This window comes from Oryctolagus cuniculus, chromosome 9 (assembly GCF_964237555.1).
Source record: "Oryctolagus cuniculus chromosome 9, mOryCun1.1, whole genome shotgun sequence".
Lineage (NCBI taxonomy): Eukaryota > Metazoa > Chordata > Mammalia > Lagomorpha > Leporidae > Oryctolagus > Oryctolagus cuniculus.
Window position 1 is genome coordinate 105,002,852 of NC_091440.1, and position 128,150 is coordinate 105,131,001.

Genomic DNA, 128,150 nt, shown 5'->3' on the forward strand with positions numbered 1-128,150 from the left:
AGAAATCTATGGATATACGAGCACAGTGGGGTTGCCATGGAGACAGGTACAGAGGCGCATTTAGAACAGGGCCTCATCGCATCACCTGATAAAAATAAGACCCAGGCTTTTTAATAGAATGAATTACTTAAGTTTTATATTTAACAGGGGACGACACCGAGGCTATTACTGGTTTTCAGAATATTTTAGGAATCTGGGCTGCCTGCTCGTGCATATGTTAACAGCCATCACAACATATGCTGTGCTGGACGGCAGCTAAGACCTGCAGGCCCACGTGCCCCTCCCACTCTCGGGATGAGAGCTGGTCCTTGCTGCTTGCGGTGACAGAGTTCCAGTGTATTTCAGAGAACGGGTTGTGCGCTCCGCTGGCCCTGGGCATACATTATCACTAATCGCCTATAACAACCTCACGACGGACTGATCTTATTTTGCAGAGGAAATCAAACAATGAAGCCCAGAGAGGTTCAGACCTTGCCCAGAGCCACACAGCTAAGAAATGGTGGAGCCGAGATTGAAGTCCAGGTGCCACCATGCACAGCCCAGGGTTTTATAAGGCATCACCCACACTCCCTGTGACAGAGAGGGATCTGAGTGAGGTGGAGACTTACCATTCTCACTGATGTGCAGCGTGGACCCTGTTACGGTGTAATTCTTCCAGGGCTGATTCCAAAGGATGGTTACGGGAAACACCCCAGGGTCTGACCTCTCCTGAAAAGCCCAGCTGCAGTTATCCAAGGTCAGTGTCAATACCTGGCTAGTTTCTCCTTACATCCATAGTCCTTCAGGATTGCCTCTTCCTGACGTCAGTAGAACACAGAGAGTTAACACAAGATGCCAAACCAAACACCGCTAAAAAAGTGTGCCCATTGCTGTTGTACACACGAATCTTAAATATACAAAAGCAAGCCAGAAAGCCAAAGGAAAGTCCTTTTCCTTGACCATGTTGTCTTTGGATTATCCTTGGCCCACCCACTCTGCAGAAAGATGCTTCCAAATCCTCTTGTGTGTTTATGTGTGTGTGTGTATGTGTGTAATGATTTCCCAGCAATAAGGCCTCACCTGTGCCCGCAAGTCTCCAGTCTCTCCTTGTGGCGGGGACGTGGTGGCAATGGAGGTGACAGAACTAGGATGGTTGGGAGGCTGGGCAGGGCCCTGGGTGAGGGTACCAGCAAGCAATGAAGCCCGGTTGTCTCCCCAACTCTGTTTCCCAGCGGAGGGCAATGCCATGCCCTGCCTTCAAGGGTTCAAGGAGAGCACGCATAGGCGAGACTGACATATACAGTGTGACAGAGATTCAAGCCAAAGCATCAGTCCAAATGAGCGAGACTGATGGGCAGGAGGAAGGTGAAAGCCACAGACCAGAGGCAGGGACCCAGGCACGGCAGGAGCTTCAGGCTCAGAAGGGAGCTAGGGACTCGCCCATGGCTTTCCCAGGCTGCCTGCAGTGTGGGTGTGGCACGCAGGTGAAGTCTGTCAGCTGGGTCAGCTCCTGCCCGCACACTGTGCTCAAACCCGTGTCTACTGCCCCTGCCGCCACCCACACAGCCCTCCCCATCAGTGCTGATGAAGACCTCAGGTGTAAGGGAAGAAGCCTAGATTTTAAGCTAGAGTTCATTTCCTGCGTGGCCCTTGTTAAGTTATTTCACTTTCATGGGGCCCGTGTTGTGTGCAGTGCATTAAACTCCAGTCTACAATGCTGGTATCCCCTACGAGTGCCGGTTCAAGTCCTGGCTGCTCTACTTCCCATCCAGGACCCTGCTAATGTGCCTGGAAGGCAGTAGATGATGACCCAAGTGCTTGAGCCCCTGACACTCACATGGGAGACCAGGATGGAGTTCTGGGCTCCTGGCTTCTGCCCAACCCAGCCACAGTTATTGCAGCCATTTGGGGGATGAACCAGTGTACGGAAGATCCATCTCTCTGTCTCTCTCTTGCTCCCTCCCTCTGTAACCCTGCCTTTCAAATAAATAAATTAATCCTTTAAAAGAATCATTTTGCCTTCAGAAACATAATTCCTTCTTTCTTACATTTGCATAGCAATTGGTAGATGAGGCTTTTTTGGTAGCTTTTTGAAAAAGGGATTTGTTGCATCAGTTAGACATGTAATCTATTTAAAAGCAATACGGGAGAAGAAAATTGAGTGTAGGCAAAACTTGTTAGCTGCAGTGTTTTTGCTACTTTCTGTCTGTAATATCAGCCTGGCATATGCAGAAAATACCAGGCACGTCAAAGGTCTCTGGGAAGGATCTTTAAAGAAACGCGTCATTTTGTGCTACTGAAATAATCCCACGATGTACTCCTGGATGGAGTGAGCTAAACCCACTCGGCGGAGCAGCCCGGAAATCGACACGCTGATTCTAGGGATGATCACGCACATACCTCCAATTTCCGACCTGGCTGTGTGCAAGCTGTGGTAACGTGGGCAAGACACTCACCATCCCTAAGCCCTAGCCTCCTCCCTTGTATGATGGGAATAACACAGGGCACAGCCCAAGGAGGAGCGCAGGTAGGGGAGTTATCAGTGAGCTATTCAAGTCCAGATACAACATCCCCCCTGTGGGGTGACTGCCTTAACCAGGATGGTGAGCAGGTGGACTGGGCCCAGCCTTCCCGCCCTCCGTAACCCGAAGACGCCTCAGAGCGGCCCCCAACCAGAATCTCCATGCCCTCCTGCAAAAGGGCTTGCGTTCTCAGCTCCCTCCTCACCACGAGCTCTTTCCATGAAAAGTCTCCCAGACACTTGTAGGCTACTGTCACCGTCTGCCTCCACGCCTTCTCTCATCCCTGTCTTTACCGTTTGCCCTCTAAATAAGGAAGTTGGCACTGCCAGCCCAAGAACTCTTGCCCAATTTGGGTCCTGGGTGGCCTCTCGCCTCCCTCTTCCCCCTGGGCCCCCAGCCAGCTGCCCCTCCCCCCACAGAGATGCTCCCTGCTAACCTCATTCCTGCCTCATAGTTGGAATGACAGTGGCTCCCAGAATCCCTGGGGAGTGGGGAGGGCGATGGGGGTCTGGGGAGGCAGCCAGGCCCAGGGGCAGGTTAATGTTACAGGGCTGGGCAAGGGACCTGGGCCGGCTGGCGTCAGGGTGCTGATGGGTGCAGGGGAGGGCCGGGCTGCCGAGCTATAAAGATAGATCAAATCCAATATAATCAGCTCGGGACACAACAAGCAGGCCACCTAGAGAGCGTCCCCAAGCCATGGTCCCTACCGGCCGCGGCTCAGCTCCGGTCCCGAGGCTCTCAGCCCGAGTGCCCGGAGCAGGCTTTGGTTTCGTGTCAGCAGCCTTCATCTGCCTTCCAAAAATAAGCCCCTGCCGCCATGCTGAGGGGAGAAAAACAAGAAGGGGGGTATTTTTAGGGCCATTAATTCTGACCACGTGCCTGAGAGGCAAGGTGGATGGCGCGGGGACAGAGGCTGTTCATCACTATGTCCCGGGGAGCAGGACGGCCTCAGGGCACGCTGCGGGCTCTCGTCTTCCTCGGCGTCCTAGTGGGTATGGTGGTGCCCTCGCCGGCCGGCACTCGCGCCAACAGCACGCTGCTGGCCTCCAGAGGCTGGGGCGCCCTGCTGTCCAGGTCCCGCGCTGGGCTGGCCGGAGAGATCGCCGGGGTGAATTGGGAGAGTGGCTATCTGGTGGGCATCAAGCGGCAGCGGAGGCTCTACTGCAACGTGGGCATCGGCTTTCACCTCCAGGTGCCTCCCGACGGCCGGGTCAGTGGAGTCCACGAGGAGAGTCCCTACAGTGAGTGCCCTTGCAGCCCACGGGGACGCGGGGGGCTCAGGCTGGAGCACGGCCGACAGACCTGGGGGCCTTGCTGTGGTGGGGGGGATGTTACCCCTCGAATGGCTCCTTCTGATTCTGCCTGGACGCAGATTACATGGGGTCGGGCCCAAGTATCCAGGTGTCCTGTGGGGTCCATCGGAGTCCTGGTAAGAACCATCAGCTGTGGATGCCGCAAGCTGGGGTGGGGAGGATGAATCTGGACCCTTGGACCAAATTAGACACCGGCTTATTTTTACTCAGGAGAAGGAAAGGCAAGCTGCAAAGTTTCTGGCTGAAGCACACCCTTCGTTTTCTTTCAGCCTGCTTGCTCGGTCCCCAGGTCTTTAATTTGAAGTCGAGAGGTTGCTGCATGGATGGTCTCCTACCCCGGGGGGGAGCATGGGGGCTGCAGGACCCTCGCCAGTGTTTGTGAGCTTAGAGGGGGCGAGATTGGTTGATGCATGTGAGCTGGACGTTAAATGATAATGATAATAAACAGGAAATGTGTGGTTTTGCCCACAACAAGGACCTGCCTGATTACGGCAGGGAAATCTCAGATTTAAAACCCACCTCAACTAGACGCAGAGGGGTGTGCAGAGCTTCTCCCTGCAGAACTGAACCTGTAACGGTGTCGTGGCAGGACTCGCACCCAGGATTCCTAAAGCTAGAGGGATGGAGGACACAGGTGGCGAGCGTCTGACTTTCTAGGAGCAAGGGGGGCGGACGTAGTCGCTCCTGGCAGGCTGATCCGCACACGCCCCGGGTAACGTGCTCCCCATCTCTTTGTCAGGCCTGCTGGAAATTTCCACAGTGGAGCGAGGCGTGGTGAGTCTCTTTGGAGTGAAAAGCGCCCTCTTCATTGCCATGAATAGTAAAGGAAGACTGTACACGACGGTGAGTTCACCGGGCAGGGGGATGCGCCAGCGTAGGGGAGGCCTGGCCTTGCCCCATTGAAGAAAAGAACACAGAATCCCAAGTTGAGGAGGGAATCGTTATCTCAGATGAGGAAAGCAGGAGCCGTGCAAGGAGCCTGAGCCTTGAAGCTTCCATCTGGTCAGCCTTGGCCTTGGGCCGTGATTTTTCTGACCCCACATGCCAGGGCCTCTGCAATGAATCAGAAAGCACAGCTCAGGGAGCTCTGGGTTGCAGGGAAGCCTTGGTGCTGGTGTGAGGCTGTTCCCCGGGGCACAGGTGGGGCTGGTTCCCTGCACCTCCATACGTGCTGAGCTCGGAAGTCCCCTGATGCACCTCCCTGTCGGGCTCTCTGGGCAGCCCCGGTCCAGCTGTCCCTGCACCACCTGGGTCACACCCAGGAAGGCACACACTGGCCCCTGGGTTCACGTAGCCACCCACCATACACATTTGCCAAAGCCTCTGGCTTCTGAGCCACTCATGCCCAGGGTTCTGCAGTCTGAGATTTGGCGTATTCCAGAAACATGGGCTGGGAAGACATCCCTGCAAAGCTGAAGAATCTGTGAGTACAGAAATAAGGAGGCTAAAAAGGACAGCCCCAGAACAATCCTCAAGGAATACCAAGCAGAGTTATTTATGGGAAGGGCGTGGAGGGCAAACTGACAATCGGGGACTGAACAAATAGTTCTGGGATGGGTGTCGGGCTCCAGGCACTGATCTCAACAGAGGAGGGTCAAGAAACGTGTGAATGGTTGACCAGGTGGCCCGTCATCCTAGGGCTAGCATCTCTGGTTGATTTGCATGAATATGTAGTATGGAGGAAAGTCAGTGGACCTGCCATGCAGTTCTGTGGACAGTCTGCATCCATATCACTTTGGTAATCTGTGGAAGTACAGGTATCCCGGGACCTTCCTCAGATACCCTGACTCAGTAGGGCTGGGATTAGTTTAGAAATGTCTGCTTTTTTTCTCTAAACATTTATTTTATTCACTTGAAATGCAGAGTTAAGGGTGGGTAGGGGGAGGGAGAGACAGAGAAACAGACAGAGAGAGAGAGCTCCCACCTGCTGGTTCACTGCCCAAATGGCCCCAGCAGCTAGGCTGGGCCAGGCTAAGGTCAGGAGCCCAAGTCTCCCATGTGTGTGCAGGGGCCTGAGCACTTGGGCCATCTTCTGCTGCTTTCCCAGGCCATTAGCAAGGAGCTGAATCTCAAGTGCAACAGCCAGGATTCGAACCAGCTCCCATATGGGATACCGGCACTGCAGGCGGCAGCTTTACCAGCTATGCTATAATGCTGGCCCCAAGTGTCACTTTTGTTTTTAAATGTCTCTTGTGTTTTGGGACACAGGCAGGCTTGGGGACCACCTGGAAACAGGACTTCTGGGGGGCAAGGAATCATCTCGCCCCCGGGGTACACCTGCCTCCGTGGTACACCTGCCCAGAGATGAAACCTAGCCTGTCACTTGGAGTTCTCAGACACCCTTTTGACCACTCTGGAAAGGCGATGAGATGGTCAGGAAGCAGCAGGGTCCAGCCCAGGCTTTGGGGGTGCAGGGACCACCCTCTTGGCAGTGACTCCTTCCACAGGGCCCCTTCTCAGCCGCCTGTGCAGCGCCAGGAATTGCCCATAACTGGTGGGCTGAGAACTTGGTTTTTGCCTACAGGACTCCATTCAGTGGGCTTGTAGCAGAGACATTTCTCGGAGGGAAACACAATTACATAACCTCTTCTCCAATGCGAGGTTTAATGGGTAGAGAAAGCAACCAGAGGGCAAAAAGCAGAACAGCAAAGAGGAAAGGAGCCATCCTTGGAGTGTGAGCTGCGTGGACGCCCACCAGACACGGGCCTGGCGCTCTGCTGTGTTGCTGGGCTGATGCTAGCAGGGTCAAGTGGGCAGATGAGTTCAGGGCTCCTTAAATGGACAGAGTCCAGGAGAAACAGGGGGAGGGAGAGGAGGAGGGGGAGGGCTTTTCCAAAAAGAAGCCCCCTTCCCACCCGCACCCTCCTTCCCCTCCCTCCCACACAGCATTTGGCTACAGAGTGTCTTCTGCTAGTTGGGAGATCCTGCTCCCCGACCCCAGGGCTGGGCAGTCCTGGGTGCAGAGAGCAGGGCTGGGCAGCTGTGGCCCAAACTGGGGCACCTGGTGTGGCTGAGGACCAGGTGCCCCTGCCCAAGCCCACCCCTCCTACCCCCACTCCCCGCCCTGCCCTTGCTGGGGCCCTCAGAGGCCCGTCCCATTATCGCAGTCTAAAAAAACAATTGCCAGCTGATCCCGGAGCCAGGAAGACTCCCGCCGGGTGATGATTTCATTCACACCATTTCTCTGTAAGCCCCCTGAGCTGCCTCATCTCCTGGCAGCTCAGCTGCTGCTGCCGCTAAGTGGGCTTTCTCACGGGGAGGAGGGGAAGTGTGCGGGGCGCGGGTGGGGGTGAGGAGACCTGGCGGCTATTCGTGGTCAGAGAGGGAGGGACGAGGAAACCCACCCAGAGGAAGTGGCCTCCCACGTCTCTGGGCAGCTTAGCTCCCTCCTGAGGCCAGGCAAGTGCCGAGCACCTCTTGTTTGTGGAGCTCCCTGCAGAGTGCTTTCCAGGCATTGGTTCAGGGCGCCTCTGGCAGGTGCATTTGGTCTTTAGCCTCCTCTTGCAGATGGGGACACTGGTGTCCGGGGTCTCCCATCCAGCCCCAGCTGCGTGCAGGCCTGCCCCACAGGAGCATTTGACATAGCACAAAACAATTTCCTCTACAAAGGCCTTTGGTCACCGCCTTGGGAGCAGAGGACCAAGAATAATAACTTCTTGAGTCCCGGATTCTGCCCGCTCGGGTGTAGATGGAGGTTGAAATCAGGGAATTGCAACCCCCTTGTTCCCCTTGAAAACTAGGAAAGCAACACTTCAGGGGTCTCCTCCACCTGCTGGCAGTTTTGCTAGAATTCTTGGTTTGAGAAAAATACCAGTATGGAAAATATTGATGCCTACTGACAAAATGATCTGGGACTCAGTCACACTTTTAAATGATATTAGTGTTGGGGCCATGACGGCAGGTGATCACGGGCAGTCCTATGATAAGATGAAAGTAGACAATTGGGGCCGGCGCTGCGGCTCACTAGGCTAATCCTCCGCCTAGCAGCGCTGGCACACCGGGTTCTAGTCCCGGTCGGGGCGCCGGATTCTGTCCCGGTTGCCCCTCTTCCAGGCCAGCTCTCTGCTGTGGCCAGGGAGTGCAGTGGAGGATGGCCCAGGTGCTTGGGCCCTGCACCCCATGGGAGACCAGGAAAAGCACCTGGCTCCTGGCTCCTGCCATCGGATCAGCGCGGTGCGCCGGCCGCGGCGGCCATTGGAGGGTGAACCAATGGCAAAGGAAGGCCTTTCTCTCTGTCTCTCTCTCTCACTGTCCACTCTGCCTGTCAAAAAAAAAAAAAAAAAAAGAAAAAAAAAAGAAAGTACACAATTGGTTTCATCTGCAGAGGCCTCCATGTCTAGAGCATTCGCCTGTGGAGCAGAGAACTGAATCTTTCTCTGCTCTGTGAGCTGCCTTCTTATCTAGCAGAGAGCAGCGGTCTCTGGGGAAAGACACAGAGGCCCCCCCACCCTGGGGAAGTGCAAGGGGCCATGCGTGCTTGCAGTAACAAGGGGCTTGAGGCCCTGCACGCAGATCTCTGCCTGCTACAAAAAGTCGAAAGGCCGACCTAGCTGCTGAGAACTTTCCCAATCGTACCTAGCTGACTGTGCAATCGGGTGTTAGGAAAAAGACTTGCAAGCCTGCAGGCGTTCTCAGAGCTGGGAGACTTTCCTGCGTGTCTGTTACACAGAAAAAGAGGCAGGTAAGGGCTGCAGAAGGGAGAGTCCTAGCAGGAAGTGCTGCTTTTCTTCTCTCTTCTTTCCTCCTTGTCACCTCCTTCCTCTGCACTCTATTCCAGGACCCTGTGCACCACCCCCACCGCACACACACAGCCAGGAGTAGCAGGGGCAAGTGGCCAAAGGAGCCACAGAGTGAAGATCTTGGGAGAAGGAACTAGACCTCCATCAGTCCCCATGACTCAGCTCAGTCTAAAGACAAGAGGATGGGTGTCTGTCGTCTCGGGCTTTCTGGGCATTTCTGCCAGCAGCCTTGCACCCTGAGCCACCCTTGGCTGTCTGTGCCCCTCTGAACGCATTTCTTTTGAGTGGAGTTTGGTCCCACATAAGTCTGGTTGGACCCACATGGAATTTCAGACATTGTCACGCTGCGGCTCAAGCGTGGCAGACCCGGGAAATGTGACCCAGTGGAATTACTTTCATTTGTTCAAGTAATAATATACGGTAGCTGCTTTTATTAACACAGCATTCGCTTGGCTCGAGTGCTTTTCTCACCAGAGCTGAGGAGCCAACATTCCTGAGCCATGAGAACTCCCAGCTCAGGGATTTGATGGAGAGGAGTAGGCGCTGGGTCTGGAGCATCACGCTGGCCAGTGGGAAAAATCCTGCCAGCCTGGAGCATTTGGGCTGTGTTCAGGGGAAATGTGGTGCTCCCCAGCGTGCCATGGGCCTCCTAGCAACCGTGCTAGTCTGTTGTCTGTTACTATAAGGAAATACCGGAGACTGGGTACTTTATAAAGAAAAGGGGTTTATTCTCTCACAGTTCTGCAGATTCAAGAGCATGGGGCTGGCTTCTGCTCTGTGCTGGCAAAGGCAGCCTCGAGCCAGATGACGTCACAGAGGCAGGAGTGCATGCACAGGGCAGAGATTGCATGCAGAAACAAAAGCCAGGGACAGCAGAGACCAGGCCTGCTTTTTTTGTAGCAACCCCCTCGTGAGAGCTAGCTGGGATCCCACAAAAGTGACAGCAGTTCCATCCGGGGACAGCACCCTCAGGGACCTGAATGCTTCTGGAAGATTCCATGCTGCCTCCAAATACTGCCACCCTGAGGACCAGGCTGCCAGCGCACAAACCCCTGGGGGACATGTCCCAGCTATGGCGCCACTGGACCCCATCCGTGGGTGGCGGGAAGCTGAAAGGAGCCCGCAAGGGAAGCAGAGGGCTTCTCAAGTGGACTTCGTCTCCCTCCCACCCTCGCCCCTGAGGTTGGTAATGCCCCACACCCTCTGCCCCAAGATTTGATTTCTTCTCTTGGGTTTGCAAACAACACCCGGAACCTCTCCCTTAACCACGGTCCAGGTCAGAAATAAATAAATGCTCCTGGAAACTGTCTGGGCGGGGGGCGTAAAGTTAGAACAAGGGGGCTGGCAGGCCTGCGGAGGGGCCATGCAAGCAGAGACCACCAGTGTGCTAAGGATGCTCTCTCACTCCATTTCCCGGCAGTAGGTAACAGGTAACCCCTGAACAGTTTAAGAATAGAAGACACAGATGATTATTCTACGGAAATTTCGGGCTGCCCCTACATGTGTCTTGAAGTCACCGAGTTCTTCCCGCAAGGCAGCTCCTGTTGCTTATTCCTTATTCCAGGGATAACCTGTGTGTGTGTGTGCACACACCAGGACGTTGTTTAAAAATCACACCAACAGGAGTGTGCTACACACACCACTTAGCCCTCTCTTCTTCACTGAGCTTTGTGTCTTTGGGGCCATTTCACGTGCGCAGACAATAGAGATCTGTGTTTCTCACGGCTTCCTGTACTGCACTGCCCTTCTCACGACTCCTCCTCGCTTTCCAGCTGTTACTATTGGAAACGAACGACGCTTCAGTAACTTCTGTGTGCCTGGGGGTGGGGTGGGGGGCCAGGAAGACCAATTCTTTTTATTTCTTTGAAGATTTTTATTTATTTTATTTGAAAGAGTTATGCAGAGAGAGAGAGAGAGAGAAAGAAAGAGAGAGAGGTCTTCTATCCAATGGTTCACTCCCCAAATGGCCACAACAGTCAAGAGCTGAGCCAATCCAAAGCCAGGAGCCAAGAGCTTCTTCCGGGTCTCGCACGTGGGTGCAGGGGCCCAAGGACCTGGGCCATCTTCTACTGCTTTCCCAGGCAATAGCAGAGAGCTGGATCAGAAGTGGAGCAGCCAGGTCTCGAACCAGCGTCCATTTGGGATACCGGCATTGCAGGTGGCAGCTTTACCAGCTAGGCCGCAGCGCCAGCCCCTAGGAGGACCAATTGTTACAAGTGAGATTGATGACCAGTTGCTATATTCATTGTTTTTCTGGTAGGTGGTTCTTTTTTTTTTTTTTTAATGGTCAAATGGTTCTTTATAGGGGTTATAAGAATACACATACCCCAAAAGACATTAAATGAGAATTCCTAATCTCTCTGCCTTCATCAACAAAAGTTTGACAAGAAGTGCTTTTCTGTCTGCAATCTGACTATTGCAAATGTAACCTCATGTATATATATTTATATATATTTATATTTTAATATATAGGGCAATTTATATTTTAATATATAAGATTTATATTTTTCCTATTAGGCATATTTTCTTACATTTGTATGCCACCTATATCTCCTTTTCTGATGATATTCACTTATAAATGCCATTAACTTTCCAGCAAGTTAAGGATTCTGAATAACAATGGGCTCTTTAACCTACGTATATTGTAAATTTTTTATCCAGTTCACCATTTATATTTTCATTTGGTTTAAGCTAATATTTTTCAAGTAGAAGTCAAATTTATGAGTTTTTTCATAACTACCGATTTTTTGTGTGTTCTGCTTAGAAAGATCTTCATGATTCCAAGATTTAAAAAAAAATTTTTTTTCTGGATTTTCTTGGTTCTCTTTTTTACATTTAAATCTTTGCTTCTTTTGGAGCATATTTTGATTTAAAGAATGAAGTCATAACTCATACTTTATTATTAAAAGATATTATCGGCTGGCATTGTGGCTCACTAGGCTAATCCTCTGCCTGTGGCGCTGGCACCCTGGGTTCTAGTCCCATTCAGGGCGCTGGATTCTGTCCCGGTTGCCCCTCTTCCAGTCCAGCTCTCTGCTGTGGCCCGGGAGTGCAGTGGAGGATGGCCCAAGTGCTTGGGCCCTGCACCCGCATGGGAGACCAGGAGAAGCACCTGGCTCCTGGCTTCGGATCGGTGCAGCGCCGGCCATAGCGGCCATTGCAGGGGGTGGGTGAACCAACAGAAGGAAGACTTTTCTCTCTGTCTCTCTCTCTCACTGTCTAACTCTGCCTGTCAAAAAAAAAAAAAAAAATTATCCAGTTGTTCTAACACCTTGTTTTCTCCGGTGAGTTGAAATGCTGCTTTATATTAATTTCAGATTTGTTTTTATTTTATGCTCACATATGAGGATATTTCAAACTTTTCATTACAAGATAGAATTAAAACTTGGTCACAAGCATTTTTGCGCTCCATGCATGGTTTCCTCCCAATCTGTGTCTGCCGTGATCTATCTGAAGACGGCGTGCGTCGTCTGGACTCTGTTCTGTTGGTTGATCGGAGCCAGGCCTTTACTTAGTGTTGCTTTAATTCTCAGTTAATGTTTGCACTTGAGATTGAGCCTGATCTTCCATCCTGCTGCTGCTCCTGAGCCTGACCCGTTAACAGCCTTCACTCACTGGAGTCCCTGCACACCCCATGTGCAGGTTCAGAAGCCAGGGCCGGGGCCTGTCCGTGGGGGTTAGCCCAGTGCCAGGGCTGGCGTGGCGTCTCCGTGCCCCTGCATGCCAGCTCCTGGTCTCCCAGCCACGCAGTCAAGGACTGCAGACCTCAGCCCACAGCGAGACTTCAGGATCCAGCTGGAGAGTGAGAATGGCACTGATAATAATATCTTGTTTTATTTTGTTTTCCTAAGTGCCGGGTGTTGTTTCCAGGGTTTTCCGTGCACTGTGCGTATTCATTTTTGCTCCAATTCTATGACATCACCATTCTTATGGCTCCCACTGTATAGGTGAGGGAATTGAGGCTTAGGAAATAAGGAACTTGGCCAAGTGCACATTGCTAACTTAAAGAGTAACCCTCAGTAGTCTAACCTCATGCAAATGTACTCTTTCTGGAATTTCATTGGGCTATTCCCACCATTAGAACAGTTCCTGGCTCATTCATTTACTGATCACCCACAACAAGAGAGGCAGAGGGAAGATGGAAACTGCCTGGTGTGGCGTCCAGGAGCCAGCTGGCCTGGCGGCAAAAGCTTAGACATCCACCGCCAGCCAACCCACACAGGTGAAGGCGCTGTGTATAATAAGGGTGGAGCCTGTGGATGGGAAAGGAGACAGCATGTTCTGCTGGGGGGAAGGGGGGAGGCCACTCGCATGCTGCACCAGGAGAGACCCCAGTGTGAGCGTGTCCTTTGCTTCAGTGTTGTCTTCCTTCAGTCATCACACGTTCAGCCTCACTTGCACACCAAGACACAACCCTGGTTGGGGATCCTGGAGTCTGGGGAGAGATTGTGTGCAGAGGGATCAGCGAGGGCTACTCACAGGGTTCGTTCCCATTCTGTCCAGAAAGCTCTCGTCCACCCCGCTGCCTGGGGAGGCTGCCACGCCCGGGGAGGATTCCTCCGGCAGCAGGACATGCCTCCTTGAGTGGGATTTTCTTAGAGCTTCCGGTAGCTGCAAACAGTTGGAAACTATGCCCCACCTCTCTCTGTCTGATTCAGTTCTTTCTTTTCTTAAAAAAAATTATTTATTTATTTGAAAGGTAGAGTTACAGACACAGACACACACACACACACACACAGAGAGAGAGAGAGAGAGAGAGAGAGAGAGAGGTCTTCCATCTGCTGGTTCACTCCCCAATTGGCCGCAACGGCTGGAGCTGTGCCGATCTGAAGCCAGAAGCCAGGAGCTTCTTCCAGGTCTCCCACACAGGTGCAGGGGCCCAAGGACCTTGGCCATCTTCCACTGCTATCCCAGTTCATCAGGAGGGAGCTGATCAGAAGTAGAGCAGCTGGGACTCAAACTGGTGTCCAGACGGGATGCCGGCACCACAGGCAGGGAGGCTTAATCTACTACACCACAGCACCGGCCCCAGCTATTTCTTTTAAAGACTAGATCCCAGATCTCCTGACTGCCCCTCAGCTGCCCAGAAATCCCTACAGACTCGGGCAGGGCAGGGTCTCAGCAGGCCAGGGAGGAAAGGGCCCACTTTTCTAGGAAGAAAGCAGGACTTGGGTGATGCATTGACAATGAATGCATTGGTGTGGGGCAGGAAGTCCAAGATGCATTAGAACAAGTGGCCTCCACACACTTCTCCTCCCAATTAGCATGGAAGCGGGCAATTCCTCGTTGAGCCCCAGGACTCCTTGGCACCACTGGTGACATCAGGAACCAGCTTCTTTTTCCCTGAGAAAAATTGCAGCTCCTCACCTCTCTGTCCCTGCTTGTCCCTACAGAGGGAGGAAGCTCTCTTCCTGCAAGACACGGTTTGCAGAAACGGAAATGGGCTGAGAGGGGTGGGACCTCCCCAAGGTCACACAAGTAGGAAGTGGAGAAGTCAGTGACAGGAACCCCGGGTCTCAGTCCTTCTCCACTGGGCTTCCTCTCACAGTGGACTTGAGAAACCAGCTCACTGTATTCTTGCTTAGGACTTTTCTCCAAATGGGGCTTCGTGGATGGACCCTGAGCTTTGCGTCAGGAGATCTGAGGAGCAGAGGTGGCTTCAGCTCCACCCACCCTATGTGACACAAAGCATCCACTTACATCCCCGGCCCTTGGTTCCCTCTCCCTAAGGAGCCACAAGAGTCCTGAAGTCTCCTCCTGCTCCCGCCTTTGCTGATTCTGGCTACCCAGGACGGCGTGGATCTCGCAACGGTTGTCCTGCAAAGAGGGGGGAAGGGGCTCTTGGCCCTCCCCACCCCTCTCGGCTGGCATTTGCAGCCCGTCTCGTTCCTAACTGGGCCTCTGCTCTTTGTCCGTCTCTTTTGCAGCCCAGCTTCCAAGAGGAATGCAAGTTCAGAGAAACCCTCCTGCCCAACAACTACAACGCCTACGAGTCTGACTTGTACCGCGGGACCTACATTGCGCTGAGCAAGTACGGACGGGTGAAGCGGGGCAGCAAGGTGTCCCCGATCATGACCGTCACTCACTTCCTTCCCAGGATATGAGGACCCAGGCAAGAAGGCTCGCGGGGTGAAAGCTGCATCGTTTCCTGTTGGAATTTGCACAAGTGAACGATCCCCCTTGCCCCTCTGTGGCTTCCGAGTCCAGCTTTATCTTGAGCTCGGGGAGATGGTTCTGGTGCCCCCTGACTCCGGACCCCATGGTATGTCACACACCCAAGGGAGGGGCTGCAGCCGACCTCTTAGAACGGCAGCAGATCCCGTGTCCTGCCCTCACCTGAGGAAGCAAGGTGGACATGACCCTCGTAGCGCGTGACCGTGTGCACAGAAGGCCAGGGTGGGAGTGTGTATGTGTCGATGCAGATCCATACGTCTTTATAGAGATAGCCTCAGAGCTCAGGCATTTCAAAGCATCGGGTTTCTTCCTCCTGGCATCACTGCTGCAGGAACTGGCTTGCAAGAATGTCACTTGTCAAACCAGTGGGATGGATGGGTGCGCTCCCTTTCTGCCTCTTTCCCATTACCTTTCCACTCGGAGGCCACCGACTGAGCAGGGGTGCCGGGCAGCAGCTGTCCCCTAAGTGCCCAAAGGGCAGGGGCAGAGGGTAACAGATTTCATTGCAAACCAGAAAGAGGGTGACCAGGCACCCCCACACTTCCTGCCTGAGAGGGCTCTGGGGACCCTCTGATGCCTTGTCAGGGAAGCCAGGGTTCGGGGAAGGGGTCCCCTTCTTGCAGGAGAGGGGTGGTTCGGCTGAGGAAGGGCTGCCGGAGGCGGCGGAAGGGACTGGATGTTCTGAGGAGAGCCACTCTGCCTGGAGCACTCAGCGCTACGTGTGGCTCCGAGAACTCAGGGGCCAGGCTGCCTGCCCACAACTTTTCCTCACTTTGAACTGGGTCTTATTTTAACCTCAGATGACAAGGATCCTAATAATGGCAACCTCTTTGGCGAGGGGCGGAGGGGTGGGGGTGCAAAGCAGGGCATGGAGGAAGTAGAGAGGCCTTGGACTACGGATGATAATTCCTCTCCAACTGTGTCCAGGAAACTCACCCAAGTTCTCATCTGATACTCTCACTTCCTTTCGTCCTCATGTCGCACACACACTGCGGCCTGGATGCAGTCGAATGGGCACTGTGACCTCCTGCGTTTCCCCCTCTTCCTCCCTACAGTAGGAGAGGAGTGATAATCCCATGAAATCAAGCCGCCAAACTGAAGCAGCTCCCCGCTGCACAATGCCTTCTTGCCGTCTGTCCTTTGCGAGTATTTAAAGCAGAGGTTCCCCAAGTGGCTATAAATGTTGTCTGCTGGAGCCTTCAGATTCCTGAACCACTGGAATGTTCCTAAATCTGAAACCAGAGAGATCCGTAGCAGAGTGCAAATATCTTTGGCATATGTCAACCATCGAGTTACAAAATGACCTGACACCCTGTGCTACTCTCAGGGGCCCCGGCCTGCAAGACAATCCCTCATCTGTTGCAAATGCCTTCATCTTCAACCTGTCTATTTGCAGATGCACCCATCTATAGATAGATCTGGGCTGAGGGGTTCCAAGCTGAAGATGGAGCTTGGCGATCCAAGAGAGGGACGCCATGTTGGCCACCTCCTCCACCCTGCTGGTGTCAAAGAGGGCGTGTGCTGGGTGAGGAGCACGCAAAGGCCAAACCAAGGTGAGCGGAGACCGAGCAGATGGCAGGAGCTCTGGATCAGGTGTGGACATGGTCAGGCCTTGGATGGAGACGAGCAGGAGCCGGGACCTTGGATCACGCGCAAGGGGCACAACGTTGGTCCCCGCCCCCCTTGACCGCTTGGAATACGGAAGTGCAGGGGACAAAGCTGATTGTTTTTCAGGACCTTGCCCAGTGCGCTTGGTCTCTTGAATGGACTCCACCGGAAACAAAGGCACTTGCAATCTGAGGTGCATATTGATTCCCAACAGAACTGGGAGTGGAAGGTGGTGAGGTGGGGCAATTGGACTGCGATCTGGTCAGGGAAAAAAAAAAAGTTTTAGGTTCCTAAAGCACTAATTCCTTTTTACCTCGATCTTTGAGCTAATTTGATGTGAAAGGAAGTGACCTTCTAAAGAGAGCCCTCAAAGCCTTGGACAGCTAGACCTTCTGTACATCTCTCTAGGGGCTCAGAAAACTCCAGTCCCAAACAGGAGTTTCCCCAAATGTCCACTCCCACTTTTCATGCCAAGGGTGAGAAGGAGAAGCTATAAAATGTCCACGCTCAAACAGGCTTGATGCTCAGCTGCTGTGTAGTGATTATCTCCGACAGGCACGGGTTAGGAGAAGCAGGCATCTGCAATAACTGATATCAGGGCCCATGCTGTGCTAGTCGTTAAGGGTTTTGAAAATCACCCCTGGATGCAGCCGATGTATGACTGACTCCTTAGCACCCTTCCCATGCAAGGGAATCATCTCGAGGGATTTCTCGTTGGCCTGACAGCATCTCACGCTGAGCAAAGCCAATGCCCATCCAGAGAAGTGGGCTTAAGAACCAGAACGGAGTAAGATCAGTCTGCCAGTGCATCAGACCCTTCTCTCCCACTACCGCGCACAGGCATGAGAAGCTGTTTCCTCCATGGCCACAGGTCCACCAAGCCCTGCACTCAGCTGTCAGTCCCACTGAATCCAGCGGTTTCAGAGCACGTTGCCATGGACAGGGGAAGAAGAGGGAGCCCCTCCCTCCCACTGAGGATGTGCCAGGAGTGGCCTGGGTCCTCCCTCCCCCAACTCCTGGGCAAAGACCCTGGTTTGTAGAGTTGTGTAGCTCGTTGGCCTCTCTTCTATCCTGGATCTTTTCTGGCAGCTCCATGTGAACTTGGGGTTCCAAAAGCCAGCAGGCTGCCTTCGTCCTTCTCCCAAGAGCAAATGAGACTTCTCAGCTGGAAAAGCTTAGCTCAGAAATGAAGGGGAGCCCAGGCTCCTTACGAAGTCTCCACCACCTTCAGGACAATGAATGGACCTCAGAGGAAACGAGAGAATTCCAAATGCCTTGTTCGTGCCTCCCACCCCTCCTTCCTTCTCACTTCCCATACATCTGTGAGCCCCTCTTGGAAATCAGCGTATAATTTCATAATTAATACCTCATCATCATCCTCGCCAGCCTTCCCCTCTGCCAGCACGTCTCCTCACACCTCGACACACCCTCCCTAACCCACATGTCCAAGCCCTTGGTCAGGGCCATTCTCTGCCTTAAGAAAGAGGACATTTGCTCTGGTCCTCTGAGTCAGGGTACAAACCTCTCTAACCTTTTGAGGTTTCTCCTGAAATTCTCTTCCCATCTCTGTCCTACCCTGGAGAGTTTGGGATTCTTCCTTCCTTTGTGGGCTCTGAACCCCTTTCTGTCCTGAGACCCCAAATCCTTTGAGTTCTCACTCCCTGCAAGTCTTGATGGAAGAAAGACATGGAAGACCCCCAGAGTCCAGTCTTGTGTCTGACATCGTTTGCCTTTGCTTGTGTTGTCCCACAGTCACCCGTGCAAACATACCTCCCGGATGTGACCGCTGACTCCCAAGATACCCAGATGTCTTTTCTACCCTCTGTGCCCTTTTTACCTTTTGCATGTGGACACAGCTAGAGAACTCTTCTCATCCCTATGCATTTCCCCAAAGATGCGGGTCAGGGGTCACCAGGGAGTGCCACTTGACACTCTTCTGCCTGTAAAGTGCATCTCCAAGATTGCTCCTCCCCCTTCTTCCCCTTCGAGGAGCCAACCACCCAAGCTGAGAGCTCCCAGAAAAACTCCAAAGATAGGAATGCTTGGGACGAGGTCAGAAAAACAGGTAGAAGTACTCACTTGGTGCTTGCCTCCTAGACAGCCCGAGGATGTGACAGTGCCCTCGGCAGATCCCGAATCCAGTCCCTCCTGCAGATAGCCAATACAGAACCGCGTTTGTATACCTCATCGAACTACTGAAATTCCAGCATCAGGCAGCCGTGTCCTGATGCGGTCTTCTCTCTCTGTACATCATTAGGAACCTCAGGCTGGGTCCCGGTGCAGAGCTGTCCTCAAGTTTGGGAGCAGCGGACAGGAAACCCAGAAACTGTTCAATCGTGTGCTTGTGAAATGTGATGCTTCTATTTTTTTAATATGTATGTGCTATGCACAAACCATATCATGTTCCAGCCCTAAAGGATAAGGTCTTTTTATACGTTTCTCTAAACTGTTTGCCTCTTCCTCTCCTATTAAAACTGACAACAAAGCTCTGGACTGTGGTTGACATTTACCTTGATTCTCTCCCTCCCTCTCAAAGCAGGCAAGGCAAGAGAAGAAAGCAGAGACCCATGGTGCTGCCACTTACGGAGGCTCCCCTAGCCCAACCACCCATCTTATCAATGGGGGATTTGGCCCAGGAGATGAGAAGAAGCAACCCTAAGCCTGAAGGAGGCAGCAGCTCTTCTCTCTGCCTTAGTCAAAGTCAAATAAACATATTCTTGTGCGTGTAGAATCCACTCATTCATCCGCCCATCCATCCAGAAAGACCTATGGAGCACCTCACCACTGCACTGGGCTAGGTTTGGGGGATACCTGAGTGGACAAGGTGGACCCAGCCCCCATCCTCCCACAAATTTTCATTTAAAAATAATTACTCACTGCCCAAGACTCGGGCCCCGGAGGATGGAGTGGGTCCCAGGATTCACACTTACAACTTGCGCACCAGGCAGTTCTGACGTTGAAAAGCACTGCCCAGTAGGATGGCCATGAGTCCAGAACATTTGAGCTTGGGGAGACTCCACAAATTAGAAGAGCTCCTTTAGAGATTGGATGAAGATGACCCAGAGCTGAGTTCCTTCCCGGGATTGCAGTCTCCTGAGCTTCCTCCCTCCTTTCACCCTTCCTCTTCCTCGGTGGCAGGAGATGCCTCCGCCATGCTCCTGCTCCAGCCTCCCCCCCCCCATGCCCCTCCTCATGCCCTCCCTGGGGAGATCGTCTTGCTCCTTCGGTTGAACAGTGCTGGGTTCTGAATGAATCTATGTGCTCCTGGAAGGGCTGCCTGCTCCTTTGGCCTCCACCTCATTCCTGTATTCATTCATGCAATTCGGAGTTCTAAGCTCCTGCTGTATGTCAGGTGCCACATTGGGGCCCAAGAATATCCCTACTAGCCTATAGATTGGCAAGAAATATGGGTGCCAAATAAATGATGAGAGTAAAAGGTGAGGAGTAGGGTGAAGGAGAAAGTTCGAGTGCTCTGTGGAGCACAGAACAGAGTTTGGTGCTCATCTGGGTGGATAAGAGGAGCCAGTGCAGAGCAGCTGAATTAGCTGTAAGTGAAGTCATAACCATAAATCAGTTAGGACATTCTCATTGCTTCCTTAAGATCCTTCAGGCACAGTTACTCTTTTTTTTTTAATTTTATTTATTTGAAAGAGTTACAGAGAGAGGTAGAGTCAGAGAGAGAGGTCTTCCATCCACTGGTTCACTCCCCAGATGGCCACAACAGCCGGAGATGCACCAATCTGAAGCCAGGAGCCAGGAGCTTCTTCTGGGTCTCCCACGTGGGTGCAGGGGCCCAAGCACTTGGGCCATCTTCTACTGCTTTCCCAGGCCATAGCAGAAAGCTGGATCAGAAGAGGAGCAGCTGGGACTAGAACTGGTGCCCATATGAGATGCCGGTGCTTCAGGCCAGGGCTTTAATCCGCTGCACCACAGCACCAGCCCCCATTACATTGTTTTTGCAAGGAACACAAGAGTCCTCCTGTCTGGTGTTGGTGGGAAACTCTCCATCCACACAGACCTAGCAAGTCTGGGGCTATAGAGAGCTGTCCTTGCTTCCATAGAAGTGCATTGAGTGCCTAATTCAGACCGCTCACAAAGCCATAAGAAGAATCCACAGCCTGGGGCCAGCATTGTGTTGTAACCAGTAAAGCTGCTGCCCGCAACACCAGCATCCTATATGGGTGCCAGTTAGAGTTCCAGCTACTCCACCTCCAATCCAGCTCCCTGCTAACGTGCTTGGGAAAGCAGAAGATGACCCAAGGGCTTGGGCCCCTGCCACCCACATGGGAGACCCAAATGAAGCTCCTGGCTCTTGGCTTCAGCTTGGCTCAGCACTGACTGTTGCTGCCACCTGGGGGGGGGGGGGGTAAACCAGCAGTTGGAAGATCTCTCTCCTTCTCCCTGTCCATCTCTCTTTGCAACTCTGACTTCAAATAAATAAATATTAAAAAAAAAAAAAGCTGCTGCAGACTGAGTGACTTCCACAACAGACTTTTGTTTTCTCGCAGCCTAGGAGGCAGGAAACCCAGGATCGATGCCTGGCAGGGTGGGCTTCAGGCAAAGCCTCTCTTTCTGACTTCTTGCTCTGTCCTTATATGGCCTTGTTTTTGTGCACAAGGAGCAAGAGGGTGTGTCCTGTTGGGGACACTCAGTCTTCACCAGCGCCCACTGCCACCCAGGGAAGCCTCGCTCACACATGGCGCTGTTCTAATGCCACTCCAGGAAGGGCTCATGGCTGGCTGGTATGGGGGATCTGCTGTCATCACTTTTGCCTACTCTGTTCTCAGCCTCTTTTTTTTTTTTTTTTTTGTGACAGGCAGAGTGGACAGTGAGAGAGAGAGACAGAGAGAAAGGTCTTCCTTTTGCCGTTGGTTCACCCTCCAATGGCCGCCGCGGCCGGCGCGCTGCGGCCGGCGCACCGCGCTGATCCGATGGCAGGAGCCAGGAGCCAGGTGCTTTTCCTGGTCTCCCATGGGGTGCAGGGCCCAAGCACCTGGGCCATCCTCCACTGCACTCCCTGGCCACAGCAGAGGGCTGGCCTGGAAGAGGGGCAACCGGGACAGACTCCGGCGCCCCGACCGGGACTAGAACCCGGTGTGCCGGCGCCGCTAGGCGGAGGATTAGCCTAGTGAGCCGCGGCGCCGGCCCTGTTCTCAGCCTCTTAAAGAACCAGCAGTCCAGAGCAGGTACTGAGAACATCAGTTAACAACTCACTTGGGACGCCCACATCCCACACCAGAGTGCTTAGGTGCAAGTCGCCAAGTGCCCACCACAGTCAGAGCTTGGTCAGGCAAAAGCCAGGAGCCAGAAACTCAATTCAGGTCTCCCACGTGGGTGGCAGGGGCCCAAATACTTGAGCCATCACCCACTGCATCCCAGAATGCACATTAGCAGGGAGCTGGAGTCAAGAGCGGAGCTGGGACTTAGACCCAGGCATTCTGATGTAGGGTGTGGGCATCTCAGCTGATGCCTTAACTTATGGGCCAGAAACCCACCCCAGAATCTCACGAATTCCTGAGCAGAGTCCCAGAGCACCTGCCACTGCTCTGTGGCTTCCTGTCCCTCCAGGATCAGCTATGGGTCCCCCCAATCTCCAACATCGCTAGGAAAACAACGTATCTCAAAAGTTCTGTGTCTTCCTAAGCATTTTTAACTGGAGACAATGCAGCAAAGCAACAGTAACAAAACATGAAGACTAAATAGCCCATAATTTGAAAGGTAAAACCCATGGGTGACAATTAGGAGGAGAAGGGAGAGAGAAATAACAAAATTTGGGGAGAATAACAGGAGATAGCATTCATTATTTAGGCCTCTTTATAGATCTAAATGCATGTCTTCTGTAATAACACAGAATGTGCTGTTTCCTGGTTTGCTAATCAAATTATGCTTATAAAACTCAAGATGTAACGTTTGTAAGGCAAGAACAAAGCATATTCTGCAGAAAAAGCTATATTTGTGGGGCCGGTGCTGTGGTGCAGTGGGTTAATGCCCTGGCCTGAAGCACCGACATCCCATATGGGCGCCGGTTCTAGTTCTTGCTGCTCCTCTTCCAATCCAGCTCTCTGCTATGGCCTGGGATAGCAGTACAAGATGGTCCAAGTCCTTGGGCTCCTGCACCCTCTTGGGAGACCTGGAAGAAGCTCCTGGCTCCTGGCTTCGGATTGGCACAGCTCCCGCCGTTGCAGCCATCTGGGGAGTGAACCAGCAGATGGAAGACCTCTCTCTCTCTCTCTCTCTCTCTCTCTCTCTGTCTCTGCCTCTCTTCTCTCTGTGTAACTCTGACTCTCAAGTAAAAAATAAATAATTTTTTTAAAAAAGCTATATTCATTGTGTTTTCCAAATATTTTTTATTTTAATTTTCAAAAGTTTTCAAAGTCTCCGAAATAGCATCCTGTCCCTGCCTTCCAGTCCTCCCGCCATGCTGCACAATGCTGCTGCCATCTCTGACCGAGCACATTTCCATCGTTTTCTGCTTTGGTTCCTCTGCCCCCGAGGGCTGCTGTTTCAGCCTCGTAGGTCTCTTAATCCAGACACCTGCTCCCAGATGGAAGAGGAAGGGCCATTCTGCACCGGACCCATTGGTACTGCCCCCTTGTGGTTATTTCCTTAACGACGTCTTCATCCTTGGATGTCATCCCTAGATGTTCAAAACAGATGCACTCAATCCCAACTGTGAGTTGGAATTTGGATGCTGATTTTACGAAAGAATGAGTCAAGATCCTTGCCTGGAAAGAGCTCATAGACCTGGGTGGAGGACAGTGCCTGTTCAGGTAATTAGAATACCTGCATTCAATTAGAAATGCATGTGAGGGGCCGGTGCCGAAGCTCACTAGGCTAATCCTCCGCGTTGCGGCGCCGGCACACCGGGTTCTAGTCCCGGTCGGGGCGCCGGATTCTGTCCCGGTTGCCCCTCTTCCAGGCCAGCTCTCTGCTGTGGCCAGGGAGTGCAGTGGAGGATGGCCCAAGTGCTTGGGCCCTGCACCCGCATGGGAGACCAGGATAAGCACCTGGCTCCTGCCATCGGATCAGCGCGGTGCGCCGGCTGCAGTGCGCCAGCCATGGCGGCCATTGGAGGGTGAACCAATGGCAAAAGGAAGACCTTTCTCTCTGTCTCTGTCACTGTCCACTCTGCCTGTCAAAAAGAAGAAGAAGAAGAGGAAGAGGAAGAGGAAGAGGAAGAGGAAGAGGAAGAAGAAGAAGAAGAAGAAGAAGAAGAAGAAGAAGAAGAAGAAGAAGAAGAAGAAATGCATGTGAAACTGCAGAGGAGAATATGGCTGGTCAGAATGGAGAGGGTGCAAAGACTCAGGAGGACAGGCCAGTAGAGCTGGGACTGCGAGGGTGAAAGCACGGGGGAAGTAGGGCTGTCCCAGGCTGGGAGAAGGCCTGAGCACGGCCCTAGCCCGAGCATCAGAGCACAGGCGGAAGGGCCAAGATCCCACTGCCCACATGGGAGGACCACTTCAAGCCCCAGGTTTTGGTTTAGCTTCCTGCTAACGAGTGTAGGAAGGCCCCTGCCACCCATGTGGGAGATGAGGATGGAGTTCCTGGCTTCTGGCTTTGGCCTGGTCCAACCACACCTTGCAGTTTGTGGCCATTTGGGAAAAGAACCAGTAGATGGAAGTTTCTCTCTCTCTCTCTCTCTCTCTCTCTTCCTCTCTGGTGCTCTGCTTTTCAAATAAATAAATTTTCTTCAAAAAAGCACAAAATGAGCTGAGAGAAGGGGTTACAGTGTGGATGTGGATGCAGATGGATAAGGGTCCAAATTTGGGGGGTTCTATTGAGATCTGCGTGATCTTAAGTTATTGACGCCCCAGCCTCCTCTTCCATAAAACCAGCATAATCGTAGTATCTCACAGAGTCCTTGTGAAGATGAAGTGGAATGACACACACCCAGTGCTCTGCACGGGACTTGGCCCATAACGAGCGCTAGTGAATTCTAGATGCTAATGGCAAGCAGGGCAGGTGTCAGAGGATGGCTGGCACGGAGGGCTGGGAGGGGAATGCAAGTTGGAAACAGGTCTCGAATGCCAAGCTGAGGAGTTAAAAATTTCCTTGCAGACAGTGGTAAACCACTGCCGATTTTTGCAAAAAGTGGTGTGGTCAGGTCCTATATTAAGATGAGAATCCTGTGAGCATGGGAAGGAAGGGAGTGGCTAAGCCACGTATTAAGTAAATATTTATTTTAATCATACTGGTTTTCAGTAATGATGCAGTGAACTTGAGCCACAACAGATCCCTGCCCATGGGAGCTTCCATTCACGTCCACCAGTCACCACACACAGGGACATCAGCACTCATGACAGGTGGGCTGGCAAGAAAACAATCATGGGGCTAGAAAATGTCCATGGATAAGTGAGTCATGCAGGCTCCGGGGCCTCGATTTCTTCATCTTCCTCTGTTTGTTTGCTTGTTTGTTTGTTTTGGGTGTATTTATTTGAAAGGCAGAGCATCAGGGGCATGGGGGAGAGACAGATCTTCCATCCACTGCTTCATTCCCTAAGTGGCTACAACAGCCAGGGCTGGGCCAAGCTGACCAGGAGCCAGAAACTGTATCCAGGTCTCCCACATGGGTGGCAGGGGCCCAAGGACTTGGGCCACCCTCAGCTGCCTTCCCAGGTGCATGAAGCAGGAAGCTGGATCTGAAGTAGAACGGCCAAGACCGGAACCGGCATTCAGTTACAGGGTGCCAGCGGGGCAAGCGTCAGCTCGACCTGCTGCAACACGACGCGGTCCCCTAGTTTCTTCATCTCTTACGGACAGATTACTCTTCTGCCCTGCTCGTCCTGCAGAGTCAGTGGGTGGATCGCAATGAGGGGCTATGCTGGGGAGAGTTTTGTGAAGTGTCAGTCACTGCAGAAGTAAGAATGATGCTGGGTTCTTGGGCAAATCCCTAGTGGTAACGGATTCCCAGTGCGTCCCTGGGGTCCCCTCCCAGATGACTCATCTGATTTTCCCTTAGCTTGTCCACACAACAAGGCAGACAGAGGTACTCTATTCTATCCCTTTGCCTTGCCCCCACCTTTTAGAATCATGTGGAAAGATGGAAGGGAAGGAAGGAGGAAGTATTTCTGAAAGTGCCAGGCACTTTCGCAACTGTTACACCAGCGGCTGTCAGTGGATGTGGGGTTGGCTGAGTAAACTGGGGAGTGCTGCTGGCACTCGCGGGCAGAAGCCACGTGCAAGGGACATGTGCATCAGGCAGGACTGTCCCCTGGCATGCAGACTTCTCCTGCACTCTGCTCAGTTTTGAAAATGTCGGGTAGATGAAACACCATTTTTAAGTCTGAATCTAGGATCAACTGGGCTTTCCATAAAATAGGAAGTGTCTCTCTCTCTCTAGATCAATATGCAGTGAGTTTTCCAACTAGGGTGTAAATCTTGTTTTGCTTGAATCCTTCCAAGAGCTGTTCAGCATTTTGAAAATGCACTCTGTGTTAAAGGCACTGAGTTGCCAGCATGGCTGCCTTGGGAGCCCTCTCCTTCACAATGATCCTCGCTCTCCCCGTACATAGAGCTAGACGGCGGTACTTATTTAACTCCTATTTCAAAGATCAGAAAGGATGCAATTTTTATACGATTTCCTTTTTCTTAATTTGTGTTTTTTTAACTTGAGAGGCAGGAAGAGAGAGAAAGATATGGATGTTGGTTCACTCCCTAAATGCCCACAACAGTCAGGGCTAGGCCAGGCTGAAGCCAGGAGCCGACACTTATTCAATCCAGGTATCTCACATGAGTGGCGGGGACCCCTCCCGGGGTGCTTGGGAAGCTGGATCAGAAGCAGAGCCAGGGCTCAAATCAGGCACTCAGGGGATGCAAGTGTCCCAGAGAGCAACTTACTGCTGTGCCAACCACCCACACCATAGAACATTTTCTTGCTGTTCTCGAATCCAAATACATGTCATATAACGGTACAAGCATCTGACTATGCTTTTATTTTTCTTTATTCAAGAAATGAGTCATGGGGGGGGGGCAGGGATGGAGGGATCCCATCTTCATATTCACTCTCCAAATGCCCGCAAAGGCTAGGGCTAGGCTGGGGTCAAAACCAGGATCTGGGAACTCAACCCAGGTCTCCCATGTGGGTGGCAGGAACACAACTACTTGAGCCATCGCTGCTGCCTCCCAGGGTCTGCATTAGCAGGAAACTGGCGTCCGGAACCAGAGTCAGGAATTGAACCCAGGCACTCTTGACATGGATGTGACTGTCCCAACTGTCTTAACCCATTTGGCCAAATACCCACGCCACCACTATCTTTTAATGTATCCATGTCTGAGCATTTAAATACTGAAACACAGAGTATCTTAGGCTACTTTCCTCTTATTCTACCTACAGTTTAGGCTTTATATTGATGTTTAAAAGATAGTACAGGTAACTTAAGTTATCCAAGGGGTCCATAATAGGCTTCTCTGCCTATTATGAAAAAACCATACCCAGATCTCATTGTTTTTGCATCAACATAATTTGTCTTTTAATTCCATTTTCCATGAACTTTAAAAAGTGTCCACCAATTAATCTTGATTTTTTTTTTTACAGCCAGAGTGGACAGTGAGAGAGAGAGAGAGAGACAGAGAGAAAGGTCTTCCTTTTGCCGTTGGTTCACCCTCCAATGGCCGCTGCGGCCGGCGCATCGCGCTGATCTGAAGCCAGGAGCCAGGTGCTTCTCCTGGACTCCCATGGGGTGCAGGGCCCAAGCACTTGGGCCATCCTCCACTGCACTCCCTGGCCACAGCAGAGAGCTGGCCTGGAAGAGGGGCAACCAGGACAGAATCCGGCACCCCGACCGGGACTAGAACCCGGTGTGCCGGCGCCGCAAGGCGGAGGATTAGCCTAGTGAGCCACAGCACCGGCTAACCTTGATTTTCATTTTAAACAGTCAAGATGTTGTTATAAAACATTTGCTTTTAAAAGTGTCATGGGAGTGATGGGGGAGAGAATTGCCACGTTCACTTAACTAGTTCACTTAACCTCACTAGAGACAGGGAGGTTAAATCGCTCCAAAGCCCTGGTGGTCTGTGAGCATGTAAGGTTTGAGCTCCCGAGAGCCTTGGCGGTCTGTTACCACAGCAGGGGGAGCACTGGCGCTGAAATGGTTTCCACGTGCCTCCCTGGCCTTGCAGCCGCCTCGTGGAGTCCGAGCAGCAACCAGCTCCGTCTGGGCAGGATTGGGCAGTCTGGGCACCTCAACTAAGGACCGGGGAGGACGTCCTAATATTTGAAGATACAGATGCACACTCAGCTCCCAAAACCCTTTATTAATCTCTGATGCTTCCACGTTGTGATAAGGCAGGATAAGGCCCAAAGGGTGAATTTAAAAAAACCAATATTCTGGTGGTTATTCCTGGGGACAACTCCCAGGGCTGTCGCGGTCAGCAAGCTGAGTTGTCTGGACTAAATTGAGGTCCCCCGTGTGGATGCCTCTGGCGATCTGCCCGTCACCCCTGAGGCGGGGTGAGGGAGAGACACTGTATTTATGGAGCATCTTTCTGAGAAGAGCTCCAAGATCGTAGAGATCAGCTCCTGGTGTCAGGGGCGCAGGGGCGAGGGAACAGGACGGCCACGCGCACCTGGACCTCTACAGCAGAGGAGTGACCCCCGCATTGCAGGCTGGGAGATTTGGATTCCCCAAGCCTCTGTCTGCAGTGTGACCTCAGCTGAGTCACACGAACCTCTCCTCTTCTTGGCTGGAACGATGCTCCTGAGGTCTCTGGCAAGGAGAGGCCTTAACTCCATGTGTGTTTCCATAATTTTCAGGTCCAGAGCCACCCAGGTGCCAGCTGGTGGGACTCTCTGGAGCTCCTCTGAGACCTTGTATTGAATTCTTAAAAAAAAAAAAAAAAAGAGTGATAGAGGCCAGAGTTGTGGCTTGCCACGTGGGCATCCCATTCAAGTTCAAGTCCTGGCTGTTCCACGTCCCATCCAGCTCCTTGCTAATGTGCCTGGGAAAGCAGCAGATAGCGGCCAAGAATCTGGCTCCTGCTGGGTACTAGGGAGCTGGAAGGACAACAGGCAGTGAGCGGAGGCTCACAGAGCCCTCCCCAGTCAGCAGCTCTCCTTCTGTGGCCAGATACGCACACCTAACTGCTCGGGCTCTGTCCTGCCCAGCTGGGGCGTGAGGCCTGGAATCCAGACCCTAAGCTGCCTGCCTGTTTGAACCATTGCTCCCCTTCCCTTCCCATCTGTTCCCTTCCCTTCTCTTTCCTTCCCTCCCCCCAAACTTTTTTTCCCCCTTTCAGGGTCAGTGAGCTGACAGGTAGCAAGAACTGTGCTAGGGGAGCCACTGGCTGGTGAGGGAGTGGAGAGACCTCACCTCCCCCACACCAAGGTCAAGGAGGAGGGGCCAGGGCCGGTGCTGTGGCGCAGCAAGTTAAAGCCCTGGTCTGAAGCGCTGGCATCCCATATGGGTGCCAGTTCTAGTCTCGGCTGCTCCACTTGCAACCAGCTCTCTGCTGTGGTCTGGGAAAGCAGTAGAAGATGGCCCAAGTGCTTGGACCCCTGCACCCACGTGGGAGACCTGGAAGAAGCTCCTAGCTCCTGGCTTCAGATCTGCACAGCTCTGGCTGTTGTGGCCATCTGGGGAGTGAACCAGCGGATGGAAGACCTCTCTCTGTCTCTACCTCTCTCTGTAACTCTGTCTTTCAAGTAAATAAAATAAATCTTAAAAAAAAAAAAAAAGGATGAGGGGCCATGGGTAGCTGGTTACGGGGAGAACGTGAACATTTCAAGCAGGGGGTGGCTGACCACGTTTCCAAAAACAGCCACGGCAAGAGCCGCCACCCCACAGGCTGGACGGGAACCCTCCTCCTATGGTGTCTGATGCCCTCCACCTGCAGTGACTCAGTGTGGCTTCTGGGGCTGCATCATAAACAGTGACCAACTTCCCCATTGCCCTCCTGGGATCTCGTCCTAGGAACCCAGCTGCCATGCTGTGGGGGAACCCAGGCCACCCGGAGAGCCCACCGGCCGGTGCTCTGACCAACAACCTCAGCTGAGGTCAGGTGGACATCCAGCCTCGGCCATCGCCAGCTCGAGGGAGGAAGCCTCTGCAATGTCTCCAGGGCCACCTGTGGCCTGACTGCAGCCACATGGGGGGCCCTGAGAGGGAACCAACCAGCTGAGTGCAGTCACCCCCACACCTGCGGGATGGAATGAGAAAGCGAGGGTGCTGACTGAAGGTGCGACTTGTTTTACAGCTACAGTTAGTGGAACAAGGGAGCAGAACAACAGGCAAAGATCTTGGGGCAGAGGACTATGGAGTGAGTGGCACGGAGGAAGGTGCCACGTCACGGCTTTCTCAACGTCAGCAGCCAGCCCTCGCACCCTGTACCCAACTCAACAGCTCACGCTGCTCCACCTCCTCCATCCAAGCCTGTTCCTCCTCTCGTATCACTCTCTTCTCGCTAACGACTGTCATCCCATGCCGGAGACGGGCATCCACAGCTCTTCTGCTCCACCTGTGACAGTAAGAGCCGTCGTGGGTCTGGATAGACACCCCGCCCGCGCCACTACACCTGCAGGGCCCGCGGCCCCACGTACTCTCCTAGCGGCTCTAATGCTATGGCCGTCCCCCCGCTGAGGGACAGAGATGCTGAAGAACTCGCCCATGCTCCACGAGTGAGAAAGAGGAAAGAGCTGGGTGCAAAGCCAGGGAGGGGTGACCGTGCGCTGTGGCTGTCCCCTACGGCGCACCACCGCCTTATCTCGGCTGCACATGCACAGCACCCCTGGCGAGTGCTGCCCTGCTGCTCCTGACCATGGCCTCTGAGCCTTCTCCACTGTTCCTCCGCAATTCACCCCCTGTGGCCGCTCAGCTGAGATTTCTCTGGCCCCCGTCTCCTATACACTAAGATCTCACTTCTCTTCCAAGCCCTTTTTTGCAAGCCCTTCCCAGTAGAACCCCTGGAGACTTCCACTACATTTCCTATACGCTATTCACAGCCTCACACAGCACTCACCATCCCCCAACATCCTGCTCCTTCTGGAATGTTCTCTCCTACTCACTGCAATTCACAAGTCACCCCCCTTAGAAGCCTTCTTTTCTGGAGGCCTCTAGCCTGGACTCCCTTCAAGTCTCTGCACCCACTTCTCCTCCCTGCACCGTCTCTCCCAGTGTCTCCTGCTCACTGGTTGCTTTTTGATGGTAGGAGTTGGGTGACAGTTATCATTGTATCCCCAGCCCCACACCCACTGGTGGACACATGGCAGGTGCTCCCCGGGAGATACGCATGGGAAGATTAGATGAATACATGAATACACACGGAGGATACGGCATGATCTAGAAAAGAATGGACAAAACCAGTGGCGTGGATGCATCCGTTTTCTGTTTGTTGAGAGAGTGCAGCCATCAGAAATGAAGGATGTGTGTCACTAACTCAGCTCTGGTTCTGGGTGAGAGTAAGCAGGGCACCAAGGTTTCTGGTCCAGCCAGAGATGGCCTGGAGGGCTCTCATCTCAGGAGTGTGAAGGTCTCTCTGGCTTCTGTCACGGTGGCACTCGGGACAGAGGTCCCTGCCCCCACCAGGCCTCCTCCCCGCCGCCATTACACTGGTTGTGAGTAACGGGAGAGGAAGCCGATGGGGAAAGCCCTACGCAGTGGGGAAGTGGCTGCCTGCTGCTGGCTGGCCCACAAGATAAACATCAGGCCAAACGCGCGGTTCCTGTCACCTTTGATCCCGTGCCGTGGTTTATCGTAAGCATTTACTCTTTCGGCCAACAAACAGTTCTAGGAATCAGGCGGGATACTGAACCCTTGGGCTGGGAAAGAACCTACAGGGGCCAACAAGCCTACCTCTCCCCTCAAGACCAAACACACCCCCCCAAATACCTGCTATGTCCTTGGGTCTTCAGGACAGGCTCTTAGCTGCATTGGGGTGTCTGTTCTGGAAGGTTCTGCAGTGAAGGACCACAATCAGCATCATAGTCTGTCCAGGTCAGTCCATCTCATTCATTTTCTGGCCCTGTGCTGAGGGAAGGCACTAAGGAATGTGAGACAGACTCCCTACGCCCAAGAGGGGCCGGAGAATCTGGGGGAGGTGACATTGCCCCTACCGACAGACTCCTGGGTCCGAATCCTGGCTTCATCTCTCCTTTGCTGCATGGCCTTAGCCTCCCTGAGACTCAGTTTCCCTCTCAGTGGGATGAATGTGTCATTGGTGCCTTCCTTCCAGAGCTATGCACCGAGCTATGCTGGTACAGAGATCTCTAGGGCTTGCAGCAGGGCCTGGCTCCCGTCGGCCCCGTCATGCTCCTCCCCCAGAGCCAGGCGTGCTCGGTAAGCACACGGACAGGCTTTCCACCCACGCCTCACTACAGGATGCTTTTCACTCTAACTCTTTCAGGAGAAATATAGGTACAAGAGGCATTAAGACAGCAACTTGCTACCGTAATGAAATGCTTGGGGCTGGGAGGAATCCTCCCCCTCAGTCTTACAGAGGTCCACCATGTTGCAGAGAAATACAAGATTTATGTAACTTGCTCAAATCGCACATGTCACTAATTGCAAAGGTAGGGGCTAGATCCTTGGCCTCCTAAAGTCCCCATCTGTGTCTGTCCCTCTGCAGCGTTAGCACATGTGTACAACTAGAACAGAGTGGGAAAGATACAGAAATCCCATTACCAAGAACCCTTTTGCTTGTTCCTTCTTGGTGAGGGCAACCAAGCCAGGCCAAGGTGCTCTCTGCCATCCAGGGCCTGGGGAGACACCCACCAAGATAAGTGAGGCCCCAGACCCAGCAAAGCCAGCAGTTGAAGGCTTGCTCTGTGCATGCCCAGTCGGAGTAGAAACATTTAGGCCTTACGTGTTCAGACAGAAAAAGCCTTGAGGTTTAACAGGAGGCCCAAATTCCCCTCACCCTCCCCCTCACCCAGCCCTGGAATTTTCTGGGCAATTTGTTCCACATCCTTGGGTCCTGGGGTTTATACTTATCTTTTCAGATTTGCTAAGATCTCATTAATGACGAAACCACAAGTTTCAGAAGACAGGGGTACACTTAACTGCTGCTTTCATTTCACAAAGTAGAAAAGCATATTTTTAAAAAGATTTTTTAAAAGATTTGTTTATTTGAAAAGGAGAGAGAGAGAGAGAGAGAGAGAGAGACCTTCCATCTGCTGGTTCACTCCCCAAAGGGCTACAGTAGACCAGGCTGGTCCAGGCAGAAGCCAGGAGCCTGGAAATCCGTTCTGGTCTCCCATGTGAGTGACGGGGACTCAAGTGGGAAAGCACATTATGAGGCCACTTAATAATTTTTTTAAAGATTTATTTATTTATATGAAAGAGTTACACAGAGAGGGGAGAGGCAGAGAGAGAGAGAGATCTTCAGTCCGATGGTTTACTCCCCAGATGGCCGCAACGGCTGGAGCTGCGCGGATCCGAAGCCAGGAGCCAGGAGCTTCTTCTGGGTATCCCATGCGGGTGCAGGGGTCCAAAGACTTGGGCCATCTTCTACTGCTTTCCCAGGCCATAGCAGAGAGCTGGGTTGGAAGAGGACTAGAACCGGCGCCCATATGGAATGGCAGCGCTTCAGGCCAGGCCGTTAACCTGCTGTGCCACAGCGCCAGCCCCATCCACTTAATAATTTTTGCAAAGGAAATGCTTATCTGGGAACACAACATATGTTCAATAAACATGTCAGATTAATCAGTGGTGAGGGAGTATTTGGTGTGAGGGTGAGTCTTTCTCTGGAAGCAGGAATCCAGAATATTTATCAATCTATTAATTTATTCAATCGATTGTAAAAACATATGCTGGGTCTTAACATGGGTCTAGTTCTGAGCCTGGAACAGTGCAGCAGGTGAAGCAGAGTAGAAAAGCAAGTCCAAGGGCAGACATTGTGGCACAGTGGGTCACCAGCATCCCATATCACTGTCAGTTTGAGGCCTGGCTGCTCTGCTTCCAACTCAGCTCCCCATTATTGCATCTGGAAAGACAGCAGAAGATGTCTCAAGTGCTTGTGACCTTGTCACCCATGTGGGAGACCCAGATGGAGTTCCCGGCTCCAAGCTTCAGCTTGGCATAGCCCCAGCTGTTGCAGTCATCTGGAGAGTGAACAAGCAAATAGATCTCTCTCCCCTCCCCTCCCCTCCCCTCCCCTCCCCTCTCCTCTCCTCTCCTCTCCTCTCCTCTCCTCTCCTCTCCTCTCCTCTCCTCTCCTCTTCTCTCTCTCTTGCCATCTCTTAACTGTCTTTCAAATAATAAATAAAGCTTTAAAAAAAGAACCTCAAGGGGCTCATAAACCCCTATGTGTGTGGAAACATGAAAAGTCAGTTATCACACAGGCCCAGCACAGAGTAGGACCAGTGCAGGAGGGACCCTCAGACTGGGCTGGAGGAGGCCGCGCGGCATATGTGAGCCCTGACCCTGACCTTGGCCCTGCCAGAGAAGCAGGCTTGCAGGGGAGGCAGAACAGAGCAGCCGAGCCATTCTTCTGGGATGCGAGGGAATAATGTGGGCGTGGCTTAGGAGTCAGGGAGTCCTGGCTGGCCTTCCAAACCTCATTTTGAACCAGGTCACTCTGGACAAGTCAAATGGCCTCTTTAAGCCTTGGTTTTCTCACCTATAAAAAGCAATCATCATTCAGTCAGCTCAAGCCTAGCTAGCACAGACCAAGTGGCTTAAACAGCAGAGACCTGTTTCTCCCACTTCTGCAGGATGGAAGTCTGAGACCAGGATGCCAGTGTGGTCAGGTTTTGGCAAAGGCAGCTTCCGATGCATCCCCACGAGAGAGCCGGGTCTCTTCCTCTTTCCAGAAAGGCACTGATCCTGTCCTGAGGGCTCTACCCTCGTGACCTCACCTGACCCTGACTCCCTCCAGAAGGCCACACCCCCAGCCACCACCACAGGAGGGATCAGAGTTTTCCAAGTGATGATTTCTGGGGCAACACAAGCCTTGATTGGCTGGAGTTGGGGGATGACATGAGGCCTTGGGTGCATAGCCAGCCGCTGCTGTTTGACATGACATTCCGTGGGGTTGGAAGGTGGAACATTCTGTGGTTGCGGGGGTTGCTGGCTGTGCAGAGAGCAGAGCATCCGCACAGGCACTGGCCCTGGCTTTGGGAGCAGCTCCCTGACGGGAGCTCCAGAGGGCTCACAGGGCGAACTCCAGACGTCGACCTGGCCCAGTGCCTTACGTTAAAGACAGCCATTCGGTAGGCATTGGGAGGGGGTGAATGATTGGATGGGCTACAGGACAGTTCCAGAAACTCCCTTCTTTGCCTGATTCACCAAATCATCAAACCGCTCTTCAACCAATGATGCCATACTGCCCACTTTCCAGAGTTATAGGAAGCAGGTTCATCAGACACCCCATGTGGAAAAGAACCGATGTCGCCGGACGGCCAGGGTAAAATCAAAGCCGCCAGTGTTTTACAAAACAGTAACCTTGTGCAGCACCAACTATGAAAGAAGCACATTTCCACAAGGGCCCCTCAGAGGTCCTTTCCAAACTGAAAGAGCAGCTCCCATGCAGGCACTGTTGTTCAGCGACTCATTAGAGTGAACAGTAACGTGCCCAAGGCAAGTCTGGCTTCACCGTAGAATCACATGTGGGGCTTTTTCAAAACACAGGTGCCAGGTCATACCAGAAGCAATCCTGGGCTCTGAACCAGTCATCTGGGGTGCTGCCTGAACTCTGCTGTCCTGTGCAACTGCCCAGGTGGAGAGAGAATAAATCATCCCAGACAGCCCCCTTGTTCTGCACCTGAGAAAACTGGGGCCAGAAGGGAGAAACCATTTGAGGTCACTTCTAACTAGGATGTGGGGACAATCCCGCTTTTCAGAACTACATCTGGTTCCCATGTGTGAGCCTGGGAGGCAGTGGTTGGCACTGCCCCCAATACTCCCTATAATTATATCTTAATGAGCTTCCACTTCCTCTTTGAACTCAGGGGACCCCTGAGCTGGGACCCCCCTGCCCTTTCACTGTTTCATTTCAGTGCAGCCTCAAGCTACAAGTTACCCGTAATTCCTTCAAGCCCTCTGCAAGCAGACAGGAGGAAAAAATGGACAGCAGTCACAAAGTTATAAATATGAAAAAAATGAAAGACTTCAGTGTTTCCCATCTTGGTGGGTACATCCCATTCTATACCAAGAGCCAAAGGTTCTGGCCTTGTATGCCCTACGATAGATGGGTTCAACACGTGAGGCTTTCTTAGGAATCGGTCCCAATTGTTACACGCTTTGTATGCGTAGTTATCCTCCTTAAGATGGCCAGAATGACACGGCCCTTGGAGAGAGTCAAACTGTCAGGAGACAATACAGCTCGCTGAACAATCAGAACCGAAACAAACAGCCCAGGTTACCCGAGCATGAACCAAACGGCTCTTCTGCTCAGACATGGCCACGCTGAATCAACCGCCCGCTTCGTGCGCCCCTTGGAGCAGGTATGGCTCCAAGGCTTCTTCAAGGGCCTCCTGAAGCTTTGTGCATGAGATTCTGAAGTCTCTGCTTCTCCATGGGACCCATCCCTCCACCTCTCTCTTGTCAGCAAGGAAACAGGACAGACAGCTGGTGGATTCCCACAGTGCAACGTGCCAGGCCTCCGGGTATTGTCCCTGTCTCCCCCTGTGCCAGTGATTCAGGCCCTTCCCAGCTCCAGAGGTTCTTGGAATTGGAACCCCCGCGGGTACACTGCTGACGAGTAGGGGCGGGAAAAGAGGCAGATGGTGGGAGTGGAGGAAAGGGGAGGCCTCCGTGCCTCTGTGCGGCTCTGTTTCCCGGGACGATGGTATCTGAGCATTTTCCGAGAAATGATCACCGTTCCTGTCTTTCCTGGACCAACTTTGGCAGATGCGAGCCGGAAACAGGTCACTCCGACCCTTTACTGGAATGGTGTCCTCACTGGTGTTTCTGGAATGAGCATGTTATTGATGCCGTGTTCCCTCTGTGCCACAAAGGCGGAGGACTCTCCCTGGCGGGGCTGCATCCACCCCGTCAGTCCATGCACTTGGTAAAAACATTCATCACACGCCTCCTGCCTGCCGAGCCCACTGTTAGCACCACGGAGAGGGCCACAGTGACTGCAGAATTAGCATCCGCCCCTGTCCTCCAACAGCCGTCGGTCCTGTCTCACCATCTTTGCGAAATGGTTTTGCTGCATGGAACTTGCCTGATAAGTACTTTAGGTAAACTTATTCTTTGCCAGTTTATGAGCGAGATCGCTTAACCAATACTACAGAACAGTCATATCAAGTACTGAAGGTCCCTTCTAGATTTAAAATCCCATGATTCTTTGAGATCAGCCCAGATCTACCATCAACTTAAAGCAATTTAAAAGAAAAAGGAAAAAAAAAGGAGGGGGGCTAGCTCTGTGGTGGAGCAGGTTAAGCATCTGCCTGCCATGCCAGCATCCCATATGGGCGCCAGTTCGAGTCCCGGCTACTCCACTTCCCATCCAGCTCTCTGCTATGGCTTGAGAAAGCAGTAGAAGATGGCCTAAGTGCTTGGGTCCCTGCTCCCACATGGGAGACCCAGAGGAAGCTCCTGGCTGCTGGTTTCGGATCAGCCCAGCTCCACCCATTGCAGACATTTGGAGAGTGAACCAGCAGGTGGAAGACCTCGCTCTCTGTCTCTCCCTCTCTCTGTCTGTAACTAGGCCTCTCAAGTAAATAAATAAATCTTTATTTTTAAAAAAAGCAAATCCCAAGAAAAAGGCAAGGATAGGATGTGATCAGAGTGTCCAAAGTAACTAAGAATAATTAGAATAAATAGTGTGTTGATACTGTACATCTCAAAATACTAGAATTTAAGTCCCCCTCTCCAAACTCCTAACATAGGTAGAAAAAAACAAAAACAAACTAAAAGTGCTACCAAGTTGTACACAGGTGGTACAGTTATTGAGTAACACCTGTGTAAACGATGCAGAATGCCAAATGTTGACAATATTCTTGAAGCTAGGCAAGAAATTCTGTTGTGTTAATGGGCGAGTTACCATCAAGGGCTGTTCAGCCAGCAGCCAAAAGTGGGGTTCCACTCACTGTGACCCTGATCTGCTGTGAAGACCCAGACAGCTGGGGTCAGACAAGTCACCATCCCTCCCCGGGCCTCAGGGGCCTCACCTAGAAGCTGAAGCATTGTATGGCAAGATCTCCAAGTCCCATCTGATTCCACCAATCTGAGAAGCCTGCCAGTGGAGCGGCTGAGGAGGCAGGGTATAGGGCTAAACACTCTGAGGTCAGATGCGATGGGGAGTTAGGAGAACCCAGGCCCAGCACTGTGGTACAGCAGGTTAAGCTGTGGCTTGGGACACCCACATCCCATATTGGAGTACTTGGGTGCAGATCTCAGCTACTCTGTGCTTTTGATCCAGCTCCAGCTTCCTGCTGATGTGCCTTGGAGGCAGTAGACCCACGAGCTTGGGTCCCTGCCACCCACATGGAAGACTCAGATGGAGCTCCCGGCTCCTGACTGTGGCCTGGCCTACCTCTGGCTATTGCAGGCATTTGGGGAGTGAACCAGTGGGTGAAAGACCCCTCTCTCTGTCTCTCACTCTTTTTGTGTCACTCTGACTTTCAAATAACTTAAGTGAATCTTTTTTTAAAAGAAAGGAGGAAAAGAAGTGTGCAGTGGATAGTTTTGCAAATAATTCATTTTTGTCTTGTGTTCTGTACTGGAGTTTCTGTACGTTCGTTTATCTCAGTGAGGGTGGATCCCGGAGGTGACCCAGGAGACATGGGCTTGGCCTGCTGGCTCTCGGCTCTGTCCTCCTACAGGTACTGGCTTCATCCTCAGGCTGATAGAGAAGTTGCTGCAGCGTAGAGATGACAACATCTTTCTTGGGCTTGTCTTGGGGAACAAGAATCCCACACACACACCCCCCCCACAAAGCTCCACAGTAGCCTCTCCTAACGCCTCATTGGGTGAACCTGGGGTATATGTGCACTCCTAGCAAAAGGGGCGGGACCAACATGCAGCTTGCCAAGAGAGGACAGAGACCCTGGAGTCCCTGGGATTCCTTAAAGACGCTCATGTTGCAATGCAATTTTCTTAACATCATTGCCCTTTTCTCCCTTGCGTTCTCGCAATGGAGTTTCACAGAGAATTCGATGGGTGGCAGCACAACGCACGGAATGCAGAAGCAGATTTGAGAATCCAGCCGTCTTCTGTTAGCGAAGGCAGTACAGAAATTTGCAGAAAGGTAAAACAATGGAGTCTGTGTTCGGCCTGCCGGGTAAGACACTAAGAGGCCCGTGTCCCGCATCAGGGTGTCTGGGTTCAACACCCGCCTCTGACTCCTGACTCTTAACTTTCTACTCATGCAGACCCTGCAAGGCAGTGGCGATGGCTCAAGGGATTGAGCCCTGCCACTCACAGGGGAGACCTGGGTTGCATTCCTGGTGCCTGGCTGCGGTCCCAACCTGGCCAGAGCCATTGCAGGCGTTCAGAGGGTGAACCAGCAGACAACAGCGCTCTCTCTCTCACACACACACACAAATTTAAAATGATAATAATAAAAATGTGAAACAATGCCACTCTGCTTACTAAATTTTCTAGTTTTAGAAGATGTAGGCTGGTACCGCAGCTCAATAGGCTAATCCTCCGCCTGCGGTGCCAGCATACCAGGTTCTAGTTCCAGTCGGGGCACCGGATTCTGTCCCGGTTGCCCCTCTTCCAGGCCAGCTCTCTGCTGTGGCCAGGGAGTGCAGTGGAGGATGGCCCAAGTGCTTGGGCCCTGCACCCCATGGGAGACCAGGAGAAGCACCTGGCTCCTGGCTTTGGATCAGCGCGGTGCGCCGGCCGCAGCATGCCAGCTACAGCGGCCAGTGGAGGGTGAACCAACAACAAAAGAAGACATTTCTCTCTGTCTCTCTCTCCCACTGTCCACTCTGCCTGTCAAAAAAGAGAGAGAGAGAGAGGGAGAGAGAGAAAATATGTAGTTCTTTTCATTAAAATATGTTAAGACAGTTATCAAATAATGGACTTATTGTTATCTTCAAATTAATAAGCAATTAAAAGTTTCTGAGTTTTAAGGCCAAAGATTATAAAGATGGATGCTAAAAAGATCCTGAGACCAAAACGTTTGAGGACCACCACTGGATTAATAAGCACCCACCCACTGGGGCAGGGGCCCCACATCCCCTGAGGTTCAAAGGCTACACAGAGGGGAGGTGCTATCTGAACAAATTGGGGCGCCAGCACGGAGGAGCCAGGAACTCAATCCAGGTCTCCCACATGGGTGGCGGGAACCCAATTACTGGAGCTGTTGCCTTCAGCTTCTCAGGGTCCACATTAGCAGAAAGCTGGAATCAAGAATAGAGCTGGGGGCCGGCGCTGTGGCTCACTTGGCTAATCCTTCACCTGCGGCTCCGGCATCCCATTTGGGCACCGGGTTCTATCCCGGTTGCTCCTCTTCCAGTCCAGCTCTCTGCTGTGGCCCCGGAGGGCAGTGGAGGATGGCCCAAGTGATTGGGCACCTGCACCCCATGGGAGACCAGGAGAAGCACCTGGCTCCTGGCTTCAGATCGACGCAGCACAGGCCATAGCAGCCATTTCGGGGGTGAACCAATGGAAGGAAGACCTTTCTCTCTGTCTCTCTTGCTCTCACTAACTCTACCTGTCAAATAAGTAAAAAAAAAAAAAAAAAAAAAAAAGAGCCTGAGCTGAGCATCAGACCCGACACTCCGATATGGGATGCAAGCATCTTAATCGTGAGGCCAAATGCCTGCCCCCACGGTATTTTATTTTTTCTTTTTAACGAAACTGAGAAACGAAGTGACTCACGCAAGGTCACACACACGTTTCAGTAGAGACAGAACCTAAAATCAGGACTTCCGACTGCTAGTCAAAAACAGTTGACTTCTCATTGCTGTGATTTCTGCTAAGTCACGTGGTTTTCTTGCAAAAGGGCTGAAAGAGATTCAGAAACGCTGGTGAGGTGGGAGTGAGTGAGTCCCATAAAACGCTGACTACGGCAAAACAGCACAGTCCTTCCAAAAAGTAGTTTGGCAACAGGAACCAGGAGCTTTGAGCACGTTCATATCCTTTATCCCAGTAATTCCATTTCTAGGAATCTACACAGAGTAAATAATCAGAATGTAAGTAGAATCCATGTGCCATCAACATTTTGTCTTCAATAATAAAAATCTGGACATAAATATATAATGAATGAAATAAATGATGCCTAATAATAAGAGAGTAGCTGAATAAATTCTGTTGAAGCTGCCGGCTGTTCATCGGGGCTTCTTCCTTCTGGAGGGCTGAGTCTAGGGAGTATTCATAGACTTCTCACAAATTCATTCATAAAGATGTACAACAGATGTATTCATACATATTTATAACAAACATGTGCCACTTTGGCCATCAGAAAAAAATATAAAAAGAGATTCTAATACATTATTGAGTAAAAAAGTATAGTCCAATACTAAGTACACAAGATAATACTACACACATGTGTGGGACATTTCAGGAAGTACCATGAAAATGTGAATATTTGGTATTATTCCTCAGTATAAGGCTATTGATGATTTTGCTATTTTCTGGAATTAGAAAACTCCAGGTTCTAGAATAAAAATTTTCTTCCTTTGTAATCAAGGAAGGGATAGAGGTCATTAACCAAGCAGATTGGCATGGAAAGAGGAAATGAGAACACAGCAAAACCAAACATCACTGTTTACCATGTGGGGAAGAGGGAAGGAGCAGCCTGGAGCCACCTACGGCTGGCACCACTGGCTGTTTGGTCAGTGAAACTCAATTTTGCTTGAGCTAGCACTGCTCCCAATCTCAAGCAAAATACTCACTTAGCCTCTCTGTAGCCAGAGGTGTCCACGTGATGATCTTCTGGCCAATTAGACCCAAGCAGAACTCAACCCAAGGCTCTGGGAGGCACCCCCCACCCTGTTTCCCTTTGATTCTTGACCTGAAAATGAGTACGGAGCTCTGGAGCTGGAGCTGCCATCTTTCAACCATGGGGTGAAGGCCAAAGGTCACAGTGAGGTCAGCCCTGACATCCCCGAGCTGCCAGTTACCGGCAAAGACCCCCTCGGTGCCCGAGCCATTGTGGCTGGGCTTTCTGTTCATGGCAACCAGTGCACTCTTAATACACGGCCATGCAGGAATACTGAGAGGATTTCCTGCCAACATGCTTTGTCAATTGTGAGGCACTTTCACACCCCAGAGACGATGACGAGGAGTAAGGAGTGGACATTCGGTGCAGTGGCTAACACACTACTTGTAACAGCCAAGCACATCAGAGTGCCCAGGGTTTGATTCCCAGCTCCAGCTCCTGACTCCAGTTTTCTGCTAATGCAGACCCTGGGAAGCAGCAGCAATGGCTCAGGGGGTTGGGTCCCGGCCACCCACATGGGAGACCCTGATTGGGCTCCTGGCTCCTGACAGTTGAGTGGACCAGCAGATGGGAGTGTTCCCCACAGCCAAATAAATGCAAAAAGTTCTTGAATGCTCTTATTAAAAACCCACAAAAGTCCTCTCCTGCTTGGGATTCTTTTTAACCTTCTGAGACAAGTACAGAGAAAAAACTGCCAGCCAACGAACTCAGAGCCTGCCTTCAAGTCAAGTGCCCAGAGTTCAGGCCCTGGTTGTGCCTGAGCTCATCAGCTCCCAGGCCTCCGGGACCCTGGGGTTGTCCTATTCCACACCCTGTGTAGAGCACAAAGGCCTGGGTCCCTACCTGCCAGCTCCTGGGAGCCTCCACAGGAATGATGTCATCCTACAGCCTGTTCTGCCATCTCCATGGCCAAGTCCAAGGACAGTAGAACAACCCATATATATAGTAAGCTAGTTTGCTGCTTCTAGTTCCCACATCCTGTAAAAATAGCTTCAAGATGTTTTTTAAACCAAATGTAGAGGAATGTTTAGGGATGATCTGTCTTAAAATTTTGTCCATGTTGGGTGAGACTTGTCCTGTTATCCTTGAACTGTGACAAACACCCCAAGATACAGACAAGAGACCTGAAATCCTCACATTCGGAAAAAAGAAAAGCTGTTAATGAGTCGGGAGTAAACACTTCACATCCCACCAGCAGACTTCAAGACAGAGCCAAAGCAGCCCCTTCACCCTTCACCGCTTCTCCCGTCAACATGGGAATCAAAGGCTCAGAGAAGGCCAAGTGCACAAAGAGGGGGCCGAGAAGGCTCAGAAGCTTCTGAGGCTCCAGGGACAGAAGCTCATAGGTCGGTGCTGTGTGGCAAGTGTGTGGACGGCAGCAGCTGAGCTGAGCAGTGGCTGTCACCCCAGAGGAGAGTCAGGGCCAAGCACTGCTGGCTGAGAGAGGGCGCATGCTCTGAGACAGGGCGAAAGCCAAGATGAACCAGCACCCCAGGAGCCACAGCCACTTTGAGGAGGCCACCCCGCCATGTCCGGAGCCCTGTGGCCACACACAGACCCCCAGCAATGATGGAGGAAGGCCGGGCACACCTCGCACGGACCCCTCTTCTCATGGCAGATGCACAAGACCTCCTGGAGCGAAGGGAGCAGCAGGTGCGCAGCTTCCCCAGGGCCAGCCCGTGCCTCTGGTGTTCGGAACTGGATATCGGAGAACAGTTCTGCACTGTACTTCTCTGTACATTTTCATCACCTCTGTGGGGTTTTCTCCCCGCTGCTGCCACCGGGCCCCACCCAACAGGACCCTGACATCAGCACAGGCAGGCTACCAGTTCCTGAAGAAACTTGACCAGGTCTCCAGGTGAAGTGAAACAGGATGTACTGACAGAAAATAGAAACAGTAGAGACTAAATTATCTTTCCCAAAGCAGAGCTCTGGCTTACTGCAGTTGAAGGGCTGTCCTTGCCCCTGACCCCTTAACCATGAAGGTGTGTGCCCTCTGGCCCAGACGTGCTTTCTTCCCCCATCTCAACACCCGAAGGTGCCCTCTGGGTCTCAGGACCCCGTGTCACTTGGGTGAGGAACGTCCAGCCCGCGGGCCACAGAAGACCCACAAAATCATTTGGTCTGGCCCAGCCAAGGCAACCACAGGTGAAATGCAAAACTTCAGCAAATCTATGGCAGGCTAGTTTTTAAGTGGATAATTTTGTATGGCCCACAAATCATGTTCCAAATCTCCAAATGGCCCTTGGCAGGAAAACTGTTCCCCACCCTTCTGGAAGGCAGGTTCTTCAAAGCATCCCTGTCCCCTCTCGGACCCACGGACCATGCAGAGGGAGCCCTTTGGCTCCCAGCGCTCTCCTTTTATTTTATTTTTTTTTAAGATTTAGTTATTTATTTGAGAGGTAGAATTACAGAGAGAAGGAGAGAGACAGAGAGAGGTCTTCCATCCGCTGGTTTACTCCCCCATTGGCTACAATGGCCAAAGCTGAGTCGATTCAAAGCCAGGAGCCAGGAGCTTCTTCCAGGTCTCCCACGCGGGTGCAGGGGCCCAAGGACTTGAGCCATCTTCTGCTGCTTTCCCAGGCCATAGCAGAGAGCTGGATGGGAAGTGGAGCAGCCCATATGGGATGCTGACACTGATGCCAAGTCTTAGCCCATGGTGCCACAGCGCTGGCCCCTAGTTACTTGTGTTTAGCTAGTGACTGAGGCCAACTGGAAGATCCAGGAAGGGTCCATTCATGTGTCTGGTGGTGTTTCTCTATTTCTCGTCTCTCTCTCTCTTTCTCCCCCCTCCCCTCCCCACCCTGGGCTAGCTTACACTGCTTCACAGCATGGCAGTCTCGTGGCATTTAGACTCCACACACAACAGCTGGCTTCCAAAAAGGAGCACTCCCCACATACGCAAGAGCAGAGGACACATTCCTCTTGAGGTTAAGCCTTGGATGTTGTACAGTGTCCCTTGGGTCAGAATCTATTGACTGAAATGATACAATCAGCCCGGATTCAAGAGCAGAGGAAATGGACTTTGACCGCCAGGAGCAGCAATGGCCAAGAATTGGAGCCACATTTAATCTGCCACCCCAGTGCTTTATCAAGCTGCAAAGAAGGTCTAGAGTGACTAGAAGCTAGAGTAACGGCCAGTACAGGTCATTTAACCAAATCTTGGAGGGAGAAGAGAGTTACACAATCTAACAAAAACTTGCAGAGGTTCCACAGAGCTGTCCTCAACCTCATCACCAACCCAGAGCAAACAGATGGTCTGGATGGAGCTGCTTAGGCATGAAGAAGATAAAAAAGAAATGGCATAGAAGTGATGCAAGCATACCACGGAGATTTTAAAAAGTAGGAAGACTGGTGGGTGTTTGGCATGGCAGTTAAGATGCCACTTGGAACGCCTGCATCCCACATCAGACTGCCGGGGTCTGAGTCCTCCCTCCTCTTCTGATTCCAGCTTCGTGCTAATGTGCATTCTGGGAGGCAGCAGGTCCTTGGGTCCGCGAGAGACCCAGACTGAGTTCCACACTCCTGGTGTTAGCCTGTCTCAGCCCCAGCTGTTTCAACATTTGGGGAGTGAACCAGCAGGCAGAAGACCTCTCATTGTGCCTCTCTCTCTCTCTCCCTCTCTCTCTCTCCATCCTTCCCATATAAATAAGTTAATAAAAATTTTATTTTTTTAATTTTTTAATTTTTTTTTATTTTTGACAGGCAGAGTGGACAGTGAGAGAGAGAGAGAGAAAGGTCTTCCTTTGCCGTTGGTTCACCCTCCAATGGCCGCCGCGGCTGGTGCACTGCAGCCGGCGCACCGCGCTGATCCGATGGCAGGAGCCAGGTGCTTCTCCTGGTCTCCCATGGGGTGCAGGGCCCAAGTACTTGGGCCATCCTCCACTGCACTCCCTGGCCACAGCAGAGAGCTGGCCTGGAAGAGGGGCAACCGGGACAGAATCCGGCACCCCAACCGGGACTAGAACCCAGTGTGCCAGCGCCACAAGGCGGAGGATTAGCTTAGTGAGCCGCAGCGCCAGCCTAAAAATTTTATTTAAAAAAAAGGAAAAAGAAAGGAAAAAGCAAAGAAAGAATCACAGTAGTCAAAAGACAAAGAACTCAGTTTAGAAGAAAATATAACCCCAGGAACAGAAGGAAATTCTTCACAAGTGTTCTAAAAATGCCTAAAAAGAGCACACGGTCGGCCAGCGCCGCGGCTCACTAGGCTATCCTCCGCCTTCTGGCGCCGGCACACCGGGTTCTAGTCCCAGTCGGGGCGCCGGATTCTGTCCCGATTGCCCCTCTTCCAGGCCAGCTCTATGCTGTGGCCAGGGAAGTGCAGTGGAGGATGGCCCAAGTGCTTGGGCCCTGCACCCCATGGGAGACCAGAAGCACCTGGCTCCTGCCATCGGATCAGCGCGGTGCGCTGGCTGCGGTGGCCATTGGAGGGTGAACCAACAGCAAAGGAAGACCTTTCTCTCTGTCTCTCTCACTGTCCACTCTGCCTGTCCAAAAAAAAAAAAAAAAAGCACACGGTCAATAAAAATGAGAATTCAAATTCAAAGATAAGATAATAAGGCAGTAGAATAAGGAGATGCAGATTGATTGTAGAGCAAAAATAATGGAGAAAAACAAGATCATTGCAGAAGTAGTAAATACATAAGAAACAGAATCAACATAATACACACGAAAACTCGTCAGTGCTACTGAATATGGAAGACAAAGGTAGGCATTAAAAGCAATTTGAGAGGAAATACTAGGTGTGGAAAACGAAGAAAGACAGCTCAGCTTAAGCCACTGGTGTCTCTGAGGCAGAGAAACCAAGAAATAGAATAGAAATATTAAAATAATAATGTCCCTGAAATGCAGGAGGAATCAATACAGAACGGAAAAACAGTGGCTCCATGGAAAGCTGGCACAGGAGCTTCGTCAGCAGGACACACCCTGCTCGCTTGTTGAACTTGAGGACTTCTGCAGGCACCCTGAAGCTGATCAGAAGTGTTAGGTCAATTAATGCAACTCCAGGATTAACAACAGCTGTGACAGAACCTGCCCCTTCACAAGGAAGCCACTAACCTACACAGAGCTACAGTCCAGCTTGGTCTCAGCCTGGCAAAAGCTGCCTTCAACACCAGAAAATAATGCCGCAATGTTGACAGAGTTCGGAGGAAAAGAATGGTTGGTCACCCAAGTTGTTTTTATCAAGAAGTCATTCAACATAAAGACTCAAAGCCAGAATGTTTCAAATTCTGAAAGAACCTAGGAAGGCAGCACCCAAGACGCCCATGTGGGCAGGAACAACTCCTTGGTTAGAAAAGTCTGTGTACTGGGGCTGGCGCTGTGGCATAGCAGGTGGAGCTGCTACCTGCGGTGCCGGCATCCCATTTGAGCACCTGTTTGAGTCCTGGCTGCTCCACTTCCGATCCAGCTCTCTGCTATGGCCTGGGAAAGCAGTAGAAGATGGCCCAAGTCCTTGGGCCCCTGCACCTGTGTGGGAGATCTGGAAGAATCTCTTAGCTCCTGGCTTCAGATAGGCTCAGTTCTGGCTGTTGCAGCCATTTGGGAGTAAACCAGCAGATGGAAGTCTCTGTCTCTCTGTCTCTCTCTCTCTCTCTACTTCTTTGTTACTCTGCCTTTCAAATAAATAAATACATCTTAAAAAAAAAAAGAAACACAATCTTGCTTTTAAAAAAAAAAAGTCTACGAACTAAAGGATGTACTATAAATAAAAATTCAAGAAAAGAGAAACAAACAAAAAAATACTAGGGGTAATATCAGATCATTAGATGTGTGAACAAAAACTAGACAATCGTGGGAATGGAGATTACAGAACAAATTTGACAATGTAAACTTTGACAAATTTTGATAAATTTTGACACTGTCAAATTAATAATTAGCAAAGTTAAGGAGTTTTAAAGAGGGGACTAATTTGTTATTTTTCATAGCATTTACCCAATCCCTACTGCCTAATTTAAATCAGTCATAAAACAATATATAGCCAGTGAGTCTACCCTCCTAATGTTTCTATAATGTTTTTCATATTTTCCTAAATGTGAAAGTATTTTACTGAAACACTATCTCATGTGCAACTACAGTTAACTGAAGCTCATCAGTTCCCCCAGTTTGATGTCCACTTCTTTTTCTTCTGCAAAAGCAGGATCTTAACTGAACACTTACTTAAAAATTAGCATATGTGGCATGAGCCTGCTTTTAGAAAAGGATACCTGTTAACACCACACCTATACCTGCCTTCCTAGCCAAAAAAAAATTGATAATAATATAGATGGACGAGCCGGCGCCGCGGCTCACTAGGCTAATCCTCCGCCTTGCGGCGCCGGCATACCGGGTTCTAGTCCCGGTCGGGGCGCCAGATTCTGTCCCAGTTGCCCCTCTTCCAGGCCAGCTCTCTGCTGTGGCCCGGGAGTGCAGTGGAGGATGGCCCAGGTGCTTGGGCCCTGCACCCCATGGGAGACCAGGAGAAGCACCTGGCTCCTGCCTTTGGATAGGCGCAGTGCACCGGCCCCAGCGCGCCAGCCGTGGCGGCCATTGGAGGGTGAACCAACGGCAAAGGAAGACCTTTCTCTCTGTCTCTCTCTCTCACTGTCCACTCTGCCTGTCAAAAAAAAAAATAATAATATAGATGGACAGATAGATAGATACAAGGATAGATAAATAGATCCTAAATAGCATTCCTCCCAGGGTGGTTATTTATGTATGGTGTGGTTTCTTTTTTTAAAATCCTTTTCTTTTTACTTTTTTCCTTACAGTATTTATGAGTGTTATTTTCACAAAGTCACCTTTGGAGAAAGAGAGATCAGAGGAAAATACACTACTGTGTCACGAAAGAATTGTTTATGCTTGGAGAGACTGGGTCTTTCACACCTCTCCCTTCCGTATTCTCCAAAGGCGTCCATCTTTCACGGTTTCTCCCTAGTCCCTCACTGGCCGCTCTGTCTGGAGAGGTCGCCTCGCCATATTCCACTCCTATCGTAGCATTTGTTGCACTTTAATGTGATCCATAGAATTGTTTTTCCTTCCTTCTACACATTCACCACCCTGAGAACAGAGGAAGTGCCTCTTTTTTTTTTTTTTTATTGTGCAAGTACCACAGAGCAACTCTACGCAATTAATACCTGTTAGGCTGAAGTTAGTCCCACAGCAAACACTGCTGTGACGGCTTTTAATCTCCCAGATGGAATCCCCGGGTTCTGCTGTATTTATCTGGCTATGCGATACATGGACATTTTCAGGGGTAATTATTGTGAAATGCAGAAGAAGGTAGTCCCTGCTTAGAGAAGACAGTCACACATTCACCTTATAAGTCCTCACAAAGCACAGAACCCCATGGGTGAAATCAACGTGGAAAATGAGGACTGGGTGATGTGTCTCTAAGTTCTCTTCTTTGGGCTGGCACTATGGTTTAGTGGGTTAAGCTGCTACCTGCAGCAATGGCATCCCATGTGGGCATGGGTTCAAGTCTCAGTTGCACCATTTCCAATCCAGTCCCCTGCTAATGCACCTTAAAAAGCCTCAGAATATGGTCCAAGGGTCCCTGCCACCCAAATGAGAGACATGGAAGAAGCTCCTGGCTCCTGGCTTTGGCCTGGCCCAGTCCTGGCCATTGTATGGGGACTAAACCAGCAGATGGACAATCTCTCTTGCTCTCTCTGTCTCTCCCTCTCTCTCTAACCCTGTTTTTTATTTTTTTATTTATTTTTTTATTTTTTGACAGACAGAGTGGACAGTGAGAGAGAGAGAGAGACAGAGAGAAAGGTCTTCCTTTGCTGTTGGTTCACCCTCCAATGGCCGCCGCGGCCAGTGCGCTGCGGCCGGCGCACCGCGCTGATCCGATGGCAGGAGCCAGGTACTTATCCTGGTCTCCCTGGGGTGCAGGGCCCAAGGACTTGGGCCATCCTCCACTGCACTCCCTGGCCACAGCAGAGAGCTGGCCTGGAAGAGGGGCAACCAGGACAGAATCCGGCACCCCGACCGGGACTAGAACCCAGTGTGCTGGCGCCGCAAGGCGGAGGATTAGCCTAGTGAGCCACGGCGCCGGCCCTCTCTCTTTCTTTCTCTTTCAGCCTCTGCCTCTCTGTGACTCTGCCTTTCAAATGATTTTTTAAAGTATTTCTTCTTGCTATCTGATGAACACAGCATTTTCCTTTCGAGTTTGTTAACTAGTTTAGCTCAGACCATCACCCTGTGTTACCTCCCGTTATCGTCTCTACATCCCTCCAAAGTGGGTCTGCTCTAGCTCACATCCCCAGCCCCCCTGTTCTCAGCCTCCTGTTCTCAGGACTCCCCTCCCACTTGAGTGAAGCAGCTCTTTGCAAAATCAGCATGTGGAAAATTGCAGACTTTCGGGCCCTGCGGTTGACGTCTCTCCTGCAGCGTGTGCCATGGTTGGCCACGTCCTCTCTCTGGAAATCTTGCTTCTTCCGGCTTCCCTAACATTTCACTCTCCTATTCTTATGGTTACGGACACATTCAGATTTCTAGAGGGAGTTAGGATGCCTCTTAGCTCCACCCCCCCACCCCCCACCCCCCCTCCCCCCGGAATGGAATCTCAATAACAAAATGGGCTTCTTCCTCTTAGAGCTAGACACTGGGGTGTTTTTGTTTTTGGACAGGTAGAGTTATAGACAGTGAGAGAGAGAGACAGAGAGAAAGGTCTTCCTTCCGTTGGTTCACTCCCCAAATGGCCGCTATGGCCAGCACTGTGTCAATCCGAAGCCATGAACCAGGTGCTTTTTCGTGGTCTCCCATGCGGGTGCAGGGCCCAAGCACTTGGGCCATCCTCCACTGCCTTCCTGGGCCACAGCAGAGAGCTGGACTGGAAGAGGAGCAACCGGGACTAGAACCCAGCGTTCATATGGGATGCCGTTGCCGCAGGCGGAGGATTAACCAAGTGAGCCACAGCGCCGGCCCCAACACCGGGGTGTTGATAGTAGCAACTGCAACGCTTTAGTGGGAGAGCTACATCAACCACTCAGAAGTGGCACAGAGCAATCTCACCACACCGCTGAGATCCCTCTTAGCCCTTCCCTGCCTGCTTGAAACATGGAGGGCGCCAGGACGGGGCCGGAAGAGGGAGCTGCGTGGGCTCTGCTGTAGCCTTTGGGAAAGGAGCCGTCAATCTCCCTTTAGTTACAAGTCTGCATTCATCTCCTTTGGCAACTGGGAAGGTGAGACCCCTGAGGGGCAAAAGCACAACAGAAGTTCTTGGAGCAGCTGCCTCCGCCTTGGGTCAACATCTCCAGTCAGTTGTGAGACCCGTAGGCTCACACGCTGCCCCGCACAGCGCACCAGGTACAAGTCTGGCCCATAACAGACAGGCAGGACCATGCCCGGGGTACAGTCCGACCAGCTGCTCTCCCTCTGGAATCCCCTGCAAGCAAAGGTTGAGGCAGGAGTCGGGTGGCTCAGGTTTCTCAGCCCAACCATAAGGAGCTAATTTCGTGGTCTCCATCCGTAGGCAGCTCTTCCTCCACCCCCTTCTTAACTGTGGCTGCTCTGCATCCAAGGTCTGCCTTTGTGAGTCTACACCCCCTCCCTGGTTGCCCCACCCCTAAGATGGCTTCAACTATCACTTCTGCGGAAACAACTCCCATTTCTCTCCCCCAGAGGCCTGAGCTCTCTCCCAAGAGCCACATATCTCATGAATCCCAAGATCTCCCTCCTCCCAGCCTGAAGCCTCCATCTCGCCTACCAAGCCTACTCCCTTCCAGTATTTTCTAGTCTGGCAGCACCAGTCCCAGAAGCCGAGAATCCCCCTTAGCTGCTCCACCACTGGCCCTCTGCCCCCTCTACAATCAATCATTTGTTCCTGGGAGTTCATCTTTCTAGGATTTCTCCTGACTCCTAATTTTTTCCCCCTAGCTTCAAATGGACTGTTCTTAATTCAGTCCATTATCATCTCTCATCTAGAATATTTCAGACAATTTTGAATTGATTCATAGAAAGATAGAATTAAAAGATAAGTTCATTTTGGTTTTTCTATGCATAAGAGGGGTCTTGGCCGGCACCGTGGCTCAATAGGTTAATCCTCCGCCTGTGGCACCCATACACCAGGCTCTAGTCCCGGTCGGGGCGCCGGAGTCTGTCCCGGTCGCTCCTCTTCCAGGCCAGCTCTCTGTTGTGGCCAGGGAGTGCAGTGGAGGATGGCCCAAGTGCTTGGGCCCTGCACCTGCATGGGAGACCAGGAGAAGCACCTGGCTCCTGGCTTCGGATCAGCACAGTGCGCCAGCCACAGCGCACCGGCTGCAGCGGCCATTGTGGGGATGAACCAATGGAAAAGGAAGACCTTTCTCTCTCTCTCTCTCTCTCTCTCTCTCTCACTGTCCACTCTGCCTGTCAAAATAAATAAATAAATAAATAAAGAGGGGTCTTCAAAAAGTGTGTCGAAAATATGTATTATTAAAAGAAACTATACTTGGCTTTAAAAAAATTTGCACCAAAGTAAATATTTCTTTTAATTCCATGAACTTTCTGAAATACCCTCATACAGTGTGGTCCCATGTCAATTCATTCACCACGCCACAGGCTACCAGAATGATCACCCAGGAATGCAAATTCAAATGCTAATTCCCTGCTTGGAAGTCGCAGGGCATCCTTTAGGCTGAAGTTCAGATTCCTCTACTGTCCATCTGGGTTCCGTCCTGCCCACCTTTCCTGCCTGATTTGGCAACCTCCACACCTGCTATGATACCGTGGTTCTACGGAGCTCCTAGCAGCTGTCCAAAGCTGTCCTGTTCTTTCACAATCCCATGCCTCTCCACAGTGAGCGCCCCTCTTTTAAAATGCTCTCCCTATGCCACCCGCGTCCACTTTGCTCCCTCAAAGCCCAGCTGCCTCTGTGACGCTCGACGTCCCTGTGGGAGCTCGTTCTCCAGCTCCCAAAGCCCGCGGACACTCCTTTGTGGCACAAGTCCCCTCCGGGAGCTGCCTCTCCCATGGGTGCTTCCCCTACCCGAGTGGAAGCTCCTTGAAGGCCAGGACTTGTCTTTTCACCCCTGCACCCCCTAATTCAGTGTGGCACTGGGCTGTATTAAGCACTCAGGGTGTAGTCTGAGCAACTGGATAAATATTCAGCTTGCCTCACCCTGGGAGACCTCCAGGAGGTGGGATGGACCAACGCCAAGAACGGACACACACTTCTTAGAGGCTGCTGGGTGCTTCAGGAAGTCCATGGGAAATGGAAGGAGAGGATAATGTGAATTTCCCACATTGAGTCCCATTGCACAAAGAATGGAAGAACGCGCTGGGCAGCTACTGTGGACTGGATAGTTTGTGTAGGAGGTAGATAGCATATCCTCAGTCTGCAGTCATATTCACAAGCTCAGAGACATCAGGTGACTTTTTTTATTTTCATTTTTTATTTATTTGATAGGTAGAGATATAGACAGTGAGAGAGAGACAGAAAGGTCTTCCTTCCATTGGTTCACCCCCCAAATGACCGCCACAGCCGGCGCTGCGCCTATCTGAAGCCAGGAGCCAGGTGCCTCCTCCTGGTCTCCCATGCGATTGCAGGGCCCAAGCACTTGGGCCATCCTTCACTGCCTTCCTGGGCCACAGCAGAGAGCTGGCCTGGAAGAGGAGCAACCAGGACAGAACCCGGTGCCCCGACCGGGACTAGAACCCAGGTGCCAGCGCCGCAGCAGAGGATTAACCAAGTGAGCCGCGGCACCGGCCCCTGACATCAGGTAACTTGTCCAAGACAACAGCTGGTAAGAGGGCGGGCAGAGTTCAAGACTCTGGGATTTCACAGACGTGGGGCCACTGATCCCACAGCATGTGACCTGGCCCATGTCACCTATAGGGTGCCCCACTGGAATGCAGAGAAAACTGGGCATAAGTCATTACTCATGAGATTTGGAATCCATCAACAACCTTTTCTAGGTCTTAGTGTTCTCATCTGTAAAATGGGTATAGTATCGCCAATCTTACTTCCCTCCCCCAGCTGTGGTGATGTGCAGGCCAGATTCTGTGGCCTTACTTTGAAAGGGAGCAGAAGGTACCTAGAGGACTGCCGTGGAAACATGGCAGACAAATGGATCTCTCAAGAACACAAGGGCTCGCCCCAAAGAGGAGATGTGCCACCCAGTGCCTCCATACAGGGAGCGCTTGCTGGGGAGGCTTCCTGGGTGAGGTGAGTTGGTTCAGTTCTGAAGAACAAGGAGAGGAGAAGAGGAGGGTGAGACTGAAGACAGCAAAGGCAAACCCTGGCACTGGCTGAGAACTGGCGATGTGACAGGAGGTGCCACAGAGCAAGGCTATCTTCCTGGAGGGGAGACCTGAAACCTGGGGTGGGGGGTAATCGGAGAGAAAGAACGGTCTTCCTTGGCATGCACAGAGCCCCCGGCACCCCAGGCTCCCACACAGTGCCCTGCCCTACACATGGCTGTGCTCGTGCCCCTGGAGGGAAGCCCAGACGGGAGCCACGATCCTTACTTGGTGGATGGGAGCCTGCAGAGCATCGGGAAGCTGTGAGCTCGGCCCCTCGGCAACACTGGCCAAGCGCAGCCGGCATCTGAACCCACCAGGTTCTGTTTCTGCTCCTGTTTTCTTTCTAGGTTCACTTTGCTTTTTGTCACATCATGTGGAGGATTCACTCTCGTTCCATGAGTATTAAGTGCTTAAAATGCACCAGGCAGCCAGTGCCGTGGCTCAATAGGCTAATCCTCCGCCTGCAGCTCTGGCACACCGGGTTCTAGCCCTGGTCGGGGTGCCGGATTCTGTCCCGGTTGCCCCTCTTCCAGGCCAGCTCTCTGCTGTGGCCCAGGAAGGCAGCGGAGGATGGCCCAAGTGCTTGGGCCCTGCACCTGCATGGGAGACCAGGAGAAGCACCTGGCTCCTGGCTTCGGATCAGCGTGGCCATTGGAGGATGAACCAACGGTAAAGGAAGACCTTTCTCTCTGTCTCTTCTGCCCGGAGGTAAGGGCTGTACAGGGACCACCTGTGGGGTTGTGCCAGGAGGCTGAGGCCACAAACCAGATGACAGTAGCAGTAACAAGCACACAAGGAGCATACAACAAACTGCAAGATTAAGCATTCCAGGTGTCCTGATAGCATGCGGCGTCAACAGTGCAACGTGGCAGGTGCAGTCAGCACCTGTCGCCTTTTCACAGATGAGCAAACGGAAGCTCCGCGAGGTGAAGCAGCTGACAAAGGTGACGGGCCTGGCGCAACGTGGCCGTCCAGCCCAGCTCTATCCCAGGCGGAGCTGGGAGTTAGCAAACGGTCCAGGGAGTGAGAGGGCCGCAGAGGGTCAGAGCACAGGGCACGCCAGGAGACAGGAGGAGGCTGAGCGCCCACCTCTCCCCAGGGACCCCGGCTCCTCCCAGCCGTGTGGCAGGAGCATCCTGTCGGCCCCACCCCCACCCCTCAGCAACCCTGACCTCCAGCAGGCTGAGGGGGTGCCTCCTCCGGAAGCCCCGACATCCTGCACTCTGCTGAACCCACGACGTGTCAGATGGCCCGTCCCAGCTGCAGCGCCCAGCCGGCCTGAGCTGACAGGCTGGGGCTGGATTACCGGCCCCTCAGCTAGAAATAGCCCTCCGAGAAGTGGGTAGTGGCTACGTGTCCACAGGGAAGCAAGGAGGCGGGGCAACGAGTCCCAGGACCCTGAGATAACATGAGCCCGGATGGTGGGCTAGCCTGGGTCACGGGCTCCATCCAGGGAGATGAGTGGGAGCCAGGATGTGTGTTCCCTGCCGTGGGCTGCGTGACAAACCCCAGGCATCCTGACAGGGCGGGCCAGGCCCTCTAGGACAGCCCTGGGGCACCAATAAGTTCGGGAAGCCTGCGTGGACTAACACACGCACGCACACACGCATGCACTCACACACACATGCACGTGCAGCCCCTGTGCAGTCCAAAGTTTCTCTTATCCCGGCTTTGGAAGTGCGACTGTCATGGCTCTGGTCTGGGACAAAGGACTAGCCTGGGATAATGGGAGGACAGCAGCCTGGCTGAGCACCACAGAACAGTGACCGAAGGTTCAAAGTCAAACAAACACCCCATGCTCACCCTCGAGAGTGTTCCCACTGTACTCAATTCCCCCATCTCCCTGCTCCCTGGCCCTCCACCCCACAGGCTCCCACCCCAGTGGCTTCAGACCAGAGGACACCTTCTTGGAAGCAGGGACATTGCAGCAGGGGACGTGGTGGTGCTGAGATCTCTGCTTTCGGTGCAAGAGGACCTGCCACAGCCCGAGTGTGTGACCTTGGGCACGTCACAAATTGATGCAAGAAAGGTGGTGATTCATAACACCTGTGGAGCTGCTGGGGAAATCAAGTCAGACAGAGAGTGCACACTCGAGAGGCTCCGGAGAGGACTTTTTTTTTTTCTAAGATTCATTATTTTATTTGAAAGGCAGAGTTACAGAGAGAGACAAGGAGACAGAGAAATCTTCCATCCATGGGTTCACTCCCCACATGACTGCAACCAGAGCTGGGCTGGGTGAAGCCAGAAGCTTCCTCTGGGTCTCCCACGTGCATTCAAGCACTTGGGCCATCTTTCATTGCTTTCCCAGGCACATGAACAGGGAGCAGGATCGAAATGGAGCAGCCAGGATTGGAACCAGCGCCCAGAGAGGATGCTGACACTGCGGTTGGTGGTTTTACCTGCTATGCCCCAGTCTGGGGACTTCTAATAGATGGCATGGTGCAGGGTCCAACCCTAGCCTCCCTTACAGAGCACCTGGGGCCTGTCACAGACACGTCTCATGCGGCCCTCCCACCCTGGCCTCCTCCGTGGGGCTCAGCAGGTCTGAGAAAGCCCTCAGCAGGTTGTTCCTGCAGCCGCAGCGGCTGGCATTGACCTTCCAATCTTATCTCAACAGAACCCACATAAACACGATCAAATATTTACATTTTTAAAGTTTGGGTTTATCTGAGAGATGCAGAGAGAGACAGAGAGTGAGCACACTCATGTTCACTCCCTCAAATGCCTGCAACAGCTGGGACTGGGCCTGGGCTGAAGCCAGGAGCTCAATCCAGTTCTCCCACATGGGTGGCAGGAACCCACATTGGCAGGAAGCTAGAGCCAGGAGCCAGAGCCAACAATCAAAGCCAGAGGCCAGTGCTGTGGTGCAGCAGGTTCATGCCCCAGCCTGCGGTGCCAGCATCCCATACGGGCACTGGTTTGAGTCTCAGCTGCTCCACTTCTGATCCACCTCCCTATTAATGCACCTGGGAAAGCATCGGAGGATGGCCCAAGTGCTTGGGCCCCTGCACCCACATGAGAGACCCGGAAGGAGCTCTTGGCTCCTGGTTCCTGGCTTTGGATCAGCTCATCTCTAGAGGGCCATCAAGGTCATTTGGGGAATGAACCATGGATGGAAGCCCTCTCTCTCTGTCTCTACCTCTCTCTGTGACTCTTTCATATAAATGAAATAAATCTCAAAAAAAAAAAAAGAATCGAAGCCAGGCACTCTGATGTGGGATGCAGCTAACTGCACTCACGTGGGATGAGTCTTAACTGCTAGGCTAAATGCCCAGCTCAGAAAATGACTGTTTGTATGTCACATCGGACACTTGGGGGGTCTCCACAGGTGACCAGGTGAGCACATCCACACCACCATGCACCGAGCACCCTTGGGGACCTTCATGGGCTTATAGCTCAGGAAGTTCTACAGACTTGTGCAGGAGGCAGATCTCCTGAACGTTAGCAGGAGACTGGTTAGCACAGCCAGGCAGACAGGACCCAGAGCTGGGCGTTCCAGGAACAGCAGCCACTTCCCACTACCCCCGACGCCAACCCCCACCCGGCAGAATCCTTTTCTTCAACTAAGGATGGAAATGAGATCCCGAGAGGCACTGGCCCAAGGCGGCTTCCTGGGTGTCTGCTTCGCTGTGGGCACAAGGAGTCACTGCCCCTGAGACAGGGCAGGGAAGCTATGGGAGCCAAACCCCCAGCCCCTGGGTCAGCGCTAGGACCAGGGAGGCAGGACAGAGCTCTTTCCACCCCTCAAAGCCATCTCCTCTATCTCCAAAGCACCCCGAATGCCAGGTGGCGTGAATGAGGCCAAAGCCAAGGAAGAGGACCATGGGTTGGTCACCAGCCGGGCTCAGGACACAGAAGCCGAATTCCCTGCACTGAGCAGATGGGGACTGCACGCCCGGGGTCCGAAGCCTTGTGCTCACCCCAATCTCTGCCACTCCACCCAGCCACATGCCCTTGGGGCCACACTGATGCTCTCCGTGGTTCCCAACAGGGCTTGAGATGCTGATTCCCACCAGGAGAGGGTGCGAGGCAGAAGGGACTCCATGGTCCACGCTGCTTGGGGGTACTGGGAGGGGAAGGAAACAGCAGAGAAAGGGAGTGTGTTCAGGTTTCGCAAGTCTGCCAAGTTCTGGGAACTCCAGATGGGGTTCCGATGTGGGCAGGCACCAAGCAGCGACACCCACCACGCACAGGGGATGTAGTAGGAGAGACTCCAGCCAGGCACCGACCTGCAGGAGCAAGAGTGGGGGCAGTGCCTCTCCTTGCAGCCAATTTCTGCCAGGGACAAAGGAGAGAACCATTATGTGAGTATTCTAACCTATTTAAATATAAAGTAAGAGGCTGGCACTGTGGCGGGCTAAGACTGCCTGCGGTGCTGGCATCCCATTTGGCCACCGGTTGGGTTCTAGTCCCGGCTGCTCCTCTTCTGATCCAGCTCTCTGCTATGGCCTGGGAAAGCAGTGGAAGATGGCCCAGGTGCTTGGGTTCCTGCACCTGCGTGGTTGACCCCGAAGAAGCTCCTGGCTCTTGGCTTCAGATCAGCCCAGCTCTGGTCATTGCAGGCATCTGGGGAGTGAACCAGTGGATGGAAGATCTCTGTCTCTCTCTCTTTTTGTAACTCTGCCTCTCAAATAAATAAATAAAATCTTTAAAAAGAAAATAAGATAATAACATGAGAGTGAGTGAGGGTGGAGCAGTCTCTCTTTTTTTAATTGTGATTAGCTGAATTCCACAGTTTACGGCAGGATTCACTCATCTGTTCCATAGTTGTGTGGGTTTTGACAAATGTGTAAGATCATATATCCATCACTACTGTAGCATACACAACTGTTTCACTGCCTTAAAAAACTCCTGTGCTCAAGCTCTTTGGTCTGCGGACTGTTCCTGTACTCACACAATGGACAGTGACTCCTACCCACAAGTGCTGACACAAAATGTATCGATTCTGTGTATCCTGCCCCTAACACCTTGCAGAGCCTGTAACTGTGTTCTCGGATGCCCCAATTAGCTTTTGGTTGAGTGCTCTCACCTGCACCTGCTGTTGACGCACCTGTGGCTTTCCTGCCTTCTCTCTTCAGCATCCTTATGTCAGTCCCTTTACCAGGTCTGTCTCACGTCCTTCAGGATTCTCACACTCAGCACAGCGCGGTGTGCTCGAATTCTGATCCCGAGTGCAGGACAGTTTGCGCCGTGGATAAGCAAGCACTCAGCCATGCATAATCTTATGAAATACTCTCAAACCTTTGCTATCATTGTAAAAACTGTTATGCTCTGTATTAAGTTCAAAGTAGGCAGCAACAGGGCTGGCACTGTGGCATAGTGGGTAATGCCGGCATCCCATATGGGCGTGGGTTCATGTCCTAGCTGCTCCATTTCTGATCTAACTTCCTGCTAATGGCCTAGGAAAAGCAGCAGAAGATGGCCCAGGTGTTTGGGCCCCTGCCACCCACATGGGACATGGGGAAGAAGCTCTTGGCTCCTTGCTTTGGCCTGGCCCAACACTGGACATTGCAACCACCCTAGGGAGCGAACCAGAAGATATAAGATTGAATTCTGATGTCTGCCTGTCTGTTTCTCTCTGTAACTCTGTCTTTCAAATAAATAAATAAATCTTTAAAAAAAAAAAGTGGGAAAGTTCAATGCTACGCATTTGAAAATCAGAGCTTATTTCAAATTAAGTAAGCTGTACTCAGATGCCTACACCCTTCTCGTCAACATTCATCACCCAGTGTCAGCGTCAATATGTATAAGTTAATGAGTGTGGCCGTTCAGGAGCACTGGAAGCTGGAGGAAGCCCTGGCAGGAGTGAAAACCACTCCTTGCTGAGCCATGGCGCAGCAACACAACGTTTTATGGGGGGACTTGGGCCCCTTTCCAGGCCCTAGGTCCCACTCAGCACGAGTTCTAGGCTCCCTCGCCCAAGATGTGGGAGAAGGGGCTGCCTTGAAGACAAGCCCTCCCCTGGGCTTCTATTTTTAGAGTTTTTTTAGGCAAGGTTGCCATGACAAAAATAAGCTGGAAGTTGTCTTTGGGGAGGAGAAAATGGAACATCTCACTTGGAGGGAAAGAAGCGATGCAGAGGAGAGGACTGAGAGGTGGTAAGTGCAGGGAGGGCAGAGACCTGTGGCGACTCGGCCGCCAACACACCCCTCGCAGGGCCAGTGGGTGTGTGTTGGCAGGGGGTGTATGTTAGTTTATTTTACATCGCTGTCACAAAATACCTGAGACTCGTTACTTCATAAAGGAAAGAGTTTAGCTCAAAAATGTGGACGCAGCCTTGGCTTCTGCTTCTGGTGAGGGTCTCAGGCAGTTCCACTCACGTAGGAAAAGCAGAAAAGGGAAGCAGGTGCATGAGAGAGACCGAGAGGAGGTGTCAGGCTTGCTGTGTAACAACCTGCCCACTGGGTAACCCAGCACTCCCAAGAGAAAAGTAGGCATCCCTCTGAAAGGACTGACACTTCTCTAGGGGCTGGCATCATGGGACACAGAGTTAAGTTGCTGCTTGCAACACTGGCATCTCATATCAAGGCCCTGCTGCTCCACTTCCGATCCAGCTCCCTGCTAGTGCGCCTGGGAAAGCAGTGGAAGATGGCCCAGGTCCTTGGGCCCCTGCCACCCACATGGGATACCCAGATGGAATTCCAGGCTCCAGGCTCCTGGCTTCACCCTGGACCAGCTCAGCTATTGTGGCCATCTGGGAAATGAACCAGAAGATGGAAGATTCTCTCTCTCTCTCTCTCTCTCTCTCTCTCTCCTCACTCAAATAAATAATTTAAAAAGAGACAATAGATGTGAACTGTACATCATAGAGCCAGCTCTAAAGACATTTTTTTAATATTTACTTATTTATTTGAAAGAGTTATGGGGGGGCCAGATACAGAAAGACAGCAATCTTCCATCTGCTGGTTCACTCCCCAAAATGGCCACAATAGCCAGGGCTGAGCTAGGCCAAAGCCAGGAGATTGATCCAGGTCTTCCCGTGGGTGGCACGGGCCCAGGCACCTGAGCCATCCTCTGCTGCCTTTTCTAGGCCATTAGCAGGGAGCAAGAATCTGAAGTGGAGCAGCAGAAACATGACCAGGCCCCATATTCGGTGACTTTGCCCACTAGGCCACAACGGCTCCACCCTGTAAAGACTTTCTATAAGGCACCTGTCACAGAACAGGCTTTTATCAACAAATGTGTCTACTGAGTAGATGCACTAAAGCAACAGAGAATCAGACTGGACACGAGGAGGCACGTTTTAACTGTGAACATGATAAAACATGGGAAAAGCATTTTTGGTAGGGCTGGGGCACCTGCCCAGGCAACTTCAAGAATACAAGGAACAACTGTTGCCCTGGTGGATTATATACCCATCTGTCTGGACGCAGGGACACAACAAGGTAGTCCCCAGGAAGGGAGGATGATGGGGAAGTTTCCAGTACAATCGTGAGGAGATAAGGTACAGGGAACAGAGGCCTGCTGTGTCCTGCCATCGGTGGACAGAGCCTTGGACAGAGTCTCAAAGAGAAGAGAAAACTGAACCATCGTGAGACCACCTCCTCTCCTACCTGTGAATTTTTCTCACCCCTGTTGCCACCAACATTGTTCATCTTAGTCTAATGACAGTCAGGCCTGTGTTATTTTCTGAATATTGGTGTCAAGTCTTCACAGTGAGAGAACCTGAGGATACTTCAAAAAGTTCATAGAAAATTGAATCCAAAGATAACTGACCTTGGTGCAAAGCAATTTCAAAATCATAACTACAAGGGGTTGTCTAAAAGTTCACAGAAAATGCATACTGTGAAAAAATTACACCAAAATGAATACACTTTTGTGTCTTTATTTATTTATTGCCATTTATTTGAAGGGAAGAACTACAGAGAGACAGAGGCAGAGAAAGAAAGAGATCTTCTATCATTTGGTTCACTCCCCCAAATACCCATGACAGCCAGGGCTGGGCCAGGAGCCAGAAACTCCAGCCAGGTCTCCCACATGGCTGGCAGGGACCCAAGAACTTGAGCCATCATCTGCTCTCCCTCAGAGTGTGCATTGGCAGGAAGCTAGAGTCAGGAGTGGAGCTAGGACTCGAACCCAGGCCCTCCAGCATGGGAAGTGGGTGTGCCCTGCTGTGCCACAACACCCACCCTGATGTCTTTTCATTTCATTTGCCACCAACACTTTGCAGTATCTCTGTATGATTCCAGTGAGATAATCCTTTCTCACAGAGGAGTCTGAGAAAAATACATCAGGACATGGAGGACCATGGGAAAATAGATACCTAGAGTGCCCAGTCCTGTGTGGGGACAGAGTCCACGGACATAAGCACAAGGACTGGCCCAGAGGCCTCCACGCAGCTCCCAGGGCAAATTCTCCTGGCTCCAGATCAGGTGCTCCACCTGCCATGGGCCCAGCCTCCGACGCAGATCCAAGTAGTTGCCTGGGAACCATGGATGGTGACATCCAAAAAGCCTCCTTCCTGCGTCTCCTGCTCCCACCTGGTGTCTGTCTCACTTTTGGCTCCCAAGGTCAGCTAGTTCCCGACCCTACGATCGGAACTGTGATAGAGGAGTGCCCTCTAGGTGCCAAGGCCAGGAACCGACCTGCCTCCCCCTTCTCACCTCCCCAAAGCCTCTGAGAAGACCACGGCCCAGGCTCCGGGAAAGGCTGCTTATAGGCAGTGGGTGCTGGTTGGTATTCAGCCCTAAACTCCCCAGAAAGGCCCACCTGCATCCTAACCAGCACTTCAGCTGGAAATTACAGAATGGCATGGGAAACTGGGCCGGCCCCTGAGGGTGGCCCTGGCTCTGTGTACTAATTCCAGGGCATGATTGGCAGCCAGAGTCTGCTTGTGATAGGTACTTGGGTATCAGTACCACCCAGGGTGGCTGATTAGAACCTCCCAGGTGGCTCTGAGGAAAGCATGGGTGGTGGCCTTTGCCCCTACAGATTCTGTAGCGTCTGAGATCAGCCTTGGGGGGCGTTAGTGCATCAGAGCTCTGGTTGGGAACCCACTGGTCATGAGTCCAGGCAGGTGCTGGACATTTCTGTGCATGGTAACCAAATCCTCACCTCTGCTCTCAAGTTTTCCATCCGTCCAGTGGGAAGAATTATCCCGAGTCCGCACCTTCCTTCACTCTGCCAAGTAGGGAACACCTGTGTGATGGCATGTGCTTCCCACGATGAATCCTTTTATCTGTTGCCCCTATCAGATGTGAGCTCCTTGAGGCCGAAATCCCATCTTCCCTCTCCTGTGTTGACCACACTGTTGAGTTTGATGCCTGCACGTGGAATACTTTCAGTAAATACGAGGTTGGAAGAGCAACTGTCCCCTGGGGTGTGTGATTTCCTGGCATGTAGCTTGCTCTGCCTCGGCTGTATGGGCTTGGACCATTCCCCCAGCATCAGATACAGCCTCCCAGAGGGCACACCTGTGAGCAGCCACCAGCAGTCCACCCACCATGGACCCTAACTGCAGACTTCCTGTCCCGCGGCTCTGCTCCTGGGCCCCTGCCTGTGCTGTGAACCCCTGGCATCCAGCAGCCTTCCAATCTCCTAGGACTTGGTCTCCCTACCTGGGAGAGACCAGAGGACCAGTCGGGTGGCCCCCAGACAATGCACCCGAGAGAAGCCGAGAAATCGACCCTCGGCACTTCTTGCTCTGAAATCTTCCCAAGGTGGCAACTGTGTCCCTTGTCCCCCTGCTGCCAGCTCGCGTGTCTTTACGAGGTGGGGACCTCAGAGGGTGCCATTAGCTGCCTGGTGGTGTCACATTAGCTCTGTGTCCCTCCAGAGAGCCACCTACTGCTGCACACAGAGAGAGCGCCGGAAGCACACTTGCTGACTGGAGTGACAAGGACTGGGAGACGAAGTGGGAGATGGAAAGCGTCCATCCGCAGACTGCACAACTGCGGCTGGATGTTTTCGGAACCGCTGGCTGCCTTCACATTTCCTGGTGGAAGTGGGGCAGGTCAACAGACAGCCAGAGTCACAGATAACTTTTGCCCACACATCATTCACTTTTTAGAGTGCTGGCTTGAAACTGTGTGTGTGTGTGTGTGTGTGTGTGTGTAGCCAACGTGCCTTCCGTGACCCTCAGGAGTCACTCCAGTTTCTCTGAATGGGCTGATTACAACACAGAGGATGTGGACGCTGGGGTTTTTCCTGTTTGATGTCACACTGCTACCCTTTAAAAGTCTAGGGGGCAAAAGGAGGGAATGCAGCCGAGGCTCCTCACGTCCCTCTCTGCTACTTGCAAGACTCAGCCCAGAGGGGAGTCTCAGGTTTCAATCTCAGCATCTGCCATTCGGAGAGAGAGGCGCGATGTTAGGGGCCCGGCTCCTCCGGCTCTTGGTCTGTGCCCTGGGCAGTGTGTGCAGCTGGTGTGTGGTCCGAGCCTACCCTGACACCTCCCCACTGCTCAGCTCCAGCTGGGCTGGCCTGACCCACCTGTACACGGCCACCGCCAGAAACAGCTACCACCTGCAGATCCACAAGGACGGCCAAGTGGATGGCACACCTCATCAGACCATCTACAGTGAGTAGGGGCTTCTGGCTGGGAAGAACGGGGACCTCCCCTGTTGTCCACTATGGAGAGTTGGGAGAGGGCTTGGGTTAGACCAGAGTGCTAATCCAGCCACCGAATGTGTTGCCCAGGAACCGTTTCATGGTGTGTGTGTGTGTGTGTGTGTGTGTGTGTGTGTGTGTTATCCTTAGGAGAAGAGTCTGCTCTCTCCCTAATCAGTACTTACTGATTTCTCTCAACATGAATACTTTGTCTTAGCTAAAACCCCTCTTCCCACAATGAGAGCCCACTTTCCCTTTGCCTTGGCCAAGGAGTCAAAAAAAAAAAAAGTATGGAAAAGAAATGCAAGGAGTCTAGGAAGAAGAGAAGATAGATAGATGAACACAGGATGCTTTTTTGGACTTGCTAAATAGGGAGATTATAAAGAAGATTGCTTATCACATCAAGAAGCTGCTTCCAACTCCTAGCTTCTAATATTCTGACCTCATAATTGTTCTTCGGAAGAACAGATGGAAGGCAGAGTGCCCAGGTGTTGTATCTCGGTGAGTCCGACCGAGAGCACTTCCTTCCATGTCCTCATCTATCCATGCATCCATTCGCCCAACAGGGTTACTCATGTTCTGCAGGAGTCCAGGGTGAGCTGGTGACTATTCTCTGGGGAGCTCACATCTGTCCTAGCAGTGTCAAGTTGAGCTAACTGGGAACTCACTGGACACATGAGAACACTGCAAAGTTTCCAAAGACTAGGTTTGTGGGATGCTGGATCACAGTCCACAGCAGTCCATCAGTTAGCAATGACCCAAAGGAGAGCTCCTTCACTGTAAAAGGGAGAATGGAGTAGAGGGCATGTGTGTCTTGACGGGTCTTCTGTTTTAGGAGGACATGTTAAATTACTCTGAGGACACAGAAAAATGAAAATTGACTCAAAATAGTTCAGGTCAAAGGAATGAAGGAATAATCCTGATCTCTAACTGAAAAACTTCTCATAGGAATTATGGGTTCTCTTTTATTGTTGGACTAGAGTAAGGAATTATCTTGCTGTGACCCTGCTGTGTGCAAAGCATTTGTTCTGCTAGGAATCAATGCTTTTTAAGCCTGGTAGCATAATGCATGCACACACAGAGTCAACCTTGGAAACCTCAAAGGCTCACTGGGTACTGACAGGCAGTGAAGGGATGGGGAGTTCTCTCCAAATTCCAAGCAGGTTCCAGAAGCAAAGGAGATATAGCAGTATTCAGAGTCACTATTCTTGAAGCTGAGTTTGATCTAACAGCATATATTTGAACTAAATCTGGATCTACTTGATGTGACCACAGTCCTGCTCCTGGTAGTCAGTGGGTATTTAGTAGGACCCACGATATGTCTGGAATGATACAGAGAGGGAAGACAGAGCTCTTCAACAGCCTCCAGTCTGCCATCCCTTCTGCCTGCCAGTGCCTTCTCGAACTTCTAGGCAACACAGGTTTGCACCTCTCAGGGGAAGCCACCTCGGCCTCCTCTGCAAAGCTGTCTGTGATCTGAGCCCAGCGTTGTGGTGCAATGGGTTTAGCCACTGCCTGCAATGCTGGCATCACATGAGTTCCAGTTCTAGTCCTGGCTGTTCCACTTCTGATCCAGCTCCCTACCAATGCACCTGGAAAGCCAGCAGATGATAGCTCAAGTGCTTGGACCCCTGCCACCCATGTGGGAGACCCAGAAGGAGTTCCAGGCTCCTGGCTTCAGTCCGGCCCAGATCTGGATGTTGCAGCCATTTGGGGAGTGAATTAGTGGATGGAAGATCTCTCTCTCTCTTTCTCTCTCTTCCCTTCCCCCATAACTCTGCCTTTCAAACAAATAAATAAATCATAAAAAGGCTACATGTGATTTAAAATGCATGAGAATAGATGATGACACATTATTCTGACTCCCATAGAAAGAAAGGGTAGAGAACAGCTAAGGAATATTTGTTTGTTTGTTTTTTAAATTTATTTATTTGAAAGTCATAGTTACAAAGAGAGAGGAAGAGACAGAGAAAAGAGAGATCTTCCATCTGCTGGTTCACTCTCCAGTTGGCCGCAACAGCTGGGGTTGGGACAGGCCAAAGCCAGGAGTCAGGAGCTTCTTACCAGTCTCCCATGCAGGTGTAGGGGCCTAAGCAGTGCTTTCCCAGGCCATAAGCAGAGAGCTGGATCAGAAGAGGAACAGGGCTGCTGTTATGGTATATGATGCTGGTTCAAGTCCCGGTAGCTCCACTTCTGATCCAGCTCTCTGCTATAGCCTGGGAAAGCAGTAGAAAATGGCCCCAGTGTTTGGGCCCCTGCACCCATGTAGGAGACCTGGAAGAAGCTCCTGGCTTCGTATTGGCGTAGCTCTGGCCATTGTGGCCATCTGGGGAGTGAACCAATGGATGGAAGACCTCTCTCTCTCTCTCTCTCTCTCTCTCTCTCTCTCTCTGCCTCTGCCTCTGCCTCTGCCTCTCTGTAACTCTGCCTTTCAAGCAAATAAATAAATCTTTAAAAAAAAAAAAAAAGAGTAGCCAGAACACGAACCAGCATCCATATGTGATGTTGGCTTCCCAGGTGGAGGCTTAACCTGCTAAGCCACACCACCAACCCCCTACTGGGATTCAGATGGACAGCATTTGGCAGCTTCGTGGGTTTCCCAGGCAGCCGCTATGCCCCTAGACTCAGTACAGGTAATCTTTGCCCTGACATGGCTGTGACCTTTGAGCTTGGAACCAGTCTCCACGGAGGCAGAGGGCGAAGGGGTCAGACTTAAAGCTACTGTCAATTATGTATGGTGTAGGAAGCATGAATGGGTTTCGGGCCCTGGCTGGAGACCAGCCTTTGAGAGGAGACACTGAAAGACCACAAGGGGTTGCCCATGGAATGGGAACTACCACATGAGAAAGGACCAAGGACAGTCAGGAAGACCCAAGAAAAATGTTCCATCCAGCCTTGATAGCCATTCAACGTGGAAAGATAAGGCCTCTGCTCCCCTGTAGCTCACTGCCAAGGAGCTAAAGACTAGGTATTGACTAGTTAGAGCCCAATGGGTAGGGCTCCTGCTTAACATTAGCAGAGAAGGGAGAGAGAGACTTACTCAAATACAGTTCTGGACACGTGATGAGTGCTGTGGAACGCATTAGACTATTACACCGCTGGCTGGGTGGAGAACCGGACTCTACCTCCAGGCTGCACCCTTGACAGAGATCTCAGCACAGCCTTAAAATTACAAACGCAGAAGGCTTGGAAGAACATGACCACTACCACTGACAGGAAGAGGCATTAGCCAGGCAACAGGGGAGACAGAGAGGGTACAGGTGCAGAGAGAGAAACAGGTGTACAGCACAGGTGAGAGAATGCTGTGAGTTCAGAGTGCCCCACACAGCAGGAGGTGGGTGTGGCAGTGAGTGGGTGTGTGTGAGATTGAGACAGAGAGAGAAGTGGAGAGAGAGCATTGAGTGACGCCATCATCAATCTTTGACACCAACACAGGAAGGTTTTGTGAGGGTGCAAGTACCTGAAGGTGGGAATTGGAGGTGCAAACAGTCTCTGACCAGGACGCTCCTCTCCATAGGTGCCCTGATGATCAGATCGGAGGATGCTGGCTTCGTGGTGATAACAGGTGTCATGAGCAGGAGGTACCTCTGTATGGATTTCAGAGGCAACATTTTTGGATCGGTGAGTGTGTGTGAGTGTGTGTGTGTGTGTGTGTGTGTGTGTGCGGGGAGGCAGCGGTTATGGATCTGCATTTTCCAATAGTTATCTATTTCGGGAAAACAGAAAACATGGACTTTTCTGGCTTGAAGCTTCCTTTTGCGGGTGCCTTGCTCATCTGTTCTCAGCGAACACTTTTTTGTCTGATCTGAAATGTTCACATTTATACAACTGGGGTTTGAACCGCAGTCTGTCTGGCCCCAGAACCCAGCCACTCGGTCCCTTGTCTGCACTGCCCATGGGTGCCCATTCTTGTATCTAGCACAGACCCCTGTGTATAGTTGTAGGTCTTAGAGATATGTGAAAGCATGCCATAAAGCACATTAGAACGGGCAAGAAGCTAATGGTGTCTGCTTGGACCTGTTGCAAGCTGCTACCTTAACCAGTCCCCTCACTTTCCCAAACTTCAGCTTTTTCACTCAGAAAAAAAAATGTGGTGGAGTGGCCCACATGATTAGGGAGCACCTCTGTCACAAGTCTGATCGCTGGTCATTCAGATTGGCAAGCAAGAGGTTCCTCAAAGTAAAGCCGGCTGGCACGTCCCAGTGGATTTTGAGATAGTGAAACAGTGGAACTGCTTATTTCAGGATTCTCTTTACCACCAGGCATACTCAGAGAGACGGCGCAAAATGGGGATTTTCTGTTTGGGTACCTGCTAAGTCCCAGTTCCTACAATATTATGTAGCCAGAGTGGATCTACATTTATTTATTTACTTACTTACTTATATTTAAGAGAGAGAGCACACACAAGTGTTACCATCCATTGGTTCCCTCACCAAATGCCTTCAGTAGCCCTTAGCCAGGAGCTGAGAGCTCATTTGGGGTCTCCTGTGTGGGTGGCCGGGACCCAATGACTTGAGCCGTCACCACTGCCTGCCAGGGTGTGCATTAGCAGGAGGCTGGAGTCAGGAGCCAGAGCCGGGCACTCCGATATGCGATGTGGGATGTGGGATGTGGGATGTGGGATGTGTCCGATCCTAACTGCCTGCCCGGAAGGACACTCTTTATCTGTGGAACATCAGAACATCTAGACGAGCACAGCTCCTAACTGTAAAACATTTACTGTGTGGAGTTTGAAAGTTAAATGAAATACACGTAAAGGCCTTCATAGGCACTCAGTAAGCCTCACTCAGTACTAGATGCGGAGTGAGTACTGGAGCCCAGCCAGCTCTCAGTAAAGTTCTTGCCATTGATCTCCAAGCCACATGCTCTCTCTGATGTCACTACTCTCACTCACTTTTGATTGTGCAAACCCCATCCAGGCAAGGACGCAAGCCCATCAGCTTCCAGCCAGGAGAGGATTCAAAAAGGTAGAGAGTAGGGGAGGAGGAGGTGACGTGTAACAGCCCTGGCTCCAAACCCTGAATGCAGCCATTGGTGTCAGCTCTCTCTGGGGTGCTGCCCAGCCCAGGTATCAAAGCCATGAGCTGTGCACCCTAGCGGCGGCCACTCCCTGGAAGTTGGGACTATATTCAGTGCTTGGGCAACCTAGAAGGCATCTGTCACCATCACTGTCCCCGAGAGGGGACCCAGGAGGTTAAACAGTGCTACTTAATGGTGTGTGGACTAAGTCAACAAGTCAAAGCTGGACACAAGAGAGCCTTCTGGGCCTTTGGGCCGGTTGGCACACAGCCTAAGGCCCCAGTGTGTGTGTGTGGGGGTAGGGTCTGGGGTCCCAGGCCCACATCCCCAGCCTTCACACACTTCCCTCTTGCCTCTCCAGCATTACTTCGACCCCCAGAACTGCAGGTTCAGACACAGGACGCTGGAAAACGGGTACGACGTCTACCACTCTCCGGAGCATCACTTCCTGGTCAGCCTGGGCCGGGCCAAGAGGCCCTTCCTGCCAGGCATGAACCCGCCACCCTATTCCCAGTTCCTGTCCCGGAGGAACGAGATCCCCCTGATCCACTTCAACACGCCGAGGCCGCGAAGGCACACCCGGAGCGCCGAGGACGCCTGGGAGCAGGACCCGCTGAACGTGCTGAAGCCCAGGTTCCGGCTGACCCCGGCCCCAGCCTCCTGCTCACAGGAGGCCCCAAGTGCTGAAGACAATGGCCTGGTGGCCAGCGACCCCTTCGGAGTGCTCCGGGGCAATAGGGTGAACATGCACGGGGACAGGATGGGCCCGGAAAGGTGCCACCATTTCCCCAAGTTCATCTAGGGATGCCAAGGGAGCCTCATTAACTCTCCTTTAGCAAACTAAACTCTGTATAGGGACCAGCTCCCTCCCTTGCCCCTCGATGGATGGGGAAGGTGGTGTGGAATCAGCTGCTGCTCTCCAGTCCTTTCTCCGAGAGTCGTCTCACCACCTTCCTCACCCCTATAACCCTACCTTTCTGAATGAGCAACCCCAACAGGTAAATGAGAAACAGGGACTCCTTCCTCCCCATTCCCTGTCCCCCTTCTATATCTCTTCCATCTCTTCCCTCGGCCTCTCTTCTTACTCAGTTTGGCATTAAGGTAAAGCAATAGCTTGGCGAGCTCAGTAACGCGCAAGGTGCAGGGCGGGAGAGAATTCCGGCAGCTTCTCCATGGATCTGAGGGTATGTGTTCCTGCCCTGATCCTGTTGGCATTTGGGTCTGCAGGACTTGCTGCTAACAGCTGGATTGGGCAAGCTGATGAAAACACGGGTCTCCAGCCTTTGTTCTTCCTCAGGCATCTCTGGAGAAGAACTGTGGGAAAAGGCAGCATCTAGGGTGCCTGGTGTCCAAAACCTCGCCGGGGAACTCAGCTTCCCTGCCGGGAGAGAGGCACCCTTTACCCCTCTCTCTCCCTCTGTGCAGCCAGAGCCAGAAAGCAAGAAATGACCCTGCTCCCAACAGGCTTGGGAGATCGCCTCACCTCTGGGCCCCATCTTTGCCCTTAGTGAATCTGGCCCAAGGACCAGCTTTCGTACAGGGTCATGAAAATCTAGATTGGTGTTACAAAATGGAAAAGGCATTCAAACTCTCCCAAGAGGCACTTTGTTAAGCCTCTCCTTCCAGACTCAATAATCATCCATCCTGGATGAATTACAAAAAATGGGACTGGGGCAGAGGCCTTGAGACGCTCGGGCTGCTCTGGGGTAGGCCGTCTGTGGACCAAAGGATCGTGTCCCTTTTCCTAAGTGAAGTGGCATTGAGGGCTCATGGGTAGCGGGGAGAAGTCCAATAACCAGGGGACTAAATTGTAGGAATTAGGAAACGATCTTGACCATGATTTCGTTCGTGCTGTGGAATAGCAGCTATTGGATTACTTTAAACACTGCTAGGCAGACACACCTGGGTCTCAATCCACTTGGAAATTTTGCGGGCATTAACTGAAGACAGCTTCCTGTCCCAGGAGCCTCAGTGTTGTACTGAGCAGAACAAAGCCTCAAGTAGGGATGCCCAAGAGCTGGGATTGACGTTGGCCCTACAAGGGGGCCTTATTTTCCTACCTCCATTTTAGCACCCACCTAAACTACAGAATACACCTGAAACACAGATCCCAACAACAGCTTCGTGCCAGTCACCACTGTCTGTAACTGCCACCATATAGGCCAACAGAGCCCTTGTCTACTCGCATTGGACAACTGCTTTTTTCCTGATAGTTTTTAGCTGAACTTGAAGGGCCAGTTCCTCTCCTGAAACACTAAAGCTGTGTATCATAGTATATAGCCATGCCTAGCAAATACTTCAATAGTGTTCATTTCCTGTTGGGGATACTATCCTGGATGCTAGCTGGTAGAGGCTCCCCATACTGACAACTAGGTGGAAAGAATCCCAAAAGGACTCGGTAGAAAAATGATTGCAATCCTACAACCTCAACACCACCATGAGGGGTTCTTCTGGGCAGAGCCAAGGTGGCCCCTATCACTTCTTTGATGTCCCTTAGCGTGTGGCAATATTTATTTATTTATTTGGAAGAATGTTGCCTGTCACTCCGTATTTATATATATTTATGAAAATGTAACCCTACTTTTTTTCTTCTGTTTAAGAGAAAAATAAAACTCATCTCAGCTTCTCATAGTGTCTGCTTTTCTGTATTACTCATGAAAGCATGTCGGGGCAAGGGGATAAAAAGGATGGTGGGGGTGGGGCAGGGCTGTGGCATAATGGGTAAAGCAGCTGCCTGCAGTTCCGGCATCCTACATGGGTGCTGGTTCAAGTCCCGGCTGCTCTGCTTCTGATCCAGCTCTCTGCTATGGCCTGAGAAAGCAGTAGAAGATGGTCCAAGTGCTTGGGCCCCAGTACCCATATGAGAGACTGCAAAGAAGCTCCTGGCTTCAGATTGGCGCAGCTCTGGCTGTTGCAGCCAATTAGGGAATGAACCAGCGGGTGGAAGACCGACCTTTCTCTCTCTCTCTCTCTCTCTTTCTCTCTCTCTCTCTCTCCCTCCCCCACTCTCCTTCTCTCTGTGTAACTCTTTCAAGTAAATAAATAATCTTAAAAAAAAAAAAAAGAAAGAAAAGAAAGAGGAAAGAAAAAAAAGAAACTGACTTGTTTCGGAAGTTTAAAAAAAATTTTTTAAAGGGATGGTGGGAGTGGAGCATTGGGGAAATCCAGAGAAACCAAAATTGGCATCGGAATTTTTAAATATTCAGATTTTTTCCCATGTATAAGCACACTAAGAAAACAAGTTTTATTAATCCAGATAGAATTATTGAAAACAAGGAAATTTTACCAGTATTAGACTTTTGATCATTCTGTCCCTAAAGTAATTTCTTTAAAGAGAGAAATCATCTTTATTTGAAAAATGCACACTGATACAACCACAGCAGTGTCTCGTAAACTTAAGACATCAGCTGAGTTGCTGCCCTGTGAGACCTGGTAGGATATCACCCAGTTCAGGAGTCTGCGCACCCTGTCCTTCCAAGGCCGGGGTTCTCAGAGCTCTCTCTTTGGTCTCCATCAGACTAGCAAAACACAGGATGCAAAGACGCTCCTGACACACTGACACGGAATTCACAGCCCTTCAAGCCATAGTTGGCTTTTCATGACCTGGTCTTAGCTATCAACTCCTCCCTTTTAATAATTAATGTAAAAGTACATAGTGGGGCGGGCACCGCGGCTCACTAGGCTAATCCTCCACCTAGCGGCTCCGGCACACCGGGTTCTAGTCCCAGTTGGGGTGCCGGATTCTGTCCTGGTTGCCCCTCTTCCAGGCCAGCTCTCTGCTGTGGCCAGGGAGTGCAGTGGAGGATGGCCCAAGTGCTTGGGCCCTGCACCCCATGGGAGACCAGGAGAAGCACCTGGCTCTTGCCTTCAGATCAGCGCGGTGCACCGGCCGTGGCGGCCATTGGAGGGTGAACCAACGGCAAAGGAAGACCTTTCTCTCTGTCTCTCTCTCACTGTCCACTCTGCCTGTAAAAAAAAAAAAAAAAAAGAAGTAGTACATAGTGGTTCACCACTTTGGTATTCAAACCACCTTCTGACCAAGTCTCCCAAGGGAATTTTCTTCTTAAGTCTCCCTTGAGACTTGCTGACGCTCTCCATTCTAAGGGCACAGGAGCACCATCCCCAGTAGACGCTGAAACGCTGTACTTCTTTGATCACACAAAACAGAGTTTTCAAAGGCTGGTTGATGTTCCTTCCGGAGTTCTCTCAAGGGATGGGCATTTGGCATAGTGGTTATTGGATGCCTGCATCCCATATCAAAGTGCCTGGCTCTACTCCTGATTCCAGGTTCGTGTTAATGCAAGTACTTGGCAAGGTTCCTGAAACCCACACACCAGAGATCTTGACTGAGTTCCTGGCTATTGGTTTTGGCCTGGCCCAACCCCAGCTGTTGAGGGCATTTGGGTAGTGACACAGCGGATGGGAGATCTCAGTGTGTCTGTTGCTGTCTCTCCCTTTGCGTGTGTGTCTCTGCCTCTCAAATATATAAATATAAATAAGCAGGAATATAGTGGGTAAAGCCATCACCTGCAGTGCCGGCATCCCATATGGGAGCCAGTTTGAGTCCCGGCTGCTCCACTTCCGATCCAGCTCTCTGCTATGGCCTGGGAAAGCAGTAGAAAATGGCCCAAGTGCTTGGGTCCCTGCACCTGCATGGGAGACCCAGAGGAGACTCCTGGCTCCTGGCTTCAGATCAGCTCAGCTCTAGCCATTGCGGCTACTTTGGAAGTGAACCAGTGGATGGAGGATCTCTCTCTCTCTCTCTCTCTCTCTCCCTCTCCCTCTCCCTCTCCCTCTCCCCCCCCCTCTGCCTCTATATAACTCTTTTAAATAAATAGTAAATAAATCCTTTACCAAAAAAAGGCAGAAGGGCCGAGTGATTCTTCATTTTGTTTTTGGCCCACTGGACCCAAAAACCCATAGAAATGGAGCAGTGACAAATAAGCTCTTGGGAATAAACAGGCCTTCATCCCCTTACAGCGGGAGGATGAAGCGATGAAGAAGAAAAAAAGAGGTACTGCGGCCATTTCTCTTCCACAGGCTTCCGGGGTTCTTTTGTTTCTTCAGGAAAGCCATCCCTGACTAAAGAAAGGAAAAGCAGAGCCTTTAACACAAAGCAATAGGTGGGGTGAGGATGGTAGGGGGTAAGGGAACAGAAATGTCAATGTCGTGAGTGTGACTCGTGTGTGTGTGTGTGTGTGTGTGTGTTCAGTTCTATATATTTCAAACTGACTGCTAGAGGCTTCAACAACCTCACCATGGGCAGATTTTCCAGTGTTTAAAGCCCAATCTTGGCCAGCACTGCGGCTCAATAGGCTAATCCTCCACCTAGCGGCTCCGGCACACCGGATTCTGTCCCGGTTGCCCCTCTTCCAGGCCAGCTCTCTGCTGTGGCCAGGGAGTGCAGTGGAGGATGGCCCAGGTGCTTGGGCCCTGCACCCCATGGGAGACCAGGATAAGTACCTGGCTCCTGCTATCGGATCAGCGTGGTGCACCGGCCGCAGCGCGCCAGCCGCGGCGGCCATTGGAGGGTGAACCAACGGCAAAGGAAGACCTTTCTCTCTGTCTCTCTCTCTCACTGTCCACTCTGCCTGTCAAAAAAAAAAAAAGCCCAGTCTTTTTCCTGTCTACATAATTACAAATCCTTGCCAAAGATGTCATCACAACACCAATATATATTTATACGGAGATTTACTGTTTATATAGATCTTTCTTTAAAAAAAAAGATTTATTTATTTGAAAGGCAGAGTTACAGAGAGGCAGAGGCAGAGAGAGTGAGGGAGAGAAAGAGAGAGGTTTTCCATCCGCTGGTTCACTCCCCAGATGGCCGCAATGGCCGCAATGGCCTCAGCTGCGCAAGGAGCTTCCTCCTGGTCACTCAAGCAGGTGCAGGGGCCCAAACACTTGGGCCATCTTCTACTGCTTTCCCAGGCCATGGCAGAGAGCTGGATTGGAAGTGGAGCAGCCAGGACTCGAACTGATGCCCTATGGGATGCCGGCACTGCAGGTAGAGGTTTCACCTGCTAAGCCACGGCAGTGACTCCTATATAGATCTTTCTTGCATTATAACTCATCCAACATTGAGAATCACATAGGTTCCTCTTCTAGTCATGATGGAGTAAATGCTACCCAGATCTGCTCTCTTGTCAAAACTATAAAACAGAAATATGTAAATAGGAAGTAGTTGTTTCCAGGCATGGTGTAGCTCAGGGCTATGATCCTCTGGAGAAAAATAACTCAGGAGGTAAGAGCCACAATCATCCAACTTTCTGTCTCAAGGCTGCTTGATAGCCACAGCACAGGAGGTAGAACCCAGGCCGAGCGGCAGTGTCACTGAGCTGACAGAAAAGCTGCCCTTTGCAGGGCAGGGTAGCCGAGAAGAGGGAGCCTTCAGAAGTCTGAATGCGCATTCACAGCAGGCTTTGGCCAAAGGTTGGATAGCACACGCACAAGGAAACAGGCAGGAAGCTCTAAAGCTGACCTGCTGCAGCATTAGGAGAAGAGCAGCGAGTGATTCCCCAGGCTGCCAGTGCTGACAAACATCAGAAACCCAACCAGCCTAGCGGCGCCGGCACACCAGGTTCTAGTCCCGGTCGGGGCGCCGGATTCTGTCCCGGTTGCCCCTCTTCCAGGCCAGCCCTCTGCTGTGGCCCGGGAGTGCAGTGGAGGATGGCCCAGGTGCTTGGGCCCTGCACCCCATGGGAGACCAGGAAAAGCACCTGGCTCCTGGCTCCTGCCATCGGATCAGCGCGGTGCGCCGGCCGCAGCGCGCCGGCCGCGGCGGCCATTGGAGGGTGAACCAACGGCAAAAGGAAGACCTTTCTCTCTGTCTCTCTCTCTCACTGTCCACTCTGCCTGTCAAAAAAAAAAAAAAGAAAGAAACCCAACCAGACCCCAGCGAAGAATCTCACTGAGTGCATCAGCATTGTTTTTTCCAAGTCAAGAGGTAGAAACACAGAGAGACAGAGCTCCCATCTGCTGGTAAATGCCCACAGGGACCAGAACTGGGCAGGGATGAAGCCAGGAATCAGGCACTCAGCCCAGGTCTCCCACATGGGGGACAGGAACCCAACTACTTGAGCCATCACTGCTGCCTCCCTTGTCAAGAAGCTGGAACTGGGAGCTGGAACCAGGAGCTGAACACAGATCCTCCAGGATGGGATGTCGGTGCCTTACCTACCAGGACAGACTCCTGCTCCCAGAAAGCTGTATCTTTTTTTTTTTTTTTTTTTTTTGACAGGCAGAGTGGACAGTGAGAGAGAGACACACAGAGAGAAAGGTCTTCCTTTGCCATTGGTTCACCCTCCAATGGCCACCGCGGCCAGAGCACTGCGGCCGGCGCACCGCGCTGATCCGATGGCAGGAGCCAGGTGCTTTTCCTGGTCTCCCATGGGGTGCAGGGCCCAAGCACTTGGGCCATCCTCCACTGCACTCCCTGGTCACAGCAGAGAGCTGGCCTGGAAGAGGGGCAACCGGGACAGAATCCGGCGCCCCAACTGGGACTAGAACCTGGTGTGCCGGCGCCGCTAGGCGGAGGATTAGCCTAGTGAGCTGCGGCGCCGGCCAGAAAGCTGTATCTTCTTAAGCATGGACTAACCCCAGCGAAAAGGAATAACCTACAACAAAGTCAAAGCTGAAACAGGCTTGCTCCCCCAGAGACTGCACCAATGCTGACACAACGACAGTGGGCATGGGGGGCACTTACAGGAGCTCTGTATCCGGAAGTGAAAGAACAGTAACTACCACTACAAAAACACGTGACAAGCGATGTGCAGAAGAGAAGCAACAAAGGATATCTAAAACAAATGGGAGAAATTTCTTTAAATGATACAATTAAAGCTTTACTTGTCAATAATAGTCCTGAATATAAATAGATCAAATTCCCCAACTAAAAGACACAGATTGGATGGATGGATTTTAAAAACACAAGACCCAATTATATGCAAGAAACTCACTTCACCAATAAAGACACACACCCACAGACTGGAAGTGAAAGGATAGAAAAAGATGTTTCATGCAAGCAGAAACCAAAAGTGATTTAGCTCTACTTATATCAGATAAAATAACCTTTACAAAAAATATAAAAAGAGACAAAGAAGGTCACTATAAAATGATCAAGGAATGGATCCAACAAGAGGAAACAACAATTATAATCATATGTGCACCAAGTTCTGGAGCACCCAGCTTTGTAAAATAAAAATTATTACATCTAAAGTAAGAGACTTCAGTATGTTAATAATGGGGGACCCCAACACCCCACTTTCATCACGGTGTGAGGAGTCAGACGGGCTCATAGGTGGGTCCCAGTGGAAACTGAGGGTGCAAAATGCTTGCTTCTCCCAAAAGTTATCTTTAGCAAGGTGAAAAGTGCCTGCCTCACTCCTTGGGAGCTTCCAGTCTCATGAGAACAGCAAGGGGGTGGTGACCCCACTCTTCTGAGCTCCCAGTTTACTGGAAAACAAGTATCCCACGCTTCTGTTTTATCCTGAGCAAGCCAGACCAGTTCCAAGTCTTCCTCTCCTGAACCCCCCTCCTGGCCACTTTGGCAGGAAGTTTCCAATTTACATAATCCTGTTTTTCTCTTTCTGCCTTGTCTGCCTGATAATTCTTTCCTGTGAAACAAAGAACTGAGCTGTCTCTTCGCTGCTGCTGCTTCACTCATATCAATTGGACAGACCAAACAGACAAAAACTCAACATCATAAACTAAACTGTAGGGGCTGGCATGGTGGTGCAGCAGGTTAAGCCACCATCAGCAGTGCTGGCATCCCATGTGGGCCCCAGTTTGAGTCCTGGCTGCTCTGCTTTCAAGCCAGCTCCCAGCTAATGCACCTGGGAAAGCGGTAGAAGATGGGCCAAATGCTTGGGCCCCTGGACCCATGTGGGAGACTGGGAAGAAGCTCCTGGCTTTGGCCTGGCCCAGCCCCAGCCATTGCGGCCATTTGTGGAGTGAACCAGCGGATGAAAGACCCCTCTCTCTCTCTCTCTCTCTCTCTCTCTGTAACTCTGACTTTCAAATGAATAAATCAGTCTTGGGGGGAGAAGATATCTCTTTCCCTTTCTCTATCACTTTGCCTTTCAAATAAAAAAATATTTTATTTAAAAAACTAAAAAGTGGACAATAGACCCAACACAATTACAAAATTTATAAAACAGTCCATCCAACAGCTACAGAATACACATTCTTGTTTTTAATCTTTATTTATTTATTTTTCATTTTATTTGAAGGCAAAGAGACTGACAGACAAATAAAGAACTTCCATCTACTAGTTCATTCCCAAAAGCCTACAATAGCCCGGGCTGGGTCAAACCAAAGCCAGGAGCCCAGAATTCTGTCCAGGTTTCCCAAGTGGGTGGCAGGGACCTGAAGCTGGATTGGAAGCAGAGGCACCACGGCTCCAACCAGGCACTCCAGCTTGGGATGCAGGTGCTCCAAGAAGCATTGCAACCACTACACCAAATACCCACCCCCAAGAATACACATTCTGTTCATTAGCACACGGTTCTCTGAGGCAAAGCATTAGACCACAAAACAAATCTTAACAAATAAAAAAAAATCAAAATCATATTGTGGTGAGTTAGGTGGCCTAAACTGGCAGTTAGGTTAAGTCCCTGTTGGACTGAGAAAAGGGGAAGTCCCTTTAAGAGTGGACAAGGTGCTTGCTTCTGCCCAGAAGATGCCTTTAGCAAGACAAAACACCAGTCTCCCACCTCTGAGCTTCTAGTTTTTCCTGAGAATAGAAAGAAGTTACCCAGAATCCCCTTCTGATGGCTTTTCTGTTTTACAATTCCAGCTCTCTGGTGGGTTTTGTGCCCACCCTTTGATTCCTTGTTAGCTGTTATTCTGTTACTCCCCCAACCTGGAGCTTAAAAGATTCCACCCTGGGCAATTTTTCCAGGCAACTCCTCCCTTGGAGACCCCTCTGCTGTCTGCTGCAGCAGGAACTTTCTGACTTAAATAAACCTTGCTTTGCTCACCATCCTGCCTGCCTGGAAATTCTCCTTCTCCATGAGGAGATAAGAACTTGGGTCACCTTCATCATTGCTTCCCCATAGAAATACAAAGAATCATTAGGGTCTATTGTAAAAAACTACATCTCAACAAATTTTAAAACCTAGAAGGGGCCAGCGCTGTGGCACAGCAGGTTAATGCCCTGGCCTGAAGTGCCGCCATCCTATATGGGCACTGGTTTAAGACCCCACTGCTCCACTTCCCATCCAGCTCTCTGCTATGGCCTGGGAAAGCAATAGAAAATGGCCCAAGTCCTTGGGCCCCCATACCCATGTCGGAGACCGGAAAGAAGCTCCTGGCTTCAGATCAGCACAGCTCCGGCTGTTGCGGCCAATTGGGTAGTGAACCATCAGAAGGAAGCCTTCTCTCTCTCTGCCTCTCTTCTCTCTGTGTAATTCTTTCAAATAAATAAATTAAAAAAAAAAACTAGAAGAAATCGATACATTTCTGGACATATATAACCCACCCAAGCAACCATGAAGACATGGAAAACCTCAGCAGATCAGTAATGAGTAATGAGATTAAATCAGCAAAAAACTGTCTCCCAACAAAGAAAAGCCCAGGACCAGATGGCTTCACTGCTGAATTCTACCAAACTTTTCAAAAAAGAACGATTTACTTGAAAGACAGACTGATGGGGAGGGGGGAGAGGGAGAAAGAGAGATCTCCCATCTGCTCATCCATTGCCCAAATGTTCACAACAGGCAGGATAGTCGAGGCCAAAGCCAGGAGCCTGGAGCTCCTTTGGGGTCTAACATATGGGTGGCAGGATCCCAACTACTTGGGCCATCCTCTGCTGCCTCCCCAGGCACATACGTGGGGAGCTGGATTGTAAGTGGAGAGCCAGGACTTGAACTAACGCTCTGATATGGGATGCTGGCATTGTTACGGATGAAACAGCGCGGCGCGGGGGGGGGGGGGGGGAGGTTAGTTCACAGGGAAGAATTTCCACAGGGACAAGGCAGAGAGAAAAGCAACATTTATTTAAGTCAGAGACCTCCTGCCAAAGTGGCCTGGAGGGGGCTCCAAGAGAGGAAAAACCCAAAGGGGCTGGTGGTACCAGAGTTTTTAAGCACAGTTTTGAGAAAAAACCTGACCATCAGCCAACGATCAGTTACAAGGCAGGGACAAAATCCATCCAGGTTCTTATCTCTCATGATAAAACAAGAGTCAAGGGTGAGACAGGTGACTTGTTTGACAGTAAACTGGGAGCTCAGAAGGGGAGTCACCACTCCCTTGCTATTCTCATAAGCTTGGAAGCTCCCAAGGAATGGGGACCTTGCTAAAGACAACTTTTGGGGGAAGGCAAACATGCTGTACTCTCTTAGAGGAACTCCCCTCTCCCTCATTTTCCACTGGGACCAACCTGCCTGTTGACCATCTGACTCCCCATAGCATTGCAGGTAGCAGCTTAGCTCACTCTGCCAAACTTTTTTTTTTTTAAGATTTATTTATTTGAAAGTCAGAGTTACACAGAAAGAGGAGAGGCAGAGAGAGGTCTTCCATCTGATGGTTCACTTCCCAACTGGCTGCAATGGCCAGAGCTGCACTGATCGGAAGCGAGGAGCCAGGAGCTTCTTCCGGGTCTCCCAAATGGGTGCAGGGGCCCAAGGACTTGGGCCATCTTCTACTGCTTTCCCAGGCCACAGCAGAGAGCTGGATTGGAAGTGGGGCAGCCGGGACTTAAACTGGCACCCATATGGGATGCCAGCACCTCAGGCCAAGGCGTTAAACAACTGTGCCGCAGCGTTGGCCCCTTGCCAAACTTTTAAAGCAGAACTAACACTTCTTAAACCAGTCCAAAAACCTGAAAAGCAGGAAATTCTAAACTCATTCAACAAGGTTAGCATTCCCCAACAACAAAACCACACACACATACAACAACAAAAAACTATAGACCAATATTCCTGATGGACATAGATATAAAAATTTCAAAAAAAAAAAAAAAAAAGAACCAGCAAATCAAATACAAAAGCACATCAAAACATCATTCATTATGATTAAGTGGAATGTATCCCATGAATGCAAGATGGTTGTTAGGAAAATGGTGCAGTTTTAAACGGCACGATCTACACCCTGACACCATCCTAGGCTCTAGCCCTCACCACCATTGCTGGAAGCCAGGTGGCTACATGGCCCAACCACCAGTGTCAAACTCCACCCCCATCCTAATGGGATTCGCTGCTCCTGCTTCCCTGCCCGCCCTCCAGCAGAGTTTTAAAAGGACCTGTTCCTGAACACGTGGCCCTCTCCTCTCTTCTCTCTGCTCCCTCCTGCTCGCTCTGTCTCCTCTCTCTCTCTCTTCTCTGCGCTCTCTGCTCTCCTCTCCTCTCCCTCTCTCGCTCTCTCTGCTCTCTCTCTTCTCTCCTCGATAGCTTCTCTCCTCTCCTCTCTCTCTCTCATACTCTCCTTCTCTCTCTTTTTTCCTCTTCGCCCCTTCCCTCCAGCCTGCTGGGTTTCCCCAGTAAACCCTTTCCCTTACTCCGGTGTTTGGTGTGTTTTGTGATGATCTTAGAGACAACAGCCTGGGAAACCTTGGGAGCAAACCAACACTCACGTTCCAAAAGTCTCACCATAGTTCAATGACCTTCCCCTGGCCCTCCCCCTGAGGCCAGCTTAGGGGAGTCTCACTGCTCTTCACCAAGGGGACTATTAGGAAGTTCTGGGAGAGACTCCACACCCAGAGAGCCCTCCACCCCACGATATTCCAGAGAGGGTGTAGGGGAGGAGAAAGAAGACCCACCCCAACAACCATAAAAACTGCAGTCTGAATGTAGACTGGGCTCTCAATTCTTCACTGAGATGCCCACCTGTTCTGTAAGGTGCATGCTCTTCATTAAACTTTGCTAGCTTCCTTGCCACTACTCTCTGTCTCATGTCTGAATTCTCTCTTGTGCAAAGAACCCTAAGCAACCGATCCCCAGTAACAATCTCAACGGATATAGAAAAAGCTCAAGGGAAAATTCAACAGCACAAGGCCAGCCATGGCCTGCAGTGCTGGAATCTCATATGGGCGCTGCTTTGTACCGCAGTTGCTCCACTTCCAATCCAGCTCCCGGCTATTGTGCCTGCAAAAGCAGCAGAGGATGGCTCAAGTCCTCGGGCTCCTGCACCCGTGTGGGAGACCCAGAAGAAGCTCCTGGCTCCTGGCTTCCGCCTGGCCCAGCCACAGTCATTGCAGTTATTTGGGGAATGAACCAGCGGATGAAAAATCAATCTGTCTCTCCATCTCTCTCCCTCTGTAACTCTGCCTTTCAAATGAAGAAAAATAAAATCCAGCATTTCTTTGTGATAAAAAAAAACCCTGAACAAATTAGGTATAAAACATAAAAAGACTATATATGACGATCCCACAGCCAATATCATACTGAATGGTGAAAAGTTAAAACATCTGGAACTGTAGCAGGTCAAACAGCGGTGGAAAAAAGATTACGTCGGTTCCTTGCCTCACATGGAAGAATTTCCAAGCAGACAAGGAAGAAAGAAGCAAGACGTATTTAAGAGCAAGATTTATTTAAGTCAGAGACCTCCTGGCAGAGAGGCCAGGAAGGGGGGGTGGGGTGTCTCCAAGAGAGGCAAAACCAGAAGGGGCTGGTGGTACGGGGGTCTTTAAGCGCAGTTTTGGGGAAGAAAAAACCTTGATAATCAGTAACAAGGTGGGAACAAAACTCATCAAAAGACCTAACCTGTAATCTTATTGCCCTGCCTGGCTTGCTCCTGATAAAACAAAAATGCCATCTGGAGGTGGGACAGGTAACTCAGTTTTCACAATAAACCGAGCCCAGGAGGACGGAATCGCCACTCCCTTGCTATTTTCCTGAAAGCTCCCAAGCAGGGGGCAGGCACTTTTGATCTGGTTAAAGATAACTTTTGGGGAGAAGCAAGCATTTTGCACCCTCAGTTTCATCTGGGACCCACCTAACTGCCTATTAACCTATCTGACTCCTCACAGAACCATACACAAAGATGTCCAGTCTCATCACTTTTGTTCAATAAAGTACTTGAAATTTTAGCCAGAGCAATTAGACAACAGAACAAAAGAACAGCATAAAATAGGAAGAAGTCAAATTGTCTGCAGATGATATGATTATCTATATAGAAAATCCTAAAGACTCTACCAAAAGAATATTAGAACTGATACATGAATTCAGTAAAGCTGCAGGATATAAAATCAACATACAGGGGCCAGTGCTGTGGCATAACAGGTAAAGCTGCTGCCTGCAGTGCTGGCATCCCATATGGGCGCTGGTTCAAGACCCAGCTGCTCCACTTCCAATCCAGCTCTCTGCTATGGCCTGGGAAAGCAGTGGAAGATGGCCCAAGTCCTTGGGTGCCTGCACTCAAGTGGAAGACCAGGAAAAAGCTACTGGCTTCTGGCTTCAGATCAGCACAGCTCTAGCCACAGTGGCCATCTGGGGACTGAACCAGTGGATGGAAGCTCTCTGTCTCTATCTCAGTAACTCTTTCAAATAAATCTTAAAATAAAAACTTAAGATTTAAAAAGTGAACAAAAAACAGGCAAGACGTTACAAAGAAAACAATAAAACATTGAATCAGACCCGGAACAAGGGAGAGATCTATGGCGTTCTTAAAGGGGGAGATGATGACTCTTTGCTAAGCTACTCGGAAATTCAACACCCAGGCTCCTCAGTCTATCACTGGAGTGGTCCACTGCGGATGACCGGGACCCTGCTGGCTGCCCTGGCCCTGTTTCTCCAAATGGCTCAGAGCTTTCATCCTCCCTGCCTCCTTTCTTACGCTCCCACAGTGCCCCCTACAGCTGGCGCTCCACATAGCAACCAGAGAGGTCCTCACCGAAACACGTCTCACCTTGCCACTCCTGTCCAAAGCCTTGCGGCCTCTGCCTGGGTGCCCCTTCCCTGTGGCTGTCTGCCCACTCCCCCACTCCCCTTGCTCCACACTTCAGGGCCTCTGCATGTCCCACACCTCTGGGTTGCTCTTCTCCCTGGGCCAAGCAGAGCTCCCATCAAGGGCTCCTCCCTGCTCACCCTCCCAAGAGCTGCACCCCACCCCCAATCTTCTCTCCTCACCCACCCCTTTCCAGAAGTCCCACAAGCATGGTGACTTTGTAGTTCTGCAGTGACTGCAACAGTTGTAATAGTTAATAATACCCAATGAGTGTGCAACACTCAAACATATTTATTGGATACTAGATTAAAAACATGAATGCGATCCCAAGAAAATGTGCCACAGAAGCTTTCCAGAAACTGATCAGTAATAAAATTTACATTGAGAAAACACACACGGAGTTCAGTGAAACAGGACACAGCCCACACACAGACCCCAGCATACACCGCACAGAATCAGAGCCTTCACAAAGTAGACTCCTCACAATGGTATGGGGGTAACTACTACCCACAGTAAAACCATACCATTGAATTTTTACCTTAACTGCAAAAAACTTTCAAAAATCCACTAAAGTGTTAAGAAAAAGGGAGATTAATATAGGATCTCATGGTACAGAAGGCTTCTTAAAGATACACCAGGAACTCATAGCAGAGTTTGGTAAAGCAGCAGGATATAAAATCAATGCACAAAAATCAACAGCCTTTATATACACAGGCAGTGCCTTGGCTGAGAAAGAACTGCTAAGATCAATCCCATTCACAATAGCTACAAAAACAATCAAATACCTTGGAATAAACTTAACCAAGGATGTCAAAGATCTCTACGATGAGAATTACAAAATCTTAAAGAAAGAAATAGAAGAGGATACCAAAAAATGGAAAAATCTTCCATGCTCACGGATTGGAAGAATCAATAGCATCAAAATGTCCATTCTCCCAAAAGCAATTTATAGATTCAATGTGATACCAATCAAAATACCAAAGACATTCTTCTCAGATCTGGAAAAAATGATGCTGAAATTCACATGGAGGCACAGGAGACCTTGAATTGCTAAAGCAATCTTGTACAACAAAAACAAAACTCAAGGCATCATAATACCAGATTTCAGAACATACTACAGGGCAGTTGTAATCAAAACAGCCTGGTACTGGTACAAACACGTATGAATAGACCAAGGGAACAGAATAGGAACACCAGAAATCAATCAAACATCTACAGCCAACTTATATTTGATCAAGGATCGAAAACCAATTCCTGGAGCAAGAACAGTCTATTCAATAAACGGTGCTGGGAAAACTGGATTTCCACATGCAGAAGTATGAAGCAAGACCCCTACCTTATACCTTACACCTTACACCTTACACAAAAATCCACTCAACATGGATTAAAGATCTAAATCTATAACCCGACACCATCAAATTACTTGAAAGTCAGAGTTATACAGTGAGAGAAGGAGAGGCAGGGAGAGTTTTCTATCCACTGGTTCACTCCCCAACTGGCCACAACGGCCAGAGCTGCATTGATCCAAAGCCAGGAGCCAGGAACTTCTTTCAGGTCTCCGATGTGGGTGCAGGGGCCCAAGGGCTTGGGCTATCTTCCACTGCTTTCCCATAGCAGAGAGCTGGATTGGAAGTGGAGCAGCTGGGACTCAAACTGGCACCCACATGGGATGATGGCACCTCAGGCGACAGCTTCACCTGCTAAGCCACAGCGCCAGCCCCTGCTTTCATACAGAAATCAACAACAAATGCTGGCGAGGATGTGGGGAAAAAGGCACACTAATCCACTGTTGGTGGGAACACAAACTAGGAAAGCCACTATGGAAGACAGTATGGAGATACCTCAGAAATCTGAATATAGACCTACCATATGACCCAGCCATCCCACTCCTCAGAATTTACCCAAGGAAATTAAATTGGCAAATAAAAGAGCTATCTACACCTCCATGTTTATTGCAACTCAATTCACAATAGCTAAGACATGGAATTGACCTAAATGCCTGTCAATGGAAAACTGGATAAAGAAATTATGGGACATGTACTCTATGGAATACGTACTCTGTGGAATACTACACAGTGGTAAAAAAATATGAAATTCAGTAATCTGTAACAAAATGGAGGAATATGGAAAACATCATGCTGAGTGAAATAAGTCAGTCCCAAAGGGACAAATATCATATGTTCTCCCTGATCTGTGACAACTGAGCACCTAAAAGGAAACTTGTAGAAGTGAAATTGACACTATGAGAAGCAATGACTTGATCAGCCCTTGTACTATCAAGGAACAGTTTACTATTTTATTCCTTTTACTATTTTTTCCTACTTAATACCACTGGTTGGGGACCGCCGCTGTGGCACAGCAAGTTAATGCCAAGGCCTGAAGCACTGGCATCCCATATGGGTGCCGGTTCGAGACCCAGCTGCTCCACTTCCAATCTAGCTCTCTGGTATGGCCTGGGAAGGCAGTGGAGGATGGCCCAAGTCCTTGGGCCCCTGCACCCATGTGGGAGACCCAGAGGAGGATCCTGGCTCCTGGCTTTGGATTGGCACAGTTCTGGCCGTTGTGGCCAGTTGGGGAGTAAACCAGTGGATGGAAGATTTCTCTCACTCTTTCTGCCTCTCCTTTCTCTGTGTAACTCTTTCAAATTAAATTTAAAAAAAAAAAAAAAAAGCAGGGCACCTTGATAAAAAATACCATTGGTTGAACTCATTACTTTACACGGAATTACTCTTAGGTGTTTAAATCCAATTGAAAATTGATCCCTATTAAAAATAAGAGTGGGAATAAGAGGGAGATGTACAGTTTGGCACACGTTCCCTCAGACTTACCCCTAAGGGTAAAGCTAAAAACTTGCCATGGGACTCCAAATCCCATTAAGTTGGCTGGTACCAATGCCATCTTACTAGTTAAAGTAATTATTTTAAGTGCATAACTGATCATAAAGAGAGGAATAAGTGTCAATGGGATCACATAAATAAAATCAAGTGTCTGCCAATAATAGATAGAATTAAAAAAGGAATGATCCAACATGGGAAGCAGGCTACACAGCAGACTCATAGAATGACAAACACCCTAAACAGCACTCTGGCCTCAGAATCAACCCATGAGAGCATTTAAGGCATGGAAAGCCAAGACAAGTGGCAAAAAATGGCCTAGATGAAAGATCTCTGTGAGATCCCAGTGGAAAGAAGGGACCATCAAAGGAGGTAACTTTCTCTGAAGGGAGGGGAGAACTTCCACTTTGATTATGGCCCTGTCTAAATAATGTCAGTTTGTGAACTCAAAAGGCTTCCATAGCCTTGGCAGCTCATGACAAGAGCCTCGGGTGATCACTGACATCATAAATAAGAATGTCAATTGTTAAATCAACAACAGGAGTCACTGTGCACTTGCTCCCCATGGAGGACCTCTGTCCTTAATGTGTTGTACTATGTGAATTAACGGTAAAACTAGTCTTCAAACAATACTTTATACTTTGTGTGTTTGTGTGGGTGCAAACTGTTGAAATCTTTTACTTAGTATAGCATTGATCTTTTGTATATAATTAAAAATTAATCTTAATGAAGAATGGAATGTAAGAGGAGTAGGAGGTGGGACAGGAGTGGCGGTAGGGTATGAAGAACTGCTATATTCCAAAAGCTGTATCTATGAAATTTATATAAATTTATATTTATTAAATGAAAGCTTTCTAAAAGAAAAAAAAAAAAAGATACACCAGGGGCCAGGAGTTGTAGTGCAGAAGGGTAAGACACCACTGATGTCAGCTTCCCCAGGGAGCGCTGTTTGGAGTCCCAGCTGCTCCACCTCTGATCCAGCTCCCTGCTAATGCACCTGGGAAAACAGCAGCAGATGCCTGGGCCCACATGGGAGACCTGGATGGAGTTCCAGGCTCCTGGCTTTGGCCAGGCCCACCCCTGGCCATTGTGGCCATTTGGTAAGTGAACCAGCAGATGGGAGATCTCTCTCCCTCCTTTTCTTTCTGTAACTCTGCCTTTCAAATAAATAAATCTTAAAAAAAAAAAAAAAAAAAAAAAAAAAAAAAAAAAAAAACCACCTAAACCAGAAAAACCCGACAAAAGACAATCAAATCACTTTACACTTACACTTACAAATCACTAACATATATGAAAAGTATGCATCATAAACAAATGTAAGAGAGCAGCAACACACTGGGAGATATTTGCAATGTGTGTATCAGAGGCAGGACTCCTACCCAGAATGGTCAAATTACTCCTGCTACTAAGAAAAAGCCAGACACTCAAAGAGAACATCAGGCCAAAAGTATGTACCAATGACTCACCAGTGAGATCGGATCATCAGTATACAAATGCGGGGTGGGGAGTTTGCTGATTAGCAGTCATGGAAAAGCTTATTAAAAGAAGGCAATTTTCACTCATTAGATTAGCAAATTTTACACAGCATCAAGGGCTGACAAGGATTTAGGAAACAGGAATTCTACATGAAGGCACTTAGTCCAACACTAAGACACCCATCTCTCACATGGCTCTCAAAAAATAATTCAGTAGAATTCTGAGTGCTGCCAGTCAGTATGGCCATTCTGAAGAGCCACCTGGCTTTTGTAGAACCTGGAGATCCGTTTTTTAAAAGATTTATTTATTTATTTGAAAGGCAGAGTTACAGAGAGGGCGAAACAGAAAGGTCTTCCATCCGCTGGTTCGCTCCCCAAATGACCACAACCAGGTGGATCCAAAGCCAAGAGCTTCCTCCAGGTCTCCCACATGGGTGCAGGGGCCCAAGGACTTGGACCATCTTCTACTGCTTTCCCAGGCCATAGCAGAGAGCTGGATCGGAAGAAGTGCAGCAAGGACACGAACCGGCGCCCATATGGGATGCCAGCACTGCAGGCTGGGGCTTAGCCTACTACACCATAGCGTCAATCCATACCTTATGACCAGCACAAGGAGTCATGCAAATGACAATTCCCTGTAGCTTATTTTTATAGGAAAGTAATAAATAAACCCAGAAACCCAGCAATAAACAAAATTTTTTTGTATTTATTCCACAGAATGCAGTGGCTATCATGAACTAATTTACACATAATCAACAGAGAATACCAAGACATAATAAAGCATACAGACATCCTGATATTTAGTGTACTTTTTTTTTTTTTAAAGCATCAGAAAATACTGTTTCCTTACAGACGTGAGGCGAGAAGGCAGAACAGATGAACACACTCAGACCCACTGTACCAGCTGCCTCTGCGGGCACAAGACTGTGACACCTGGCTAGAGGGAACTCTACTTACATCTTAATCTTATTTCTTTAAACAAAGAAGTGATTTGCTTCTGCATGTGGGAAAGTGGATCCTCTGTCCTTTTCAGTTATCTTTTCAAGTGATGTAGTGTCCTTCCTCTGCTCAAATGCACGCCGTGTTCTGACACTGGCAGAGGAACTGGCAGCACTGGACACTGAGAAAACAATCCTGAACTTCACGTATGATTTAAAGACGCTCAAAGCACATGTTGGTCACACATCGTTTCTGCCTTAACCGACATCTCTAGTATCGTTCCTCTTATTAGCTGAGACTCACGGCATTCATCCACCTGGTGGCTTAAAGAAACCACATGGACAACATTCTCTCCATTTGCACAGGGGTTTCTGAAGGACTGCACAAAATCCCTTTCCGCCAGTGCCCCCTGGTGGAGGAAGCAGTCACGGCATCTGTGGCTTCCACCAAAAATCACTTATGGTTATGAGACCACCACTCCTCTCAGGACAGTGCTCCCTACTTTATCCTGAGGTTTCCTGTAGTGTATTGTTAACCGTTTGCTTTCTTTAGAGCCTGAGAAAAGCAAGAGGTGGGTATTTTTCTCCAACCTCGAAGTCAAACATTTTTCTTTCTCCTTTTCGTTCTGGCTTTCCTGGTTTCCAGAGACTTGCCTTGTCCAAGACACCATTCAGACTAAGTTGTTCTTGCATCTCCTGCTCAGCGTGCTTTGTTAGCGTGCTTTAAATTGAATGACGTTTTAACTTCTTCCCCCAGGCGTTCCACAACCATCAGCACCCACATTTTGAGCCCGCCAGAATAAAACATTCCAACAATTCACCTCTACATAAAGTGTTTCAGTGTTACTTTCTCATTTCACTTTACATAAACTCACGATGGTAGATATTTCATTGAAAGGACTTTTGATATAATGCATAGTCACTATAAATACACAGTGGGAATTATAAATAGTTCTTTGTTCCAAACACTGGATGTAGTAGTAAAAAACATAGAGTATCTTTCCAAGAGTCAATAAAATGGGCTGGACTTCTTCAGATGTTAAAGAAAAATGTCAAGATAAAAAAAAAAAAAAAAAAGGGAGGGTGGGAATATAGAATACAGTTATTAATTCCCCAATTTGCAATCGCAAGTTACATGTAGAGATGTAACTGAGCAGGCTGGGAAAATGCCAAAGGACTCATACAGAAGGAGCCACTTCAACATGGTTTTCCATCACTGTCTTGTGTGGCTATGATCCCCCGGAGCCTGCTTCTTAACCCTTTGCAAATCAGCACTAGCAAAGGACAGAAAAAAAAAAAAAAGAAAAGAAAAGAAAAGAAAGAAAGAAATACAGCCAAAGGCACTCCCTTCAGAAGCTCAAAATCGTGAGACTGCGATGGAGACTCAAACTTAGTGGGTCGCAGTCGCTCCATTGAGATGGTCCTGAAGGTTCATACAGACACACTGCACTGTCGGCTTCGCTTCTCCTCCCTCCTCAAAGCCTACGATAAAGAGACTGAGCCCCGTGTTGGGACTGACTGACATGAGTTCGGATTTGCTCAGAGTCGCTGGTAAGGAACATTTGAGGTCAGTCAGAAAATAACCAAACAGGCTTCTCATGTAGGCGCCGTGACTCACAACTAAGACGCTGGCCGCTAATCCTGAATTAAATTCGGAGCCACAGCTTTCTCCTAAAGGAAAGATCTCTGCCAAAGAACTTTCCAGACAGTTGCTGGGAGCTCCTCGGGGAAACTGTTCTCTTTGACCTGCTTCTTTCAGGATGAGCTGACAAAGAAATTCAAAGAAGTCTTTCCCACGCATTTTCACCTAGAAGGAGAGAAATACAAGGTGAAATCAAGTGACATTAATGACTTCCCGAAAATATGAACATAACTGATGTTTCTCTAATCTGTCAACCTGAGAACCACACACACAGACAAGTCTTGACTTCTATTTCTAATCACTCCATCTTATTTCCATGAGCACACTGGGCACAAAGGCAAGTGGGAAACAGCTTCTAATTCCCGACTCCAAAGCACTCCGGGTCCAGGCAGGGAAATCTATAAGCATCCAAAAACCCATAAGTAGTGCTGGCCAGGAAATTTGAGCTGGCACTCTGTTCAGTTGGAACGAGAACTACAGATCTTGCTCTTATTAAGTTCCAGTTTTGAATCGCTTTGCTTCTTGAGTGATTCGTCCACTCCGTCCTTGAACATGACTACAGTCGCTTTGCTGGCTACCCCTGCTGCTGCTCATGGCACTGCTTCACATTCAAGGACTTTTTCATTTACTTAAAAAAAAAGATTTATTTATTTTGAAAGTCAGTTAGAGAGAGATAGAGATATCCATCTGTTGGCTCACTCCTCAGCAGGCTGCAACGGCCAGCATTGACCGGGCTAGGCCAGAGTCAGGATCCAGGATCCAGGATCCAGGATCTTCATCCTGGCCTCCAATATGAGTGGCAGGGGCCCAAGCACCTGGCCCATCCTTGGCTGCTTTTCCCAGATCATCAGCAGGGAGCTGGATCCGAAGGAGCAGCTGGGACACGGACTGGTGTCTACACAGAATGCCGGTGCCGTAGGTGGCAGCTTCACCCATTTCTTCCGAGTACCACCTAATGACACATTTCCTTAAATCCATTATCAGTAATGACTGACAACTTACCTGTGAATGAGAAATTCAGGATAACTTTAAAATGCAAAAAAAAAAAAAAGATACAGCACCGTGCTTTATGAACCAAGCAACTCTCAAGCTGCTTAGCCATAATTCACAAACAGCTAATTTACAGAATAAGTGAGATTTGGCCCTCCTGCCATTGGCCTACATACCTCATCTAACGTCTCGCCTCCGGGCGGTGTGAATACAGGGCATTCTTCCCCAGCTGCTTTGGCCATGGCCCGGAGCTCGCTGAGTGCCTTGCCTTCTGCAACCCCATATTTCTGCAATGGGCCAACAGATAAAGGTGCCTCGAATGGATTTGCAACGCAACAATTAAGTGCATGTTCATGGCAAATTTGGAAAAACACCCCAGGAATAAGTTTAGTTTCCTTCTCTCTGAACTGTTCATGGGAACGTACGCTCTGAAGGGCTTTAACCCTAGAAGACAAGGTGTATGTCTTGAGCTGCATGCTCCGAGTAGTCTGTATGGAAGAACTTACTGAAGGTAATTTAAGTGGATGGTGGGACTGCACTGGCAAAGTACCCGGACTGTGGGCCTAGAGACCACCTCACACACCCAGCTCTACCACGCATACCACCTAAATACACCTCCGTATTTACAGGTGATGACGCTGAGTTCCAGAGAAGTGAAGCAATCTGCAGATTCACAGCCAATAATCAGCAAGGTTAGACTTCAAGCCCAGATCTGTGTGCCTTCAAAGCTCATTAACTTCCCAGGTTCATCAAGAGCAAGCCCGAGCCAAGGACACGTAAGTCACAAGAGAAATACAGCCAAGAAACATGGGAAATCTACTGCCCTAAGAATCCATAATGTGAAAATTACAATGACGACATGCGTCAGCTCTTAGAAGGGAAGGGCAAAGAGCCTAATGAGCATCGGGTGTTGGTGTAAAACACACACTCTCTCCTGGGTCGTTCCTGAGAAGACGGATGAATGGGCGCTTTCTGGAAGGCAATGTAGCGATACGCATAAAAGCCTGAAGAAAATGCACACTTAGGGTCAGCACTGAGGTGCAGCGGGCTGAGCTGCACAGCCCGCAACACCAGCATTCCATACCATCGCTGGTTCAAGTCCTGGCTCTCCAATTGTGATCCAGCTGCCAGGACCCTGCCAATGTGCGCGAGAAAGCAGAAGACAGCCTAAGGACTTGGGCCCTCGACACCCTAGCCGCCCCCACCATTGCGGTCATTTGGGGAGTAAACAAAGGACAAAAAATTTCTTTCTTTTGTCTCTCCCTCTGTCACTCGGCCCTTCATATGAAATAAATCTTAAAAAAAAAAAAAAAAGGCAAAAGAAAATGCACACTAATAATGCCTGCATCTAAAATTGTATGCCAGGCCGGCGCCGCAGCTCACTAGGCTAATCCTCCGCCTTGCGGCGCCGGCACACCGGGTTCTAGTCCCGGTTGGGGCGCCGGATTCTGTCCCGGTTGCCCCTCTTCCAGGCCAGCTCTCTGCTGTGGCCCGGGAGGGCAGTGGAGGATGGCCCAAGTGCTTGGGCCCTGCACCCCATGGGAGACCAGGAGAAGCACCTGGCTCCTGCCATCAGATCAGTGCAGTGCACCGGCCGCAGTGCGCTGGCCTTGGCAGCCATTGGAGGGTGAACCAACGGCAAAGGAAGACCTTTCTCTCTCTGTCACCGTCCACTCTGTCAAAAGAAAAATTAATTTAAAAAAAACTGTATGACACGTGAAAAAATATTTAATACAGACACAATTTAAATAGATGTTTATTAGTTTATTATTTACATCAAAAATTCATTTAATATGTGGCTGTCAGCAGTAGCTGGTTGCATAACTTTCAAAATATCCATAGACTAGAAGAACACCGAGCCACTAATTAGGTAATCATATCAACACAATTTACAAGACTGAAAAACAATCATTATACAGTAAATGAGAAAGGCTGGCTTAAAAGCAGTACAGACAGTGTGATTTTCTTCAGAAAAGTGCACACACACAGATAGATGGACGGGCAGCCAGCCAGCCAGCCAAACACGGAAAAACGTCAGGAACGCTCATGCCAAAATGCTCACAGCGCTTATGCGTGCACAGTAGAAATGCCGGCTGCACTTTTTTCTACATTGTTCTCTTTTAACTCCCTACAATGAACATGGATCACTTGTATAAGGAAGTACTTAAGGAGACAAGTCAGCAGGTGGGGTTTGCCCTGAGGATGACCAAAGACTTTGCCACCATCATCAGGTGGAGGCCCCAGTACTTGGGTCCCTGTCATCCATGTGCAAGACATGGGTGGGGTCCCTGGCTCCTGGCTTCAGCCTGGCCCAGCCAAATGCAACTGGACACTTGGAGAGAACACTAGAAGACAGACTCTCTCTCTCTTTCTCCCTAATACTCTGCCTTTCTAATAAATAAATCTTTTTATAAAGGGGGTGAGAGGTAGGGGAGTGTTTCACAACCTCTTGCAGTAGAAGAGAACTAGTAAACTGCTTTATACCAGGTGTAACAACTGCACTTCCCAAAGATGGCGCTAACTGCAGTGTGATGAGCAGACGGGACAAGAGGGAGCAAGAGAGAAAACAGGAGAATCACGGCTTCAGTGGAGGTGAAGGACGACACTGGCATGGCAGCAGTGGGTTTACAGAGAATGGAGCAGCTCTGAGCGCTATGTAGAGGTACAACTGACAAAGCGACAATAGACTGCACAGCGCGAGAACCAGTGGGTAAAGCAGCAGGTGCGCAGTGCTGAGCTGGAATGAGCGACGGGGCACACACACAGATAAAGAGCAGACAGCGTGCTGTGGGAGCACGCAACTCAGGTAAGAAATCTAAGCTGAAACACTTGCATACAGTTTGAACTATGCCAGAGACCACACAAAAGCCGAGCACAGCAATCCTTCAGAAATGCCCTAGGCGTTGTGTGGCATTTCACCTAGCTGCAGGAGTCATCAGAGAGCTGGCAGGGGAACTGGTAAGCCTACAGCTGGGTACAGCAGAGAACATACTGCTCTAGGAAGGACCGGGGCTCAAACCTCTGACACTGCTCCATGGCTCTGGGTAAACCATGGCCTCTGGGAGACTCATATCTGGTGAAGGAAGTGGGCACGAGAAAACCATGTGTGCTGTAAGTCGGGGAGGATTGCGAAGTGAGAACTTTTCACTTTTCAACTCAAAGTTCATTTGAGTGTCCCTTCCTTTATACTCGAAGATGTTTATTTCAATAACTTCATTAATAATTAAGGCACTACAACATACGAGAGTATGGAACAATGGGTCACAAAGTAGCATTGTAGCATATGCTAGCTAGCCATCTCCCAATCCCCGATGGAATTACATTTAAGTTTCAGTCACATGACAAATGGGGGAGACTAACTGATAGTTTGGGGTGAAGAACAATTTGTAAAAAAAGTCACTTACCCTTTCCCGAAGTCTTGAATCATACTTTACTGTCATGTCTTTGCAAAATTTGCTTTTCTCCAAAATACCATGCATAGTCTAAAAATTTTAAAAACAAGTTTCATTTCTTACAAGAGTGATCGCCATTCTCGCTGAAATGTTAGTACAGTACACACCAGCTTTGGCAGTCACTTTCCTTTGTAGAAGCTGCCTCCATTGGTCCCTTTATGCCTGATGTTGACATTTTCTTCTAACCTACAGACCAAATGCAGACCACCCCTGCTTTTGTAAATAAACTCTTATCAGAACACAGCCACACCATTCATTTAGGTGTTGCCCATGCTGCTCTGGTACTCGGCAACAGAGCTGGACAGCCGTGAGAGAGACCACATGAACCAGAAAACCTAAAATAATTACTATCTGGCTCTTCACAGAAAAAAGCTTGTTTCTTCATCCTCCACTCAAATCTGTCTAAACTTCTGTTAAACCCACCTACTGGGCATTAATTTCAATATGATTTTCAGTTCTAGAACTAGCATTTGATTCCTGATTATTTTTTACAGTTCTCTATTGAAATCCTCAATGTCATCTTTCACCTATGCATAAAATGGTAATTTTTTAAAAAAGAATTATTTCTTTATTTCAAAGGCAGAGTTAGAGGAATCTTCAACCTGCTGGTTCACTCCCTAAATAGGCACAACAGCCAAGGCTGTGGAAGGCTGAAGCCAGGAGTTTGGAACTCCTTCTAGGTCTCCCATGTGGGTACAGGGGCCCAAGCACTTGGGGGCCATCCTCCACTGCCTTCCCAGGTGCATTTGCAGGTAGCTGAGTTGGAAGTGGAGCAGCAGAGGTACTCAAACTGGTGCCCATATGGAATGCCAGCATCACAGGCAATGGCTTAACCTGCTCTGCCACAATGCTGGCCCCAAAATATTTAAGTTAAAGTCTGGGGACTAGTTACCAGGTAACTGCTGTGACTCTGTTGTTGTTTTTAATTTTTATTTATCCAGTTGGGAGGCAGAAAAACAGGGAAGCTGGAGTCAGCAGTTGGAACCAGGAATCAAACCCAGGTACTCCAATGTGGGATGCAAATGTTTTAACTAGCATGTTATCCACTAGGCCAAACAGCACCCCTCTTTTCTTATGTGCTCATTCTTATGTTTCCTTCTCTCATCATACGTCTTAGTGCTTTTGACAAAAGACACTATATTTGCAAAACTGCAAAAATTTAGTCCACAATCTGCCTTTTTTCTGCATACCCTCTACAGATTATCACTACTGAGATGATTTTTATTTATTGGGGCCAGCGTTGTGGTATAGTGGGTTAAGCCACCACCTATGGCACACCAATTCACGTCCCCGCTGCTCCACTTCCAATCCAGCTCCTTGCTAATGTGCCTGGAAAGCAGCAGAGGATGGCCCAAGGTTGGACCTCTGCTACCCACATTGGAGACCTGGAAGGAGTTTTCTGGCTCCTACCTTGACCAGGCCCCACCCTGTCAGTTGCAGCCATTTGGGGAGTGAACCAAGGATTGAAAATCTGCCTCTACCACTCTCTGTAACTCTGTCTCTCAAATAAATAAATCTTTTACAAAATTTGTTTTTGTTTATTTGAGAGACAGAGTACAGAGAGAGGGAGAGAGTGAGTGCACTTCCATCTGCTGGTTCACTTCCCAAATGCCCACAGTGGCGGGGGCGGGGCTGGAGCCAAAGCCGGGAGCCAGGAACTCGATCCAGTCTCAGTGTGGGTGGCAGGAACCCAACTTCTTGAGCCATAACTGCTGCTTCTCTGTGTTGTACAGTTAACAGGAAGCTGGAGTCAGTAGCTGGGGCCAGGTAACAAACCCAGGCATTCTGATGAGGCTTAACCACTAGGCCAAATGCCTGCTCCACGTTTCCACATTTCTTTGTATTAACCTATTATATTCACCAACTGTTTTGCTCACCACCTTTTCTGAAACTCAGATCTTTCTGGAAGCTATTTTCCTTCCCTTCCAATTATCCTTTGAAAGTTTACTTTATGGTCTGCTTGTCTGAAAAGTCTTCATTTTGCTGGGTACAAAACTCTAGGCTGATCCTTCTCATCTCTTAGCATATGAAAAGAATCGCTATCAATATGGAATTTTGCTGACAGCCTAACTCTTGGTCTTTAGTGATGATTTTTTTCTCCTTAATCATGGAAATCACTAGCTCAGTCTTAATCTGCAGAGTTGTATTCCATTGCACATATGTACCACAATTCATGTGTCCACTCATCTACCAATAAACACATGGTTTGTTTCTACTCTTTTTTTTTTTTTTACAAGGAAGCTTCTACGAAACAACTGTCTGCAAGTGTTTAAGTGGATATATGTTCTTATTTCTCTTGGATAAACTTTTGGGTTTAAACTTGCTTCATGATAATGTAAGTATATTTGGATCTGTCCAATAATTTTCCAAAGTACTTGGTTCACTTTACAATTGCATCAGCAATGTCTGACTTCCAACTGATCTACAGTCTTGTGACTTAGTATTAGTCATTCAAATGTACAGTAGCATCTCATTGTGATCTTAATTTCCATTTCCATGACAACCAGTGATGCTGAGCATCTGTTCATGTTTACTGGCCTTCGAGTCACCTTCTCGTGGGACGTACCTGATCAAATTCTAACCTTCAGCCCATTTTAAAGTAGATATTTGTCCAAATACAAAATTCAAAGAATTTATACACTTTGTCAGATACACACACACACACAACATATATATTACATGAGAACACTGTGGGGAAAATGGAATCAAAAGATATCTAAGAGTATTTTAATGAAAAAATTTATGCATAATGTGGTCTTCAAAAAGTTCAGAAATGTGTATCATGTAAAAATTATGCCTGGATTTCAAAACTTTTTTAAATTTACCTTTAAAAAACTGAAAATTTCAATCAGTTAAAATCTAATATCAAATTTTTCTTTTACAGTTCATCCTCTAAGAACTCTTTGGTCAATACAAGGTTGTAGATTTTTCTCCAGCATTTTCTCATATAAATTTTATATACTTAGCTTTTAGATTTATTCAATTTCAAGGCAGTTTTTGTATATGGGGAGAAGATTCACAGTCCATGTTTTTCCACATGGTAATCCCATTGTTTCACCACAGATATCAAAGGCTACTCTTTCTCCACTGAATTACCTTGGCATCGCCACCAAAACTCAACTGACAACAAAAACTAAAACAAAACAATTGATTGGGTCTATTTTTGGTACCTTAACTTTTACATGAAAGAAAATACTTTTTATATCTCCATACTCATCCTTGTGCCCACTCCCCCATTTTCCTTTTGGGACTCCAACTACACATACAGTACATTGATACTGCCCCATATTTCCCTGAGACTTGGTTTTTCCTCCTTTTCTTCCCCAGTTAATTTTCAAATATTCTGCTGCTATGTCTTCATATTCACTGACCTCTTCTTCCATAGTATCTAGTCTATTGGTCCCATATTGTGAAATTTTCATTTCAGAATACTGTTTTTCATCTCTAGGTCAATTTGGTTCTTTAAAAAGATTTTTTTTTTGGTATATTCTATTTCTCTAATTATTTTCCTCCATGGTTAGTTTCTCCTCACTACTAAGGTGTGATTCCTCTGGAATCTATACCATATGCTCTAGGTACTCAACTAAATCTCTCCTGTTTGGCTGATGGGAAGTCCAGTGAGCTCTGAAATCACTCTGCTTATAGTGCCGCATTGACTGTTCCCTCCCCTGAGGGGCCGTTGTGTCTGGACTCATGCAGCTCCCCCAACGCATGTGCACAAGACTAGGTTGCCGAGGATTGAAGGGGATCCCTACACACTTCTAGAGCTGTCCCTTTCCAGCTCTCTTCCAGGACCCTGCTCAACCAGCTCGGCTGTTAACCTCCCAAAGCTCCAAGAGGCTTTGTCTCCTCCACTCACTGAGACTACTGAGCTTTGTCTGGCTTCCCCTACCAGAGGATAGGAACTGGTTCAGCTGCAAAAACCAGGACAAACCCAGGACTCACCTGGTCCTACTTCATTCCGCCAACCCAGGCCCACAGAGCCAGATGCCCAAAGCCTGGCAACAGCTGTTTCACATATTTGCTCATGTTTGCTGGGTAAAACTCTACCCCTATCACCCAGTCGTGGTGAGTCACAAAAATCTCGTGTCATTGAGTTTGCACAGGTTGGTTTGGTTCTTTGTAAAATTTCTGGCATCATTTTTATAGCAGTCTGTGCCCTGAGGATTTTTCTAACATGGTTTTTTACTACATCCAGTCATTCTAGTATGGGCTGTATTTTTGGGTTAAATTCTCCTGCCTGTTGTTTCTGCTGGTGCACTTTCTCATGACACTGTATTTGTATTCTTAGATATTTCCCTAATGGACTCTAATTTTAAAATGAACCTCCCAAAAATATATAAAGTAAAAATTTTTTAAATGGCATGAGTTGTTTTGGGGGGTTGGGAGGTAGGAGGTAATGGCTGTGTGTTACTTAATTCCTTACAGACTCTGACAGATTTTTCAAGCTTACACAACTGTTGAGACTCCTGACCTGTGGCCCAAGACCCTGAACTTACCTGTTTTGTCCTCGTGAGGTCGCTGGAGAAAGCATGTGAAAACCTCACATTATGCAGAAAGACACCAGCGGCGGCTGCTTGTTTAAATCCAGTTTCTGAAAGCGGTTCATCTACTCCTTGTCCTGTGGTGTTTACAAGAAGGAATGACAACACTCAACAATGTACGTAATAAGAGATGCAAATTAAATCACATATAAGAGAACACACAGCGAGTCCATCTGCATTTAACGGAAAGGTTTCCTGGAGTGCTTTCACACAGCTGAGAGAAAATACTATAAAATCAGCTTACAATTCTCTAAAAGCTGAGGTATGCAAATGGTTTCCTAAAGAATGTTTGCCTAATGGAAGTGGGATGATGATGAGAGGTGTCCCCTCCCCTGCATTTGCCCACCTCCTCCTCAGCTGTATTTTCTAACATTGGCTCTGAGCTGCCAGGTGCTGTGCCAGGGTGGCAGGACTAGCACCTACAAGTTGCCCCATCTTTATGTCCACTGTCCAGCTATTCAGTATTCTAACAGTATCACTTTTCTTTTTTCCTTCTGCCCTCCCTTTCTTGTTCTTATTTAAAAATAAATAAAATAAAATGCTTTGGAACCTCTCTTTCCCTGAGGAAGGCTCAGCAGACACTTGGAAGAGCCCTCGTACTACAAAAGCACTGAACGTGGTGTGTTTTACACGGCTGGGATGTACAGGGACCATCTCCAAGGGACCAGGCACAGCAGGAAACCGACCTGAGAAGAGATGGAGCTGCCGCGCTAAGAGCACCAGCTGTGGGGTGAGGGCAGAGGCTGCTGCACAGGGCAGCAAGGGGGGAGACACAGAAACGGGAATGCAACATTCCTGGAGGTAGGGTCTCTGCAGGGAGGCAAACACAGTCCCAGGCCAGGGTAAAAGCAAATGCTATGGGACGGGCGCTGTGGTGTAGTGGGTAAAGCAGCTGCCTGCAGTGCCAGCATCTCACATAGGTGCTGGTTCGAGACCTGGCTGCTCCATTTCCTATCCAGTTCTCTGCTATAACCTGGAAAAACAATAGAAGATGGCCCAAGTCCTCATGCACCCGCATGAGAGACCCAGAAGAAGTTCCTGGCTCCTGGCTTCGGATCTGCACAGCTCTGGCTGTTGCAGCCAACTGGAGAGTGAACCAGTGGATGAAGACCTCTCTCTCTGCCTCTCCTTCTCTCCCTGTGTAACTCTAACTTTCAAGTAAATAAATAAATCTTAAAAAAAAAAAAAAAAGGCAAAAGCTAATCCTCCCCAGAGCAAATCACTCTCAACAAAGGCTAATCCACTACCTGCAAAAGAAGAGTAGTTCCTTCAGTAGAAAATCACCCATAAAGAAGCAGAAACAACAAGTAACACATTTGGAATTATTAAGACTACAGACGATTCAAGCAGCCAACAGGGGCCAAAATAACCTTGAATAAAAAATGAAGATAGAATCACAAAAGCAAGCAATTAGCAGGAAATTTCAAAAAACAATCAGCTCTCTAAAAGAACCAAATAGGTCATTTTAGTAAGGAAAAGTAGAATTGCTGAGGACAGGCAGGGAATCCCACAATGGTTAGGAGAGATTGCTGAAAAGGGGGCTTAAAGAACTCAAAGGCAGGATTGACGATGTCACCCAGAGAACAGCACAGATGAAAAGAGATGGGCCACATCTTAGAAATACTAGAGATGTGAAGGGGAGAAGAACTCCTAGCAGGCACTGTCCTAGTGTGCCTGCTGTAACAAAGGATCACAGATTGGCAATGGCGGCTCATAAACAATCAAGTTCCCAAGGCTGGGGGACGGCCAAGATCAGGACGCTGGCCAGCCTGGGCTCTGGTGAGGGCCCCCCTACAGCGTGCAGACTGCCAACTTCCCTTTGTACAGTCACATGGCAGAAAGAGGGCGGGAAGCTCTTGGAAAGGATAACCTGGCCATTGCAGTGGGAAGTTGAACATACTTCACTCATAAATTATCTAGGTCAGGTAGGCAAATTAGTAGATTTGCAAACTAGTAAAGCTCAGAAGATTTGAAAAATAGTCAAGATTGACTGGTATGTAACTCTAACCCCAACTGCTGGAGAGCACAGATTTTTCTCAAGTATACAGTAGATGAATTATAAGAACTACATTAATAAATGTCAATCCTAAATCTGTATACGAAATATATGAAACTTGTATACCTTAAATAAATTTTTTTAAATGTCAAAGATGTAATTATGAGATGTATGAAGTTTGCATTCCTTAAGTAAATAGTTTCTGAGAAAAAAAATGCCAAAGGAGTATTATTAGCTAAACCATATCTTTGGAACCCAAAGCAATTCAATGGGAAGTCAACTACAAAAGATTATAAACAAACATAAAAGGCCCATTCATTAGGAAATCTAAAGATTTTGAACACATGGGTCAAGGAAGAATTCATAAGAGAAATTTAAAATAGTTAGTGCTGAATGCCTACAGAATCACCGTATATCAAAGTGCGGGTAGATGGCCGGCGACACGGCTCACTTGGCTAATCCTCCGCCTTGCGGCGCTGGCACACTGGGTTCTAGTCCCGGTTGGGGCACCGGATTCTGTCCCGCTTGCCCCTTTTCCAGGCCAGCTCTCTGCTGTGGCCAGGGAGTGCAGTGGAGGATGGCCCAAGTGCTTGGGCCCTGCACCCCATGGGAGACCAGGATAAGTACCTGGCTCCTGCCATCGGATCGGCGCGGTGCGCTGGTTGCAGCGCACCAGCCGCGGCAGCCATTGGAGGGTGAACCAATGGCAAAAAGGAAGACCTTTCTCTCTGTCTCTCTCTCTCACTGTCCACTCTGCCTGTCAAAAAAAAAAAAAAGTGCGGGTAGGAAATCAAAATGGTACTTAGAGGGGCCAGCGCTGTGGCGCAGCAGGTTAACGCCCTGGCCTGAAGCACCAGCATCCCATATGGGCACAGGTTCTAGTCCTGGCTGCTCCACTTCCGATCCAGCTCTCTGCTATGGCCTGGGAAAGCAGTAGAAGATGGCCCAAGTCCTTGGGCCCCTGCAGCCACTTGGGAGACTTGGAAGAAGCTCCTGGTTCCTGGCTTTGAATTGGCGCAGCTCCGGCCATTGCAGCCATCTGGGGAGTGAACCAGCAGACGGAAGACTTCTCTCTTTGTCTCTACCTCTGTAACTCTGTCTTTCAAATAAATAAAATAACTCTTAAAAAAAATGGTACTTAGAAATATATGAAACTTGAACTCTTCAAAAAACTTAAAGAACTAAGCATTCAACTTACAAAGTCAGGAAAAGACACAAAACCTGAAAATTCATATTCACATTTCACTGTCAGCTAGCTTCTAATGAAGGAAGACAAATGGGAGGTGCTAAGGGACAGGTGGCAGGCCACAGGGTCTGAAGGAGGGCATGGGTGGGGTGCAGGCCATGGGAAAAACAAAGGTTCATTCAAGTGTCCCCATTTGAGTCTCCAAGAAAGGGAGTCAGGCCCACTGGGCATGAAAACCAGTATCTGCAAACCCCAGAATCCCAAACGTTAAAAAAAAAAAAAAAAAAAAAAACAAACCCTAGATGCTTCTCTAATCACAGCACAGAAATAGTGTGTCTAGCTGATTGAGCGCCCAAGATAGCCTTTTTTTATTCCTCTTTTATTTTTCCCAAAAGAATCCTTTTATTTAAGGAATACAAGCTTCATGCATTTCATAAGTACAACTTTAGGAATATAGTGATAAGATATAAAAAGCCAGACTAGCTGGATCATAGGGCAATTAAAAGATCTAAGTCAGGATTAACAGAACAAGGAGGGAGAATCTCTCCAGACTCCAATAATAACCATGTGCAAGAATAGCTCTTTTTAAACCTCTCCTTTGTTTCTACTAAAATTAAAATACCTTATCTTAGCAGAAAAACACTGTTAGTGCCAGTCAGTAGGCTACATGTTTCCAAATATGAAATCCTCTTAAACCCAGACAGTCGTATTTTAAGACATCTACACCAAATATAGCTCCCTCTCATCAGCTGACCGGGTGCTGGGAAGGCGTGGAAAGAGCAAGCTGGAGAGCCATTCTCACACCAGCTCCGTCACGAGCTCCGCTCCTCCGGTCCGAGCTGCTCTGGGCCCAGCTCCGCGGATAGAAGGCGTTCATTCTCGCATCTCAATTCAATTCCATCCCAGTCTAGAGCTGCCCTCAGCAACCTCCCCTACCCCCGACACACTCACCAAATCTGATTAACTCACAGATCTCATTAATACCACAGGACAAATCTAAAGTCACAATCAGATTATACCAACCTTGAAGTATTTTCTGTTTGTTAAATCTTGTCTCGCCACTAAAACAGAAAAAGGAGAAAAACTTTATTACCAAGTTATGTTGCTTTTGAGAGGTCAGAAAAAAAGTAAGCAATGAAGGGTAATGATATTCATAAAGATACTTTTTTTATATCACACTTACACTTACAATAGTCAGGGCTGGGCCAGGCCAAAGCCAGGAGCCTGGAGCTTTCTCTGAGTCTCCCTTGCGGGTGTAGGGGTCCAACCACCTGGATCTTTCCCTGCTTTCCCTGGTGTATTAGTAGGGAGCTGGATCAGAAGTGGAGCAACCAGGACTCAAACCAGTGCCCATGAGATGCCAATTCTGCAGGTGGCAGCTTAAGCTGCTATGCCACAGTGCCAGCCCCTATATCATGAATCTTGTAACATAGCTCATAATCTAACACATAGAAATACAGTTTATTCTAAACTAATAACATTGAGGTAGGAATCTCAAAGTGTCCCAAACTGTAGAGTTTAGGAATTAATCTTTAAGCAAATTGCAGGTAGAAAATTCTATTTTTAAAAAAATATTTTTTCTAAATAATCTTGCTAAAAATAAGCATATTGATCAAAACTACTTTCAGGAACAGGCATTTGGTCCAGGTCTATAGTGGAGTCTCTGGGCTTGGTCCCAGAGCTGTTTCCCATCCAGCTTCCTGCGAATGCAGAAGCTCCCGCCCATGGGGAAGACCTGGACTGAATCTGTCTCCTGGCTTCAGCCTGGCCTCACCCAGCTGTTGTGGGAATGGAAGACTGTGGGGAGCATCTGGGAGCAACTCGGACTAGACTGTTACTGGAATTAAGACTTATTCTATGCATCTGCTTTCCCACAATATGGTGCTGAGAAGGGAGTAACAACTTCTACGCAGCTGCCTCTTGCCAACTTGAGTGATGACCTGCAGGAGCTGATCCTGCTCCTGATTGGAGGACAGCAGCGTACTCGGCGTGTGGGTAGCAGAGTTGGGATTGGTGGAAGAGGACTATAAAGGAGGAGAGAGACAACATGCACCAGGAACATCTATCTGAAGGAACACCTGAGCACCCCCCAAGAGAGCCGGCCGGCGGTGTGCCGCTCCCCCGCGGAAGTGGGGAAAGTGGCAGGGGGAACCGCCCTTCCACGGAGGTGGAAGGGTCGGTAGCCAACCCGGGAAGAACCAGCAGCAAACCCGGGGAGGGCCGAGCAGACAAAAGAATAGTGCAGGGTCTTGTGTCGTTCCTCCACGAAGACGGGGAGCGACATAATGGTGCCGTGACTCGGATATGAAGCCTAGGCAGGGTCTTGTGTCGTTCCTCCATGAAGAGGGGGAGTGACAGAAGACCTCTCTCTCCCTGCCTTTCAAATAAATAAATGATTTTTTAAAACTCCAACTACGTGAACGTGCAACAGGGCCAAAACATCAGTACTTGTTGTTGGACCGAATAAGCAAGTGCAAGGGCATGGGCATCCGAATGGAATGGGAACAAACAGCACAGACCTTCCAAAGCCCTACCTTCTCCTGGTCCCTAGGAGTTAGCAGTGTCATCTTCCTGGCCAAACGCACCAGGAACTGAGGTTTGGGTACTGTACTTCGAGAATTAAAGGAACAAAAATAAACCCTAACAACCCTGAAGCACCCAAACAAGTGGAAAGAAGTCGAAACCTTATCACAAAGTCGCTGGGGTAACTGAGACTGGAAGGAGGAGGAGGGAAGGGAAGTCACAGGCCAGAGCGGATGGCGGGGCAGAGCTGCAGTAGAGCAATCGTCTGGGGCGAGCAGGATGGAGTCGGGGGAACTGCACTCCCATCCTTCTGTGCTTCCAAGGCTTGCTGCCCCACGCCTAGGGATGTGCAAGAACACCTGGCACTTCAGTTACAGGGCCCTACACAGGGCATGCAGATGCCCCACTTTATTAGGTAATGCCCAAGAGGCTGTACCAATTTACAGCACCCTGCAGTAAATGCACCAAATGCCTGCCCCTCAGTCAGCAACACACGAGCTTTCCATCTGTGCCCATCCGTACCTGAACAGGTCACCTCACCATGATTTTAACTTGTGCTTCCTGATGACAGTGGAGGACAATCACGCCTCTGCTTTGAGGTGAAGCACCAGTTTAAAAGTACAATGATAAAAACCTTACAGGATTGACAGCAGCATCTCCCACATGGCTAACAGAGGCCCAAACACTTGGGCCATCCTCTGCTGCTTTCACAGGCACACTAGCAGGGAGCTGGATCGGAAGTGGAGCAGCTGGGACGTGAACAGGTGCCCATATGGGACGCCGGTGTCATAGGCAGCAGCTTTACCTGCTACACCATAACACCAGCCCTGTAACTGTCCTTTAAAAAGAGATCCTAAGTATAGATACAGAAACACTAGAGATACATGATTAAGTAGAAAAAAGTGCAGAATAATAGAGTAGAATATAATATGAAAGCATAGGATGCCGGCCGGTGCCGCGGCTCACTAGGCTAATCCTCCACCTTGTGGCGCCGGCACACCGGGTTCTAGTCCCGGTTGGGGCGCCGGATTCTGTCCCAGTTGCCCCTCTTCCAGGCCAGCTCTCTGCTGTGGCCCGGGAGTGCAGTGGAGGATGGCCCAAGTGCTTGGGCCCTGCACACCATGGGAGACCAGGATAAGTACCTGGCTCCTGCCATCGGATCAGCGCGGTGCGCCAGCCGCAGTGCGCTGGCCGCGGCGGCCATTGGAGGGTGAACCAATGGCAAAGGAAGACCTTTCTCTCTGTCTCTCTCTCTCTCACTGTCCACTCTGCCTGTCAAAAAAAAAAAAAAAAAAAAAAAAAAAGTATAGGATGCCACCTCTTTTGCAAGGAGGGAAATGATAAATATTTGGGTCTGTACAAAGAAACACTGAAAAGAACCAAGGGTAAAAGAACTGCTACACGCTCTCAACACAGCGCCTGTGTAGCCAACCAACTTCTAGCAGGAGCCAAAGCAGCATATAGTCCTTAAGCTTAAAATCAAGGATGAGGAGAAATTTTACATTTTTTCACCCAAAACAATCATTCAAGCACCACCAAAAAAGTTCACGTCTATAAAATCATGCAAATTCAGCAGAGATGGTCACCTTTTGCACCCTTACCAGCTCTCAAGATATTAATTTAATCTCAATAGCCGATGTGATGAAAGACTCAAATTAAAATGAACTATCATACTCTCAAAATGTCACCTTATCAAAGCTAAAATCCCAGTAAACTGATGGCTTTGTAAAGGCTCTGCTCCACCATCCAACAATTTTTAGTGAAAGGAGAAAAATAGCTGTGACAATGAAGAATATCTAGAAGCCATTTAGCTTTAGTCAGGAGAGGGCTGGTGCAGACATAACATCATTAACCACTGGCATCCACATTTAGCTTAGTAGGCATTTTTGCCTTCAAACCACTTTATAAATATAACAAAGCAGAAGTCCCAAAACTGAGTTTTTCTCCCAAACCCCCATCTCTTGTTTTATAGCTTTGATCGGCTTGATCGAGAGGGTTATATAAATTCTTGAAGCAAGTGTTTAAAGTTAGTTTGTTCTGAAGTGGGAGAGTAGATGGCTAACACAGCTTTCCTAGTAATCTACCTCTCTCAACCCAAATTCGGCTAGGAAAGCGGCAGACGAGGTAGGGCAAGCTGAAAGGTCAGAGGATATATTCCGAAGGGGTCAGGAGTAACTCCACTCCTTTTCAAACTCTGCAGTGAGATCCATTTCCAAAACAGAACACCAGCTCTGCAGGAATCCAAATGCGGTTGCCAAGAAGTGAAGTCTTGTGAGCGGCCATTTATAGGCCTGCAAACGTGCATCATTCATGCTGCCAGTGACCCACTGCTCTCCACTGCAAGGATATTTTGTTAGTCCTGACTCACATTCTGTGGCTTTTTTTTTTTTTTAAAGAAAATCATACAAAAAACTTAATTCCCCCATTACATCTTTCTACAGAATCCAAATTCAAAAGCAATTTGTTTTGTCCCAAGACATTAATGAAAAATGAGTGTGCATTTGGGGGACATTTACAAAGCACATAGGATTTACTATAAACAGAAACGTGAAGCCTCACTTGATACTTAATCATGAATATAGTTTTTTTTTATAAATTGATCAGTATTTTTTTAAAGACTGATTTATTTATTTGAAAGGCAGAGAGCTACAGAGGCAGAGGCAGGGAGAGAGAAAAAAAGAGGAAGGTCTTTAGTTCACTGGGTTCACTCCCCCTCAGGTGGCTACAACAGCCAGAGCTAGGCTGATCCAAAGCCAGGAGTCAGGAGCTTCCTCTGGGTCTCCCTTGAGGGTGCAGGGCCCAAGGACTTGGGCCATCTTCTACTGCTTTTCCAGGCCATAGCAGAGAGCTGGATGGGAAGTGGAGCAGCCAGGACTCGAACCAGTTTCTATAAGGGGTGCCAGCACTGCAAGCAGTGGCTTTATTCGCTAGGCCACAGCACTGGCTCCTCATGAATGTAGTTTAATCCTTATTCCTCTACACCAATTAATTCACTTGTGAATACAAATTAACAGCTAGTAATATAGAAACTTGCACTCTCGATGATTTGAAAGGAAAAAAATAAACTTGTAAGATACCCAGCTTATGATATACTTTAGTTTATATATAGATTAGCCCTAGTCCCAAAGGCTCTCACCAATTGATCAACCTCATCCCCAGACAACAAACATCACAGTAATGTAACAATTAAGATACAGCTGTAGGTGGTCGGTGCTGTGGCTCACTAGGCTAATCCTCCGCCTTGCGGCGCCAGCACCCTGGGTTCTAGTCCCAGTTTGGGCACCGGATTCTGTCCCAGTTGCCCCTCTTCCAGTCCAGCTCTCTGCTGTGGCCGGGAGGGCAGTGGAGGATGGCCCAAGTCCTTGGGCCCTGCGCCCGCATGGGAGACCAGGAGGAAGCACCTGGCTCCTGGCTTCAGATCGGCGCAGCGCGCTGGCCGTAGCGGCCATTTGGGAGGTGAACCAACGGAAGGAAGACCTTTCTGTCTCTCTCTCACTGTCTATAACTCTACCTGTCAAATAAATAAAAAAATCTTAAAAAAAATTTATCTATAAGCATATTGAATCTGTTAAAAACTGATGTAAAATTAAAAAAGCAAATTCTATGTTCTTCCCCACTAGCCACAGGACCTTAAGCAAGTTAGAGGGCCTGAGTCAACTTCCTCACCTCACATGCAGGGTAGTAGGTCTTACCACTGATATACTGCATATGGGGTAAGGAGGATCTGTTACACAAGTGCCTGACATGTAACCATTTATTTAAACTGTGTTCTTTAAATGTTTCCTGAGGGCCTCCAAATTAAGCTCTTTCTAAACAGCAAGGAAGGAATGAAATTCACATGCACACAACTGTCCTCTATTAAGACTCTGAATACCATGCCTTCATCCAGATGTCCCATAACTCTTAAGTTTCAAAGACAAATCTGAATTTCCACTTTGATTATGGCCCTGTCTAAATAAGGTCAGAGTTTGTGCACTCAAGAGGCCTCCATAGCCTTGGCAGCTCACGACAAGAGCCTCAGGTGATAACTAATGTCATAAATAAGAGTGTCAATTGTTAAATCAACAACGGGAGTCACTGTGCACCTGCTCCCCATGTAGGACCTCTGTCCTTGATGTGTTGTACTATGAGAATGGTAAAACCAGTCTTCAAACAGGACCTTTATACTTTGTGTGTCTGTATGGGTGCAAACTGTGGAAATCTTTACTCAGTATAGAGTATATACTCAGTATAGATTACTCAGTATACAGTATATAAAGCTAATTAAAAATGAATCTTAATGAGGAATGGGATGGGAGGGAGTAGGAGATGGGGTGGTTTGTGGGTGGGAGGGTGGTTATGGGGAGAAGAACCGCTATAATCCAAAAGTTGTACTTTTGAAATTTATTAAAAAAAAAACTTTTCTGTTTAAAAAAAAAAAAAAGGTAAATCTGACCCTGCTGGCTAGGTCCCGAGAGCATACCATACCTCAGGGGAAGGGTGACAGGGATTCGAATCCCTGTGCTGTGACCCTAAGTCAGTCAAGAGTCACTGCCCCCATAAAGTAGTCCAAAAAACGGAGAGGAGTTAAGAGTTAGGGTGGAAATGGATTTCCAATTTTGCTACTGAAAACCTGTGGTTTGTAAAGAACTTTGGCAGAGTCCTGGTATTATCTCCCTATAAAGGAGAACAGGCACAGCAGGTTAAACCACTGCCTGCAGCACCTGCATCCCACATGGGCGCCAGTTCAAGTCCTGGCTGTTCCACTTCCAATCCAGCTCTCCAGTAATATGCGGGGAAAGCAGATGGCCCAGGTGCTTGGGCCCCTGCACCCATGTGGGAGACCTGGAAGAAGCTCCTGGCTCCAGCTTGACCCAGCCCCAATCGATGTAACCATTTGGGAGTGAACCAGTGCATGAAAGATCTGTCTTCACTCTGTAACTTTCAAATAAAATATATAAATTTATGGTGCTATTGACATAGTAGGCTAAGCCTCTGCCTAGGGCGCTGGCATCCCATATGGGTGCCAGTTCATGTCCCTGAGGCTCCTCTTCTGATCCAGCTTTCTGCCTATGACCTGGGAAAGCAGTGGAAGACGGCCCAAGTCCTCGGGCCCCTGCACCCGTATGGGAGACCTGGAAGAAGCTCCTGGCTTTGGATCAACCTAGATCCAGCTGTTGCAGTCCAACTGTTGGGGAATGAACGAGCAGATGGAAGACCTTTCTCTCTGTCTCTCCCTCTGTCTGTAGCTCTACCTTTCAAATAAATAAATAAACCTTTAAAAAAAACCTTTAAAAAATTTATATATATATAGAGAGAGAGAGAGAGAGAGGAGAAGGGTAGAGAGAGAGAGAGGAGAAGGGTAGAGAGAGAGAGAAAGAGAGAGAGAGAGAGAGAGAGAGGAAGGAAGAACACAGAAAGACAGCAGCTAGAAGTCAGCTGAGGGATGAAATCCCATTAGTGTTCCATGAAGGCAGAAATCTGATCTTCCCGTCTGTAGAACCCAGGTCACCGCCACACTGTAAAGCATCTACTCAACAGGCTGCTATGATACACTGCACATAAATGGCTCAAAGCCAACTGCATTTCTGTTGGCTGTCTTTGCAGAAGCTACTGAATCCTCAGGTACATTTATTCCCCTCTGCTGTGCCCTACACTTCACCTTTCCCTGTTAGAACCTCGCTGTGCCCTAAAGCCCCCAAACCCGATACAACTGGGCACAGATAGCCCAAAGATTAGCGGAATGACCGTTGCTTAGGAAGGCCCCTCACCTGGACATTCAAACTCGCTGCGACAAAACGCTGCTAAGCACCGGACCTACCACGCCCTTGGGCTACAGACCCCTCCCCAGAGATGACATAAACAGGCGGACTCCATATTCACTTTCAGCCTCCTCGCCAGCTCTCCAGGTGGCCTGCAATCCAGTCCCCAGCCCCCTCCGCTGTCCTTTCTACAACCGGTCTTTTCTGAGCCTCTTCCAGCCCTAAAAATCCTAAAACCCAACACCCCCCCCCCCCGAATGCGCACAAGAGCCCAGGAGCTATCATCAACCTCATCTGTGGATCAGGACCCTAAGGTCGGGTTAGCTGCGTTCTCTGGGGCCCAGGCTCCTAGGCTGCAGCCTCGAATCCCACCCAGGTCTGTTTTATTTAAAAACTGTGCGTGGACGCCTGGTGGACATGTGCTGAGAAGGAACAGCACGGACGATGCAGTGCTGCGTGCTCATCTGTGTGTGACCCGAAGGCAAAGCCTGTGCTCAAGTCTGCAAGGGCTGAGGTCCTCTTATCTCTCCGAGAACCCGAGGCTGGAGGCAGGGAATCAATCTCAGCCTCACACCGGTGGGGCTGCCGGCCCGCGGGAGGCAGCTAGCACCCAGATCGCCAGACCCCCGGGGCCCACAGCGGCGCCGAGGCCACGGCTGTCCTCCTGCCGTCCAAGGACCGGGCTGGGGGCCTCCATCAGCAGCTCCGGGGAAACACCACGGCTGCCTTTCCTCGCCCGGCGCGGCTAGGGTTAGACGAGACAACCCAGACGCAAGCGCCGTGAAAACCGCTGCCGGCGAGGTTCCCTTCACCAGCCCAGAAACCCTCAGCGAAGACACCGGCGAAGGCAAAGGCCCCGTGCGAGAGAGCAACACTCACTGGCGGACAACGGTCAGGGCGAAGCGCGTCATCTTCACGCGGCCGGAGGCACGAGAAGCAACAGCCACAGCCAGTCCACCGCCGCTGTCCCGCACCGAGCCGCGCCGCTCCTGCACTGCGGGATCACCTCGCCCACACGACTTCCGCCAACCCGGCAGGCCGGCCGGCTCCGCAGCCATAGGCCGAGGCGGCCCCCTACGTCAGGCCGAGATGGCCAATCAGAGCGGGAGAAGGCCGGCGGGGCGGTGGAGACTGGAGCACGATGGGGCCCCCGCCCAGGGATGTGGCGCTTGCGCCCCTGCGCGCGGGCCTGTGATTGGCTCGTGGCAGGTGCGTGCGGGCCCCGCCCCCGGAGTCCGGCTGCGGGATTCTTGTCCGGGCAAATGTGCGTCCTGCAGGCTGGGTAGATAAGGTAACCAATGTTTGGATTTGGGGTTGAACTGATTTGAGGCTGGGATGCAACCAGTAGTTTTTATAGCTGCTCGATGTGATGAATCCCTCCCCAAACTATGTCCCCGGACTTTGGGGAAGCAGGGCGAACGAGCGAGCCGTGCAGGCTTGGACCTGCCCAACTTCAGCCCCAGCTCCTCCTTGACCAAGCCTGCTTCCGTAACTAAACTGTAGCGACCTCCTTTGATTCCTCTTCTGGACCGAGCCTCATCCTTGGTCTGTTAAGCTGGTTGGTCAAGAATCCACTCAGCTGATTTTCAAACAAACTTGGTGTTATCAAGCTCCACTTCCCTGTTGCCATGGAAACTTCACCGCTTCCTCTTGGTGATTTTCTGAGTTCTCCCTCACCGCGTCCATCCTGCCCCCTGGCTATAAATCTCTCCAGTCTCTGTCCCATTGCAGTAGTAGTGGACAGTGAGAGAGAGAGAAAGGTCTTCCTTTTGCCATTGGTTCACCCTCCAATGTCCGTTATGGCTGGCGCGCTGCAGCCGGCGCACCGCGCTGATCCGATGGCAGGAGCCAGGTACTTCTCCTGGTCTCCCATGGGGTGCAGGGCCCAAGCACTTGGGCCATCCTCCACTGCACTCCCGGGCCACAGCAGAGAGCTGGCCTGGAAGAGGGGCAACCGGGACAGAATCCGGCACCCCGACTGGAACTAGAACCCGGTGTGCGGGCGCCGCTAGGCGGAGGATTAGCCTAGTGAGCCGCGGCGCCAGCCAGCAGTAGTCTTAATCCTTGTTACGAAGGTCTTGAATAAGGCCTTTCTTGCAGTTTTTAACAAGGCTCAGCTGGGTAATTTACCTTCAACAACCTCCAGGGCCTTGAGAGAGTTCCTCAACCTCTGTAATCCCTGGTAAAGGTGAACTGGGATAACCTAACCATGGTATGGATAAAAATTGAAAACGTTAGGTAGGTGTTAGAACCTGTTATATATCCAATATGGGTGTCAGTTCGAGTCCTGGCTGCTCCACTTCCCGCCCAGCTCCCTGCTAATGGCCTGGGAATAGCAGCACAAGATGGCCCAAGTGCTTGGGCCCCTGGCACCCACCTGAGAGACCTAGTGAAGCTCCTGGCTCCTGGGAGTGAACCAATGATGGAAGATCTCTGTGTCTCTCTTTCCTTGTAACTCTGACTTTCAAATAAATAAATAAATATTTTAGAGGAGTGAACAAGAGATTGCTGTAAATTGGTACTTTAAGAAAAAAAGAATTTATTGAGCCACTAAGTTACAATGAAGCATTTGGGTCACTGATGCCTCAAACCCCCAAAACATGCTATAAACTCGATAAAACCATGCACAAATAACCTAAAGCTCAGTGACTGCCTATTCCTTGGGAAAGCCCCTCACCTGGACACTCCAAATTGCTGAGACAAGGGACTTTACCACGCCCTTCTGCTGCAGGACCCCTCCCAAAAGACAACATAAACAGGCTGCTGCCCATTGCCCACAGGGCTCAATATTCACCTTCAGCCACTCCACCACACTCTAGGCAGCCTACAATCCTATCCCAACCCCCTTCTATGCTTTCCTGCAGAAGGTTAAACTTCGGCCTGCAGTGCCAGCTTCCCATATGGGTGCAGGCTCAAGACCCGGCTGCTCCTCTTAGGCCAAATGATCTTCACTTGAGAGATCAGAGGTCTGACCTGCAGGTGAACTTAGCAATGTCTAGGCTCACGTAGCTGGTCAGGGGCAACACAGAGCTGGCTCAGAAGTCTGCAAACCCACCTGTACACTAGAATCATCTAGGGACCAGGCTGCTCCCTAGAATAATTAGTTGTGAACCTCTGGAGGAAAGACCTAGGAATTGATATTTCTTAATCCGCAGCTACAAGAGTACTTCAAAAAAATTCATGAGAAATGAAATTAAAGGATCTGTTTATTTTGGTGCAAAGAGGAATTGGAAATCCGCGCATCATTTTTCACAGTGAACATTTCCCAGGAGCTTTGTGAAGGCCCTTCGACCAGTTTTGAGAGCCGGAAGTTTACAGCAGTGCTTCTCAAACTTGAATGTGCAAGAAAATCAGAAACTATCCTGGGAACCTTGTGAAAATGCAGGTTCTGGATTTAGAAAGTCTGGAGAAGGGGCCAAAGTCAGCGTTGCTAATAGCTGCCGGGTCAGCAGGAGGCATTTCCAAATGAGGGTGGAAGGGTATAACAGGGCCACAGGGGTACACCATCTGTTCCCACAGGTACGCCATATAAGTGATCTGAATGTGTGAGTCAATTCGTTCAGCCCAACAGGTTCTCCTAGTAATGTGAACTGGAAAATGAAATGAAGTTAGTCGTTACCTGTGAGGGCTGAAGCAGAACACAAGCATGGAGGGAAGCCCTGAGATAGAGCTGGGGCTGTGAGAAGGCATGCAGGGTGAAACAGAAACCAGGAATGATGTAAACTTGAGAGCAGAATACAGAGGACAGGCTATGAACAAGTGAGATACTAGAAGAACCACGGGCCGGCACCTTGGCTCACTTGGTTAATCCTCTACCTGTGGCGCCGGCATCCCATATGGGCTCCGGGTTCTGGTCCCGGTTGCTCCTTTTCCAGTCCAGCTCTCTGCTGTGGCCCAGGAAGGCAGTGGAGGATGGCCCAAGTGCTTGGGCCCCTGCACCCCATGGGAGACCAGGAGGAAGCACCTGGCTCCTGGCTTCGGATCAGCATAGCTCCGGCTGTGGCGGCCATTTGGGGGGTGAACAAACAGAAGGAAGACCTTTCTCTCTGTCTCTCTCTCTCTCACTGTCCAACTCTATCTGTCAAAAAAATAATAAAAAAAGAACCACATAATTACATGGATACTTCAAAAGGTTTATGGAAAATGGAATTAAAAGCTAAGTTTAGACGCAGGGATTGTGGCACAGTGAACTGAGTTGTTGCTGGGGCTGCCCGCATCCAGTTTGAACCCTGGCTACTCTGCCTCCAATACGGCTTCTTGTTAATGTACCTGCAAAGATAGTGGATGATGGTCCAAACTCTTGGGTTCCTGCTACTCACATTGGAGACCCAGATGGAGTTCTGGGCACCCGGTTCAGCCCCAAAGGTTGTAGGCATGTAGGGAATGAACAAGCAGATGGAAGATCACTCTGTTTCTTCCCTTCTCTCTTTCACTGGGCTTTCCAGATAAATAAATAAATCTTATTTTTTAAAAGAAAAGTTTATTTGGGTGCAAAAAATATTTTGAGATACATGCATAGTTTTTTCATAATATGCATCTTCAGGCTGGTGCTGCAGCTCACTTGGCTAATCCTCCGCCTGTGGCACCAGCACACCGGGTTCTAGTCCCGGTTGGGGCGCCAGGTTCTGTCCTGGTTGCTCCTCTTCCAGTCCAGCTCTCTGCTGTGGCCCGGGAGTGCAGTGGAGGATGGCCCAAGTGCTTGGGCCCTGCACCCACATGGAGACCAGGAGGAAGCACCTCGCTCCTGCCTTCAGTTTGGCACAGCACGCCGGCCGTAGCAGCCATTTGGGAGGTGAACCAACGGAAAGGAAGACCTTTCTCTCTGTCTCTCTCTCTCTCACTGTCTACCTCTGCCTGTCAAAATAAATAAATAATATGCATCTTCATAATGTGTACTCTGATGCAAAATAGTGAAATCCAGGCATAGCTATTTCGCACACATTTTACGAGAACTTGTGAGAACCTCACACAGACACAGACACAGATGAGTAATACATTTAATACCTAGTCACTAGTCCCTTGAGCTGCCATGGTAACAGATACCTTGTAGGTTCTAGCTTTTATTAGGTAATCCCCACACACACTTTAAGATTTATTTATTTGAGAGGCAGAGTTACAGAGAGAGGGAGAGACACAGAGAGAGAGGTCTTCCACCTGCTGGTTCACTCCCTAAATAGCAGCAAGGGCCAAAGCTGGGCCAATTCAAAGCCAGGAGCCAGCCTCTTCTTCTGGGTCTCCCACAGGGATGCAAGGAGCCAAGCACTTGAGCAGTCCTCTGCTGCTTTCCTAGGCCATTAACAGAGAGCTAGATCAGAAGTACAGCAGCCAGGACACGAACTGGAGCCCATGTGGGATGCTGGTGCTGCAGGAAGAGGCTTAGCCTTACTAGCCACAGCACCAACTTCTGACCCCTTTCTCTTTAAGGTGCTCCAAGCACATTTCCAAAGCCTAAATAAAGCCACACTCTGCTTTGTCTCACTTAATGCCGGCAGTAACTCTAAGGGTAGGAGTTATTATTTCCTTTTTTCTTTTAAGATTTTATTATTTATTTGAGAGGTATAGTTACAGACAATGAGAGGGAAAAACAGAAAAGTCTTCCATCCACTGGTTCACTCCCCAAATGGCCACAATGGCTGGAGCTGGGCCCATCTGAAGCCAGGAGCTAGTAGCTTCTTCCGGGTCTTCTATGCAGGTGCAGGGGCCCAAGTGGATGGGCCATCTTCTACTGCTTTCCCAGGCCACAGCAGAGAGCTGACTTGGAAGTGGAGCAGCCGGGCTCAAACCAGCTCCCATATGAGATGCCAGCACTGCAAGCAGCGGCTTTACCCACTACACCACAGCCCAGCCCCCCTTATGTGTCATTTTTAATGCTGAAAGTTATTTTCACAAGAGTTATTTTGGTAGTAAAGCTAAGATAGTTATAAAGTCAAATCTCTGGACCATCATGGATTTTTTTTTTTTTTTTTTGACAGGCAGAGTGGACAGTGAGAGAGAGAGACAGAGAGAAAGGTCTTCCTTTTGCTCTTGGTTCACCCTCCAATGGCCGCCGCGGCCAGCGCGCTGCGGCCGGCACACCGCGCTGATCTGAAGGCAGGAGCCAGGTTTTTATCCTGGTCTCCCGTGGGGTGCAGGGCCCAAGCACTTGGGCCATCCTCCCTGGCCACAGCAGAGAGCTGGCCTGGAAGAGGGGCAACTGGGACAGAATCCGGCGCCCCGACCGGGACTAGAACCCAGTGTGCCTGCGCCGCAAGGCAGAGGATTAGCCTAGTGAGCTGCAGCGCCATCCGGATTTTTTAAAAAATATTTATTATATTTATTTGGAAGAGTTACAGAGAGAAGTAGAGATATAAAAAGAGAGAGGTGTTCCATCCACTGGCCATCACTCCCCAGATGGCCGCAACGACCCGAGCTGTGCCAATCCAAAGTCAGGAGCCAGGAACTTCCTCCGGGTCTTCCATGTGGATGCAGGGAGGGGCCCAAGGACTTGCACCATCTTCTACTGCTTTCCCAGGCCATAGCAGAGAGCTGGACGGAAGAGGAGCAGCTGGGGCTAGAACCAGCACCCATATGGGATGCCGGCGCTTCAGGCCAGGGCTTTAACCTGCTGTGCCACAGCGCTGGCCCCTATCATGGGTTTTTAAAGATACATATCTTTTAAATTTGTAGAGACCTGTTTTGTAGACAAGTCCATAGTCATTTTGTGTAACTGCATCATGTGTGGCTGTGAAAAGTGTGGGGTCGCTCATTTTTGGATGCAGAGTTCTATAGATGTCCAAGTATGTCTGAAGCAAGTTGATTGTGTGATTGAAATCTTCGACAAATAAGTAAGCAATAAAAATTCTCATGGGCTCACTCACCAAAACGTGTCCTGGATCCACCACTTCTCTGTGTGACCTGCTAGGGTTTGAATACGGTTTGGCTCTGTAGAGACTCATGTTGAAATCTGGTTGCAGTGTGGGTCATTAAGAGGAACTGATGGTGTTCTTGCAAGACTGGACCCCAGACGAGAGCAGGTGTGGCAGAGCAAGGCAGACGCTCGTGTTCTGTCTCTTTCACTTGCTCCTGCTTTCCACTTTCTCCCGTGAGCTGGAGCAGCACAGGGCCCTCACCAGAGCCTTCGTCGGGCTCTTGGACTTCTCAGTCTCCAGATCTGTGAGCCAAAGTCGATCTCTACCCTTTCTGAGTCACCCTGTGTCAGGTGCTCCGTCAGAGCAACAGAAAAATGGACTTGGGCACTGTGTTTCGGTGTCCTAAGGCTGAGTCGTCATCATCTCCTGTTGGGACAGCGGTGACAGGTGGCTAGCCCGGTTCTGCTGTCTGTTCTCATATTCATCCATCAAAGTGATGTCTCTATGATCGCACCACGTCACTGCCTTCCTGGAAGAGTCTCCAGTGGATTCTCACTGCGCTGGAATAGAGTCCGGCTCCCGCAAGACCTGTGTGATGCCCTCCCCTGGCTCCTCTCTCACAGTCTTTATATTTTACATTCCTTCTCCTCCCAAAGCTCTTTCTCAAGCTGTCTGCATGGCTGCCTCCTTCCCAGCCTTCAGGAACCAACTCTAACGTCACATCCTCAGGGGGCTTCCCTCAGGCAGAGCAGCCTCACTGGTTACTGTATTACCCTAATTTATAGTACTCAGGTCTGAAATGAAATCATTTACTGCTGCTCCAGCTCCAGTGTCTGTCTCCTTGACAGTAGGGACTGTGCTAACTAATCTAACTAATCTCTTCTACGTCTCCAGCACCTGGAGTAGTACCAGAAACATTTTAGAAACCCAATCAATATCTACTATCAGTGGAGGACACGTCCTGCAAGAATATGTCATAGTCTGATAACATTCCCCTAATATGTGGTTAAAAGGAAAAAGGGAGCAGGACAGAAAACCATCAATTCTTAATGAACCTGATTTAAAAAAAAAAAAAAAAAGAGCATATTTTTTAAGAAAAGAAAAAAACCATGTCATTTGTGTCAAGGGTTTCTCTGGGTGGTAGTTATAATGTTGAAAGTGCTTGTTCTGTCCTACTACTAATTTTTTTCCAGAGATATATGCACAATAACTAAGCAGGATTTTTTTGCAAAGAAAATGATCCAGGGGCGAGTGTTTGTCAAAGCGGTTAAGATGCTACTCAGGACACCTGCATCTCAGATTGCAGTGCCTGAGTTCAAGTCCCCGCGCTGCTCCAAATTCCAGCTTCCTGCTAAAGCAGACCCAAGGAGGCAGCATGTGGTGGCGTGAGTGGTTGGGTCCCTGCCACCCATGTGGGAGACCTGGACTGAGTTCCCAGCTCCTGCCTTTGGCCTGATCTGGCTCTGGTTATTATGGTCATGTGGGAAGTGAACTAGCTGATGAGAACTTCTGTCTGTCTGTCTCTGTTTTTCCCTGCCACTCAAGTAAATGAATTTTTTTTAAAAAAAAAGAACAAAGAAGAAGAAGAAGACAATTATCCAGATGGTTGGTGAAGAACAAAGTCTATATTGCTTCATGGACACGACCATCATACCTACTGAGTGAGACAAGCTGGGTTACTGCTATTGCTACTGAAAAAGAGTACAACTGAGTATTAAAGAAAAAGTTTAGTTGGTGAGTATGGGTGTTTTTGAAATGTTATGTTTGTTTTTAATTCTGTCAACCTATGATTTTAGGTTAAGGCTCTCTAAGACTCACCAGAATACAGACAAGAGGATTTTAAGCCTAAGACAAAATGGACAGGTACAATCAACATCCAAGTACGGACAGAATTTCCAGGACCAACTGACAATGTGTCTCGCAACTGCTCCAGCTTTTCCAACACTACTACTTAGCTGTTTTCTTTCTGTTGCTTAAAAACTTTTAAAACAGGTTAAACATGGGAAATTGTAGCAATTTATGTAGCTTTAATAAAAAGAGAAAGCCTTGAACTTCTATTGGCTGAGATTTTCTTGCACCACCCACTGTCATAATTGATTACATGCTGGACCCAGATGGAAGAACAGAATCTCTTGGCCAACAGAAAGTCACGAATACATGGTAAACCATCTGCTTTGTCCAGTGACTGAGGAATAATAACGTGACCAATGATCCAAGCGAGCAGGGGCTGCCAGTCCCACTGTGCCCAGCTCTCCATCAGCTTGCTGTCTGAAGGTGGAGGGAGATTTGTGTTGGCAGCCACTCGGCCAACAGCTGACATCTGTCACTGATAAGTCCCCATTATTGCTGGTTCCAAAAAATCATATCTGCCACTCCAACCGCTTTTCTGCTGATGGGCAGTTGAAGGATGCCTTCTCAGACTGATGTGCTGCGGGGGACGCCCCTTCATTTGCATATAGGCAGCCAGTAATCCTTTTTCATGCCTTGCCTCTTAGCCCGTCAAGCCCAGGTTCACTGCTGTCTGGGAGAATGGCAGCAGCACGCAGGGAGGGGAAGTCACGAACGTTGTAAATGCTTCCAGTCGCATCAAAGCAGCCTCCGTCAGAACGCACAGAAAGCTGCACGGGCCTCCACCCTGCCTTTCGGGCAAAACAACACCCGCATCTGTAAGGCCTTTAGAAAGGATTAACACAGCATCAGAGTAGGTGATTCTTGTTGAAGTTTCCCATGGATTGGGCACTTTAATCCTTTTAATAATCCAGCAAGTTTTCCTACCTATGGGAAAAAAAAGGAAAGCAGAGGCTCAGATCCTATACAGCGAGGATGCAAACTCAAGTCTTCTTGTGTACGTGAGCTCTTGTCCCCCGACAGCATGCTGACTCTTGCGGTCACGATGATGGTACGCGGCAGATGGATGTGTGACGCAGTCAGTAACATTCCCAGCGAAGACACGCGTTGGGAGAGTGCCCTGGGGAGGCCAAAGCTCTTGCTCTCGGCAGAGTGTTAAGGCAAAGATAAGACCTTTAGGCTAAAAAATCCTGCACTCTCGGCCAAATACCTGAAAAGCTTTGGAGCGTAGGGCAAGTTAAGACAGTAGGAAGTGCTGCAGCAAAGTACATCTTCCATGGTGCCTTCAGCTGGGCTCTGCAGCGACACAGGGAACGTGTAGGGTACCGCAAAAAGTCCACAGCAGCGGAATTAAGAGGTAAACTTAGGGTTGGCATTTGACCTAGCAGTTAAGACGCCTGCCTTCCATATTGGAGTACCTGAGTTCAATCCTGGCTCCAGCTCATGATTCCAGCTTCCTGCTAATGCAGAGATGAGGAGGTGGCAATGATGGCTCACCTACCAGGGTGACCTGAATTGAGTTTCCGCTCCTGGCATTAGGCCTGCCCAGCCCTGGGCATTGTGGGTCTCTCTCTCCCTTTCTTAGCTGTCTGCCTCTCAGATACATAAATAAAATATTCTGAAAATATAAATTTATTTTTGTGCAAAGTCACTTTGAAGTCCATTCATAGTTTTTTCACAATCTGCGTTTTGCAGCAGTTGCCATGAGCTCTTTGAAGACCCCTTTCTGAGTGAGTGACTGCCTTTAAAACATCGGATACAAGGGGCTTTCCAGAAAAGTCCGGGTTGAGTACCTGTTATCTGAAATACTAGGGACCAGAAGCATTTCAGATGTTGGAGTTTTCTCGATTTTGGAATATTTGCTCGGATTTTACTGTGATGAGCATCTCCAAACCCAAAATACTCTGGAAGCTGAGTTTTTTTGTTTGTTTGTTTTTTTAAGCATCATTCCAGTGCTCAATAGCTTTCAGGTTTTGGAGCGTCTCAGATTCTGGGCGATTGGATTGGGGACACTCGGCTTATAGTGATCAAGGTGTCGGGAGGCTCCCTGGGCTGGGCAGTGACTGGAGATCTACAGGGGCCAAGAGTGCCTTTGCACTTCTATCCCCACGCTGCTGGGTGATCCCGAACATGACCTCCTGTGCAGGGACGGAGGTGTTCACATCCTTGGCAGGATAATATTTTGGGATATTAATCAGTGTGGTTCCTTTGGTGTTTTCCCTGACATTTTTTGAGCCCTTCATCCTCTGTCCCACTTTTCATGGCAGGGATGTTGAGCACAAAGTGACAAGGAGCATAATTTCTCTTCCTGGAGGACAGTGAAAGGAGTCGACACAGCCGAAGCCTGGGAGACCATGGTGACAAGACAGCGCTCGCTTGCCTGCTCCTGGCCTGGAGTGGTTCTCCGGACTAAGTAGGGGGGAGAGGTAATTGGAGAAGCAGTGACAGCAAGGATATTGGTGGGTCCTGAGTAACAGGAACAGGCCAGAGATGTGATTTTTTTTTTTAAGCAATGTAAATTTGGGGGCTTGGGAGGAAAGCACAACCCATGGTCCTTTCCCAGGTGAGACCCATAGAGACAGCTAGCAGCCGGGAAGTGACTCTAGATAGAGCCGTGGACAGTCTCTAGGCTCCGAGCCCCAGCATGGTGTGGGAACAACAGGATACTTCTTTGGCATCTAGGAATAGGAGGAACGTCATGGGGAAAGCCGCAGTCACGGGGTTTGCAATCTTCCCTAGAATGTTCCCAAATTCTCCACGTGTGTCCATGTGACCCAGGAGGCTGCAGGCAGTTGTCTTGATCAGCTCACAGTGCCGGGGGCTTACAGCACCAGACACTTCCTTCCCACGGCTCTGAAGGCTGAAGGCCATGGTCAGGTGTTGGTGAGGGCCTTCATGAATGTCTCGATGCAGCCTCACCCAGAGCAAAGAGGGCAGCCCCCTGGAATCCCTTTAAAGGGCGCTAGTACCACTGGCGAGGGGTCCAGTCTGACGCGTGAAGTTCAGAAGGGACCCGGACATCCAGGATGGACACAGTGTAGACAAGGATGTCCCCCCTCCCCACCAGGGCTGGACGACCGGCACCCTCATCAACACACTCGCGGTCCACAGGCACTTCCCTGACCTGGGTCTACATTCTGAGGAGTGCTTTCCTCACTGGGACTCTGAAGTTTCACAAGGGGGGGCGGGGGTCCGGGTGAAAACAGCAGCCCGACGGTCGTGATACAAGCTAGAGAGAGGCCTCATGAAACAGAGATAGGCGGACTGACCTCCGTAGCCATCTTAGAGACTCTGCATCTTATGTTGTTTTTTTTTTGTTTTGTTTTGTTTTGTTTTTTAAGATTTATTTATTTGAAAGGAAGAGTTACAGAGAGGCAGAGGCAGAGAATCAGAGATCTTCCATCCTCTGGTTCACTCTCCAAATGGCCACAAAGGAGCTGGGCCGATCCGAAGCCAGAAGCCAGGGGGCTTCATTCGGGTCTCCCATGTGGGTCCAGAGGCCAAAACACTTGGGCTATCCTCCACTGCTTTCCCAGGTGCATTAGCAGGGAGCTGGATCGGAAGTGGAGCAGCTGGGACTCGAACTGGCGCCCATGTGGAATAGCAGCACTACAGGTGGCAGCTTTACCGACTACACCACAGCAGCAGCCCTGACTGCGCCTTTGAATGAACAGAGTGAAGAATCCCAGGAGACTTGGCACTGCAGTCTTGGGGTGGGGACTAGGACCTGGGCCATCAGGGGCGAGCTGAGCCCGCTGTCCACCTGCAGGACTGGGAGGCCTTTGGGCTGCTTGTGGCTGACTGAAGGTAAGAGGCCCTCACCTTGACAATGCCTGCCATGTAGAAAGCAGCTTTCAGGCAAGAGGTTGGTGCAGACGGAGCCAGGCTGTCACAGGTGCCGACGATGCCCCGAGCTGATTGGGAAGGCCTGCTCTCTGTCTGCCGAACGTCCAGATGTGGTGACTTGCTTTCATTCTAAGTTGGTGGCCAAGTTGTGAGGGAGTGGCCAATGGCAGCTTTCGATTTTTGGTGGCTACAAACATTAAGTGTAAGAATTTCAGAGTCGGCGGCGCCACGGCTCACTGGGCTAATCCTCCACCTGTGGCGCCGGCATCCCAGGTTCTAGTCCCGGTTGGGGCTCTGGTTCTGTCCCGGTTGCTCCTCTTCCAGTCCAGCTCTCTGCTGTGGCCAGGGAGTGCAGTGGAGGATGGCCCAAGTGCTTGGGCCCTGCACCCACATGGGAGACCAGGAGGAAGCACCTGGCTCCTGGCTTCGGATTAGTGCAGCGCACCGGCCGTGGTAGCCATTTGGGGGGTGAACCAACGGAAGGAAGACCTTTCTCTCTGTCTCTCTCTCTCACTGTCCACCTCTGGCAGTACGCCGAGGTCACAGGTCCTGGAAGGGCTTCAGGGCATGCCCTGAAGGCCTGAAGCCAACAGCGCCTCCCCCAGCCCTCCGTCCCACCCTGAATGCTGTGGCTAAGCAAAGAAAGCCTAACTGGAGAGGGGACCAGAACTGTGGGCGGCTGAGATGCAGGCTGTCCCGGTGAAAAGTAGGGGAAAGCACTTACCTCCTGGCACCTGGGCGCCCGGGGCAGAGAAGCGCAGGAGCCAGGCATTCGCACACCAAGGGCACGGCCAGCAACCTGCGCAGAGTGACAGCGACAGCGACCGTGGAGTAACCAAGGCTGGGGGCAAAAACGTGGGCGAGAAGAACCTGCTCTCTAGGCTGTAAACCCACTGCTGGGTCTCCCGCTCCCTGAGGCCCTTTCCTTTCTGATTGCATGTTGTTTTCACGGAAGGAGACTCTCTTTTCTGTTTGTTTTGTTTCATTTTTCTTTATTTTTTTTTTCGGCATGTGACTTTCTATCATCATTTTACCCATTCCACCACTCCAGCCCAATTCCTTGGGGGGCAGACTATAGATACGCAAAGTAGCCCAGTGCCGTGGATGGTGCATGGAGCTCCAAGCCAGCTACTCGTGGGTTCCCGCCCTGGCCAGACCCCTTACTGTGAGCCGAGTGATGGCTGTGACCTTCACCTCACTTAGCTGCAACACGAAGGCTGAAGTTCACCAGGGAGTTGTGAAGATTGCGTGAGAGGTAATATTTTAAAACTACGGAGTGCACTTAGTGGCTGGTTATCTAAAAGTCTCCTTATCAGGGCCGGGCTGTGGCGTAGTAGGCTAAGCCTCCGCCTGAGGCACCAGCATTTCATACGGATGCTAATTCTAGTCCCAGCTGCTCCTCTTCCTATCCAGCTCTCTGTTATGGCCTGGAAAAGCAGTGGAAGATGGCTTAAGTCATTGTGCCCCTGCACCTGCATGGGAGACCTGGAAGAAGCTCCTGGCTCCTGGCTTCAGCCTGGCCCATCCCTGGTTGTTGTGGCCATTTGGGGAGTGACCCAGAGGATGGAAGACCTCTCTCTGTGTCTCTTCCTCTCTCTATAACTCTGCCTTTCAAGTAAATAAATATATATTTTTTTAAAAGTTCTTTCTCCAGTGCAGTAGGTTTTGGTAATTGAAAGATTGGTTCCTATCTGATTAATAATTTCTATTTATTTGAGGTGTGTGGGCGACAGAGAGAGAAGCATGTACTGCAGGGGTGTGGAACATAGGGCCTGCAGGCTGTGTAAGGCCCTCACAATCCTTTGATCTGGCGCTGCCAAGGAACTCAAAACGCAGTAAATCTATGACAGGCTAAATTTTACATTGACAAATTTTTTAAAGATTTATTTTATTTATTTGAAAGTCAGAGTTTCTGAGAGAAAGAAGGAGAGACAGAAGGGGACAGAGAGAGATATTTTCCATCCATTGGTTCACTCCCCAGATGGCTGCAATGGCCAGAGCTGGGCCAATGCTAAGCGAGGAGCCAGGAGCTTCATCCGGGTCTCCCACATGGGTGCAGGGGTCCAAGCACTTGGGCCATCCTCTGCTGCTTTCCCAGGCACATTTGCAGGGAGCTGGATTGGAAGTAGGACAGCCAGCATCTGAACCGTCAGTCATGTGGGATGCTGGTGTTGTAGGCGGCGGCTTTACCCACTAAGCCACAGAGCCCGTGCCAAGTTGATATTTTGTATGGCCCACAAATGATGTTATAAATATCCAAATGGCCTTGGGCAGAAAAAATGTTCTCCACCCCTGAGCTGCAGGTTCACTCCTCAAATGCCTGCAGCAGCCGGGGCTGGATCAAGCCAAAGCCAGGAGCTGGAACTCCATCCAGGCCTCCCAAGTGGACAGTAGGCGCCCACAGACTTGAGTCATCAGTGCTCCCTCCCAGGCTCTGCGTCAGCAGGAAGCTGGAGTCAGGAGCGAACTCAGGCCCTCTGGTGTGGGATGCAGGTGTCTTCACGGCTGTGTCAGCCACTAGCCGGCACACCTACCTGTGTGTAATTAATCTCTAGAAAGGCCAAATCAGGTGTCTCTCTTGTGCTCTGCTCTGGCTAACGACAGCCAACACCCATTGTTCAGGCCCTGGCTATGGGCCAGGGACTATTTCAGTGCTGAAATGAACTCACTCAGTTCTGGGTAACAGTCTTAGAGGACGGTACTGTTACTATGTAACCCCATTTCACAGATGAAAAACTGAGGCACCTAGTTGACCTGCGAGTTACTGGGTGCGGCTAAGTAACGTTCTGCAGGTCACAAAGCTCATGGATGCCTGCGTGGGGTTCAGAGCAGGCAGTCCACCAGGCTACCACAGAGCAGCAGTGACGCCTTGTCTGTGTCAGCCGTCAGCCACCGAGCCCAGGGCTGCAGGGCCCTCGGCACTGGAGGAGGTGCCAAAGGAGCACCTGTTGAGTGAGGGGCTCTGGACAGCATGCCTGGCCCACATCCAACTCTCATCGGTTCAATGACCCAGCAGTGCCCAGGCGCCCCCCCCGCCCAGACCCCGTGTGCAATGAGGTGGTGAAGAGTGCGGTGTTGAATGGGTGGGCAGAGTGAAACACAGCCTTGGGGATTCGCACTGTCCCAGGGACCACCACATCTCCTAAGTTTGTTTTCTCAGGGGGCCCTGATGGTGTCGTGAGACCCGAACAGGATTCCATACACAGAGCAGCAAAAGCTGATCTTTAACCCGGGCCAGTCCGGTTGCGTGCACACTGCAGACCTCAGTGTGGGGCCGAGTATTTGGGTTTCAGAGACAGTTTCAAAAAGCTGGTCCAGGGAGTGGTCATTTTAAGCCTAGTGCGTGCGCTCCCACGTCCCACCTTGGAGTGCCTGGGTTCGATTCTCAACTCCGGCTCTGGCTTCCTGCTAACGCAGCCCTCGGGAGGAAGCAGCGCTGGGCCCCTGCCGCTCACGTGGGAGACCTGGACTGTGTACCCTGCGTCTGGCTCTGGCCCCGACTCCGCCCCAGCTGTCACAGGCATTTGGGGGCGTGAACCAGTGGATGGGAACTCTTTCTTTCTGTTAATGTGTCTCTTCTCTGCCTCTTACATTAAAAAAAGATATATAGTTCTGCACCCTAGTTGTGCGCCCGGTGCAGATCGGGCTGTGAGCTGCACACCAGACAGGAGGGCTCAGCGAGCCGCGGGGGCGGGGGAGCAGGCAGCCCTCGCTGCCTCGCAGGCCTGTGGTTGCCCGGACTTAGATTTCCCAAGAGTAGTTAAAATCCCGACTTTCATGTGAAAGCTCTCATCTTATATTGGCAAGCAGGTCCAAGACAATTTCAATCACTGTGGGAGTCAAACTAATTATGTCTGCAGGCTGCCAGTTCGCCATCTCGGGATTAGATTCGGGCAAGATCAGAGAGGTGATGAGTCAGCACCAGCCACCCGAGACGAGGGCGGGACGTGGAGGTGGTAGGAGCACCAGGTGAGAGGGCTGCGGGTGGGAGGTGCTTCCCACACGCGGCGGGCGCTGCTGAGGTTTGTAAGTTGGTTCCTCACTGTGGCACTGGTGCCACCTAGTGGACTGAACTGGAAGAGCCGTACATCTAAACCTCCGCGTGGACCCCTGCAAATTATGCGGAGTGATTTATGGAGGGGGGGTGTGGGAACCCTGAGGGCCCTCCCCCGGCCCCCACCCCGAAGGCCAAGGGCTCGTCCGCAGGAACCGGAGCCACACTGTGTTTTCGATAAGCTGCAATGGGATAATGAGATGGGAGTCAGAGGGAAATAAGTCCAGCTTTGTCTTGCTGTTTTCCCAGGCCGCCCAGCTCTGGCTGACTCAGTCTGTGGTCAGCGCAGACAGCAGGCCTCCAGAGGCCAGAGAGAGTGAAAGCCACCAGTCATCTCCCTGAGCCCCCCCGGCCTTCTTCCTCCAGGCCTCCTGAGAAATGAGCTAGGTGGTAATCCCAAGTCAGTGTTTGTGGCCCCGAGTGCATCCCATTTCGGGAGGGCGACCTCTGTGTTTAAAATCCATTATGCT

General features: G+C 50.0%; 3 protein-coding genes across 4 annotated transcripts; 2 read left to right on the forward strand and 1 right to left on the reverse strand.

The window, feature by feature from the left end:
* The first annotated feature begins 2,991 nt into the window (after nucleotides 1–2,991).
* FGF6 (fibroblast growth factor 6) lies at nucleotides 2,992–18,820 on the forward strand. The gene is made up of 3 exons (XM_002712836.5): nucleotides 2,992–3,742; nucleotides 4,554–4,657; nucleotides 14,481–18,820. The coding sequence occupies exons 1-3, from the start codon at nucleotides 3,397–3,399 to the stop codon at nucleotides 14,655–14,657; spliced, it is 627 nt and encodes a 208-aa protein (XP_002712882.1). The 5' UTR covers nucleotides 2,992–3,396; the 3' UTR covers nucleotides 14,658–18,820.
* A 42,316-nt stretch (nucleotides 18,821–61,136) lies between these two features.
* FGF23 (fibroblast growth factor 23) lies at nucleotides 61,137–71,509 on the forward strand. The gene is made up of 3 exons (XM_002712826.5): nucleotides 61,137–63,835; nucleotides 67,382–67,485; nucleotides 69,245–71,509. The coding sequence occupies exons 1-3, from the start codon at nucleotides 63,442–63,444 to the stop codon at nucleotides 69,683–69,685; spliced, it is 939 nt and encodes a 312-aa protein (XP_002712872.2). The 5' UTR covers nucleotides 61,137–63,441; the 3' UTR covers nucleotides 69,686–71,509.
* Nucleotides 71,510–88,758: 17,249 nt separating this feature from the next.
* On the reverse strand, nucleotides 88,759–112,160 carry TIGAR (TP53 induced glycolysis regulatory phosphatase). 2 transcript variants are annotated; one of them, XM_002712824.5, is made up of 6 exons: nucleotides 111,964–112,160; nucleotides 103,844–103,881; nucleotides 99,594–99,715; nucleotides 95,047–95,124; nucleotides 91,819–91,929; nucleotides 88,759–90,817 (listed from the first exon to the last, which is right to left on the reverse strand). In XM_002712824.5, exons 1-6 carry the CDS (start codon nucleotides 112,140–112,142, stop codon nucleotides 90,401–90,403), a joined length of 945 nt encoding a protein of 314 aa, XP_002712870.1. In that variant the 5' UTR covers nucleotides 112,143–112,160; the 3' UTR covers nucleotides 88,759–90,400. The 2 variants fall into 2 exon arrangements, with proteins under 2 accessions (XP_002712870.1, XP_017198877.1); XM_017343388.3 differs by having other exon boundaries at nucleotides 91,819–91,956; nucleotides 111,964–112,157.
* Nucleotides 112,161–128,150: the final 15,990 nt, after the last annotated feature.

Coding starts and splice junctions, on each gene's coding strand:
- FGF23 (XM_002712826.5), top strand. CDS start 63,442: ATGTGGACGCTGGGGTTTTTCCTGTTTGATGTCACACTGCTACCCTTT. Junction 63,836..67,381: donor ACCTCATCAGACCATCTACA/GTGAGTAGGGGC, acceptor TCCTCTCCATAG/GTGCCCTGATGATCAGATCG. Junction 67,486..69,244: donor GAGGCAACATTTTTGGATCG/GTGAGTGTGTGT, acceptor TTGCCTCTCCAG/CATTACTTCGACCCCCAGAA.
- FGF6 (XM_002712836.5), top strand. CDS start 3,397: ATGGCGCGGGGACAGAGGCTGTTCATCACTATGTCCCGGGGAGCAGGA. Junction 3,743..4,553: donor CCACGAGGAGAGTCCCTACA/GTGAGTGCCCTT, acceptor TCTCTTTGTCAG/GCCTGCTGGAAATTTCCACA. Junction 4,658..14,480: donor AAGGAAGACTGTACACGACG/GTGAGTTCACCG, acceptor TCTCTTTTGCAG/CCCAGCTTCCAAGAGGAATG.
- TIGAR (XM_017343388.3), bottom strand. CDS start 112,142: ATGGCTGCGGAGCCGGCCGGCCTGCCGGGTTGGCGGAAGTCGTGTGGG. Junction 103,882..111,963: donor GCCCTGACCGTTGTCCGCCA/GTGAGTGTTGCT, acceptor TTTCTGTTTTAG/TGGCGAGACAAGATTTAACA. Junction 99,716..103,843: donor CAAACAGAAAATACTTCAAG/GTTGGTATAATC, acceptor TAAACACCACAG/GACAAGGAGTAGATGAACCG.